At 40.8% G+C, this 144,179-nt stretch overlaps 1 long non-coding RNA gene across 1 annotated transcript; it reads left to right on the top strand.

The window, feature by feature from the left end:
* The first annotated feature begins 23,520 nt into the window (after window positions 1–23,520).
* On the top strand, window positions 23,521–81,777 carry LOC127661908 (uncharacterized). Its single transcript, XR_007972807.1, has 5 exons — window positions 23,521–23,611; window positions 25,793–25,891; window positions 25,985–26,200; window positions 55,338–55,498; window positions 81,629–81,777. It is a non-coding gene; the product is annotated as an uncharacterized LOC127661908 (long non-coding RNA).
* The last annotated feature ends 62,402 nt before the right edge of the window (window positions 81,778–144,179 follow it).

Below are 144,179 nucleotides of genomic sequence, written 5' to 3'. Positions count from 1 at the left end.
TTACTAGAATTCAAATGGGTCAGATCAGTTTTGAGGTCTGCACAGAGCAGATCATTAGCGTGAGCAGGTTCCGTTAAACTGGCCCAAAAGGTTTCAATCACACTGCGAAAATATTGCAGTGCAGACGACATGCCTTTATGCTTCCTACATACTACATGATTTTCAAAGATTTCGGACTGTGTATTTCATATTACACAACTGTCTGTCTTGTCATGGAAGTTGTAGCGTTTTCAAATTACACGAGGAATCAGCGACAGGGGTGAACACATCACAAAACATTTCACTATTGACAAATCCCCGACGACTCTGCGTGGACTTCAAATTACATTTCACAACAGAGTACACACGTGAGAAGTGATACGAGATACGAAAACAAATGCATGATCATATGTTATGCATTCAGAATATGATGTGTATGTTTTTAATCATATATTTTATTGGTTACAATATGAAAAAGTACCTCCTATTGAAAAATCTACCCATTTGCTTACCTGACTGTCCAAGAGATTTAGCAATTTCTCTCCAACACTTCTCTTTCGCCACCATGTTGTGGTACAGTTCAGATGAAACATCAAATAGGCACTGGTGTTTCTGCCAATGTTCCACAAATTTTTCCTCAATTTCTTCAGTCCAATAAGACTTTATTGATACCGCAGCCACACTAGTTGATGTTCTGTTGCAAGTACATCAGGACTCCTCCCACAGAGTTTAATCTGAATGGTGGCAAAAAAAAAACATCCAGAGAGTGGCAGTTCCGCAGATGGAAACACCTTGTTCATGAAAGAGGTCAACAGAAAATGTCCAGATTGGTTCAAGCTGAAAGAAAGGCAATGGTAACTCAGATAACCCCTCTGTACAATTGTAGTGAGCAAAATACTATCTTAGAATGCACAACATGTCAAAACTTGAGGCGAATGGGCTACAACAGCAGAAGACCATGTCAGGAACTTTAATAGGACCATAGTGTTCCTAATAAAGTGCTCGGTGAGTGCATCTCTTTGCAAAATTTGCCAGCATATAGCTTTGCTTGGCAGGCCAACTCTCAATGTTAAGCCCAGTATTATGTAACCAATCTGCCCCGTGGCTTGTCATCTTTGGATCCTGCAGGAAATCTGTGATAGTTTTCATGATTTAGTCTGGCGCTTGTTGTTTTATCACCAGAACCATGTCTGTCACCCAGGACTGTCTAGAACCAAGTTGTTCAACCACATCAATCTGAAAGCCTTTCAAATTCCTCCCTCTTGTACCTCTCCTCCCTGCTTCATCCTCATATTTTCTCTCTTGTTCTGTCTCTCTTTCTTTCTTTGACTGCCTGGTCAACATGGCACACTGCTCTGTTTGCTCAGCTGCATGGATTTTTAACCTGAGGATTTGAAGGAGGTCTCTTTCAATGTTTTGTGCAGAAGTAAAAGAGGTTGAAAAAGAAATGAAAATAGAAAAAGTGCATAGAGCCAAGGTCTGCCAGATTAACAGGAAGTGGGAGGGGTGGCTCTCTGAAAGTACAGTGTAACTCATTCTTTGGGGGGGGGTTTCAAGGAAAGCACAGGGGTGAGGGAACTTCAGAAGTTATTCCATGTTCTATGGCTTCTTTTCTCTGTGTCTTCCTGAATTTAGCAATAATATTTAGAATTCTCTTATTTTACACTTTTTTTTTTTTGTGTCATCAACATCAACTATAGCCTGTCGCTCTTTATGGAAAGGTCATGAAGAACAAAAATTAGACCAGTTTGAGTCCAGTCTTGCTGCCTCATGGATTGCTGTGGTCTGGTGTAGGACAGCTGCCCTACTGCACCTGCGGTTGGGTTTGGTTTCACTGACCCTGTGTAAACCAAGGTCTGGAGATCCCCAAGTTAAGTCCCATTCAAAACATCCCATCAGCACTTTCAAGGTCAGATATTTTTAACAACTAGTTTGTGGAATATGGTTGTGGGCCACTATTTATCTGGACCTTCATGGGGATTTTGCTACAAATCTGACACTACATTTACCAATAATTATTGCAACTCATTAACCTGAACAATGTAAACATGAAGTCATCTTCTATACAGCCAAACTAAATATATAACTTCAAGATTTAGCATGTGAAATAATCAGAAACTGTTTGTTATTTATTAAAATTTTCTCTCATCATTTACTTCCAGATGTGTATGACTTTCCTTCTTTAGCAGAACACATTTAAAGAAAAATAGAAAAATATCTTAGCTCAGTTGGTCCTTAAAATGCAAGTGAATGGTGATCAGACCTTTGAAGCTGCAAAAAGAACAGCCAATCAGCATAAACATCATCCATATGACTCCACAGGTTAATGTCTTCTAAAGTGAAACGATCACTTTTGTTGTGAAAAAGATCAATATTTAAGTACTTTTTAACTATAAATCTTCACTTTTCGTCAGAAGCATTTCACGCGCCGGCATGTTCATGCGAGATCAGATGCACATGCGACACACCTGGAAGAGCTCACTGTTTACAACTGAGTAAGAGGAACTCTTTACAGAAGCTTTGTTGATTTTGGTTTAGATCTGTATTTATATCTGTATGTTTGTTTACTCACAATGGTGCATTTGTGTGCTCAGCCTGGATGTCTCAACCGAGAGAAAAATGTGAGATTACATCCATAACATGCTAACGCGAAAACATCACACGAGACCACGTGAACTCCACCCTCTTGTGGATTAATATATTTCTGCTGCTGACCGGAAGCAAAGATTTATAGTTAGAAATTACTTAAATATTTATCTTTTTTGCAGTATAAGTGATTTTAAAAGTGAAAATTAAATGATTTAATTTCTTGGATGAACTATCCCTTCAAGAAAATCTTTAGATATAATTGTAAGCATATTTTCACTTTGCTAAACGTAAAGGGATAATTCACCCAAACATTTTAATTATCTCATTATTTACTCACCCTCATGCCATCCCAGATGTGTATGACTTTCTTCTGAAGAACACATTTGAAAAAATAAATTGTAAAATATCTTTCCTCAGTAGGTCCTTAAAATGCAAGTGAATGAAAATGTCTCTTTTAAAGCTCCAAAAATCACAGACAGTTAGCATAAACTTAACCCATACGATTTGGTCACTTTTGGTCCAAAAAAGGTCTATATTTTAGTACTTTTTTAGTACCTATTTTTCGTACCTGTTTCTTGTGTGATGAATTCACGTTGGCATATTACAGGCATAATCTCATATTTTTCTCTCGGTTGAGACATCCAGGATAAGCACAAAAATGAACCATTGTGAGTAAACATACAGATCTAAACCAAATCCAACGTAGCTTCTGTACAGCATTCCTCTTACTCTTGTCTGCTCTTCTGCGTATTGCACATGTGTCAGTTTTAGTGTGAACATGCCAATGCGATTACATCACATGTGCATACTGCTGCCAAGTGGAAGCAATGCTTTATTGTTAAATAGTAATTAAATATAGATTTTTTCACATTTAACCTCTGGAGTTGTATGGGTGAAGTGTATGCTGACTGTCTGTTCTATCTGTATATTCAAATCAACATCTACTTACATTTTAAGGACCTACTAAGCAAAGATATTTTTCTATTTTTCTTCAAATGTTTTCTGGTGAAGAAATAAAGTCAAACACATCTGGAATGGCATAAGGGTGAGTAAATGATTAGATAATTTTTATTTTTGTTCCCTTGCAATAAATTAACCACAGTTTTACTTAAGTAAAAGTTTAGCAAACATGAATTTTGTAACCATGGTAAATCTTGTAGTAATGGTTTTTAAATACCATGGTTAAACATTGGTTTCTATAGTTAAACAAGGTTTAATTTTCATAATGGCAAGTGTTTTTTTCTTTTTCTTTTTCAGCAGTTCCAGTAGTTCAATTATGGTAGTAAACCCAGAGGAACCACCAAATTCTAATTGTATTACCATACTTTTCATTGTGCTGTGTTATTATCGTTTGGTTACGTATGTAACCTCCGTTCCGCGAGGGAGGGAATGACACGTTGTGTCGGAGAAGCGACACTAGGGGTCTCTCTTGAGGGCCGATATCCACCTCTGATCTATGAAAAAAGGCCAATGAGAGTTGACAGCCGGTATTTGCATGTCTCGCCCCCGGACATACGGGTATTTAAGCGGCGCAAATACAGGAGTTCATTCAGGATTTTTCTGAGGAGCCGGAAATGGTCCGGCCACAACAGTGGCTCGGTTCAGCGACATGGCGGAGGAAAGACACAACGTGTTGTTCCCTCCCTCGGGGAATGGAGGTTACATACATAACCAAATGTTCCCCTTCTGTCGCTCTCTCCACGTTGTGTCGGAGAAGCGACACTAGGGGACCCATTCCAATCTTGCCATGCTGAACCGTGCACGTGAGCCGCCGATACACAGGCGGGCAGGGATTTCATCCAGTGCCGTGCATCGTCTGTACCTGGCTGCACGTACCCTTCCCCAATGCCCCATAAGAACATCGAATCCTTCTAGTTACCCTGGGAGGGGAACCAGGCGATGTTTGCCAACATGGGAACGGGCCAGCCTGGCTGGGCCTCTTTTCTCTCTATGTTTCTCGCATAGAGCAATCACGGCCGGGGCCCTTACACGCATATAGGGAAGGGGGTCTTAATCCAGACCCTGCGGAGACCACACCTGCCCTTTTTCTTGGGGAGGAAAAGTGGTAGACACGTCACATGGCTGTCTTAGGGCTCGTGTGGAAAGTATGGTGCGGTGGTAGATCCAGCCTCGAAAGGGGGGAGTTGCTACAGCACGGCGACCGGGGGCAGCTGTAACTGCCTAAGGGAGACACGGGGGTCCGCTCGTAAGGGGACAGAACCGTGGAATTACACACAGGGGGGAGTCCAAGCAGGAGGCCTTACCTGCGGAGCACCTATACCAGTACAGGGTAGCCATCAGGGTACCCGCAGTGGCTTGGGTCAGCGAGTTCCTCCGCTGAACCGCGGACCCGGAGGGCTGGGGAGGAATCGACCAGGGGCCCGACTCGGAGTGGGGTGCCCTGGGAAGAAGGCGCACTACTTTACCTTGACGTCAGGAAAAGGGCACTGGGCGCAAGCGATCCACCCGGCCGGTCGGTCTACGTGTAACGGAGTTCTACGGGCTCGGACCTGACAAGACACGAGACGCAACCGACTCAACGCGGAGGTTGTAAAACCTCGCGAAGGTGTTGGGTGTTGCCCAACCCGCGGCTCTACAGATGTCTGCCAGGGAGGTGCCCTTGGCCAGTGCTGCCAAGACTACCGAGAGATCCCAGGAGGGAACTAGGCCTGGCCGGGAAGGATTCAACCTCCAGGCGCCTCTCAGGAACCTGAGGATCAGGTCGTGCTTACCCAAAGACTTGCCGTCTACAGGATCGTGGTGGGTGGCAATGGCGGCAACATACACCTTGAGGGTGGATGGGGACAGCCTCCTGTCCGGCCTCTCCTGTAGGAACAGGAGCACTGACTTGATCGCTCATCTCTGCGGGTCTTCAGTTCGGGAAGAACACCAATCTGCGAACAAGTGCCACTTTAGGGCGTAAAGGTGCCTGGTAGAGGGGGCTCTGGCTTGGTTGATTGTATTCACAACGGTCGCCGGTAAGCCGGCTAGCTCTTCCGCATCCCGTCCAGGGACCAGACGTGGAGATTCCAGAGGTCTGGGCGCGGGTGCCAGAGCTGCGCCCGGCCCCTGAGAGAGGAGGTCCTTTCTCAGGGGAATTTGCCAGGGAGGAGCTGTCGCGAGAAGTCTGAGTTCCGAGAACCAAGTCCGAGTGGGCCAGTAGGGGGCCACTAGCGTGACTTGCTCCTCGTCCTCTCTGACCTTGCACAGCACCGGTGCAAGAAGGCTCACTGGGGGAAATGCGTATTTCTGTGTGCCAGCGCGTCTGTCCCGAGGGGAGCCTCTGTTAGGGCGTACCAGAGCGGGCAGTGGGAGGTTTCCTGGGAGGCAAACAGGTCTACCTGGGCCTTGCCAAACCGTTCCCAAATCAGCTGGACTGACTGGGGGTGAAGCCTCCACTCCCCACCGGGCAGGTGTTGTCGTGTTGTCAATCTGAGCGTCGGCCTCAGCCTGGACCTGCTGGCCCGAAGGCGGCAGTCCAGGGGAGTCCTCGGCATCAGACATCACACTCTCCGATGCAGTGGCGAGCTCATCTGCTTCGGGCTCGGGAGGATAGACAGTCAGGCCGTGAGGCGAGCCGCTATCGCCGCGAGCATGGATGGGGACCAGCGAGCGTGTCGGAGAACGGAAGGTTCGCGGGGGGCTACCCGGCGAAACTGCACCTGCTGCCGCTCCCAAATCGCCCCCAGCGCCAACCGCATCGTCCTCAATCCCGTGGGAAGGAGCAGCAATGTGGGGTGCAGCTGGGGTGGCTTGCTTTCTGTTGAAAGCAAGCCGCGACCGCAACGTGGTCATGGTCATGTTCTCGCAGTGAGGTGGATATCGGCGCTCAAGAGAGACCCCTAGTGTCGCTTCTCCGACACAACGTGGAGAGAGCGACAGAAGGGGAAACAATGGTTTCACTACAAGTATCGCAGTTAAAATATGGTTACTACTAAAACCATGGTAAGTTTTGTGTTATGGTTTTACTACAAATACCATTGTTCAACTATGGTTACTGTACTAAAACCAAGTTTTTTGTTTTTTTTTTGCAAGCAATGCAAAACTATTGCTAGGGAATGCTAAATACTCCATTTCTGTCCTCTTACGGGGCTCTATATGTTCCAAACCTGTTATGTTTCGAATATAAATTATACATTTATAAATTAAACAACTGAATGTGCTGTGTGTTTAATGAAGAGTACATACAGTATATTGGATGATTCATTTGGGTTTTTAAAACAAAAGTAGAAAATATATTGATTGTATAACATCATTATATCCAACTGAAATCAACATCGTTTCAATGTAAGATAGCAAACCAATTAGATTGATCAGACATTAAAACTGTGTTGATTCTAAGACGTCATTTCACCCAACTTAAATCATAATTTCAATGTCTGGTAAGCAAACCAAATAGATCGATTTTAAGTTAGTTTTCAATGGGGTGAACAACGTAGATTCAATGTGACTTCAATGAGAAACAATATGTGATCAATGTGGTTGACATCAATTCTATGTTGATTCAATGTCAGTTTGCTATCTGGGATATTTTTCAGTTTGTCTTCAAATGTGTTCTGATGAAGAAAGAAAGTCATACACACCTGGGATGCATGAGGGTCAGTAAGTTATGAGAGAAAGTGAACTATTAAAGTAAAATTATCCTTGATCTTTTGACATGACAGAGTTAAAGGGGTCATGACATGAGAAACCAAATTTGCCTTGATCTTTTGGTATATAAGAGGTCTTTGTATCATTAAAACGTCCTGCAAGTTTAATATTTTAAGACGTCCTCCCCATTCTAAACAAATCATTTATTTAATCAAGCTCAAAATACAGCTCGTTCTGGATTCATGGTTAGAAGTGACGTACCAGCGTTTGCATATGACCGCCTCCAGCACAAGATAACTACGCTTTAAGCGCAAGACAACTACGCTCATTTCGTATCGCCGTGCGGCTCACAAGTGTTCAGTCGATGGACAGCGAGCTCTGACAGAGACTACTTGTGCACAGGAAAATTACGATGCCACACAGATGTGCTTGCTGTTCCTGGCTGTGGTCAAACAAAACCTCTGAATAAGCTGCCGAAAGATCCAGACGTCAGGGAAAAATGGATGCAGTTTATTTTTTGCGGACGTCCCAGTCACGGCAGTGTTAACTTAAGCGTTTGTTCTGTACATTTTAAGGATGACTGTTTTGAGAACAAATCTCAATATGATGCTGGCTTTGCCAGAAAACTGTTGCTCAAAGATAAGTCCGTGCCGACTATTCTGGGAACAACGACGACGCAAACTGTAAGTAATCTATTTTAAACTTTAAACTACTTTTTAAAGCGCAATTTCATTCATTATGAATAATCACAGTGTTTTTACTTAGTTTACTTGCATATTGTTCTGGCTGGGGCGTCAATAATTGATACATAGGCACTGACGTTAGCCAATCATAACAGTGGGCGTTAACACTGAAGTCTTAAATGGAAAACGCCCCCAAAACAGACTGTTTGAATCAGAGGATGAGAAACAGGGTGGGAAAAGGTCATAAATCACTACATTTTAAAAGTTTTTCTTAAAAAAAAATATATTAATACTATAATTGCACCTAAGGGAACATAATAATACAATAAAAAAACCCATGTCATGACCCCTTTAAATATATTGCACATTTACAGTTGAAGTCACAAGTTTACATGCACGTAGGTTGAAGTAATTGAAACTCATTTTTTAACCACTCCACAGATATTAGCAAACTATAATTTTGGCAAGTTGTTTATGACATGACAGTAATTTTTCCAACAATTGTTTACAGACAGATTGTTTCACATTTAATTGACTATATCACAATTCCAGTGGGTCACAAGTTTACATACACTCAGTTAACTGTGCCTTTAAGCAGCTTGGAAAATTCCAGAAAATAATGTCAATTGGCCATTTAGCTTCTGATAGGAGGTGTTCTGAATTGGAGGTGTACCTGTGGATGTATTTGAAGTCCTACCTTCAAATGTAGTGCCTCTTTGCTTGACATCATGGGAAAATCAAAATAAATCAGCCAAGAATTCAGAAAATAAAAAATAAATTGTGGACCTCCACAAGTCTGGTTCATCCATTAGAGCAATTTCCAAGCATCTGAAGGTACCACTTTTATCTGTAAAAACAATTGTATGGAAGTACAGTATAAACAACATGGGACCAAACAGTCATCATACCACTCAGGATAGAGACAAATTCTGTCTCCTAGAGATGAACGTAGTTTGGTGTGAAAAGTGAAAATCAATCCCAGAACAACAGCAGACCTCCTTGTGAAGATGCTGGAGGAAACAAATAGACAAGTATCTATATCCACAGTAAAACGAGTCCTATATCCACATAACTTGAAAGGCTTCTCTGCAAGGAAGAAGCCAATGCTCCAAAACAGGCATAAAAAAGCCAGACTACAGTTTGCAATTGCACATGGGGACAAAGATTTACTTTTTGGAGAAATTTTCTCTGGTCTAATGAAACAAAAATTTTACTGTTTAGCCATAATGACCATTGTTAAGAGTGAGGCTTGCAAGCCAAAGAATACTATCCCAACTGTGAAGCATGGGGGTGGCAGCATCATGTTGGGGGTGCTTTGCTGCAGGAGGGACTGGTGCACTGCACAAAATGATGGCATCATGAAGAAGGACAATTATGTGCATATACGGTCGCGGTCTCCAGGCAAGTGTCACTGACAGAGAACGGTTGCAGGTCCCCGACCCTCTTGATGGAAGCGAGAGCGATCAGGGCGACCGTCTTCAGGGAGAGGGCCTTGAGCTTAACTGATTCTAGTGGCTCGAAGGGGGATCTCTGAAGGCCTGAGAGGACCACTGAGAGATCCCAGGAGGGGAACAGGCTTGGCCGGGGAGGGTTCAACCTCCGGGCGCCTCAAAGGAACCTGATTATCAAGTCGTACTTACCCAAAGACTTGCCGTCTACTCCGTCGTGGTGGGCTGCGATAGCGGCAACATATACCTTCAAGGAGGAGGGGGACAGCCTCCCCTACAACCTCTCCTGCAGAAATGAGAGTACTGACCCAATTGCGTTCCCCTGTGAGTCTTCAGACCGGGAAGAACACCAATTCGCAAACAAGTGCCACTTCAGGGCTTAAAGTTGCCTGGTAGTGGGAGCTCTGGCTTGGTTGATCGTGTCTATGACGGCAGGTGGTACACGTCGGGGTCAGGACTACCTAAGTGAAGATCTTTAAGTGCCTTGGCCTGGTCGACTTGCAGGAGGGCCATGGCGTGCAAGGCGGAAGCGCCCTGTCTGGCAGCACTGTAGGCTTTGGAGGTCAGTGACGACGTCATCCTACAGGCCTTGGAGGGGAGCACCGGGCGATCCCGCCAGGTGGTGGCGTTCTCGGGACACAGGTGGATCGCAACTGCTCTGTCCACCTGGGGGACTGCCAAGGACCCGTGGACCGCTCCACTGACGAGGGTAGTGAGAGCAGATGAGCAAGTGGGACGTTACGGACAGTAAAAGATGCCCTCCACGACCTCGTCAGCGCATCGTGCACTTCCGGGAAGAAAGGATCCGGGCAGGGGAGGTCATGGCTGTGAGCGGCGGCCAGACCCGAGGAACCAATTATCCAGCCACGAAGGCTGTGGGGAGGATGGAGGGTTCCAGTCCAGCACCATGCTGACGGCAGCCCGGGTATGTATGTCGGCCATCTGGGCGTCAGCCTCTGACTGGGCGTGCTGACCCAAGGGTGGCAGCCCTGGCATCTTTATAAAGACGTGTCCTGAAAAGGACGTTCAACGCCACTTTGTATTGCTCTTTTAGAGAAATAAATTCTTTTAAGAAAATATTCTCTTTTAGAAAAGCGCTGTCGAAGCGCCCAGGGGCAAAGCTGCACTGCTGTGCAGAGAAGGAGAAAGCTGCTGATATGCGCCGTAGATCCAACAGCATACAATCTTTTAGAGATGAAGTGAACCGTCTTGTGAATACAGCTCGCTGATCACACAACATCTCCTGTCTGAATGGACAGACGCATTTCCCTCCCTTTATACCTGTATGTCCAGGGGCGGGACATGCACATTTCTGCCAATTTCTCATTGGCCTTTTCTCAAGTTCAGGGATGCATGAGGCTCTCAAGAGAGACACCTAGTGTCGCTTCTTCGACACAATGTCGAAGTGAGCGACAGACGGGGTACTGTATTAACTGTATGAGTTTAAATGTATTAGGCTAAGGTGTATGTAAACTTCTGACTTCAACTGTACATTTAGTTAGTTAGCAGACACTCTATCTAAAGCTACTCACATCAGAAACATCCCAATTTGTCATACAAAAGTCAACAATATCTGCAGTATCACCAAGTTCCAAGAGTAAGCTAGAGTAGAACAGAAAGCTACTGTAGAGCAGAAGTAAGAGATGCAAATCAATAAATTAAAAATAAATAAATAGCCAAAGAGACCCCGTTTCCACCTGGTATTAAAATGCGTCTGGGGTGATCTGATCGCATGTGGTCAGGTGAAACACAGCTTTTTACACCTGGATGCTTAAATGCATCTCATATGAATACTTGTGTTTGGATGGGAGGGTCTCGGTTTCAGGATGACATACATAAATCACTATGTCACTGTGTTACTGCATGATATTGCATCATGATATAAAGCACAACAAAGTCAGAAAAGACAAAGAAAGCACTAAAATATGGTGCAATGTTTCTCCCAGATGCAGCTGAAATTTTTATTTAAGCACAAACATGTCAAGCAGAATTATCCTTTATTTTAGTGCATTACCTGTATTATAGGAGCTTCAGGTGTTCGTGCTTGTCATCTGTGTTGACATGCAGTGTTGGATAGTAGCTAACTACATGTAGCGACGCTACTAACTTAACTAAATTTTTTCAGTAGATTGACAGTAGCTCAGCTGCTTTTAAAACAGAGTAGCAAGTAATGGTGTAGCGTGACCAAACGCTACATCATGTTGGTCAGATTATAACTAATAGCCTTCCTTATTGCGTAAAAGCCAAACTTTTACCAGCAAAACCTCAGACGATTTGGCAGCATATTTCTGTCTGATGATCAGAATCAGGCAGTGTTGTCGTCTTCTTTTGTAATGGCAGATCACAAACAAAAATAGTGAATTACCATAATTTACTGAGAGCTTGTTACAGATCACTTGGATAAAAAGAGATTGTCTGATGGTTATTAAAGAACACCATTGTATTATTCTATGTAACAAAGAAGGTTTCAGACCCTTTGTTCTTAATAGATCACACAACAGCATATTTACCTTAACTATTTGGTCAAACATGCATCGCATTTGAGGTGTAAACGCTAATCCATCCTGTATGCATCACGGCAGCAGTATGGCACTGCCCCTCACCTGTCTATCAACCGCTGCGCTAACACAAGAGCGCGGAATGGCTTTCAAAGGAAATAACCGTCCAATCTGAAAATAAAAAAAAACAGATGCATGCAAAACATGAGAGCTTCACGGGTCTTCTTTAGGCAAGGCAAGGCAAGGCAAGTTTATTTATATAGCACATTTCATACACAATGGTAATTCAAAGTGCTTTACATAGAAGAGATTAAAATAAGAATAAAAAAATAAGAATAATTGAAACAGTTTAGAATAAAATAAAATACAGTACACAAACAGTCAGACACACAGTGGCACAGTGCTCATTCAGTAAATGCACAGCTAAACAGATGTGTTTTGAGTCTGGATTTGAATGTGACTACTGTAGGAGCACATCTGATCTCTTCTGGAAGCTGGTTCCAGCTGCGGCTGGCATAAAAGCTAAAAGCAGACTCTCCTTGCTTAGAGTGAACCCTTGGTATTTCTAGCTGATGTGATCCTAATGATCTGAGTGATCTGTTGGGTTTATATTCAGTGAGCATATCTGTAATATATTGAGGTCCTAGCCCATTGAGTGATTTATATACCAGTAATAATACTTTAAAATCAATCCTAAATGTAACTGGGAGCCAGTGTAAAGACCTGAGGACTGGTGTGATATGTTCATATTTTCTGGTTCTGCTCAGAATCCTGGCAGCAGCGTTCTGTATGAGCTGCAACTGTCTTATGGTCTTTTGGGAAGGCCAGTGAGGAGTCCATTACAATAATCCACCCTGCTGATGATGAAAGCATGCACAAGTTTCTCTAGGTCTTGACTGGAAACAAAGCATCTAATTCTTGCAATATTTTTCAGATGATAGTATGCTGATTTAGTTATTGCTTTGACATGACTACTGAAACTAAGGTCTGACTGTAGAGACACACCAAGATTCCTGACTTGATTTTTAGTTGTTTGACCCCTAGCGTCAAGGTATGCATTCACCTTGAGAACGTCATCTTTGTTTCCAAACACAATGACTTCAGTTTTGTCTTTGTTTAACTAAAGAAAGTTTTGGCACATCCGACTGTTAACTTCATCAATGCATTGGCACAGGGAGTCAATGGGGCTGTAATCGTTAGGTGATAGAGCTAAGTAGATCTGTGTGTCGTCTGCATAGCTGTGGTAAGCAATTTGGTTCTTTCTCATTATTTGGCTCATTGGGAGCATATACAGGTTGAACAGGAGTGGCGCAAGAATTGAGCCTTGAGGGACTCCGCATGTCATGGACGTCCACTCAGACTTATGGTCTCCTATACTCACATAATAACCTCTCCCTTCTAAGTATGACCTGAACCATTTTAGGACCATCCCAGAAAGCCCCACCCAGTTTTCCAGCCTGTCAAGAAGTATGTTGTGATCGACAGTGTCAAATGCAGCACTGAGGTCGAGTAGTACCAGTACTGATAATTTGCCTGTATCAGTATTTAAGTGAATATCATTTATTATCTTTATGAGCGCTGTCTCTGTGCTGTGATGCGATCGGAAACCAGATTGAAAATTGTCAAAGTATCCATTTGAGTTCAAGAATTTGTTCAGCTGACAACTTGACAACTTTTTCAATGATCTGGCCTATGAAAGGAAGATTTGAGATCGGTCTATAGTTGCTTAATATGGTCTTATCCAGATTGCTCTTTTTCAAGAGGGGCTTGACAACTGCATTTTTCAGGGAGTTTGGAAAACTCCCAGAGAGAAGTGAAGAGTTTATCACTTCTAGGAGATCTGCTTCTAAACAGTTGAACACACTTTTGAAAAAAGATGTGGGAAGTGCATCAAGGGCGCAGGTTGATGTTTTAAGGTGCTGTACGGTTTCTTCCAAAATTTTGCCATCAATTTCTTTGAAATCAGAAATAGTAACTACTTTCTCAGGTTGTGGTTTGATTTGTCTGACCCCAGCACAACTCAAGGATGTGCTGATCACCTTTCTGATATTATTGATTTTTTCAGAGAAGAAAGAAGCAAACTCATTGCACTTGCTGTCTGAGAGCATTTCACTGGGAATCTGGCTTGGGGGGGTTTGTCAGTCTCTCTACAGTCGCAAAAAGAGTGTGTGTGTTGTTTAAGTTGCTGTTTATAATATTCGAGAAGAAAGTCTGTCTAGCTTTGCCTAGTTCCATTTTAAAAGCATGGATGCTGTCTTTGTAGATGTTATAATGGACTACAAGTTTTGTCTTTCGCCACATGCTCTCTGCTTTTCTGCATTGTCTTTTCATATTTTGCACTGCTGTTGAGTTTCTCCAAGGTGCTTTTTGTCTGCCACTCTTCTTCCTGACTTTCACAGGAGCAATATCATCAATTACACTTTTAACTTTTGAGTTAAAAGAATCAAGGAGAAAATCAACAGAGTCAGCAGATATACTTGGTGTTAAAGATATAGCCTTCATAAATAGTACACTAGTGTTCTCATTTAAGCATCTCTTATTGACAGACACAGATCTAGCTTCAATGGCAGGAGAGATCAATATATCAAAGAAAACACAGAAATGATCAGACAGTGCTACATCCTTAATAACAATCGATGAAATGTTTAGACCCTTACTGATAAGTAAATCTAGAGTGTGTCCTTGATTGTGTGTGGGTCCATGTACATGCTGAGTCAGATCAAAAGTTTTTAAAACAGTTATGATTTCTTTTGTCATATTGTTTTCTGCATTATCTATGTGAATGTTAAAGTCTCCAGCAATGGCAAAACAGTCAAACTCTGAGGTAATTGTTGATAACAGTTCTGTAAAGTCCTCAGCGAAGGCTGGATAGTATTTTGGAGGCCTGTAAATAATGATAAGTAAAATGCATGGAGCACCTTTTAACACACTACCCAGATATTCGAAAGACGGGTAATTCCCAAATGATATTTGCTTATATTGATAGACATCTTTAAAAAGAGCAGCTAAACCCTCACCTCGTCTACCTTCTCTGCAGACACTCAAATAAGTAAAGTTAGGAGGGGATGTTTCATTAAGGACTGTTGCACTTCATTTTCATTTAGAAACATAAAATCCAGGTTGTATGTGCTTATTAAGTCATTGACTAGAAGTGATTTATTTTTAAGTGAGCGGATGTTTAAAAGTGCTAACTTAACAGTTTTTGTCCCCACAGCAATCTTAGTTTGGCGTGTAATAGGCACCAGATTAGATGGGTTTGCTGTACGGCTTTTGAAGGCCTTAGACTTTCTATGATGTAATCGAACAGCAATAGAGATTGATAAAGGCACACTGGGTTCCCGCTTGTTTTGTAAACATTTGAGAAAGTTACTGTTATCATAGCGGGGACCCAACACATATCACTGAGAGCTGGTATCAGTTGTTTTTGGTTCATCTCGAGCAGATGGAGGAGGGTGTGAGCCCTGGCGTTGTGGCAGAGGTTGAAGAGCTCTCACAGGAGGAGGGGGAGGGCGAGCTGGGCCCGCAGGTGCTTGAGGGGCCTGACGTTTTTTGCTTGATATCTGGGGGCTTGCAGCAAAAGAGTGGGATAGTTTGGTTACAGCATACACCAGTTCTTCCATTTTCTCTGAGAAACACAGATGTGGAGATGCTGGAGAGAGGGATAACGTGTCTGGTGAGAGGGGCTGTAATATGCTGTCCTGGTTTCCCTGGATGTTTTCCAGAAAGTCGTCCTTGGGTGCTGAATCTTGGAGCAGTTCTAATATGTCACAGTCTGTCTGTGGTGAACTTTGTGGGCAGGGCTCAGATGAGATTGTGTCCATGAGCAGAAATTGTTGTGGATGAGTGGTGTTATCATTGTCCTTGTGTGATTTGTCAACTGCATGTACATTCAGGTGCTGAAGTGAAGTCCTGTGGTCATTCATACTGTGTCCAGGTGTGTGTGTGCCATTCAGATTGAGTGGATTGGCACACACTGCAGAAGGATGATTGAGGGAGAAGTAGATATTGTCCTTTAGCACTCTTGAACCAAGTTTGTTTGGGTGGTGGCCATCCTGTCGAAACAGTTGCCTCTGACTCCAGAAAAGATTGAAGTTGTCAATGAAGTTCACTCCTTTTATATTGCAGGTTTTTTGCAGCCATGTATTAAGCCCAAGCAACCGTGAAAACCTGTTTGTTCCTCTTGCTGGAAGTGGTCCACTGATGAATGTTTGAACTTTCAGTCATTTAAGTGTTTCAAAAAAGTTCATTGAAATCCTTTTTAAGGAGTTCTGACTGCTCTTTATGAATATCATTCTTCCCCACATGAATGATGAGTCGATTTGCAGTCTTATGTTTCATCAGAATGTTCTGAAGTTCCCTGTTTACATCCGAGGTTGTTGCTTGTGGAAGGCAGCATGTAGTTGTATCCCTGCTGCTAATGTTTCTGATTATGGAGTCACCCACTATCAGAGTCCTGGGCCCGGCTGCGCTCTGAGCTGAATGCCGCTGTCTGCTCGACCTTGAGCGCCAGTTCACATCAGTGTTAGCTACTGGCTGATTCAGTCTGTGTTCGATCACATTCATCACATTTGGGGATTCCTCATTCATTAATACTTCAAATCTGTTCTCAAGATGTATAGGCGGTGGTAGGAAACCAGTGTTTGCAATCCTTGTCAGAGCCGTATCTGGGGTAGAGGATGCTACTGCGGCAATATGAGATGCTCGTGACAATCTGATGTCTCGAGTGCCTTTTGGTCTCGCTCCTTGTTTTTGCCATCGATTTGTAAGTCGATCGGTTTGTTTCTCTACACTCAGTATGGCCTGTCGAGGAGCACTAGATTCATGGGACTCACTGGCTGTATGCTGAGGGCGTCCATGACGAAGCTCTATTGTGTGTTCCGTCTGGTTTGGTGGTCCTGTAAATAACTTTGTTTCAAGAACTGCAATCCTTTGTAAAAGTCTGTGGCAGTTAGTGCAGCAAGTAGATTCCAGAAGAGGCATTTTCTCTTATCCTTTTGAATGTAGGCAGTTGTGTTTTCCCTTCCCTGGAATGAAAACTTTCAGTGGGAGGCTGGTCGGATAAAAGAATTCTGTTTTTTTTTTTTTTTTGTAGTAGTCCAAGCTTTTGAGCACTGTGCTGATTTGTTTAAGTTAAAATTAGTTAAAATTAGTTGATAAAAGGAGATAAAATATGAAAATATAAAAGCGATAGAGCAAAAGCGCGGAGCAGTAAGCAAGAGTGTACAGAACAGAAGCTGAGCAGGAAGTGCTGAAGTTTAGTCTGATATCAACACAGATATCAACCCAGCAGCGTCTCTACTTTCTTCGAAGGCTGAGGAAAGCACATCTCACACCCCCCATCCTCACTACATTCTATAGAGGGACTATTGAGAGCATCCTGAGCAGCTGCATCACTGCCTGGTTTGGGACTTGCACCGTTTCGAACTGCAAAGCCTTGCAGAGGATAGTGAGGACAGCTGAGAAGATCACTGGGGTCTCTCTTCCCTCCATCAAAGACATTTACAAAAAACACTGTATCCGCAAAGCAACCAGCATTGTGGACGACCCCACACACCCCTCACACAAACTCTTTATCCTCCTGCAGTCTGGCAAGTGGTACCGAAGCATTTGGGCCCTCACGGCCAGACTGTGTAACAGCTTCTTCCCCCAAGCCATCAGACTCCTCAATACTCAGAGACTGGTTTGACACACACACACACGTGTCCTGAGTTGCACTTTAATTACTGTCACTTTATAACTGTCTGCTACCTAAATAACTGCTATGTGCATATAACACTATCTTATAGTATGTTATGTTTACGTTTTTAGAAACTGTCATCTTTTTGCACTACTGTGTACTGGTCGGCGCTGCACTGTGTCTATTGTCCTGTTCATTGTCAGAAATTTGTTGTACTGTCCCGTACTTTTTGCACATGTTTGCACGTGCACTTTATATAGGTATATATAGGTATTTTATATAGGTATTTTATTTCGTTGTGTAGTCTCATGTCTGTGTTGGTCCTTTGTTGTTTTTATGTAGCACCATGGTCCTGGAGGAACGTTGTCTCGTTTTGCTGTGTACTGTACTAACTGTATATGGTTGAAACGACAATAAAAACCACTTGACTTGACTTGATTAGATGACAAGCACAAACACCTGAAACTCCCTCAATACAGGTAATTCACTAAAATAATGGATAATTCTGCTTGACATGTTGCGTATGTGCTTAAATCTTAATCCTTTCTTACTTTGTGCGCTGTATTATCATGCAGTCACACACTGACAGTGATTGATGTACTGTATGTCGTCATGAAACAGAGACCCTCCCCTCCAAATCCTAACAAAAGTTGTCACAGGAGACGTATTTAAGTGACCAGATTTAAACAGTGATATGTCTCACCTGACCACATGTGATCAGATCACCCGAGACACATCTTAATACCAGGTAGAAACAGGGTCAAAACTTTTTATAATCCCATAAAGACCTGTTTTTAGCGCAACCGCGTTCTGGACCATCTGCAGTGGCTTAATCATGCTAGCGTGTGCAGCATATTAAATCAGAAAGTACCTGATTTTCCTAATGTTTTAAATAGATTTTTCCTGATGCTGTAGGTTTCCCCAGTTCCCCAATTGAAAAATGGCATTTATTCAAACAAAGCTGCAAAAATATCCTGTTCCGAAATCATTGGATTTCTGACAACAAAACCAAGATACATGACCATTACACGTAAGCAATGCCTAATGCCTCGGTTTTCAAGTAAATATTATGTAGCAAGTTGATTATAAAAAATATCTTAATGGTTCCTTTAAGAAATGATTCAACTTCCTTTGTGCAAAATATAATTGTTTATTATTTCTCATAATTTTAGTGCACAATATGACCATGATATTTCTTTGTGAGATTTTCATGACCAGACATCAAGGTTTAATGTTATTTCTTGGTGAATTTTCCTTTAAATGTCTTCTGTACACCAACACAATAATTTTACCAGTAAAAAGTTTATCTAAAAATAATGAGAATATAGTGGAGACATTTCTAGGCATGACATCATTTTCATAATTTGTCCCTTAACCCTCCTGGGTCGTAGGGTCGCTGTTTGGTTGAGTCAAACACCATCTTCCTTCATTTATGTCGGTCATAGGTAAACATCTGGGTTGTGGCAAAGTTCTTGCTAGTCCACTCCGTGATGTTATCCATCCATGTTTTTCTCTGTCTCGACTTCTGCCTCCAGGTACTGTCTCTTGAAGAATTATCTTTGACAAACTATCGCTGCTAGTGACATGTCCATACCACCGCATCTTTCTTTTTTACGGTGGCCAACATGTCTTCAAAATGGCCTTGTGCCTTAATTCTTCTTCGGACCTCTTCGTTGGTGATGTGGTCCATATATGAGATGCCAAAGATTCTACGATAGCATCTCATCCCCATGGTCTTCATTTTTCTTTCTAGTTCTGCTGTCAGCGTCCATGTTTCGCAAGCATACAGGAAGAAAGACAGGACCAGTGCATGCAGCAGTTTGAGTTTGGATTTGAGACTGATTTTACGGTCTCTCCAGATGGGCTTCAGTCTGGCAAGTGCAGCTGTTGTTAGTGCTGCCCTGGCAAGGATTCCAGGCCTGGACCCCTCTTCGCCGATGATGGCACCAAGGTACTTGAACTGGTGGACCTCTTTCAGCTTTTGTCCATTCACTAAGATGTTTTTAGTGATAGGTTGGGTGGAGTTTGTCATGATCTTGGTTTTCTCCTCACTAATCTCCTTGCCATATCTGGTTGATGTTTTATCCAGGAGGTTCACTAGATTTGCCAGCCCAGCTTCGCTTCCTGACAAGCCGATGATGTCATCAGCGAAACAGAGGTTGGTGATGGTACGCCCTCCAATGCTGACAGTCCTATGGTGGTCCTTGAGGGCATCGGTCATAATACGTTCCAGGAATATATTGAACAAAATAGGGGATAGGAGGCATCTGTGATGGACAGCAACAGTCATGCAGAACCATTTTCCAATTTGGCCCTAGAGTAGAACGGTTCAGCTAGCTTTAGCGTACAGCTGTTGGATGGTCTCTATCAGCTTCCTGCCTATGTTGTAATTTCTCATGGTGGCCCAGAGAGCTTCATGCCAGACTCGGTCAAAGGCTTTTTTGAAGTCCACGAAGAGTTGGTCGATGTTCTGCTGGTGTTGTGTGTACTTTTTGCATAGAATCCTTAAATTGAAAATGTATTATGTAGTGCTATGTCCACTACAAAATCCAGCCTATTCTTCTGCTATGATTTATTCTGCTTGTGATCTTAATCTTTTGAGTATGACTTTGAGCATCACTTTGATGGTATGACTTATAAGGCAGATGGTTCTGTAGTTGTGCCATAGCTGTAGGTTGCCTTTTTTGGGAAGGTTATGATAGGGTGTGTGTCCAGTGTGACAGCCACATTCCAGTCTGCCATATCTTGTGCATATTCTGGTGAGGACCTCTACTATCGCTTCTCCTCCACACTTAATTAGCTCTGCGGGAATGATGTCAACACCAATTTTCCATTCTTCAGAGACTTGATGGCTGTCCCCACTTCTTCTCGCAGTATTCTCCTCGATCATTGGTTCTTGACTAGTTAGTATGTTGGGATCTCTGCAGGCCTGGTAATTGTAGAGGTCAGAGCAATACTCTGTCCTCCTATTTATTATGTCTTGCTCTTCTGTCATGCATTTCCCCTATTTGACCTTAATGGTACTCACTCTTGCCCACTTCACTTGCATCAAGTGAAGCGGGCAACCTTTACTAGTGGAATGCTTGTCTGCTGTTTGTTCTTGTTTAAGCATGGAAACCTACTCTGTTGACACCTTTGTCGATTTCTCCACTATAGGGGAATGCATGGCCTTCTTCTGTTATTTGTTCACCGAAGTTCTTCAATTTCATTTCACAAAGACCCACAATATTCCAGATGTATCTTTTCAACTCGTGTGTGAGTTCCTGCATTTTTCCTGCTTGGGCGAGTGTTCTTACATTCCAAGTAGCAATGGCAATGTTCTCCCTGCCACAAATTTTGCGTCCCCTCACAGTCGTTTAGCTGGCCAGCTGAAGCCTTTTGCACTTGGAGCCAGATGTGAGAGATTCAGGGAATGAGTGAAGACCAGTACATCCGTCTATCCTCAAGGGATGCAGCTGTCAGGTAAACAAAGGTACTACCTCTGCCCAGAGCCCCCCCAACTCATGCTGTAGAGGCATGACAGCCATTTTAATTAAATGGGTTGGTAACTGTATGAATTTTTTGTTTCCTATTACCTATTGCTATCTTATTACGTAACAATTTTACAAGTATTCTGTTACTCCCCAAGCCTGGCATTTACAGAAAATCTTTCTTCATTCCATTGAACACAAAAGAGATTATTTTAAAAATAAAAACACGAAAACATCAAGGGTACACGAACTGGGTGAACTGGGTAAACAAGGTAAAACAACAACTTCTAACATGGGCAAAAACAACAGCATCCAGACATCTACAAACAAGCGCGATCGACAAGGGAATGGAAAACAAACAGGGTTTAAATACACAAGGTAATGAGACTAAATGACAAACAGGTGAAAACAATGAGAGAGTGATGAGGGCCGGGAATCATGGGAATTGTAGTGCATGACAATTAACAAGTGAAACACGGGGCAGACAACAGGGGATCGTGACATGAGAAGTCCACACAGGGTTTAATTGCTATTTGATGCTAGGTGATAGTGACTCCAGACTCGGGTAAAAATAATAATAATAATAATTTTGATTTAGATTTATTTTTTTTTTTTAAATCTGTAAAATGAATCAACATGAATCATACACTATATTCCAAGTCTATTGAAGCCATACGGTCACTTTTTGAGATGAACAGATTGAAATTCAAGTCCCTCAAGGAATCATTTTATTTTGGTCTTGTTTCTGAATTAGGTTCATAGGCAGTTTTGATATAGCCCACTGAAGTAAATTTTCAGATAACATGCTCCTCTCACTTTAATGGGGATGGCAAGTCAATAACTGATGTACAATTCATTCTCCAAAGTCTAAATTTCTTAAGTAAGCCTCCTTCTCTTCAGAGTCTGTTGGCCCAGACTGCTATTTAAGTCAAGACTGACAAAAGTGCTGATAATGTCAATGTGGAGATACAGGAAGCAAAGCAGAATGTTGGAGAGTAAAAGGTCCAACGTATCAGGTCACGCTAGCTGACTCCAGAGCAAAAGAGCTACCAGCTCTGGCTAATGGAGTCATCATTGGTGATTAGGCCCTCAGCAGAGGAGACAGAATAAGCATGATATCTTAAATACAGTATGGAGAAACTTAGAACAACTCTGGGCTCTCCTTGGGGAGCCAATGCTATAAACATTGGTACAATACATACCAACTATTTGTTGTAAAATACGGCTTCATGTTTTCAGTTGTCTGATATCATCAGATATTAAAAACCACAAACAGGTTTTACCACATTCCACCCTTTTTTTGACCAATTAAAAAGGTTGGTTTTTATACTTTACCTTTAAGATTTTATATGTAAATTACCTCTGATTATAAATGGATATTAACTTTAAATATAAAATGAGCAACATTGCTTACTCAGAGGCTGCAAGTTTGCTGTCTAGTTCCATTTTCAATTTTGCTCGACATTGTTTTACACACTGGGGGTGTCCTTCTACACGACCTTGCTGAAACCCTTATACAACAATGTCAATCCTCTGATTGGCAATGGTGTCTAAGACCTGCCCCTTCAGGCACGCAGTTGGCATATATAAGCGGGCGCTCAGTCACCATTTCTTCAGAATTTTCTTCCAAGACTTCGTCTTCTTCTTGGAACCCTCTCTTCTTTGCCGTCAAGATACACTTACGGCGGACGGAACTTCTCGGCAACTGAAACTCCTACCTGCTTCACACTGTGTTTCAGCTGGAGTTACTGTATACTTTTACATACTGTACTGTATACTTTACATACTGTATATATATATATATCAACAGGCCGCAGCCGGAGGTCCACACGGAGCTCAAAAAGTCCTGGTGTGTGCCCTACTCTTCACGCACTTAGGTTGGAATATCACGACCCCGCCCCTCCCTCCGCCCTGTCACATCCAGTATTAAAGGTGCTGTAAGCGATTTTAGCTGTTGTGGAACTTCCACAAAACTGAGCCATTGAATTAGTCATGGCCCCTTGCAAAACACGGCCCTCCAAAGATAACATTAAGACCAAAACAAAAACCGAACATCAGAGCAGCACTGCGTCTTCTCACAGTTGCCAAATAAAACAGTAGCAAAATAGTGACCTCTGCTTACTATTGTTTTTAATCTGAATATGATATTAAACCTGAATGTACTGCTTCAACTACTACACTGTGAGAATGTGCAAAATGATTGACAGGTAGAAAGCCTTCTTATTGTCCGTGACCCACAGTCACCTTTTGCTTGCTGTTTACACAGTCTGGTGCTGTCCCAGAGACTGGGGAGATATCCCAGGACATTTATTTCAGTTGTATGTTTCAGGGAGAAATCAATTTTCTGCATTCCATTCCATTAAAAAAATAGCTTACAACTCCTATAACTTTTTCCAGCCAGAGCGTTCAAATTTGGGAACAATTATTCCCATGGTTCCTGTCTCAATATCTTTGCTGTCCAATCACTGATTTCATTTTTGAAAACTGCCAGATACTCATGACAATATAAGCTAAAGGCACATATGATTGGTTAAGGGGTTACTGGGTGTGAATAATAAATGTATTGTTATCTGTGTCATCCTACATTTGCCTGAGCGGAGCCAGAGAGGACATCACAGGACATTACCTCCAGTGTTGGATTACTGCTTTAAATTGAAAACTGAGGCGATATTTCATGGTAAGACAAGTTATGTAACATGTTGTCAATATTGTCTATTGAAAGTCAAAACTTTTAGTTACAAAGCATTTATTTGTAGGAGTAACACTAGTTTTTTGGGGGGAAAAATTACGGTGTTCATCGGCCTCTATTTTTATGCACATTTCTGTGAAACTTGCTAAATAAACATTAGTTAGCAATACTATGTATATTTTTAGCTAAAAATCAATAACTTTAAAAATTTTGTCACTTGTGGGAGATAGTCAAACCCTTTTAGTTACAAAGCATTTATTTTTAGTAGAGCTGCTAACTAATTTTCTTTCTGGAAAAAAACGTGAGCGTCATCGGCGAGCCTCTTTTTATATAAACTTTTTTTGGCAGTTTCTGTGAAACTTGCTAAATAAACATTAGCTAACAATACTATGTACATTGTAAACTAAATATCAATAACTTTTTTTGCCAATTTTGTCACTTGTCCACCTGAAGTATTGTGAGGCAGAGAGCAGATGCTGTTCAGACTTCTTTTTTTTTTTTTTACTGGCCTGCTTGTTAGATAAGTTATCTAGCTTGTTGATTTTCTCATGTAATAAAAAATTGTAGATCTCTTTCTATAATGTAGCAGATAGCCTTACCCATCCATCAGAGTAAAACAAATTCTAATAAATAAAGCTTCAGCTGCCAAGTTATGCTACTGAGAATTTGGGAGTAAAATGTGCTAAATGTCCTGAAAATAATGGTGATAATTCATTTTCTATATCATATATATATATATATATATATATATATATATATATATATATATATATATATATATATATACACTCACCTAAAGGATTATTAGGAACACCATACTAATACTGTGTTTGACCCCTTTCAGCCTTCAGAACTGCCTTAATTCTACGTGGCATTGATTCAACAAGGTGCTGAAAGCATTCTTTAGAAATGTTGGCCCATATTGATAGGATAGCATCTTGCAGTTGATGGAGATTTGTGGGATGCACATCCAGGGCACGAAGCTCCCGTTCCACCACATCCCAAAGATGCTCTATTGGGTTGAGATCTGGTGACTGTGGGGGCCATTTTAATACAGTGAACTCATTGTCATGTTCAAGAAACCAATTTGAAATGATTCGAGCTTTGTGACATGGTGCATTATCCTGCTGGAAGTAGCCATCAGAGGACGGGTACATGGTGGCCACAAAGGGATGGACATGGTCAGAAACAATGCTCAGGTAGGCCGTGGCATTTAAACGATGCCCAATTGGCACTAAGGGGCCTAAAGTGTGCCAAGAAAACATCCCCAACACCATTACACCACCACCACCAGCCTGCACAGTGGTAACAAGGCATGATGGATCCATGTTATCATTCTGTTTACGCCAAATTCTGACTCTACCATCTGAATGTCTCAACAGAAATCGAGACTCATCAGACCAGGCAACATTTTTCCAGTCTTCAACTGTCCAATTTTGGTGAGCTCTTGCAAATTGTAGCCTCTTTTTCTTATTTGTAGTGGAGATGAGTGGTACCCGGTGGGGTCTTCTGCTGTTGTAGCCCATCCGCCTCAAGGTTGTGCATGTTGTGGCTTCACAAATGCTTTGCTGCATACCTCGGTTGTAACGAGTGGTTATTTCCGGCAAAGTTGCTCTTCTATCAGCTTGAATCAGTCGGCCCATTCTCCTCTGACCTCTAGCATCAACAAGGCATTTTCACCCACAGGACTGCCGCATACTGGATGTTTTTCCCTTTTCACACCATTCTTTGTAAACCCTAGAAATGGTTGTGCGTGAAAATCCCAGTAACTGAGCAGATTGTGAAATACTCAGACCGGCCCGTCTGGCACAAACAACCATGCCACGCTCAAAATTGCTTAAATCACCTTTCTTTCCCATTCTGACATTCAGTTTGGAGTTCAAGAGATTGTCTTGACCAGGACCACATCCCTAAATGCATGGAAGCAACTGCCATGTGATTGGTTGATTAGATAATTGCATTAATGAGAAATTGAACAGGTGTTCCTAATAATCCTTTAGGTGAGTGTATATATATTTATTTGGGGTTAAATATGAGATTTCTTTGACAGGGTTAGTGAGAATCACCCATTCTACATAGAAATACATTTTGTTCTGTAGATTTATTTGACTTTGATTTATTTAAAATCGCCTGCACTAACCTTTCACACTCTGTTTTTGACATGTCCAGAACAAGAACGCCACACACTGCAGCGACTGCATTTAGATAGTGTGTAGCTTCCTGTTCACAAGGAAAGTGTGAGAGGGCTGTCTGCAATTGGACATTCTGGTTAGTCTCCAAGCATTTGGTGACTATTCAATGTATGGATTTATGAAGAACACACTGCTGGCTACCAATTGTTGTACTTTATTTCTGTTGTAGAGATGGAAAGAGACTTTGGCCCCCTGCTCCCTTCAAGAGGAGGAGGCAGCTGACTACTGATGAGCTTAGGATCATAGCAGAGTAGGACAAGGCTCATGAGGGCATGAGCACACAGGAGGAAGATCTGCTGGACCAGGAACTACAGCAGGAACACCCAGACCACAAGGATATGGTGGATGAGATGGAACCTGAGCCCCAGCCAAGACCATCAACTGGGTATGCATGACTGCGTATGGTTTGTTTCTATTTCTCATATGATTGATACTCACAGTAACACTAAAACTGTTACTCTTATTATTTTGCGTATGGCTAGCCATTCTCGCACAGGTCCCAAGTCAGCTAGAAAGTGTAAACACTTCCCTGATTCTGTTTCTTATCCCTCGTACTCTGACATCGATTAACAGGCACCACAACCTCTCCTATTTAAGCCTAGCCGTCCATTCGGTATTGACTTGGGTAGTGTGCGTAAGGTTGTGAGGTCAAACTCCAATATGATGTTGCGAGAAATTAACTTTTTTATGCTGTTTTTTCCTCGGGCTGTAGTTGCTGAGATATGCAGCTTTACAAACCATCAGGGGTAGGAGCTCATTCTGAACTGTCCGTCATATTATAGCTATTCGTGGGCGAGGGGATTTATGTCATGTGAAGCTACAAGACCCTTTTAGCAGCTCTAACAGCTCCTACCACAGAGGATAATCAGGATCAACTTATGAAGTTGCATTATCTTATGGACCACCTCAAACAAAAACCTTCAGCCTAACCATAGTCTAGCATTAGATGGTCAAGATGGTATGGTCAAGTCTAAAGCTTGATCAGGATTTAAACAATACATGAAGGGCAAGCCTACTCGGTAGGGTTTTAAATTATGGGTGATTGCAACATCAGACTCAGGGTATACTTTCGACTTTAATGTTTACACAGGTAGTCATGATGGGCGTGTCACTGACTTGGCCACCAAAGTAGTTGAATCGTTACTGCAGCCATTCAAAGACCAGGGCCACAATGTTTGGTTTGACCTCTTGGTTAAGTAGTTAGAAATGGGAACTAAAGCCTGTGGGACATGTAGGGTGAATCGCAAATTGTTTCCTGCAGAATTTATATCAAAGGATGGAAACGCAAGACAGCTTGTGGGGATATGAGGTGGTGTAGGATTGAGGGGAATATACTTGTAATTCAGTGGAAGGTCACGCGTGCAGTTACATGCCTCTCTAATATCCACAAAGCGAATGGCTCAACGGAAATTACTAGGTTTGTAAAAAAATTATGGCAACTGGACAAATGAAGTAGCCCTCCAGCCCACTGTCATCAGCGATTATAACAAAAACATGGGCGGTATTCATAGGTCAGACCAAATGATAAAATCTTAAGACGTCCTACAAAAAACTCAGAAGTGGTGGAAGACTCTTTTTTTTTTTCCACTTCATAGACATTGCCATCAACAAGTTTCCCTTTGCAAACACTAAAGCCTGTAGTCCCACCTTCGTCATCACTCCACACAGCCCATGTCCCTACATTTGAAGAGTCCTCTAAGAGATGTTGGCTATGCTATCGGAAAAGTGATCCTATATCATATGTGAGTTTTGTGGTCAAGTAGGTCAGCCCCCATGAAGAATGTGACATGGTAAGTTATTCCAAGGAAACTTCAGTACACATTAAATTTGCCTTAAGAGAAAGCAATAGATGCAGATGACTATGAGCGCTACATGAGAAAGGGAACAAATTTAGCAACATTTTCATTCGTAATTTTGTTATGAGTTATTGGCGATAAATGTTATTACATTTTATGCTTGCCAAAGTCTTTTGAGGATGTCTCTATTTCCCCAAGATGTGTGTTTCTCATCTGTGTCCATTCCTGTTGATATCAAGTCAAGTCAAGTCAATTTTATTTGTATAGCGCCTTTCACAACACACATCGTTTCAAAGCAGCTTTACAGAATATCAGCATTAACAGACGATAAAACTGTAATGTCTATAAAGTCGATTAATCATCATTGTGTAATTGAGATAAAATAAGATTTTTAATAGCGTTTAAAAATAATTAAATGATAATTGTATTAATAACCCCAGTGAGCAAGCTGTAGGCGACTGTGGCAAGGAACACAAAACTCCATAAGATGTAGATTAATGGAGAAAAATAACATTGGGAGAAACCAGACTCACTGTGGGGGCCAGTTCCCCTCTGGCTAACATTATGAATGTAATGTAAATATTAATTATGTATAGGTAAAATCACGGTTTAAAATGAAAAACTAAGTGTTAAGGGTCAGTGATTAAACATCGATTGTGTTTGAACTGTAAGATTATCAGGCATACTTAATAAGCTCTATGAAGTTCTCATTTATGTACATGAATTCTCTTTTTGTATATTTTCCGATCATACAGTTATTTCCTTTTAAAAGGCTATACGAGCCCATTGCACTCACATGCATTTTCGATTACCTCTGTATGCAGTTGAAGTGGACAAAATTCAAAACCCCATTAAAGCTGTCTTTAGTGTTGTACCATTTCAAGCGGATTTGCCCAAAACTATGCATCTCAACCCTTCTGTCATGTTTAAAAATAATACCATCTGTGATGTTCAGGTCAGAAAATGACCCTTATTGAGTTCAATATATTTTCAGTAGATTTACAGCACACTCATCTATAAATTATGAAAATAAAAAAAATGGCATAGGCTTACCTATATGTTTTCACACTAAACAAAAGCTTACAAACTAGCATTTCAAAAGAAAAGAACACCACCTATATGTCAGTTGTGGTACTACGTATACAGAAATCCTTAGCTTTAGTGTAAGGATTTGCAGTACTTAATAAGCTGATACTTAGATTACTTACAAATTTGATCTGTTTGAAAGAAAAACACATTCGTGATTTATATTTAGCAAAATTACAACCATGGGAATATTGCAAAAAAGACCATTTATTACTGAACAACAAATTGTCAAAATCAACTTTGTGCTGTTGAACTAGAAATGACTGTGTGTGGACGGGTTTGGGTTGTTTAGGTTACTATGCTATAAATGTGGTTTATGAGGACATTTCTAGTGTCCCCATAAACAATGTTTTATTGAAAATGTAAAAATGCAGGAAGTTTTTTGTGAGGGTTAGGTTTAGGGGTAGAGTTAGGAGATATAATCTATAGTTTGTACAGTGTAAAAATCATTATGTTTATGGAGAGTCGTCATAAGATAACTGCACTAACATGTGTGTGTGTGTGTGTGTGTGTGTTTGTGTGTCAAATACTGAATACTGTGCAAGAGCCCTGTGCAAATAAATTTAAAAATAAACATGCTGCTGAATCGTGATGACAAAAATGATACCCCAACATAATGTATAATTTCATGATGATAAAAATCCAATGCCCATTGTGTTGTGTCAGCATATTGACAGCAGGTTTTTATTGAAAGCCGCGTGCATATCAGTCGTGTTACAATACAGAACTCTGTGAGGCGCTTTTGGTGTCTACATAGTGTTTATGCCTCTTGCACAAGCAGCTTTTTTTGCCACCTTCAGGAGTGAGAACCTGTTGGCTTGTAACATCATGTGTACTATGAATATTTCTTAATGGTCTGGGGAGAAAGTTCTGAAAGATACAGTATGTTTACGTTGTGCATCAAACTCTTATCTGACAAGATCAAGGATACATTTTCATGATATAGCTCAATTTAAAACATCACAAATCTGATAATGCAATTAAAGAAGCTCAACTGTTATAGTGGCATGGTAAGAGATAGAATTAAAGCATTTGTAAGAAAAGTATTCAGAGAATCAACACACATTCTAAACATTTAAGATAATTATGGCCTAAACAATGAAAATTCCAAAATACAGAGTTCATTGCTGAGGATAAATATCAACTAAAATACATGAGCATGACCTTGTCATGTCAATGTTACATGCAACCCATGCTTTTTATTCTTTACACACTGAAGCACACTTTCCATCTTTTTTCCTGTACTGGGTGCATGAAGGAAACGTTACGTCCTCTGTGAAAACACGCTTTGAAACAGGAGCTCACCTCCTCTTTTATGAATGAAGTGAGAGCTAGACAGCTAAATGGATGGGTGTATTTTCATGAATGAGTTTGTGTCTGGAGCTGATAATGTATCGGGGAGATACAACGATGTCTGAACCACTCCGCTGCATCTCCTGTTCGCTTCCTGTCGCGATGCTAATCCTGTGCATAAAGATATTTATAGAAAATTCAGGATGTGATCGGGCTGTCCAGTCTCACCTTTCATACAGATAGTAATTTTAGTCATGAAATTAGTCCCTCTCTCTTCTCCCTCTTCTCGATCTTTTGTGGTAAGAGATTTATGATTCAACAGAACATTTTTAGTGAAGATAAATGTTGAACAATTCTCAACTCTGTCCCTGTCTATAAACAGTAATGTACTTTTGCCATTGTTGAATAGATCTTATTCAGAGTAATGGCATATTTGATATTTGAAATAAAATATAGGCTGTGAGGGACAGACAGTTTCTTAGAAGATATACACTGTATAAAGCTGTACAATTCTAAAACTCATGAAGACTACTACAGAATGTTTTCTGGAGTTTGTTTTATTGGAAAGATGTATTTTCATATCAACCTCTATCACGGGATGGTTATTTAAAGAGGTATGAGCAGTTGGCACTCTATGAAGCCTGCGCAAAAGAAACGGACACAAAGTGTATCAGAAGTTAATGGCCTCTTGTCATCACTGCTGTTAAATGCCAAGCACGACTCTCCTCCATTGTGCACAATGGAAGGGAGCCGTTAAACCGCAATGCAGTCAACAGAAAGAGAAACAGAGCGTTTGCTTCAGGTAGGTTCAGGATCCGGCGGCCGTTTCAGTCCGGAAGTGCAGCGGCTTCCTCCAGCAGCTCGGTACCTCAAGTGCCAGTGGTGTGGAAAACAAATGTTGGCCATTTAGCAGGAGCGGTGACAAGTGACCATTAACATCTGATGTGATTTGCATTTGTTACTTTGGCGCAGGCTTCATAGAGCCCAAACTGCTTATACCTCTATAAATAACCGTTCAATAACTATGTTTCCATCCAAGGGTTTTTTTGCAACTAAAGGTGTAGCGCATCAAAAAGTTTACCGATATAGCTGATGGAAAGCAAATTATAGCAAAAATTTTAGCTAAAATTAAAACAAGTGCTGGCATAATATGTATCCGTTTAACTCTAGCACATAAACTATACGTCAATACTTCTAATGTTGCAAAATAAAAGGTTTGGAAACACTATAGGAGTGGTGGTCTAAGCACATAACTGGTAATCTGGTGATCAGAAGGATGCTGGTTCGAGCCCCACAGCCACCACCATTGTGTCCTTGAGCAAGGCACTTAACTCCAGAATTGCTCCAGGGGGATTGTCCCTGTAATGCACTGTAAGTTGCTTTGGATAAAAGCGTCTGCCAAATGCATAAAAAAAATTAAGGCAAAAATATAGTGTCACATGACATAATTTACCCCAATCACCTGTGATAACCATGATGACAAGTTATACATCCTTAAAAGCCAATTTATTGTACGTGAAGCATTAGTGTTATGGATTGGTTTTAAAGGCATGCCTGCACAGATCCAATAATGCAAACACATCTGCAACATTACACTTCCAGGATGCACAAATATCTTGTATCGTGCACCTGTTATTGTTAAGTGCGTGGAGAACAAATGAATGGCCGCTCTTTGCGCTTAATTTAATCATGGTAGCCATCCATTTATTTATTAAAGTTGACGGCAGTCATTGAATTAGCCAACAATACAAAAAATATATCATAGATATGTTTTAAATGACAAATAAATACACATTATTAGGAGAAAAGCTTCAGTGTGCTTTTTCGGAAAACTATCATATAGCCCAATCGTATAAAATTATTGTTTAGCTTACATATGAAAAAATGGCAGCAAAATTCCCTGTATTAAATACAATAAATTACCACACGAAAAAAGCATTACATTAAAAAAAAAAATATTACCAAACAAAAAATTATATTCTTAGGCCTATATATTTCCCTTTTCTTTTCACAAACTTGCCCTGTTCTGTAGATAACTAAAGGTCAGCTGAATGACATTCTCAGAATGTTCTAAACTTTTCAAGACTATAAACTATCAGAACTATTTGTCCAGTGCTGAGTTTACTTGCAGAAAATGTGCTTTTGAACATATTAATACTTTTAAATATTTTAAATCTAACCCTCTTTACCTCAGAACACATTTGCTGAGCTTCTTCAGAAAATGCCAGTTGCATTATGACGGTAAAATTCATTTTAGATGACAATCAAGTTCAGTTGGTCATTAAAAGTTGCTGAACAAATATGTGAGACATAATGCAGTTGTGATGGTGATGCTTTAGATTAGATGATTGTTCAAAATAGCCTATTGAATATCAGGAATATATCATATATGTAAACCCTGATATTGCACCACATCAGTGTTTCTTTAAAAGCTACGCACACAGCATATACACATCGATGGATGGTCCTATTACTAAGACTGAAAGTTTCCCCCACTACTTGGTGCAGGATGCCAGCTTGAACAGGGCCATGACGATTGCTTTCGGGTTGGAACCGGAGGCAACCTGCGATAGGTGCAACATCAGGACCAATATTACAGTCCTATCAGATGGGCAACTGCTCAATTTTGATTGCAATTCCTCGTCTTTATTTGTGACATTATAATGACAGTAAGCTGGCTAATTTCAATGAATTGTCTCAATAGTCTCTCCATTTTACAAAGACTTCGGGGATAATTTAGGGAGGTGAAAGGTACACAATTAGTGATAAACACATTTCTGTATGGAAACACCTTAAGGTCAGATTTCTTTTGCGATAATAAAAATAGTGTTTTTTTTTAAGGATGATGTCATCACGCACACCATTTTTATCGATAAAAGGCATTTATAGAAAAATGGGGGCCAAGATGGCGTTCATCTATGCAGACACGTTTTGAGCGTGTCATCAGGCAACTAAGAGATTAACATGAAACTACTTCTGAAAACTCTGATAAATTTGATTGATTATTAGTTTAGTTGTTCTTCTTCTATTGTGTGGTTGGTCAGGTCAATATGGGTAAGAAAAGAAGCAGAGATAAGATTCAGGTTAATACAGACATGGCGACTGACAAATGCAAAGATGTCGATGAGATGGACTCAGAAGAAGAATCTGTGACATCTTTTCCATGCACTCCGAGTAAATGTCCACCGGGAAAAAAGGGGAAATTAAAGATGAACATTGATGAGAAAATTGATTCACTCATTAATGCTGTCGCTGAACTTACATCGAAATGTGACAGAACATTCCAGAGAGTTGAGTCCAAAGTACAGCTTCTTCTATTACCTCTCTTTCTTCCACCGTAAGTGATTTGTTACGTGAGAGCATGTCCCACAAAGAGAAGATAATGAAACTCTGAAAAAATGTTGCTACGTTGCAGCAAGAAAATAAGCAACTGAAGGAGATGTGTATGGGGATGCAGAACTACAAAAGAAGATGGGATCTCAGGATTTACGGGTTAAAGGAAAGTAATCCGGACAAGGAGAGTAACACACGAGATATTGTTATCAAAATCCTCTCCAAAGTGTCTCCAAAGATTGAGCACAAACTTCCAGATGTTGTGGATTCGGTTCATAGACTGGGACAGGGAAGAGGTGATGGTCGCCCCAGAGTGATAATTATTCAGTTTGCCATGCGTATTTATCGAGATACAGTGTGGAGAGATGCCAAAAACAACCACTATTTGAAGGAAAACGGGCTACACATCAGAGAAGATCTGTCTTCGGAAGAACGAGCCGCAAGAAATAAAGCATGGCCACTGGTGAAACGTGCGAGAGAAGAGGGTAAGAAGGCCGGCTTTCGAGGAGGATTTGCCTACATTGAAGGGGTGCGCATTAGTGTTCCTGACATTACCTGAGCGGATGGTTCCTGTCAGCAGTTATGGATACATATCGGGGTCAACGCAAGTGTTGTGATTGATGTAATGTTTCATGCTTCTCAGTTTTCACTTTCTCCAAAGGTACTGTTCTATACTAGTTAATTAGTACATTTTTGTAATGGCTGACTACAAATTTGGTAAGTTCAAATTAATTTCATTAAATGTTCGAGGCATTCGTGACGCTGTTAAAAGAAAAGCTATATTTCTTTTTGGAAGACATACAGATGCTCAAATATTTTTTTTCAAGAGACTCATTCTTGTGATTCTGATTCGAATTTTTGGAAAACCCAATGGGGAGATTATGCAACTTTTAGTCATGGATCCAATCACTCAGCAGGTGTCGCAATTTTCTTTAACAAATTCAAAGGCAATGTTTTGGAGTCTTTTCGTTCAGATAATGGAAGATGGATTATACTGACTGTTAAACTGGACAATTCAACTTTAATAATTTGCAATGTCTATGGATTTAATACTCGAGTACACAATTTAGAAATGTTTAAGAAGATTTGTGATACAATAATAGGTTTAAAGAAGAAGTATAAGGATGGATATGTCATTATTGGTGGTGATTTCAACGATGCTCCAGACGATTCTGTTGACCGTTTTCCACCCAAACATAGTTCACGAATTTCAGATTTATTTGATTTTATAACTGACACATTACAAGTTTCTGATGTGTGGAGATATTTGAATCCAAATTGTTGTGATTATACTTGGAATAATAGCTCTTTTTCTTTAAAATCAAGAATAGATTACTGGTTGATTTGTTATGATTTAATCAACTATGTTTCAGAAACAAAAATTACTTATGCCCCTCAGATCACAAATTGATATCAATCTGTTTTGATGGGTGTAGTAGTACTATTCATGGATACTGTAAATTTAACAATAGTCTACTTTCTGACAATTGTTTTGTGGAACAAGTTAAATTGATAGCTAATATTTTTGAAAATAATAATTTACATTTTGTTCAAAAGTGGGAGTTATTTAAGTTTAAAGTCAGGGTAATTGCTATGAGAAGAGGTAAAGAATTAAAGGAAAACAAACTTAAGAAAATTACAGAAATACCAGAACAACTTAATACTTTAATTAAACAAAATACTCTATCTGAAGATGACAAGTCTAAATTATATCTTCTTAATTTAGAAATAGATAATCTATATATAGAATTAGCTAAGGGTGCTTATGTGAGATCAAGAGCTAAATGGTTTGAGGAAGGGGAAAGAAATACTAGTTATTTCTTTTCTCTTGAAAAAAGAAATTATATAAGAAACTCTATTTCATCTTTGACTATAAATGAAAGAATCTCTAATAATCCTTCAGATCTAGCATCTTTTGTGTATTCCTTTTATGAAAAACTTTATACTTCCCATTCTGACAATGAAAAAATAAGCACTTATATACAATCAATTAAACATTTTGTTCCAATAGTTTCTAATGATTATAGTGAATATTGTGAAGATGATATTTCCAAAGCTGAGATCTCTAAAGCTCTTTTTTCAATGAAGAAAGGAAAATCCCTGGGTCAGATGGGTTAACTGTTGAATTTTATTGTGCCTTTTGGGATCTGATAGAAAACCCTTTATTTAGCATGTATAAAGAATGTTTAGAACAGAAAGAAATGAGCACAACAATGAAACAAGGTATTATCAGTTTAATTCCAAAACCAGACAAAGACCTCTTGATTATTGACAATTGGAGACCAATAACTTTATTAAATATTGATTACAAAATTTTAGCCTTAGTTTATGCTACTAGATTAAAGAGTTTAAATAAAATAATTGGAGAATCTCAAACTGGTTTTATGGCAAAGCGTCTAATTAGCTCAAATATTAGACTTATATTAGACCTGTTAGATTATAACCAATTTGTTATTCAGATGCACTAATTTTATTCCTTGACTTTTACAAGGCGTTTGACACAATTGATCACCAATTTTTATTACAGACTTTACATGCATTTGGTTTTGGAAATAAATTCAGTCAGACTGTTAAAATGTTTTACAAAGGCATTAATAGTTCCGTTATATTACAGAACAATACTTCTAGAAGATTTTCTATGAACAGAGGAGTGAGGCAGGGTTGCCCAATTTCCCCATTTTTGTTTTTAATTAAAACAAGATTAAAAAAACAAAAATGATTTTTGATAATTGGTTAAGAAGGGATTTATCTATTTTAGGCAGAATCTTATTAACAAAGGTAGAAGGTTTATCCAGATTCATTTTTCCTGGACTGTCTTTATTTGTTCAAGATTGTACTGGTAAAGAAATTAATAGATTATTGGCTGATTTTTGCTGGAAAAATAAGCATCACCATCTTAAAAAAACTTTATTAGCTGAAAATAAATCTGAAGGAGGTTTTGAAATGCTGGATTATGTAGACATGAACAATACTTTTAAGATTAATTGGATCAAAAGGTGTGTTATTGATACTGATTCATTCTGGTCTTTTATTCCACATAATATTTTTAAAAGGGTCGGTGGTCTTAAATTTCTTTTAACTTGCAATTTTGTACCGTCTAGATTACCTATTAAACTGCCTAAATTCCATGAGCAAGAACTCTTGGCCTGGAAATTGTGCTTTGTGCATAATTTTTCTCCTCACAGAATGAAAATATGGAACAACGAATTGATTACAGTTAAAGGCAAGAGTTTATTTTTTGAGAAATGGTTGGATCACGGGTTAATGTATTTAAGTGATTTATTTGATTCATCTTTAAAAAATTCACTCTTATGATTCTTTTCTGTCCAAATTCAGTTTTCCTATAAAATTTAAAGAATTTTCTGTAGTAATTAAAGCTATTCCCTCTGGACTTATTAATTTAATGTGCAGCCACTTGACTTATTATAAAGTTGAAAATAAAGATTACGATCTCCTTATAAATGGTAAATATATTTTTGATACAAAATGTAATAACAAAGATATAAGACAAATATTTAACGAACAAAAGAGAGTTACTCCAAGAGGGAAATTTTACTGGAATTCCATTTTAAGAGATGTTAATTGGAGGAAAGCATGGCTGCTCCCTTACAAATTTTGTATTTCTAACAAAGTAAGAGAAATTCACCTGAAGATCTTACACAAAATATATCCAACTAATATGTGGCTTTCTAATTTTATGGATATTGGGAAAGAATGTTCCTTTTGTAACAACTGTGAGGAGTCTTTAAATCATCTGTTTGTTGATTGCCAGAGTGTAAAGTCATTTTGGAAAGATTGTTTTTTTACTTATTCAGTTAAAATTAATCTAATGATAACTCTGAATGTGAAGGAAATTATTTGCTATTTTGAGAATGATGATAAAAATATTAACAATTTTGTAAATTTTATCATCCTGAATGGCAAATGTTTCATTCATAAATGTAGATTGGCAAAATCTCCCCCTTTATACAAGGTTTTCTCTAACGAACTCATGCTGTTACTGAAGTCTCTTAAAATTGTAAAAAATTCAAAAGCTATGTCTATTGTAAAATATTATGAATCTGTATTTGACGTCTTATGAATGTCTCTTTTTATTTTATTTTATTTTTATTTAATCATCTTTGGAGCTTGTATTATTCATACCTGTTTTGTTTTTTTTTTGGTTTTTTGGTTTTTGTAATGTTATTTACTTGTTCTAAATAATAATAAAAAAAAAAAGGCATTTATATTGAAACAGGCAGAAGACAGACGGCAATTTGTTTTTACACATTTTCACTTTGTCGTGGATGGAATCTAGGTTAATAACAGGCCAGCTTCAAATGGCACGTGAGATGGCCATTTGCAGGTGCAAGAAGTCTTAAAACTAAGTCAAAAATTCATTGGTTGTTTCCCACGAGTCATTTTTTAACTCGATTGTCAAATGGATAAAGATAAGCAATTGGCAAATGAATGAAGAAAATAAAATGTAAAAATTATTCAACTTATATTACCAATTCTCCATTTATATGTACCATTTTTAAAGAAAACATGAGTGAGCAGGCAAAACACATTTCTTTTATTTCTTATGGGATTCATATTCAACTGTAGGTTATAACAGAATGTCACAATCATAAAACAAAATATTAATACTTCTTAATACTGTGTATTGCCCCCTTTTGGAGGAGTTTGCAGCCAGCCCTACTATGGGGTCTAATATGCCCTTTACTGGGATAGGTGCTCCACAGGTGCTGATTACTCCGGTAACCCCTGTGATGTATATTCCACAGTAAGGTCTCCCTGTCGGCAGACCTGCGTCTACCTTGGGCAGAGCTATCTCTGCCCCCGGTTGCTGTTTCGTGGCGGGACCTACCAGCACGCCTCTTCCATTTGTGGCTGCTGAGCCCATGTGTCGTATTGCCACTTGTTGACCTCCACTTTTACGCAGGATGTGGTCCCCGTGGGGTCTTTTCCCCCTGAAAGAATAGAAAAGGAAAAGAACACATTCCCCGATGCGTATGATAGGGTAAGAAGGTCCCAGCCTAATCTAATACTCTGTGGAGAGAAAACATAGAGAGAAATGGCCGCGGCCTGCACAGCATGCTCCCATGAAAGTTATGTCACTACCCCCCCTCTGGGATGTGGAGAACTACTTGACGTTTTTTTGGGACATTGGGGGAGGTTACGTGCAGTCTGATGCACCTGCTATTACGCATACACGCAGCAGCCTGCTTGCACCTGCATCAGTAGTTCACTTAACACAGTTCAGCTGTGTGGCGTTTTTCTATAGGGACCCCTAGTGTTACTACATCGACACAACGTCGAGTAACCTCCGTTCCCTGATGGAGGGAATGAAACGTTGTGTCCCTCTTGCCACAACACTGTACTAGCCGATGAAATGGTCAAACCTTGTCTCGGCTCCTCAGCACAAAACCTGAATGGAATTGCATTCCAGCTCCTTTTATACCCGTATGTCTTGGTGTTTCGGGTTGCAGAGGCTTCCGTCAAAATTGGGTGTTTTCGCTGTTCCTGCATTTTATTCAGGACGCGAAACACTCAACAACCCCTCAACAGGAAGTGTTAAAATATAATACCCATCTCAAAGATCCTGGCAGCATGGAAACTTCTGCCAGATATGTTCTTTTCTGTGGGTCTTATAAAGGCGTCAGGATTTAATTCACTCGCCGCTTTTCCGTGTTCTCACTACCGTAAACCGGATTTCTTTTTTATGTAAAAAAAAAGGGGTTAAAGGGGCCATGGTATGTGTTCCCCTTCCAGAGAGAGTTAGGTTATTACACTAAATACTTCCCATTTCCCATGGAGGATGAGGGGTGGCGTCTGGCTTAGATCTTAAAGCTTGAACTGCCCGTGGGTGTTTAAGTCCAAGATGATGCCTATCAAGACGGTCGTGTCTCAAGCCCTGCAACTCGTTTGGCTGGTCACCATCAATCTTATGACGTACTTCTATACTTCATTTAGAAGTTCTGCCACAACATGGAAAGTTCCTGAGGTTCGCTTCCGGGGGCGAAGTCTTCCAGTGTCAGGTTCTTTCACTCGGCCTAGCCCTTTTTACCCGCACATTCACAATGCATGATGTAGCGCTGGCTCCTTGCGACTCCGGGGCATCTGCATTCTGAATTATGTAGACGACTGGCTGATCCTAACGCAGTTCCAGGAACTGGCATTTCAGAACAGGGACATCGTCTTAGCTCATCTGTTTCTCTGGGGTTGAGGCTCAACGCCAAGAAAAGCGCCCTCTCTCTCACTCAGAACACTGTCTATTGGGGCATCATATGGAGTTCATTCACAATGCAGGCACAACTGTCTCCAGCTAGGATTAAGTCCATTCAGATCACCCTGAGCAAAGTCAGGCTAGGTCAAGTTTGCACTGTTATCAGTGTCAACGATTTCCAGGTCTCAGGGCGGCCGCGTCCTCTGTGATCCCTCTGGACCTTCTGCTCATGAGACCGTTTTTGTTGTGGCCCAAAGCCAGGGGATTTCTTCCAAGGGCCAAAACCCCTAGGCTAATAAGGGTTACGCGCCTCAGGCTTCGTTCCCTTGCTATGTGGTTCAGACCCAGGTTTTCTGCCTTGGGTCCCACTCTAGGTGTGTCTTGTTGTCGCAGGCTGCTAACGACAGACGCCTCCCTGAAGGGTGGGGTAGCGGCCTTAAGTGGTCGTCCAGCTTAAGGGGATAGGAGGGTCATCAGCTCGGTTGTCACAGTCACTGTCTCGGGTTGATGGCTGTATATCTGGCCCTGAAATACCTCCTCCTGAGGCTGCCATGTCTTGGTGCGGGTGGACAATACAGCGGTAGCCTCTTACATAAATCATCAAGGAGACCCACGTTCTTGGTAGCTGTATTTCTGACACGTCGGATTCTCCTTAGGGCCCAGGGCAAGCTCCTGTCACTCAGATCAGTTATATCCCTGGATGCCCATATGTGGGAGCAGATTTACTGTCCAGACAGAGAATACCAATGGGGGAGTTAAGAACTCCACCCTAAGGTAGTAGTTGCCCAGAGTTTGCCAGCAAGGGTTTTTGCCTCTTACTCGGGCAATTCCGAACAGGAAGGATCTTCTATCTCAGGCACAGGGCAATATTTCATCCCTGCCCCGAATTGTGGAATCTTTCATGTTTGGCCCCTAAGGGTACCAACTGAGGGACACAGGGCTTTCTCCTGAGGTTATCGAAACCTTTTTAAATGCCGGGCTTTTTCCACTTGGAACAAGTTTGGGTGAGATCTTAGGGCAGAAGAGGACCTCTTCGCCTCTATGAATAGTGCAATGTCTCCTCTACTTCTCCCTGAAATCACCTAGCCCCCTTGGGTCTGGACATTAAGACACATACATGACCCAGAATGCGTGTGTATGCCTTTCATTTCCCGGTTTCTCTGCTCCCGGGAGTCTTGGCAATGTTCACCAGCAAGGGTCTTGCCTCCTTTTAATGGCGCTGCGCTGGCCAAACAGGATATGTTTCTCGGAGTTAATACCTCTCCTCGACGGCTCGCCTTGGGCGATTCCGAACAGGGAGGACCTACTCATCCTTGGCCTGAATTGTGAAACCTTTCATGTCTGGCCCCTAAGGGTACCGAATGAGGTTCACAGGGTTTTATCTTGAGGTTATCAAGACCATTTCAAGTGCTAGGGCTCCCTCCACTTGGAACTGATCTGGGTAGAATTTTCAGGGCAGAAGAGGACCTCTTTGCCTCTGTTGATAGCGCAATGTCTCCTCTACTTCTCCCCGGGGCTGATCGTGGTGACGCATACATAGCACAAATGCGCCTGTATGCGTTTCCTTCTACTAAAGTTCATATTACAGAACCAGCTAACTGCCAGTTTACTTCAGTTCTGGATTTTCTGTAGAAAGAACTGTCAGCGGGCACTTGCCTTGCCACTGCCAGGTTCTATGTGGCCACTGCGGTTTGCCATGGCTTGGTGGGCGGGGTGCCCTCTAAGAGGCATCCTCATTATTGCCCGGGCCTACGAGGCATGCGGTCAAGCTTCGCCAGTAGGTTTTAGGGCGCACTCTACCAGAGAGCTCTCCACCTCTAAAACCTTGGCTAGAGGTCTCCCTCTGCATCAAGTTTGTGATGCGGCAGGTTGTCCTCTCCACAAACATTCATTGGACTTTTATAGTTTGGATATTCTGCCCTTGAGTCGACTTCTCAGCTCATGCCTGAACAAGTTTGTGATGCGGCAGGCTGGTCCTCTCCGCTCACATTCATCAGTTTTTATGACAAATTTGTGTTGCGATAGGGTTCTCTTCGCACACATTCATCGAACTTTATGGGTTAGATGCTTTGCTACTCCAGACTCTTATGTCCTTGAGTCGACATTTCAGCCCATGCCTAAACAAGTTTGTGATGCGAAAGGTTGTCCTCTCCGCACACATTCATTGGACTTCTATAGTTTGGATGTTCTGCACTCCGTGATGCGGCAGGTTGGTCCTCTCCGCACACATCTAAATCAAATTTAATGGTTTAGATGTTTATGCTACTCCGGGCTCTTGAGTCGACATCTCAAGCTCATGTCTGAGACCTCTCGTGTTTTTGTGAGTACACTGCACAACCGTAGGGGTCCGGACAGCCCCCAGTGCGGCGGCGTGGGTATTGCGTTCCCCATAGCGCTATTTGTAAAGGGAACGTCTCGGGTTACATTTGTAACCCTTGTTCCCTGAAAAAAGCGGAACGAGATGCTGTGCTTCTTTGCCGAACTGGGACGTCCCAGGACTGCTCTTCAAAAAGAAGTATCTGACGACACCTGGTGACGCATCCATTTATAGCCTGGCATCAGGTGCATCTAATGATTACATCAGCCGAGGTTATAAATTCCGGTCAATGTTCATTGACGTGTTACTCACATTATTCACAGCTCGGTCACAACTAGGATTGTTCCCCATAGCGCTTAGCAGCGCAGCATCTCGTTCCGCTTTTTTCAGGGAACAAGGGTTACAAATGTAACCCGAAACGTTTTATAGAGGACCCAAACACCCTTAATTACTTGTGTTTTCCAAGTTCATGTAATGAAAGATATTCAGAAGTTTTGTTTGAGGTAACCTAAATTAGGCTCTAATTTCTTTTGCAACGTTTTAGAGACAGCAACACCATTATATACAGTCAACACTTTGCCACATGCTGATCTTTTGTGATGTTGCCCAGAGCCCTTACCCCATATTGATGTTCCTCTAAACATCACGTATACAATCAAACTGTGGTTGGTTGGTTTTTCATGGCAATCAGATCCCCGTTTGCCTTTTTTTTTATGGAATCTGAGAAGTCAGGCTTGAAAGATTCTTTGAATATAATCATCCAAAAATGATCGTAAACATGAAAACTAAAGACTTGGGCTGTCAATTGGTTAAAGACTTTAATGGAATTAATAACATGATATGCCAATTAATTCATTGAAAGACCCCTAAATAAAATTTATGAAATACTGTATACAGTATAATTATTAAATAATTATAAGAAAACTGAGAGAAGGACAATTTTTAATTGCGCTATTTTTAATTGTTGTTGTATGAAAACATGTGCTAAATGGACATCTTGGACCGTTTTGATATGTATCTGGCGATGTGATGCTGTAGGTTATGTGTTTGCTAGTTCACACCATGCTTTGGACTATGTGTGTGCATCATGTGGACGTGTCTTCATTGTATTTCAGCATGTTCAGTATGTTTATTCGGCTCATGTCAGCGTTGATTGCTTGTGAACCAGTCATAAAACGATTCAAGCTTTGCAAAGCAACTATTATTGATGTATGGAACAGTTAAAAACACTTGGACCTGATGCAAAACAGTAAGTAAACAGTTTCATTCATGAATAATTCAAATGTCATGACAGTTTGATAGTTTATTGTGCTGAGTGTTAATATTGTGCTTGAGATGAACCATTTAATATATTCAGATGCAAAGTGTTAGATGTGCGTTAGTGTAAACTCTGAAAAGTAGTTTTATAATTTTGTGGAGCTTGTTCATTATCTTCTGATCGAGTTTCAAATATGGCTGATTTTGAGAGGCTGCACGCTGTTAGCCAATCATAACAGTAGGTGTTTACGTTGAAGTTTTAAGGAGGCTTTTTGGACAAAACTTTGCATTTCAGACAGAGGGCCACAGACACAATGTAACACAGGTGCCAATCTGCCATGAACACCCACAGAAAAGCACGAGATATTCCCCATTAATTTTCTATATAGGCATTTTAAAAAATATATTTATAAAAATTTTCTCAGCCTTGACCCAAACCGGAAAGCTTTTTTTTTTTAGGCTAACTGATTTTTCTGTTCTGATTTTCTGCTTTTGCTAGCACGTCCACATTAACTGTCATATTTACGATGCAAACTTCTGTATGTTCACCATGTGTTGGTGGTTATGGAGGTTCTTCATGAGGGCTTCAATATATGATTATTGATGCTAAGGTTTACAACTGTCCTGTTTTACACCTAATGTCCCATATTGAAAGCTTTGTGTCCTGTACTGAAGTTAAAAAGGGTTTGACAGCGATACTCTTGAATAGCACGCTAATCCTTAATTGAAGCACTTAAAATGTTCAAGTGTTCGGTATTGCATGAAACTTTCAACCTTATACGCTTTGTGGTGACTTGCAGCGGTGTGTTACCATTAGACTTTACCTTCCACTGTCGGAGGGCTGAAAGATGTAATAAAACAGTCATTCTAAACAAATTTATTTAAGTCATTTTTTATTGAAAATTCTCTTGTAACGATCCAACTGTGTTGCCATCATTATAGTTTTCCCTTCGAAGTGTACTGTGAAGGCATCATTATGCCGTTTTCAATGCAGTATTTGTCTTCTCGTCACAACACCTGACGAAACAACATGTCGCACACAACGAATGATGAAAAAACAAATACAAATCAGATCTGACCCCCCTACCATCACCCCCCAACCCCACCAGTCATTGGGGCACCCACAGGCAGAAACATAAATCCCCACTTGTGGGGTGGGAAATTATCATATATTACTAAATAAAAATATATAAATAATAATTAAAAAAACATAATAACATTATCAGTGGACCTCAGGAAGATAATACAACTATATATAAAAACATGTTTTTGTATTATTTTATGATTTATTCACAGATGTATAGGCTTGATATAAAGTGAACCTGTGGACATCATAGATGGCTTTTCTGTCATCTGTTCTTAAAAATATAATAAAGTGTGTGTCTAACAGCATTTCTTGTGTCATTCTGAATCCGAGATGTCTTATGTTCTCTACGTGCAATTAAACATCTTCTGTCAGTGCGAGTACATTGCTGTCTCTGTAATTTGATATGTTGGTAAAGAACATCTTGCTTTCAATGTGTTATTTAGATTAATTTATCAAGGGTCGCAAACTCTTAATTAGACAACTATTCTTTATTTAAGGCTATTCTATTTGTTAGGCTATTGTATTGATATTGGAAGTTCCATTCATAATGTTTCCCCCTTTTATCAGATATAAAATTTCACACCGGTGTTGTCACTTGTACAGCGTAAAACCGGTAACACTGTATACAGCGTGGCAACCCAAGATTCAATAAATGCTCTGGTAAAGAAATCTTGAAATCTGAAACTAATAGTATGTTTTTTGTTGTACAAATAACTTTTGTTTGTCCAGAAAATCCAGGAAAGGTTGATTCCTCATGTCATTATGCTTTTAACTCCAGTGTGAAGCCATAATTTTAGAACCGCAATATCGTTACCTCATAGTGTCTCATCCACTTTGCCAAAGTAGCTTTGAGAACAGCTAAACATTTCACAGCAAGCCTTAATTAAGAGCCAATATATTTACACAATCCTTTTAATTTTATGATTGCTTTGCCTTTCGCTGATCCAGCGATTCTTCGCCTCTATCTTGGAACATTTGGTGCATCTGTTGCCCATTAACAAAGAACTTCAGAAAGGAACTTCAGGAGATTTAATCTTTTAATCTGGTTGGTGGGGAAAATTGATATGGTCCTTCTTCACCGACCTCCCTCGTTCAGCCATTGTTCCATTCACGGTTTGGAGTCACAGGAGTGGTTGAGGAAGTCAAGCTTAGCTAACCATAGGAGAGGGTGGAGGGGTGGCACTCTGAGAGCTAGAAATCCCATTTGCTTGTATTGACATAGGTGTCCTGCCTCAATCCTGTTATAGGGATTATTGTCTATAGTGATACCATTTCATTAGGCTAAAACACATCCCTACAGGCACTGCAGATTCAGAGTGAAGACTGATGGCATTTTGGTCACACTGCTGACTTGATTGTGAGGAAAAAGTCTGTAAATAGTTTTTGTGGAATCACTTGTGTAGCTGAGTGTGATCCTGGATCAATACCAATGCTGACTGGATAGAGACACACATAAACTGACAGAGGAAATCCTTTTAGGGTTGCCTCAGTTTGTCTAAATGGTGTACTTAAGTGCAATCCTCAACACTACAGATGCATTCAAACTTCATTCTGAATGGATTGTTCACCCATATGTAATAGAAATGTGTTCTAGTAAAATATATGCTTTTTGATTTGTTTTTCAGATTAACGACAGCATTCCAATAGAGTGTACCTTAAGAAGTCTTAAACTTGCAGGCAGCTTTAGCATCACTGCTATTCTTTTCTAATCAGCAATCAAGGCAACATTGATCAAACTAGGCCAGTGTCTTTGAAAACAGCGTTTGTTAAATGTAAAGTGTGTAAAACACTTTTATGTTAAAATGCTTCATATGCAGAGTCCAACCTTGTTTCTTCGAATTACTTTACCTTCAATTTTGCAAAATTATATTAATGTGGTATGTACCATTTGCATTTCATTACCAACTACTTTTTAAATATGATCAAACAGCAAAATAGCTTAACTCATTGATAATTGTACTTGCGATGCAAAGTCCTGAAGAGCATACAGATTGACACCTGAGCCAAAAGTGTCAAAAAAATCCCCACAAAATGATGTGGTTGTCATTTTTAATAATAAGTCTTAATGTCTTTGCAAATAATGAGTCTTTGACTTGAAGTAGGATATAGGGGTGTAACAATCCATCGAACTGGATCGATGCATCAAACAAATCACCAACTATACGATGTCATCGATTAAATATCGTAAGCAATGATACATATTTTTTTAAGATGCACTTTTATTTTGAAATTCTCATGCCTGCCACTTTCTTATGCATTTCCATCATGCGATGCAGCAACCTTCTGATATTCATCTCACTTTATAAGTGCTAAATCTGCTTCTCCTGTTGGACATGGAAGTGCGTGGAGTGATTGAAGCCTGAAGTTGCGCTCTGCACTATCCGTTGTAGCACAGCCACATAAGGGTGGAATATGTATATTGCTGTAAAAGATCTAAATTGTTCTTAGAAAACAGCCATAATTAATATATGTATATTTCCTGTGTTTATTGCCAAGCGAAGTGTATTGGTTCTAGTTCTCTTACGAGAGGTTCTCTCGTATTGCGTAAGCTAGCTTACGCTGCGGGAAAGATTAATCTTTTCTGAGATATTGAAGCCAAAAAATTATCCTTAATTTTGTATCATTTGTCAACGCAGTGCAGCAACTGCAGACCTTGAGCGGGCTAGCTAGCGAGCTCATTGGTTGCTCTGCGGCAACCGCTGCAGCCTATAGACAAACTTGCGTGAACTCGCGCCCAATGAGGGGCACCCGCGCGCTCACTGTCCCAAAGCCCGCCAGAATGGGCGTGGCTAGGGTGCATATAAGCGCAGTTCGTAGGCTGGAACCCTGATTTTCATCTCTTCAGCGAAGCTCTTCGTATCTCTGAAACTGCAAGAAGCCGCGTCGCCGTTCGAGGGGCATCAAGCAAGCTTGGACAGCGCTCGAAGAAGCCGGCCGCCGCCACCTTCAGCCATCCTGCGAGCTACGCCATCCGGCGACGTATCCTTTTAAAGCAAACTAGTTCCTCAGTGAACTTCACAAAAGAGCACAAGCGTCTTTTTAAAGATGCCTCGCACCTGCGGTTCATGCCGCACCCCTCTCAGCGCCGGAGACCGCCACATCATCTGCGCTCTCTGCCTGGGACTGGGGCATGCAGAGCTCGCCTTCGCTGACGGCGGATGCGACCTCTGCGAGGAGCTTCGATGTCGACCCTGCGGGCTCGACTCGAAGCGCTCAGGACCGAAGCCGCCGCGCCGCCTTCTGTTTCGCCGCGCCGGAAGAAGCGCCGCTCCCAAAGGCTGCCGGAACCGGGTTTAGAAGCGACTGTCTCGCCGGAGCCTCTCCCTCGAGCATTGCGTTCACCCTCCCCGCCCCCCCGGGACGCGCAGTTGCCGCCGAGCGGCCGCACTGCTGCCACCTCGAAGAGCGAGGCGGAGGACAAGGGCTGCTGTTCCATCATGGCTTTGGACAGCGAGGAGTGGTCACAAGCCTCCTCATCGGCCCAGGAATCCAGCAGGACCCGCGCCGGAGTCGAAGGGGAACTGATACGCCTCCTCACACAGGCCGTCGACCACCTCGGGCTCGAGTGGTCACTGCCCCCTGAGCAGGCTCCCAACAGACTCGACGGCTGCATACTTCAAAGCCGTCACCGCGCGGCGCCCGCGGCCCGGGCCGCTCCCTTCCTGCCGGAACTCCACGCCGAGCTCTCTAAATCATGGAACGCACCTCTCTCGGCCAGGATTCGATCCCACGTCTCCACCTCTCTCGCTTCAGTGGACGGCGCCGCCGAGAAGGGCTACTCTTCCATACCCCCGGTCGAGGATTCGGTAGCAGCACACCTTTGCCCGCCCTCCGCGAGATGGCGGTCTAAGCCAGTGCTCCCGTCTAAGGCCTGCAGAACTACTTCCGCCTGTGTTGGCCGCGCCTATTCCGCCGCCGGCCAAGCCGCATCTGCTCTGCATTCCATGGCCGTCTTGCAGATCCTCCAAGCGGATCTTCTTCGGGAATGGGATGAGAAAGGCAGGCACCCAGAGGCTGTTACAGATCTAAGGAGCGTGACGGACCTCGCCCTTCGTGCCACCAAAGCTGCAGCTCAAGCCCTAGGGAAGTGCATGGCCTCGCTGACTGTTACCGAGAGACACCTGTGGCTAACGCTAGCCGACATGGGAGAAGCTGAGCGCTCCACGTTCCTCAACGCGCCGCTCTCTCCGTCCGGTCTCTTCGGTTCCGTTTTTCGGAAGTCCAGAAAGCCACCCAAGCCATGAATCTCTTCCTGCCTCGCCGCGCTAGCTCCTCTGCAGGCCGCCCACGTAACCAGCCTCCTGCACGAGCATCTTCACAGCGCCCAGCTCAACAAAGCCAGACTTCCCAGCGTCGACAGGGCGGCCGCCCTAGATCGCGCTCAGACAGCCACCTCAGACCGCCGCCCCCCCGCGGGCCTCGGCCTAAGATTGCGCTGAAACCTGAACAACCAAAGTCCTCCTAGCTTTGTTGAAAAAACGACGGCTCAGTCCCGCCGCGGCCAGACCACCGTCAAAGCTTCGCCCCCTGTCAGTCCCTTTCTCTCAGGCTACTACAGTGGTGAATTCAGCAGCCAACAAGCCGGTGTTACTACCCGCTTGCCTGCACTCAAACGCCGTTTTCACGGCAACACAAAAAGATCTTGTAAAGAGCAAACATGTCTTATGTGTAGAAAATGTGCCCAAAATCCAGTGTTCACCCCTACACACAAGCATTACACTTCCCGTGTCCCTATCAGAGCACACTCACATAAAGCGGGCACAGCCCGCTCGAGTGTTAGAGTCAATAAACGCGTCCACGAGCCCGTGCGCGCGTCCCCTCTCTGTCACACGGCCAGCAAACACCTCTCTATGTGCAAGTCCCATGCCCGTGACTATGCTCGCGCATCACTTAACAGATGTGACTCTTTCCCCATTCATCTCAATCGGGAAGTCACTCACAGAACAGCATGTCCCTGCTGTCTGCGAGCAGTCATGCATAAGCACAATAAGCGCGCTCACACATTCTGTTCAGCCTGCTGTGTACAGCAATCAGGGCGACTCGGCCATTCACTCTAGCGTTACGCTTCAAAGCGTGGGAAGCTATCCCAGGGATATGCAAATGGGTGTTAAGCACAATAAAACAGGGCTATTTGCTACAGTTCGATCGCCGCCCTCCCCGCTTCAGGGCACGGCTCGAAACTACTGTGAACACGGAAGCAGCCTGCATGCTTCGTTAAGAAATAGCAAACCTTCTGTGCAAAAGGGCCATAGAGAGAGTGCCGCCTTCACTGAGCGAGTCGGGGTTTTACAGCTGTTATTTTCTTGTCCCCAAGAAAGATGGCGGCCTCAGACCAATATTAGATCTCAGGGTTTTGAACAAGGTGCTTGCAAAAAGACCGTTCAAAATGCTTACAATCAGGAAACTCCTCGCGCATGTGCGCCAGGGGGACTGGTTTATTTCTCTCGATCTGAAAGATGCCTATTTTCAGATTCAGATAAATCCCCGTCACAGGCCATTCTTGAGATTCGCCTCGACGGTCAGGTTTATCAATACACCGTCCTTCCGTTCGGCCTGTCCTTAGCACCCGTACTTTCACGAAGTGCATGGATGCGGCGCTCGCACCCCTGCGGAGTCAGGGCTTGCGAATTCTGAACTATTTGGACGATTGGCTGATTTTGGCACAGTCACATACGGAGCTTCTGTCTCACAGGACAGTTCTCCTCAGTCATCTGAACAGTCTGGGTCTTGCAGTCAATTGGACCAAGAGCTCACTACAGCCCAGTCAGGCAATTTCCTTCCTTGGAATAGAACTAGACTCTGTGGCAATGACGGCTCGCTTATCTACTCGGCGCGCTAGCCGCGTCTAGCCGCATCTTTTCAGATGAACAGCCTCACGCCTCTGAAAAAATTTCAGAGAGTGTTAGGTTACATGGCCTCAGCCGCAGCAGTACTTCAGCTGGGTTTACTGTGCATGCGCCCGCTTCAGCATTGGCTAAACACCCGCGCGTCTCGCGGGGCGTGGTCCACAGGCCGCCAGCCGATCAGAGTGACTCAGACCTGTATATCAGCTCTGCAGCCTTGGACGGTGGCCGAATGGTATCAGCGGGGAGTGACGATGGGAGCTGTATCTCGCCGAAAAGTCATCTTGACAGACGCATCCAACACGGGTTGGGGCGCGGTCTGCGAGGGCTCGCCGGTTTTCGGCCTATGGTCAGTTCAGGAAAAGCTCCTTCACATAAATTGTCTGGAAATGATAGCGGTCGAGTACGCGCTCGTGCGCTTCCTCCCGGTCATTCAGGGTCACCACGTCCTGGTCCGTTCGGACAACAGATCTGTGGTATCCTATCTAAACCGTCAGGGCGGTGTCAGATCCAGCAACCTCTTCAATCTGACAAAACGCATACTAAGTTGGTCCCAGGGCCACCTGCGCTCGCTGAGGGCGACGCACGTGCCAGGCCACCTGAACGACGGCCCAGACAGACTGTCCAGAGACAATGTTCCCCCAGGGGAATGGTCCCTGCACGCTCAAACAGTCCAGAAATTATGGCAAATATTCGGCAGAGCAGAGATAGACCTCTTCGCTTCAGAAGAGAACTCTCACTGCCCAGTATTTTTCTCGAAAAGCGAGGACGCACTGGCCCAGGACTGGCCCAACCGCCCGCTTTACGCCTTCCCTGACGTCTCGCTATTGCCACAGGTAATGCAGAGGATCAGGGAAACGCGTCACTCAGTGCTCCTCATAGCCCCGCGCTGGGAGAATCAGACATGGTTCCCGGAGCTTGCGCAGCTGTCACTGACAGCCCCGTGGCCCATCCCAGTGAGAGCAGATCTCCTCTCTCAAGCTCGCGGCACGATCTGGCATCCCCACCCAGAGCGCTGGGCGCTGCACGCGTGGGTGATCAACGACTACCCGTCGCTTTGCCAGAAGGAGTAATGAACACTATCATACACGCTAGTGCACCAACAGACACCTGGACCCACGGACATGTGGGGTGTCGTCACTGCTCGTGTTTTTACAAGAGCTGTTGGATAAGGGCAGATCCCCATCCACGCTCAAAGTGTACGTGGCGGCCGTCGCGGCGTTCGCCGAACCCCTGCACGGCCAGTCACGGGAAAAAGCGAGCTGGTCATCCGGCTTCCTCAGGGGAGCTAGAAGGATGAACCCCCGCGCCCCCATCGGTTCCTATCTGGGATCTTTCTGTAGTTCTCGAAGCTATGAAAGCCCCCTTTCGAACCGCTTGAATCCGTGGGTTTGAAATACCTTTCACTCAAAACCGTTTTCTGACTGCCCTGTCATCAGTTAAGCGTGTGGGAGACCTTCACGCGCTGTCTGTCAGCGCTGCGTGTATGGAGTTTGGACCAAGTGACTCCAAGGTCATTTTAAAGCCTAGACACGGCTATGTCCCCAAGGTGATCGGTACTCCTTTTCAGAGCACAGATTATTTCCCTATCGGCTCTGCCAGCATCCGATAGCGAACGCGACACAAATCTCCTTTGCCCAGTCAGAGCACTGAGATTGTATACTGCGCGCTCCGCCTCTTTCAGACGCGCTGAGCAGCTTTTCGTTTCGTTCGGAGGGCGCACCAAGGGTCTCGCCACCTCGAAACAGACACTGTCTAGATGGATAGTGGACACTATTGCTGCCGCGTACGCATCGAAAGACCTGCCATGCCCGTTAGGCATTAGGGCTCACTCCACCAGAGGCATGGCCTCCTCGTGGGCATGGTCCAGCGGGATTTCCATTCAGGACATATGTGTGGCAACGGGCTGGGCTTCCCCCTCCACCTTTGTCAGATTTTACAATCTGGAAGTGCCCACTCTGCAGGCAAACCTACTAGCGGTTTAATACGCTACAGCTCCCCTGGTGAGCTGCACTAATGGGACACATTCCACACAGACCGGCACCGCCGCTCTGTTTTTCCCTTCCCACTATGTGGTTATGTATCACACACACACTGACCCGCACTCTTGCCGGCCAAATATTATTTCCCCACTCACAAGGGCTCCCCCGGGTCCCCCCACCCCCCTGGGGCTCATGCAGTGGATGCTTGGCGCGCACGGCGTTGACAATGGGTTCCCGTAGCGTAATCTAGCTTACGCAATACGAGAGAACCTCTCGTAATAGAACGTCTCGGTTACCTACGTAACCTCGGTTCTCTCTAGATGAGGGAACGAGTATTGCGTAGCTGGCCGTGCTCGCGCCACGAGCGATTTTCGCTTCATTCAATGAAAACCAGGGTTCCAGCCTACGAACTGCGCTTATATGCACCCTAGCCACGCCCATTCTGGCGGGCTTTGGGACAGTGAGCGCGCGGGCGCCACTCATTGGGCGCGAGTTCACGCAAGTTCGTCTATAGGCTGCAGCAGTTGACGCAGAGCAACCAATGAGCTCGCTAGCTAGCCCGCTCAAGGTCTGCAGTTGCTGCACTGCGTTGACAAATGATACAAAATTAAGGATAATTTTTTGGCTTCAATATCTCAGAAAAGATGAATCTTTCCCGTAGCATAAGCTAGCTTACGCAATACTCGTTCCCTCATCTAGAGAGAACCGAGGTTACGTAGGTAACCGAGACGTTTTATTCAAGTGAGAGTTTATTGCGCTGCACCAGGGAATCTCCCGTGACGTCATTCAAATCAGCTGAATGACTTTTTTCTCCGTTTAAAAGGAGCCGGTAAACAGGCGTTCAGGAGTGACACGTTGCCCTCGGATCAATCGTCTAAGGATACCAACCAAGCCTACTGTTCCAGTCTGTGATTGTATGTTCCACTGTGGATTAATCGTTGTTTTTGGGGGGTTTTGCCATTGGGACACATCACAGAACAGCGCTGCTTCACTTCGTGCTCACGGACTTAACATATCCACCGGTGAGGCCGATTCAACACACACACACAAACAGGACATTGTACGGGACTCCAATAGTCAATTCATCCGCTTTTCATACACCTTTAGTGTTTATCTTTTTCTTTCTTTCTTATTTGTCTTTTGTACATTTGTATATATATATATTTCTGGATTCACTTTGATGTTTTTTTCCTCTACTTATTGTAAATACACTTTGGGTTTAAATCGAGTTGTTGTCTTCCTAGCCTTCTTCTTTTTTGATAAACTTCCCATCACCATACAAACATAGGGTCAAGACCATAGTTTTGTTGTGTAGCATCACCTTTCAGTAAGGCTGAGCGTTACACCGTGTGTGTGTCAAGGCTGCAAGCTTTGGTGACAGGATACCGCAGAGCCGATCACATGCTCGATATTGTGGCACATGCAACATATTTAAATTGTAGATGAGAATTTTCTATTTTAAGAGCTATGGAGCAATTCAACCTATTCAAATGGCTAAACAGCCCTGACATCCTGAACAGCGCTGATAAGAGAAAGAGTTGGCTCTTTTTTTCTTGCTCTTGTCACTGCTCTGCACTAACATCAATTACAAGACTTTTCACTTCTTCACATCACAGCATACTAATATTTATCACAGTAAACTGTAACAGAAACTTTCAATACAACTCTGGAAGAAAAACACACATAGCACATAATCTCCTGTTGTGGGTATGTAAGTATTTTGAAAGGAAAAACTTGCTTGACTACTGTAGAGATGACAAATTGTCACAGTAGTGTTTACCTCATTCCACGAGGCAATAAGCTATCATCAAACGATTGATGATCAGAAGACTATATAATAAATATACTAATATTTATTCTCCTGTTTAAATTTATTTTCAGTAAAACTTATTTTGTTGTGGAAGTCCCAACGTGGATACTGGATTTGCACTTTTCAGAGAGCTCACTAAAATATTCAAATTATATTTTCCTTGCATTTGTGAGATAATAAATATAATTGATTGTGTAATATAGGAACAATATATCATAATATTGATCACAAGCCCTTGAATCGAATCAAAATCGTATCATTACAGACTTTAAGGAATCAGCAAACATCGGATCGCTGGCAAAGAGAATCGAGATAAGATGAAACTGCTGATTTACACCCCTAGTAGTATACTGTTAATATAAACATATTAACAAAATAAACAAAATATTATAGTATTGAATGCTTATTAACAGTGTAAGATTAAATGTATAATATATGCCTTACCATGCATAAATCTTATATATGGCCATTAGATGGGTCATGAAATTGTCTAAAAAGAGTATTTATAGTTGCCACCATGCTGAAAAGTCTCGCTTTGAAATCTGTCTGTTCATGACACCATGAAACATTGCTCGTTTGCCTTTACACATCCCACAACATGCACCATTGCACCCTTGGCCCGCCTCCTGGCACACAGTTCAAGAGAGGAGGCCTTGTGTGGCTAACTATTCTTAATAACATCAAAGGGGACCCATCTGGACTATTTTAAATTATTTTGTATATTAACATGAACTACACAGACTTTTCGACTACTGCCATGTATCTCACCACTTTTAAAAGCATTGTTGCCAAGTTGTAACTCTGAAAGGAAATTCTATATGTCCTTGTTAGGAGATGATCGATGTTATTTGCTTCACCTGTGAGTGGTCATAATGTTTTGACTCATCAGTGTATGTAAACATGTACTAAGATGGGCATCTTTGACCATTTTGATTTTATTCCAGCGATGTGCTCCTCAGTGCAGGATGATTTTGTATGTATGACTATAGGACTATGTGTGTGCATTTTTATTCAGCTCATGTCGGTGTGGATCGCTTGTGAATCAGACATAATACGATTCAAACTTTGCAAAGGAACTGTTATTGAAGGATGGGGCAGATAAAAACACTTGGACCTGTTTCATTCATGAATATTTCAAATATCATGACTGTTTGATAGTTTATGGTTGTTCTTTTATGGTTGTTCTATTGTGTGTTATTGTGCTTGAGATGAACAGTTTAATTATTTGTTTAATTACTCTGGATGCCTGAAGATCACGATGCTGAGTAGCTACTCGATTTGGTGGTACTCATCGCCTGGCTACCAGAAGGGACAGTGGAGAGTGGGTCCAGTACCATCGACCAGCGTTGCTGGACGAGGTGGTCCAGCTGGCTGAGGACAATATGATGCCCTATTTTCTCTCTCTCTCTCTCTCTCTCTCTCTCTCTCTCTCTTCCCCTCAACCCGTTCCTGTTCCCTTGGGCTGTTCATCCTGCTGGCTTTCCCTAACCATCTCCGTTCTCCCCAACAGGCTGGTAAATCCACTGCAATGGCTTTGAAGTCTGCGCCGGTCTGCTGGAGCTTCAGGGAACTAGGGTATTTCCAGGACCTACGATGGAGATGGAAACATTGGTCCGGGAACCCCACGCACCACAGGCTGCCCCTGATCGAGCAGGAGCATATGGGATACCAGTAAGTATAAAGGGGGGTACATATCAAACTGTTAGATAATTTTGTCATCCAATGTATTTAATTTATTTGTTGATCTGCAATCCCCGTCTCGATACGGCTCCGCTGAGGGAAGAAAGAAATGACACAGACTCAATGGAATCAAATCCCTTCTTCGACGTTTATTGTGTCAGCATTCTGTTATATGGTCCACAAAACCACATTCCACTGGACCCTCACCAATGAAATAGTTCTTTACCTTATATGGGGGTGACATACATGTTTCAGTTACGTGTGAAACGTGAGAGACAAGAAACAGATTCCTTAGAACATCTTTAGAACAGGGAGCAGCTGTAGCTACCCAACAAAAGAAGTTTGAAAGAGGCCTTCATTATTCCACATTACATCACCAGAGAAGTTGTTGAGAAGCATTAATTATTCCACAATGCCCACTTTGATCCTGAAAGGATCACGTAGCCTTCTCAACCAACTTCAGTATTAGGTATACACACATAATGGAGCATGGCAATATTATGACTGTTTATCATCACATTCATCTTTTGCATTAATAATTGTAGCAAACATGAGCCAAATAATAACATAAGTAGAATGTATATGGAAATCGATATAATGGAAGACATCCAGGGTGCGAACCACCCAAACACATTTAAAAATTTCCCCATATTCCCTGATGTTATCAGCTAATTCTTTATTCAACTTATCCATTTCCTTTCATACCTTCATGAATTCACCATCATCATCAATGTAATTCAGGATGTATGTACAGCATTTGTCACCAAATATTTTACATATTCCTCCATCTTTAGCCAAGAGTTTATCCAAACATTTAATACCTATTGGCTGTCCAACACTGTCTAGATATACTTCAGGGTCACTTGAGGCATCACCTTCTAGGTACCTTCGTATCCGGGTGTTTACCCGTACCTTCATAACAGAAACATCTTCCTGTAACATTACCATAAAACATAAACCATCATACATTATTTCTAGGAATTGGAATTACACTTGTGACTCCTTGCTGTTGATACTGAACGGGCATAGGCAAACACGAACACCTGCCATATGCAGAGTGTCAGTAGGAATGTCTTCATGTTGACTGTTCCGGGTCCCTCCTCAGGTCCTCCTAATTCACAGATTCCCGGTTGGGCACTGGCGCTGCGTGTTCAGCTCCTCCAGTGCTTTCACCGTTCACCTTGAATCAGTAAGGCCCTCCTCTGGAGCAAGCTTCACGCGGCTTGCATGGATCCACTGTGGTTGAAGGTCAGTCAGCACCCCCGTTCTGGTCACCGGCAGTTCAGTAGTTGGGCCCACTTTGGTTCACCTAACTTTGTTGGTTTCAGACACTTCACCAGAACCTGCTGATTTGGAACAAATGAGTAGGGCTTTCTGCAGGCAGAGGGAGAGAGATATCATCATTTATGCCATTTAATATTTAATGAGGGAATCCACATATTCTGCAATCACCACCTCCGTGTCACCTGTGGAGAGAAAGCTAGCGCGGCCTTTGACCCCAAGGGGTCGGGAAAGGCTTACCCATTAGTATTTCAAATGGAAAGATTAACAACAGAGGATGGTGACATTCTGAGCTCAGTCAGCCGAATCTCTGTATTATTTATTTTGCCAAATTTTCACCATTTTATAATTTTACCTCACACACAGGAAAGCTTCTGTCTGCTTAGAATGGCAGTTCCGAGTGTGGTAATGAGTTGTGCTTCGTAGGCTTGTGTCTGTTGTTCTGGGCGCACATTAGACATAAGACATAAGACATTTTACTGCATTGTAAATTGGAGGTTGGTTTAATGGTCTGATTAACAGTAGCCAATAAAATAACTTCATACCCCGATCAGTGTTGTGCTGTCATGTGGTAATGTTGTGCATGATTGTTCCTACCTGGTGAGAGGTGTGCACAACTAATGGATGTGAGAGAACAATACGTTCTGCATGTTGTACCATCAATGCTGTAGCAGTCACTGCTCACAAACATGCAGGAAGGCCTTTGGCGACTGCCTCTAAAATTTTGACAAGTACGCCACTGGTCTATATGTTCCGCCATGGGACTGAGCGAGGATCGCTGCTGCTGTGCCTGTCGCCTCGTGTACGTACAGATGAAAGGGTTCATCATGATTTGGTAGCAATGTCCATTTCAGCAGTCCACTTGATAGGTTCCTCAGCCCTTGAGAGTGTTGCTTCTCTCAGGATTTTCTCATATAACGAGCAGTTTGGCACCCATGCTCGACAAAATTTCACTAAATCCAATAAGATTTGCATTTAAGCCTTTGTTTTAGGGTGTTGGAAGGTATTAATCGTCTTCACTCTGTCTGTGGAGAGACGTACTGTTCCTTTCTGTAGTTCATGACCCAGATTGATAGTTCAGTTCACCCATTGCATCTTTTCTTTTGATGTCTTGAAGCCAGACCTTCGGTAATACATTGCACACAGTAGTTGAAGCGGTTGTGCATGACTTGATGTCCGGGCTGGAAAGCAGAATGTCATCAGCATATTGCAATAGACAGGTGGCAGCTTGGTGTCCTTCAAAGTAGCGTGCACTACAGCAGAGAACACAGCAGGCGAGTCTCTAAATTTTGTTACTATTGGCCTCCATATGTGAATGTGAACAGCGAATGTGTAATTGGCATAACTGACACTGAATTAACACAAAATAATAATAGTAAAATTAGTGTGGTCTGCTGGAATTTAGTTAATAGTAGTGCACACATCCGGCACCACTGGTGACAGTGTCATTAATTTTCAAATCTTGTGTTAATTTCCATGTATTATTAGCTTTCTTCATAGGATTAATTGGTGGTTTATATGATGAGTGAAGGTGTTTCAAAATACCTTGTTACAGGCATTGCTGTATTATTGGGCCAATGCCTTGTTCTTTTCTTTGGAAAGTGGATACTGTTTGCAGTAGGCTATACTGGTAAGTTAAAGCAGAGTTTGGCAACATAGGTCTTACGTCAATAAAGCCCGCCTCATCTTTGTGGGCGGCCCATAGTGCTGGGTCGACGTTGAGCATTTCCTGTTTCGCAGCAGAAGTGTTGTCAGATGTTGAGCTGCAAACTTCTACGTAATGTCCTGAATACACAGACTGAAAATATACTGAAGGAAACAGTAATTGTAATCAGTTAGAATCAAAATGTTTTTTTTCCCAGTTTTATGCATCGGATCACAGACGAGTCAGGCAAAATCATGCATTTTAAACAAGTTTGTGTTATCTGGAGATGTTACGGGTAATTTTGGTGTCATATTACACTTCACAGGAATGCCATTAATTACCAAAGAGTTCAGAGTGCGTCCCGTAATAGAGCTCTCATAGCAATGCGCCGTAAGTGAACTTTAGATCCGCCAGTTTCGATGATTAAGGTATGCGGTTTTTATATGGTAATTCTTTGCATATAGCCAGCGTCTCTGACAATGTTATTGAAACAATTTTATATCCGTCTGGGCACTCGATTAAAGGAAATGCAGACATTGTATCTTTGCTCGTATTTTTCTTTGAATCTGAATCGAATACATCCGCGGCTGCAGCGAATGAGTTACCTTTTAAATTGTGTAAAATCGGGATACAACAGTGCGCATGGTGTCTTTGGGGAGCTAGGGGTTAAAGCTTTGTTCACGAAAATATCATATTAAGGCGGCTTGTTTTGAAACAGAGACCGCTGCGTGCATTTGATTAGTCTCTTTTTGTTCAGGACCTATGTCCCAAAATAGTTTTATTTTCTTCCACACATCGTATGACTCTTTTATATATTTATAATCTCACTGAGGGTCCTTTCACCCTTTTTAACCATAGATTTGGATTTATTCATGATTTAAGTTTTTTTTCTTTCTCCTTTCTCTGACCACACAGCCACATTTCTGATATATAACTCAGTATTATAATCTTATTTATTGCAAAACATCCATTGTTTTGGATTTTCCTTCGATAGAGGACGACTTATTTCCTGTCCCATAATGTCACCCTTTTAATAATACTACAATAAAATTCCCGATCGACACGGCTCCTGCAGATCAAATTCTCTCCGTCTTTTCCTTAGGACAATTCCCATCCTCTTCCTATTCATACCAGAATAAGGATATCCTTAAAACTGCTGCTGCGGTTGTGGGGTTTTCCCTATATTATAATAGAGCAAAACCCTCCTTCCTATTTCATAATAGGGCAAATTCCTCCCTCTGAAGGGGCCCCCAAGCAGAGTTATTAATGGAGTTAATATAGAGCTAAATTAAACTAAGTTTTATTCAATCTCTCATCAGACAGGAATACCTGATACTTAAAATCAGTCTTACCTGTCTGGAGATATCCCGGACGAGCCCCCAAACTGTTAGATAATTTTGTCATCCAATGTATTTAATTTATTTGTTGATCTGCTATCCCCGTCTCGATACGGCTCAGCTGAGGGAAGAAAGAAATGACACAGACTCAATGGTATCAAATCCCTTCGACGTTTATTGTGTCAGCATTCTGTTGTATGGTCCACAAAACCACATTCCACTGGACCCTCACCAATGAAATAGTTCTTTACCTTATATGGGGGTGACATACATGTTTCAGTTACCTGTGAAACATGAGAGACAAGAAACAGATTCCTTAGAACATCTTTAGAACAGGGAGCAGCTGTAGCTACCCAACAAAAGAAGTTTGAGAGAGGTCTTCATTATTCCACATTACATCACCAGAGAAGTTGTTGAGAAGCATTAATTATTCCACACAAGCCTTGGTGGATTCAGATTGTACTCAAACCTCCTGGATACAAGCAGGTGGGTGAAGGTAAGGTGTGTGCACAGGGATATTCATAATTACAGATTAGTGATGGTCATCATTCAATTTCAGGATCAAAAGCATAGTGTTGTGGCTGCAGTTAGATCCCACCTCACCCATCCACTAATATTGGGTAAGAATTGGCCAGCATTTATTACTTTACTGAGGGACTCAAAGATTTATTTGTGTGGATGGGTCCTGGGCACACCGAGACCCCATGTGTCTCGGTGTGCGGTTTGCGATTCACTGGCTGGGAAGGCGGAGCCAGGGCTTTCAACTCTGCATCTGGATGATGTAAGGGAGGTCTTGGCTTCCCCAGCCCTTAGAGTATTCCCTGCTGGGGATTTCCCTCTGGAGCAAATGTGAGACAAGACCCTAAGGTACACCTTTGATCAACTGAAAGTGATTGATGGCCAGCGCCTCCGGCCAGACATTGCACATGCATATCTGTATTTTTCAAATATCAAGGATCCGTTGTATTGATTGATGCAGGCCACTTAGACAAAGGAAGATACAACCCATTTGTTAGTACCGAAGAGCTGACGGGAAATGTTATTCCAGACAACTCGTTATAATCCAAATCACTTAGGTCAGGAAAAAAAACTGAACCGTCTAATGGCCTGTTTTTATTGGCCCGGTATTCACAGGGATGTTCGCAGATGGTGTGCGGCATGCCGTGAATGTCAGCTGGTGAATCTACCGACCACCCCAAGAACGCCATTGCGCCCACTTCCGTTGATCAAGGTCCCCTTTGAAAGTATTGTTATGGACCTCATCGGGACATTAGAGTGGACGTAACACAGGCATCACTTTGTGTTGGTTCTGGTGGACAAGGCCATGCTCAGCATGTAGTGTTGCGGAGGCCTCCTTCAGAATAATCTCCCGAGTGGTGTTTTGAAAGAAATATGTCACACACACTACGTGAACTGTACGAATTATTGGGGATTAAATCGATTCGGACCAGCATATATCACCCCCAAACGGACGGCTTGGTTGAATGTTTTAAAAAATATGATTTGTATGTTCGTGCATGAAGACGCTCGAAACTCTGGCTCGAGCATCTATTGTTTGCAGTTCGAGAGGCCCCACAACCCTCAACAGGGTTCTCCTCATTTGAAGCGGTGTGCTTGACATCCTACAGAAAAATTGGGAGGAGGGACTTTCAAACAGCAAAGATTTTATACAATACGGTCTTTACACATAGGAGCAATTAATCCAGGAGAATTTGCTCCAGGCTCAAAAACTCGGCTATGGGAATTTGCACCGGGAGATGAAGTTCTTATATTACTCCCCTCATCGTGCACTTAATTTTCTCACCAAGTGGCAAAGGCCCTTTGATGTCAGACGGTGAGTCTGGGAAATCGATTATGAGGAGCACATCAGATATATCACCTCAATCTCCTAAAACCATGGAGAGATGAGGTCCCCGTGAATTTGGTGATGGTGGTTCCAGAGAGGGAGGAGCTCGGACCAAAGGTGAACTTTTATAGCCAACAATCCAGTTGCCCTGGTCACTTACAGAGACCACCTCTCACTGTCACGACGCAGAGGTTGCCAGGAGAATTCTCTGACGTGTTCTCTCCTCTTCCCTGTGGTACGAATCTCATAGCGCGCCATATCAAAACTACCCCAGGGGTAGTGGTATGCAGATGTCTCTACCAATTACCTGAGAGTAAGGCTTGATATCTGGGCAGATTTAGTTTAGAAACAAATAAATTGTATATTTGATGCTGAATGTTTGATGTTTTAAGTATAATCTTGTATGTTTAACTCTGATCGCTGTTTTTGCTGTTTTGATTTGTGAGATCATCTATTTTGGGGGAAATATTGTTTATATGCGATTCAGTCCCGAGTGGTGCCCCGGGTATAGAAATTAATGAATTAAATGATATTATTTAGTTTAATTAATAATTGATAATTATTAATGATTTCTGATAGTAAAATTGATCTAAACAACCAGTAGCACCCTACAGTCAGGCATAGGTGTGGCCGTTGGCATCTAGCTCTCCAGCCTTTTAAGTTTGAGATGGTCCACAGGCCGGGGGCACAGATGGCTATTGCAGACTTCCTCTCCAGGAATGGGGGGAGTAAGTAGCAGGCAGGATGGCTCCCCGGACTGAGTCGGGCGATGGGGTATGTGGTGGTGGGAGTGTGGCCGAGCGACGTCTGTGGAGAGCAAGGCCGAGCTAGTGAGTGCAGTAAGGTTTGACACCAGTGGGGAATCACCTCTAACCGCTGTTTTGTTTGCAGTGAGAATGCAGAGGGATTTAAAAAGGCAATCCAGACCGACAGGGGAGAGAGAGAGAAGTACGCAGCAGGAATGGTGTGCGCCTTGCATGTTGCTAAAAAGCAACAATTTGTGCCTTAATAAATATACATTGGATTGTTTGCCTGGCTCTCACGTACTCTTTCAGAAAAGCTTTCTTTCACAAACCTGTCAAAAAGGTCCAGTTCTGACACTCGCATGCCCATTGTAGGCAGTTTTGATGGTGGACAGGGGTCATCATGGGCAGTCTGACTAGTATGCGGCTACGCAGCACCATACACAGCAGGGTGCAATGCACTGTGGACCAGACAACATTCCTGGCAGAGTGCTCAGAGGATGTGCAGACCAGCTAGCAGATGTTCTTACCGACATCTTCAACATCTCTCTGAGCAGCGCCGTTGTTCCAACGTGCTTCAAGGCCACCACCATCATCCCCATGCCAAAGAAGTCTTCAGTGTCCTGCCTCAACGACTACCGTCCCGTCGCACTTACACCCATCATCATGAAGTGCTTCAAGAGGCTCGTCATGAGGCAGATTAAGACCCAGCTGCCCCCTCACTAGACCCACTGCAGTTTGCGTGATCGTTCAAACCGTTCAACGGACGATGCATCACCACAACCCTCCATCTGGCCCTCACCCACCTAGACAATAAGGACTCATACGTTCGAATGCTGTTCATAGATTTCAGCTCAGCATTCAACACAATCATTCCCCAGCACCTGATTGGAAAGCTGAACCTGCTGGGCCTGGACACCTCCCTCTGCAACTGGATCCTGGACTTCCTGACTGGGAGACCTCAGTCAGTCCGGATCGGGAACAGCATCTCCACCACCACCACACTGAGCACTGGGGCCCCCAGGGCTGTGTGCTCAGTCCACTGCTGTTCACTCTGCTGACTCACGACTGTGCAGCAATGCACAGCTCGAATCACATCATCAAGTTCGCCGATGACACGACCGTGGTGGGTCTCATCAGCAAGAACAACGAGTCAGCATACAGAGAGGAGGTGCAGCGGCTGACTGAACTGGTGTAGAGCCAATAACCTGTCCCTGAATGTCGACAAAACAAAAGAGATGGTTGTTGACTTTAGGAGAGCACAAGGTGAACACACTCCGCTGAACATCGACGGCTCCTCTGTGGAGATCGTCAAGAGCACCAAATTCCTTGGTGTTCACCTGGCGGAGAACCTCACCTGGTCCCTCAACACCAGCTCTATCACCAAGAAAGCCCAGCAGCGTCTCTACTTTCTTCGAAGGCTGAGGAAAGCACATCTCCCAACCCCCATCCTCACTACATTCTATAGAGGGACTATTGAGAGCATCCTGAGCAGCTGCATCACTGCCTGGTTTGGGACTTGCACCGTTTCGGATCGCAAAGCCCTGCAGAGGATAGTGAGGACAGCTGAGAAGATCATTGGGGTCTCTCTTCCCTCCATCAAACACATTTACAAAAAACACTGTATCCGCAAAGCAACCAGCATTGTGGACGACCCCACACACCCCTCACACAAACTCTTTACCCTCCTTCCGTCTGGCAAGAGGTACCGAAGCATTCGGGCCCTCACGGCCAGACTGTGTAACAGCTTCTTCCCCCAAGCCATCAGACTTCTCAATACTCAGAGACTGGTTTGACACACACGTGTCCTGAGTTGCACTTTAATAACTGTCACTTTATAACTGTCTGCTACCTCAATAACTGCTATGTGCATAGAACATTATCTCATAGTATGTTATGTTTACATTTTTAGAAACTGTCATCTTTTTTGCACTACTGAGTACTGGTCGGCGCTGCACTGTCTATTGTCCTGTTCATTGTCAGTAATTTGTTGTACTGTCCTGTACTTTTTGCACATGTTTGCACGTGCACTTTATATAGGTATATATAGGTAGTTTATATAGGTATTTTATTTCGTTGTGTAGTCTCATGTGGTCCTATGTTGGTCCTTTGTTGTTTTTATGTAGCACCATGGTCCTGGAGGAACGTTGTCTCGTCTTGCTGTGTACTGTACTAACTGTATATGGTTGAAACGACAATAAAAACCACTTGACTTGACTTGACTGTGACACATTCCTCCCAAAACCACCATTAAAATTTTCTGTAACTTGTGCCACCGTAGACCTTCTGTCAGTTCAGACCAGATGAGATAACCGTTGTTGTCCTTGCACATCGATGAACCTTGGGCACCCAACAACCTCTCGCTTGTTTGTGGTTTGTCCTTAGGTACTCACCACTGCTTACTGGGAGAACCCCACAAGCCTTGCCATTTCAGAGATGCTATGACCCAATAATCTGGCCATAACAATTTGGAAATTGTTAAAGTTGCTCAGGTCTTTACTCCTCCCATTTTCCTGCATTCAACACGTTGACTACGAGAACTGATTGTTCGCTTACCATCTATTCTACACAGACCTTGACATGTGGCCTTGTTAGGGGATGATAAAAATATTTGCATCACCTGTGTGTGGTCATAATGTTTTGGCTAATTGGTGTATCTGCAATCATTTGAAAATTGTTATATTTAATTTATGCATACTTTGCAATATTTGATAAGTAGTCATTTCGAATATGAACTCAAACACTTATGTAATACTTGTATTTTTGGCATCAGAGCCAATTAGCACATTTCAAATCTTACATAAACCAGTTTCTTTTTTTCCCATGAAAGCAAAAAGGCACTTATTATGCTTCCATTCAGAATGATGTGTCCGTTTCCCATGACAGCACAGAAGATGCATTGCTCTTCTGATTTAAACACATGTAAAGAGAAGGGTGATGCCTCCGATTCACATTTCCTATTGATTTTCAAAATGAAAAGCTCATTAAACAAACAGTAACACAGAGACACTCAGAGAAGAAAAAAGCTAACCTTTGCATAAATCCTTTAATTGAATTTTCAGAGCCTGTGGTCTTATGTTTACTTTTTAATTAAATCCATTGTGCCTTTTTCCTTTAAGTGTTGGAGTTTAATTTGCATGCAATGAAGTAGGTCCTGTCCCAGATAAAGTGCCTTTGATTCTTATTAAAGCACACATTTGGGCTCAACCACCACTAACGGGGTAAAAATTAAGTGTGCTCATAGGGCGTACCCTCCTCATTGCCTGAACAATAGGATTAAGAAGAGGGCAAAAACCATAGGAGGAGACATGGAGTTTGAAAATTGTCAAATGCAATTTTGCATAAAGTAAAACAGAATTTTAGGGATATTTTCGTCATATAAATGTTAAATTTGTGTTTCTTATCAAATCAATATATATATATATTTTTAATTCTTTGACGTATTTGTGTCATCTAACTTCTGACTTGAGTGAAACATTTTGTATCTACCTTATCATATGACTGTTAGCTTGAGTTACTGTACATATGATTAGTGTATAATTAGGTCAGTGATGTTATCGGGCATCAGTAGTCTGATTCATACTAATTGATCAGCTTTTGTGTTTGTTTAGGATGGAGCAGAAGCTCCTATTGGTCTTTCCTGAGGAAATACAAGACACACTGGGTGTTTTCATTATGTTCTATAAATAAAACACAATGAGAGCTCATCAGTGTGGAAGTTTGTGTTCTTTTCATCTAATGTGTTTGGGTGTGTTTGAAAGCAAGAAAAGGGTATTCGTTCTAATTTAGCTTGTAATAGTTAGTTCTTTAAGGAATAGTTCACCCCAAAATAAAAATGTGGTCATCATTTCCTCACCCTCACGTCTTTTCTACGGAGCCTCTTAGGACAGGGCGGGAATTTGTTTTCTGAAATAGTTCTGCCCTCGCAATAGTTTGCGTTCCCTCGTAATAGTTTGGGTTCCCTCACAATGGTTTTGTGTTCCCTCGCAATAGTTTTCCATTCCCTTGCAATACATTTACCATTCTTTTACTACAGCAACCATATTTTAACCATGACATTCGTAGTGAAACCATAATAATAATACAGGAAAACGAAAACAATTGTATTAAAAATCATAATTTTGTTGGTATTATTGTTTTACTATGTACGGAAAATACCATATTGGTTTTTATCTAGTAATACTGTGGTATCACTTTAAAATAAGTTTCCATTTGTTAACATTAGTAAACAACATTAGTTAACATGACCTACAAATAATTATACTTCTATAGCATTTACTAATCTTGATTAATGTTAATTTCAACATATGATTTTTAAAATATGTAATAAATACTTTAGTTAATGTTCTATGAACTAACATTAACAATGCAAATGTTATTCTTATTAACTAACATTAACAAAGATTAATATATACTGTTAAATATATTTTGTTCATTGTTAGTTAATGATACCTAATGCATTTACTAATACATGATACTACTGGTAACAAATGTAATCTTATAAAAAAGTGCTACCAATAGACTGTTGTAACCATAGTTTTTGGCATTTTCTTTTTGACGGCGCACCACCGGCGGCAGCCGCTTTTTAAGCGGGCAGACAGACCAAGGGGGCAACGAAGGGCAGACAGGCAGTCCGGGGGGCAACGAGGGGCAGATAGACAGTCCAGGGGGCACAATGGGCAGGCAGGAAGTCCAAGGGGGTACAAAGGGCAGGCAGGAAGTCCAAGGGGGCACAGAGGGCAGGCAGGGAGTCCAGGGGGGCACACAGGGCAGGCAGGAAGTCCAAGGGGGCACAGAGGGCAGGCAGGAAGTCCTGGGGGGCACAAAGGGCAAGGACAGGTTCAGGTGGTCTGGGAGCTGGCCACCAGGCAAGGATAGGTTTAGGAGGCCTGGGAGCTGGCCACAGGGCAAGGATAGATTCAGGAGGCCTGGGAAGAGGCCACAGGACAGGGACTGGGTCAGGAGGCCTGGGAGGAGGCCACAGGACTGGAACAGGGTCAGGAGGCCTGGGAGGAGGCCACAGGATGGAAACAGGGCCAGGAGGCCAGGAAGGAGGCCACAGGACAGGGGTCGGGTCAGGAGGCCTGGGAGGAGGCCACAGGACAGGGACTGGGTCAGGGGGCCCGGGAGGAGGCCACAGGACAGGGGCTGGGTCAGGAGGCCTGGGAGGAGGCCACAGGTCAGGGGCCAGGTCAGGAGGAGGCCACAAGATAGGGGCCAGGTCAGGAGGCCTGGGAGGAGGCCACAGGTCAGGAACAGGGTCAGGGGCCCTGGGAGGAGGCCCCAGGTCAGGAACAGGGTCAGGGGCCCTGGGAGGAGGCCCCAGGACAGGGGCCTGGTCAGGAGGCCTGGGAGGAGGCCACAGGTCAGGAACAGGGTCAGGGGCCCTGGGAAGAGGCCACAGGACAGGGGCTGGGTCAGGAGGCCTGGGAGGAGGCCACAGGTCAGGAACAGGGTCAGAGGCCCTAGAGGCAGTGACCTGGAAGGCTCTGAGGAAGGAGCTGAGGAAGGCTCAGGAGACGGAGCCGAGGAAGGCTCAGGAGGCGGAGCCGAGGAAGGGGGCGCCGTAGGAGGCTTTGGGGCCGGAGACCTGGAAGGCTCTGGAGTCTCTGGGGCCTGAGCCGTAGGAGGCTCAGGAGGCTCTGGGGCGGAGCCGTAGGAGGCTCTGGAGGCGGAGCCTTAGGAGGCTCCGGAGGCTCTGGAGGCGGAGCCCTGGGAATCTCGGGAGGAGGAGCCCTGGCAGACTCGAGAGACTTGAGAGATGGAGCCCTGGGAGGCGGAGCCATAGGAGGCTTGGGAGGAGGAGCCCTGGGTGGCTCGGGAGACTTGAGAGGCGGAGCCCTGGAAGGCTTGAGAGGCGGAGCCCTGGAAGGCTTGAGAGGCAGAGCCCTGGAAGGCTTGAGAGGCGGAGCCCTGGAAGGCTCGAGAGGCTTGAGGGGCGGAGCCCTGGGAGGCTCGAGAGGCAGAGCCCTGGGAGGCTCAAGAGGTGAAGCTCTGGAAAGCTTGGAAGGCGGAGCTCTGGAAGGCTCAGAAGGCGGAGCTCTTGAACGCTCGGGAGGCTCGGAAGGCGGAGCTCTAGGAAGCTCGGAAGGCAGAGCTCTGGAAAGCTCGGGAGGCTCGGAAGGCGGAGCTCTAGAAAGCTCGGAAGGCGGAGCTCTGGAAAGCTCGGGAGGCGGAGCTCTGGAAAGCTCAGGGAACTCGAGGGGCGCAGGCTCTAGGACGGGCACGACCATTGGCGCTGGCTCTTGGGCGGTCCTGGCTACTGGCGCTGGCTCAGGGACGGTCGAGGCTACAGGCGCTGGCTCAGGGACGGTCGAGGTGTCAGGCACTGGCTCACTGACCTCTGAGGCGACAGGGTCTGGCTGGGTGACTGTGGTATGCGCTGGCTTGGGTTCGCTGACCGTGGCTGACGAGGGCTCTGGCTCGCAGACCGGGGCAGGCGAGGGCTCTGGCTCGCTGACCGTAGCTGACACAGGCTCTGGCTCGCAGACCGGGGCAGGCGAGGGCTCTGGCTCGCTGACCGTAGCTGACAAGGGCTCTGGCTCGCAGACCAGGGCAGGCGAGGGCCGGAAGGCAGAAGCCCGTCTTCTCTCCCTCCTCCGGGCAGACGAAGAGGGCCGCGCTGGCTCACTGACCTCTGAGGCGACAGGCATTTGTTCACTGACATCTGGGACGACAGGCACTGGTTCACTGACATCGGAGGCTACAGCCTCGCTCACCGTGACATGCGTGGGCACTGGTTCACTCACAGTGATATGCGTGGGCCGGGAGGCGGAAGCCTGTCTTCTCCTCCTCCTCCGGGAAGACGAAGAGGACCGTGCTGGCTCACTGACCAAGGCAGGCATGAAGGGACGAACCACGGGCGAAACGCAGACCTGCAGAGTCTCCTCAATGAAGTCGTGGAGCGTCCAGCCGCGCGTCGTCGATGGCAACCGTTCCCGAAGTGCACAACTCAGGTTGGTCCGAAAAAACGCCACCAGGTCGGAGTCAGGGAAGTCAGTGGCACCCGCAATTGCGAGGAAATCGCGGGTGTAGTCCTCCACCGGACGGTTTCCCTGCATGAGGCTAAGCAGTTTGCAGCTTGCTCGTAACACCGCTGGATCCATGTTTATGGTCTGTCGGTCTGTCACGAATGTAAGGCAATGAAGGCAGACGAAGGTTGAGGATCCAAATGCAGCTTACTTTATTACTAACAAAATACAAAGAAAAACCCTCAATGGGGAAATAAACAAGAACAGAGAACTCAGGCAGGGAACACAGACCAGGCTAACTACATTCACAAACATTCAATGACAGACAAGGACTGAACCAAAAACCAGGATATAAATACAAAAACATGGGACAAAGGGGCCAATGAACAAACAGAACACAAACTAGATGACAAGGTGATTAACAGAAACCAAAGGCAAATTAACAAGGGCAGGTGAAAACAATGACAGAGAACACGAACGCTAACAAGGAGACTATGGAGTTAAACAAGGGACAAAAGTGAAAACTAAGGAGTAAAACAAGGGACAAAATGGTAAACAAAGGGGCAAAGGTAAAACAAGACAAGGTCATACATAACAGTGACGCAATGAAAGTAGAATTTTTGGTACTAGTTAATGTGCAATATCAAGTATCAGAGGTATGAAATAGGATTTACAAACTATAATATAATCGTTAAGCACTGACGGAATGAAATAAGCCAATACTAAAGTCACGGTAATTAGAATATTTGATACCAGATAATGTGTAGATATCAAGTATTAGATGTATAATCTAGGATTTACAAGCTTTATTTAAAAATAGAATAGTTAAGCACTGTAACAATGAAATAAGCAGCAAATTATATATGAAATAATTGAGATCTTTGGTATCAAAGAATGTGCAGGATAACAGGTATAATATAAATTTTGAAATTCAACTTACACATGACAACAAGTGGGAACAAATACAATTAACAGCAGAAAATCTGGCTGTAGAGAACACAGCCAATCAGAATGCCTGGAGTGGTTGGGGACTGCGTGGCGTAGTGGGCTAAGAATCACCGGTTTTCCCCGACCTCCAGAATGAGGCAGTGCAAATTGGCATATATTCAGTGATTCCTTGTGGGCCTGTATAAAAGGACAAACCATCCCATATTCATCCAAGGAGCTGCCCTCAAAGCAGGGTCACGAGAGAAAAGAAAAGAAAAAAAAAAGAGAGCAATTTCCACAGTGAACAGTGTGGATTGGGTGAGTGTAGTCTGACACTTTTAGCAGGCTTTTTTAGGGGTCTTGATGTTACTGACTGCAGGATAAAGAAAGGGTTCCAGTTGTCAGTGATGCTGGGGTGTCAGTAGTCAGCCTAGGTTTAAGGGGTCAGCTGTGGGTCCCTCTAAGCTGTGCGGCGCCTTTTTCCACCTTCACGTTCAGATGCTCCTTTCAGGTAACGCGTAACGTTAACCTGGATCGCCTCATCAGTGGCATCCTGGGTTGCCGGGTTCTTCCAGAAGGCTCCTGTAGAAAATAAAGATCTGTCATTCCATTTGAATGGCATAAGGTCATACACATCTACTTAAATATAAAGAAAATATCCAACTTTGAACAATGGTCTTCAGGAACATGTCTCTAAAACATGCTTTATCCCCTACACCAGTCCAGGTTGTATTGATGGAAAGGTGATTAGAGAAGATACTCTGAAGCATTCGCCACACGGTTGTCAAAACATTTGATTGCCAAAAACCAAAGCTGAAAATACAAAAAAAACGTGTTACAAATTACATTTCTCTGAAGCTTCTCATAAATTTAAAATGTGACAGGCTGTGGATTCAGACTGTAGAATATGCAGTGTACAATCTTAATTTTACTTTTTAGATTACCCTAAGGCGTTATAAACGAAATAGTCACACTTACGTTGCTGGAGCTCTTTATCCTGCCTCAAACTGTTGTCAAGCAATGCCAAATCTTCCTGGGTGTCTAGGGGGGAGTAACAGATCCCCTGGCAGGGATAACTCTCCAACAGACACATTGGCACTAAAATGTTGCAGCATAGCATTTTGTTGTCCATGCTACGCACAACATCGCCAAACTCCAAGACGTCGCAGCATTAGGGTTTGATCTGCACCTACAGGGGTTCCCAGAATAAAAGAATAAAGTAGTCAGTCCTGGTCCTTCAACTACTAAACTATGACATTTATATCTAGGTCTACTACATGTACAGGTGGCCCCAGTGGGAATTAAACCAACAACCACAGGTGTTGTTTGCAAGTTGTACCTGATTGCCCAGTGCGAGCAAATGTCTTCAACATTGTCCCAACTTGCTTCACCTGCTCTATAAGTGAGCCGCTGTCACCTGGGAAGTAACAATATATTGATTAGCAATACACTAAATATAATATAACCACAATTATCATACCAGTAACTTTCGCTGTAATTTCTATCCACAGTATGTTATGCATGACATACAAGTTCATAATGAAGAACCCTTATGATAACATCAATTTCATATTTTTTCTTTGAAGCAGAATATTTGTTTGTAAAAGGGGAGGAAAAAGAAAATAATGAAATATTGGTATACAGATTTTGGTTGATATATCATACTGTACAATAAAATTTGCTATTGTTATATCCCTACTCACCTGAAGGACGGATAGATCAGGCAAATCTCCAGTCAGGCCTTTGTAGAGTGTGCTCCTTTGAATAACATAAAACTTTCATGAGTGGGGTTGCATATCCACAGGTATTTTAATTCAAACATGCAATATATTGTAATATATCTACAATATTCAGCCTTTACCTTACAACCTCGGTTGTTGCTCTACACTTTTATTATATTAAATACTTATTTATATAGCTTGCTCACTGTATAATCATGATAGCCTAATACTTATAACACAAGATTGCATCTTAAACGAATGACTGAGTTGAAAACTTGAACAAGAATGCATTTTACCCAGAGGGGACCAGCTAGGGAAACTTACCTGCCTACAATAACTGTTTTCATTTCATTTGAGTTACATTAAACATGAATAACCTTAGCCGAGTCCTCAGGAACATCGGGCTATTAAAGTAACAAGCCTATAACTGCGGTCTTATCAATTCTAGCTTCACCATACACTTAAACTGTGAGGTTTATCTGCTTTCCTCGTGGACCTGTAGCACAATGCCCTTACAGTGACTTCACCTGTGCCCTGATCTTTATTAGAAACTGAGAGGAGAGGAGAGCAAGTTAATATAATTGATATTACAATTATCAAAAAAATTAACAAACAGTCTGCTTTAAAACTAAGAAAAAAACAAGCTTCTATACTAATCTTACATTAAAAATGAACACGTGGCGAACTAGCTTAGCTGCTATCTGCCGGCACACCACATTAGATTAAAATACTTACCCTTGTAGTTGTGCAGATAACTCGATATGTAGAGTTTAAAGCCCTTGTCCCTCTTGGTTGTCGGAGCAGGGGACCAGGCATCAACAATGCGATGAACATCGCTGACGTGTATTTTCGGAAGATTCTGGAGACATCGAGTAAAAACAGACATTTTGGGCGACGCACAATTAAACCGGAAACAGATAAGGCGACAGCGGAACTTCACAGTTCAGTCTTTGTAATGTGTTTTAGCAATACATTTTTAACATTTATAATGCGTTTAGATTATTTTTTATTGCCTTTACAGGGACTTTAACACTTTCTTAAACATTTGTACAGGTCATAATTGCAAAACCTGTAAAAACCTGTAAAAGGTCAAATAAAAAAGAAATCGAGGTTGGAAAAAATGTAGACATAAACAAAATTTCTGCGCAACTGTGAAACCAGAGGATAATTTCGCTTTTTCATTGAGTTTATCGTTCACGTCAAAACAGGGGTTTTCATGTTTATGATAGATATCACCATGGTTGCAAATTAATTAAAAAAATGTAAGTATACCTGAGATTTTGGCCATGTTGCAGATGTCTTTCACTGTTCACTGATAGTCAGGCATTGGTGAAAAGTCTAACTTCATCAATTTATTCTGCTAAATTGTTCATACCATGAATTAAATATCTATTTTAAAACCTAATAAGAATCATAAAGATATTTATTGCCAAGTAAGTTTTACAAAAGGAATTCTTTTTGGTTTATTGTTGCATGTCTCAAATGCGCAGCAATCAAAGAAATGTAAACAATTTTCACCTAAGTGCATAAAATATTTCAATATATTTTACATATATTACTGTATAATCGCTTCAGAGTTTCAAAGTAATTTAAATATCATTTCCAAAACCTTACCTTATCATGGAGTCAAGAGTCAAGACTCTGTTATAAACCCTAATGGCTTTGGAGCAAAAAATAATAATAGCCAACATGGCTGGTCGATTTTGAGAGTAAAAATCCTTGCATTTCAAAGCGTCTTGCCGCCAGCCGGCTGCAGTCGATTAGCCCGAGGCAACCGGCAGAGAAAATGAAACGGGCGGCCCGCCAGCTTTTCGCGGGCGGCATCTCGCAAGAAATGGGAGTGACGAATTCGGCGGCAAATGTTTCATCCCCGCCAGTGGGACGCACCTATAGCCGACAGCTTAGGGACGGCGGCAAAAAGAAGCCGTGCGGATATTTTTGCTATCTGGGATTGTACTGTAGTCATTTTGCAGAAACAATGGCTTTAATACAGTGTACTGTATCCATCCATTATACTACAGATTAATCTTGTGATTACTATAGTTTTATTACTAATACCAAGTATTTGCCATCTAATCTACCCAAAACTATTGCGAGGGCATGCCATAATATTGCGAGGTAGTGGCAAATTCTTAGGGCCAGTAGGCCCTAACTATCCTTTCATTCTTCCCCCTTTTGCCTCTGTATTTTTAATCGCTTTCCACTCTTAATTAATCTACAAACACATAGAGAAAAATGAAAAGTTATGCAAAAATTAATCCTTGATGCTTACAAGTGAAGTGTGACAGCCGTTTCACAAATCGCATGCCCGAAGCTGAAGCAGCGAGTGAGTTTGAGCTCCACCTACTCGGGGGTGCTGGGTAGCTCAGTGAGTAAAGACACTGACTACCACCCCTACCACCAGATTGGCCCAGTTGCTAGGGAAGTTAGAGTCACATGGGGTAACCTCCTCGTGGTCGCTAAAATGAGGTTCTTGCTCTTGGTGGGGCACGTGGTGAGTTGTGCGAGGATGCTGCGGTGGATATCGTGAAGCCTCCACATGCGCAATGTCTCTGTGGTAATGCGCTCAACAAGCCACGGGATAAGAGTGGATTGAAGGTCTCAGATGTCGAGGCAGCTTTTGTCCTCCGACACCTGGATTGAGGCGAGTCACTACGCCACCACGAGGAGTTAGAGCGCATTGGGAATTGGGCATTCCACATTGGGGAGAAAAAGGGGAGGAAAGAAAAGTATTGTTTTCAGAGAAATGATAAATAAAAAAGTGGAGTTTATGCTTACAAGGAAAAATCTTACAACAAATCTTAAATCACGGAATGCTTATGCTTCCAATGTGAAAGTGGCATTTTGGTGTCAACGGTGTCAAACCTTATGTGACTAGTTGATGTGCCACATTTTAATCTGAACATGAATGAGAATTCAGAGCTTCTGTGAAGTGCAAAATTATAAGTGAATAATTGCTTGAATTGTAGTGTGTTTATCACACAAAACTATCGTATGGGTTTAGAAGACTTGAAATATAGTGCACACAAGGGCATAGATTTGGATTGTAGTATGGACTATTTTTTGGTACTTTTACAGTGTCTTTTAATACTTTTGGATCTCGACAGCCATGGTCACTAGGAACTGTCATTGTATGGACAGAGCTGCTTGAAGATTGTTAAAAATGTTCTCCTTTTACGTTTAATGGAAGAAAAATAAAATCATATTGTTTGGAACAGACACAGACAAACTGTGTATGCACTGAGCAAAACGAAATAGTGACATATTTATTTGCATTGCTTTAGTGCCAAATTTTTTAATTGTTCATTTCAGGAACGAAATGATAGACCCACTAGAGTGCTTTAGACTGCACAAGGTTTATACAAGCATTACTTAGAGTGGTTCCCTTTTTCTTACTTCCTCTCCCTCTTTTTTCCCTCTGCATCCCTCTTTCAGCAGGGCTTATATGCAGGTTGTGGAAAATCAATAGGAATTAACCTGTGACCCTCTCCACATACTTATTCCGCGGCCCTCGGCAGCACGCCTGATATTTCATCAGTTTTCGGCCCAAACGTTGAGACTTACTCAATAGTGCACAAAGCCCTAATTAATTTCAAACACAGAGCGGTCAGACTGGAGGAAAAGGATGCTGAAGAGGAAGAAAGACCATATGAAAGAATATTTGCTCATGTGCTGGGGAGACAGAACAAAATCATTTTCTCAATCTTTCACTTGTTTTCCAGTAACCGTATCAAAACATCTTTTATAAGGTTTATAAAGAGGTTCATTAATGACTATAGTCATTTATAAATGCATTATAAACCACTAATATATGGTTATAACAACATGTATAAAAAAGTACTTTCCAAATAGTGAGCCAAACATTTGACATCACATGTTATAAATGCTTAATAACAGTTATTTAGTTTTATTAAGCTATGAAATTGTACCTTACATGTAAAGTGGACACATATGAAGCATTTAGTTGCCAACATTAGAAACCTGTGTACATAAAGTTCAGTATGGTTTAATGATCATCAGGCTTTATTACACTGCTGTGAATAAGCATGAACAGCTGAAAAGAGTTTTTGCAGAGGACTTTAGGTAACTAGGACTAGGTAAATTGGAACAGCACTTGGAGTAGCACCATTCTTTTGACATCAGCGTAACAAAAGAAAGTGACGACACAAGTGAGTCAAGACTGTAGAAAAATGGTAATCTCACTACATTAATTATTTTTGCTGCATTGTGATATAATTAATGAATTTTGGAATTAATGTGTATAAAAATAAGTATAAATAAGTGTAATTATTAAGCATTTATAACATGTAGTTAACAACGTTTCCATGATAAAAAGATGGAGAAAGGACCTCTTAATGCTATTTCATGTACAAAATAAGGCCAGATAGGACTTGTGAATTACCACAGAAGCACTTGAAGTCTTAACTATTACCAAAATGTAGAATGCATTTTTGTCAGCAAGTTCATAGCAAATTGTGAACGTGTCTTCAGGACTGCTGTAACAAAGTGGATAGTCACATTCTACTGGCAGATTAATATTGTGGAGGCTGAAAGTTTAAGGGATTTAATGCCCATTACAATGAAAATGCAACATATGGTGGGACTAGTTCTTTCAATTAGTCAAACTTTCACTTAGACTTTGGGAAACATTTAATGTTACTTGAATTGGTGCAATTTTAGTGCATTTCTATCTTTATACTGTGGAAGGCTTTGTTTTTGAAAATGTTAATAAAGCATTATATTGTTACATTTTGTTTTGTTTTCTTTCCTAAAATGGAAATAAAAGGAATTTTGACAGGAAAAGAAGAATATATTTCAGCATTTAAAAAAAAGATTAACTACAAAAGAATTAACCGATTATTCACGATTAATAATTATTCGACCAAATAGTTTTATATTATATTTATATTGAGAATATTTATATTCCTATTCTGTCAAATTGTTTTACTTTTCTTCTTTTTAAACATAAACCTTGGATAATAAATTTTTGTTTAAAACAATAAAAAAATTATAATTCAAAAACAAACTTTAAAGGGATCAGAAAACAAGTCTTAATATCTCATGCAATTTGCTTTTGCAAATGCATCTTGTTTTAAGGATATATATATATATATATATATATATTCTTTTTTTTTTTTTTTTTTTTACTGGAAAAGATGACAAAAATATTGATTAAAAATATTTTTGCAGTGAAGAGGGGTTCAAGCTACTTGAGATATTTGTTTTTGCACGACTGGTGTGAGATTTTTCTCATATTCACTTTGTGTACACACACACACACACGGGGATGACTACAAAGACTTGCTCATAGTGTCTTGCTCAAGAGGACAGCCTCTTGTTTGGATTAATCTGCTAACACTTCAATAATGTCTGTTCAGCATTTACTGTCCTTTGTATTGACACAGAGCTGTCTTTACTTCCCCTCCTGCCTTCACAATGCTCCTTGTATAATACTAAGGAAAGGAGTAGCAACCATTTTTGTGTTCATATACATTTAATTTTTCCATCAGCTATTTAAAATTGATTGTCACTTGTGTAAATTCAAAATATTAACAATCGTCATGTGTGTATGTCTGTGCGTGGCTGGATCTGTCACGCGTGAATGATCGGGTCATTGTGACAGACACATCCCATTCCAGCAATGCCTTGAGCGCTACTTGTGCAGCGGCTAAAGGTAATGCTATTACAGCTAGAACACATCCGTTTACATAATGCCATTTGTAATTGCGCTTGGCCAGGCATGGCAGAGTGACTTTTACAAGGCTATACATTTTGCACGCCCACCTGCAAATGGCTCCGTGTCTTGGCCTCGGGGCCCCTGCGCTGCTCAGGTAATAAAACTAAAAAGCTCCCATGATGCCTGGAGGGGATGTTCATGTTTTGCAAATATTAGCATAAGGGAATTGTCTTTTCTGCAGCGTAAACAAGCTATGAAACATGGCTAATGTCCCATAATTCACTTTGTTGCAATTCCAGTGGCAGCTGCTCCTGTCCTCCTGTGTTAAATGATTGATCAAAGAGCATGCAGCCTGTGACCCTCCTTCAGACATCAGTCTCTGGACTGGCCCTGGATCCAGACGATAGAGCGGGAATTAAAAATTCAAACATTCTTAAAAGAAGGGTTTTGTGGAGGTTCTCCAGGCACTGAGCCACTAAACTGTTAGCTGGGCTGAGGTGAACGAGAGATGGAAAGACAGAGGCGCCATCTTCAACATGAAGGAAGCCACAGAGAGGAAGTCAATGTCTCCTCTCAGGACACCTGGAAAAGAGTTTAGTGATCAAAACAGCTGTACTTTTGAAGCAGTGATAATTACAGTGTTCATGCCACACTTAGGCCACGTCCACACTAATATCTATTCGTTTGAAAATAGATTACACCTCTTATCCACATTAGAACAGGGTTTTACTCTCCCAAAGTAGGGAACAATTTTGTGTCGATGTGGCCTTAATATGTAATTACTGACGGTATTTTTACTGACTGACGGTATTGACTGTTTGTGCTACAGACCATTACCATTACTTTTCTAAGCAAATAAACTTATGGTTTCCATATGGAAGGCAATAAAACGAGGGGGGAAATCCCACAGATCTATAAAGAAGGAGGGACCCGAGCCATACTTACGGACAAGAATATCATAAAGGTTAACCTGTTAACCTGCACCCCCACTCAGGGGCTCACAGCTGAAAATGACATACCTGAATTAAAATAAATATAGCTCCTGAGAACAGTGTACCACAGGCACAATTAAGGTCTCTTTGGAAAGAAGACACTTGGCACTCTACTAACAACAAATCAGAGTTGATAATGCTCAAACAAATAAAAAGTTATAAAAGTTGAAGTGCCTCATAAATAATGAGAACTTCAAAAAATGTTTTATTATTTCATGTACAAATATATAAAAATAGACCTGGAGGAATCCAATTACGTAAAGGATTGAAAGCCACAAGTCTCATCAGTTTATATTTCAAATTTGAGGAAGATATAATGAAAAATGGGGTTCCTGCAAGCTTTTTTCCAAGACTATGTCGGTTCCCTTTCTACCTCCCCCTGCCTGTGGCACATCCCCAGAAATGACATCCCCAAACTAAAATAATTGTAGTTACTGAACAATTTGCTCTACATGCACAATTTAGACATATTTAAAAAGAAGACACTTTGGAGTTTATTACCCAAATGTAAAAGTTGAAAAAACTTACACAGACAAAAATTTATAGAATTTAAAATGTCTTGAAGATAATTTGTACTGCAAGTAACATTTCATTATTTTATGGAAAAATCAATGAAAACAAACCTGGATGAATCCAGTTAGGCAATTGATTGAAAGCCACAAGTCTCATCAGTTTATATTTCACATTTGAGGAAGATATTATGAAAAATGAGATTTCTGCAATATTTTTCCAAGACTATGTCCAGGTACCAAGAAGCCTCCTTGGATACCTCAAAAAGCAACCTAATGATCAAATGTTATGAAGGGTACTGCAAGCTATTTTAGTCATATACACTATTCATACCGATAGTCGCCCATTCAACATTCAATGGCTGGTGATGGCCAGTGATACAGACAGCATTCATATGGATGGTCAGACATAGAACCAACAAACAATCACACTGATGGCCAGCCATCAGACAAGCCATTTGTTTTATATTTGGTCTTTTCAGACCACAATGCATTTACCATATAAATCAAATGGGAAAACAAACACACACACACACACACACACACACACACACACTCTCTCTCTCTCACACACACACACACACACACGTATAATGTGTGCATGTTACATAGCAACTCACCGATGTAAAATTGGACCATCTTTTCCGTCCTCAAGTATATCACCGTCGTCGCTGTATTCACTCCTCAATTTAGTCATCGCTGCTTCGAGTGATCTCAAATAAAACATCTTCAGCAGAAAAAAACTTCTTTTGACGATCCATTTGATGAGATAATCCGTCCAGTAAGTAAGACGCGAAAACAGATGTTGACTGGGGAACCGTCTTTTTACTATGGCTCGTTTGTTGTCAAATGACGGGGTGTGGTCACAGCCTAATTCGCAGGTTAGAGTGGCTGATTCAAATAAATAAAAAAACATCTTGTTCGCGAGGAATTTAAACTTCCGGATATCGTTGGAATCGTGCACTGCTTGGCTACATTTTCTATCAATCATATCATTTCAATTCTTTCATTGACTTTCGTTGTAAAGACAAAACAATAGGATCAGCATATCATGACGTCAAAAAACTGACCGCAGTGTTTGGATATTTCGACCTATATATTGCCTATCTTTGTATTTGTGTGTGTGTGTGCGGTCTTAATTTGTTCATTACACTCTAAGCAACACACCCATATAACGTTCGGCTACCGGAGTCTGTTTTTATGCATAATTTTATTGCATAACCGACAAGTATGATACTTCACCCTGAAGAAACTTCGATGTAAACAAAGGAATAACCATCAATGTTACAACGTTATTGTTTCTTTGGACTAAAAATGCTCTATGGGATGTTATTCAGTGGACCCTCACCTTTCCATCCAATCTGGAACTTTTAGCAGTGGATGCGTGTGTGGCTCGTTATTACGACACTACTGGTAAGTACTCCGTTTTTGATTACGTTTGTTTGATCTGTATTGCTTACATAAATGCAAGAAATACATTCGTTATAAGCTTTTCATCGAAAAACAGAGCTCTATCATCGATGCTTGAGGCTTACACCTTTAAAATGATATATAGTTTGCCAAGATTAATGATGTTCTTTCACGTTAAATCTATTCATAAACATTAAACTGGGGGGCTCTTCGGTGCGACTGCGCACTGGTGCAGGTTAACAGGTTAAAGGGTTGGCTCTTTTGAATTGGGCCAATAAGCGACCACTTAGTAACCACACAAAACACCCTACTAACACTCACACAACCATCCTGAACACCCTACAACCACCCAGAACACCTTGGCAACCACTAACAGTGCTCTAGAAACTATCTAGAACACCCAAGAAAATGTTTAAGAGTGCCCTTGTAACAGCATAGCAACTTCCCAGCAACCAGTTAGAACACTCTAGCAACAAGATTAAAAGCAAACAAAAACAACCCTAGCAGTACAATATTGAGTTTTGCATGGGTGAGTGCTAGGACAAAAATCCAATGATAAATCATGGAAATAAAAAATGGATTATGATATAAAGTTAGTTAGTTTTATTAATTTCTCTCAGTTTTGACCATTTATGGTATATCTATGGCGTTGATGTCAAAGTGTAATTAGCAAGCAAATTGGATTTTCAGGTTATAGAGTTGCCAAACGTTATCGTGAGTATTTTAAATTGTTCAGGGGATGCCATAACAAATGGAAGCAGAGCGGGGGAGATTTTAAAACAAGAATACTTAATTCAAAAATCCACAAGACCTTACCTTCACACTGTGGATGAACAGAGAAGCCTCTGTTCCTCATGAAGCTCCTAGAGACATCACCAAGTCATTACAAATTATCTCTGATTGGGGCACCTCTGACCATCTACTCATGTCATTCACCCATCGCGCATAGTTAAAGGTGCACTCAGTAATTCTTTTCTCATTAAAAATGTGAACTCCTTAAGGGAGCGGTAAGGGTACATACACCTGAGCCAAATTATGACTAACATCTGTCTCTAATTGTAGTGAGATTGGGAGAGTGACATAAAAGGACCACGCCAGCGCCAGATCAAGAGAGAGAGACTGGGTCAAGAGCCTTACCCGAAGCTATATTATTGTGAAACTGATGTGTTTAAGTGACTACATCCCTGTGCAGCTGATGAGTTATTGTGAAGCTGTAAACCAGAGAAGTGGCTAATTAAAAATTCTCTACCTGTGTTTTGAAGAAACCAGCTCACGGTGTCCTTCTTTGTTACAATAGAAAATCATGAGCACTCACATTAAAATGAAGACTCCAGTCATATCAGTAATCTTATAAAAGCTGTTTTATTCTACATGGAGAGGGTCCACACATGTTACAATCACATGACCAGCCGAAAACTACTTGCTTAATCTCAGTAACTGTCCTGTTATTTGACACTTTCACTCATTGATTAAAGTAATCATGTCTGACTGTGAATACTACATTTCTACAATGACATCTGAAACTGAAACCTATTGATTTAAACTACACATTTAAAACCTAAAACAATTAAGCAGAATTACAAGTATAGCAATTAAATGCTTGTTTAATGAAAAAGTCAAAACAGTCTGAATGTGATCTGCCAGGTCCAATTTAACTCTACAGGTGACGGGAAAATGAACATTTACAGTGACAGCAAAACACCTCACGAGCATTTTAATGTAGTAAAGGGGTTGTGTAGACTCCATCAACTTTTGTTAAAAAATTCTTTCTGTGATCCCACACTCTGAAAAGTGGTGGGGCTGAATAAGGTGAGTAGCTAACATTTGGGAAGGATCATTCTGACACTTTGAGATTGGAACTGTGACATTCGAACAGCTACGAGGCGCTAGTATCTTCACCAAGCTTGACCTCAGAAGTGCGTATAATCTAATCCGGATACGAGAGGGGGATGAGTGGAATACCGCATTCATTACCCCCTCTGGCCACTACGAATATCTTGTTATGCCGTATGGTCTGGTCAACGCCCCTTCGGTGTTTCAAGATTTCATGAATGAAATACTCCGTGATTTCCTCAACAAATTTGTGATAGTATATATTGATGACATTTTTATCTTCTCCCAAGACGAATCTTCACATCAACGACATGTCTCCAGTGTTCTCCAACGATTACGAGATCACTCCCTCTTCCTAAAAGCAGAGAAATGCATCTTCCATCAAGATTCGGTTACTTTCCTTGGGTACATTGTGGGTAAGCAGGGGGTGAAGATGGATGAAGGAAAGGTCGCGGCAGTCACCTCATGGCCCACTCCGTAAAGAGTAAAAGAGCTCCAACGATTCCTTGGCTTCGCGAATTTCTATCGCAGGTTCATTAACAATTACAGTACCATAACCTCTGCTCTTACCTCTCTCCTGAAAGGGAAACCAAAATCCCTGTCCTGGAACCTTGAAGCTGACCATGCCTTCCAGACGTTGAAAAACGAGTTCATCTCTGCTCCTCTTCTACGCCACCCTAACCCAGACATAGCCTTCATCGTTGAAGTCGATGCCTCCACAACTGGAGTAGGTGCCATACTTTCTCAGCACCAGGGGGATTCCCATAAACCTCTTCCCTGTGCCTTCTTTTCAAAAAAATTATCCCCAGCTGAACAGAATTATGATGTGGGTAACCGGGAACTCCTCGCCATCAAATTGGCTTTGGAAGAGTGGAGACATTGGCTCGAAGGGGCACAACATCCTTTCACGGTACTTACCGATCATAAGAACCTTCAGTATCTCAAAGAAGCCAAGAGACTAAACCCACGTCAAGCCCATTGGGCTTTATTCTTCACTCGGTTCCACTTCTATATCACCTATCGTCCAGGATCCAAGAATACCCGTGCGGATGCTTTATCCAGACTCCATGCTCTTCCAGACACCATTGATGAACCTGAACCAGTTCTGCCCACTACAGTTTTTGTCAATCCCATTCAATGGGACATTAATGATCAAATCCAGGAAGCCACGAGACTAGAACCTACTCCACCAGAATGCCCAGACACCCTCACGTATGTCCCAGATGAATATCGCCTACCTCTCATCGAATCTGCTCATTCGTCAGTTGGTACGGGTCATCCTGGAGCGACACAGACTTACACTCTCCTACAGCAACGATATTGGTGGCCAGGCATGAGAAAGGAAGTACAACGCTTCGTCCAGGGGTGTCAAATTTGCGCTATATCTAAAACTCCACGTCACTTACCTTCTGGGAAACTATTACCTCTACCTATTCCTCAACGGCCGTGGTCGCATCTGGGTATTGATTTCATTACTGATTTACCTCCATCAGGAGGCAACACCTGCATTCTCATTATAGTTGACAGATTCTCCAAAGCCTGTAAACTGATCCCCTTACCAGGCCTTCCTACAGCTCTTGAGACAGCCGAGAGCCTCTTCAACCAGGTTTTTCGTCATTTTGGCCTCCCTGAGGACATTGTGTCCGATCGAGGACCTCAATTCATCTCTCGGGTTTGGAAAGCTTTCTTTTCTCTTCTCGGAGTGACGATAAGCTTGACATCGGGATATCATACCCAGGCTAATGGGCAGACTGAGAGGAAGGTTCAAGAAATTAATCGTTTCCTCCGCACGTTCTGTCAAGATCATCAAGACACGTGGAATCAATTCCTTGCCTGGGCAGAATACGCCCAAAACTCCTTGCATCAGACCACCACAGGGCTAACACCTTTCCAATGTTTCCTAGGTTTCCAGCCACCACATTTCCATGGTCCGGTGAGCCTTCCGAGGTCCCTTCAGTTGATTTCTGGTTTCGAGAAAGTGAAAGAGTGTGGAATGATGCCCATCATCATCTCCAACGGGCCATACACAGACACAAAAGATTTGCAGATGTACGTCGAAATGACACCCCTGTGTTTGAACCTGGTCAACTTGTCTGGCTCTCGACTCGAGACATCCGTCTACGCCAAACATGTCGTAAATTGAGCCCACGATATATCGGACCTTTTAAAATTCTCCATCAAGTCAATCCAGTCACATATAAGCTTCACCTACCTCCTCGATTCAAGATTCACCCAGTTTTCCATGTATCTCTCCTGAAACCTCATTATCCTTCTGTTTTTCCTCCCACTACAGAGCCTGATTCTGACCAGACCCCTCCCTTACCTACCATTGAAGAGGACCCCATCTACTCAGTCCACGAAATCCTGGACTCCCGGCGTCGGGGTGGTCGTATAGAATACCTTGTCGACTGGGAAGGTTCACGGGCCAGAAGAAAGATCTTGGGTTTCTCGAGACGATATCCTGGACCCAACTCTTCTCACTGAATTCCACCAACAACATCCACATCGACCAGCCCCACGACCTCGAGGCAGACCACCACGACGTCGGGGTCCTCGAGTCGCTGGCTGGACCCTGGAGGGGGTAATGTCAGGAGGCAATCAGGCTCACTCACATCCACAACACAAAGATCACACTCACCCGAATACTAATCACCTGCACCTGTCATCAATCCAGCAATCCAGCAATCACCAGCACTATTTAAGAGCACAACTCACCTCCAGTCTCTGTCAAACCTTGAACGAGGAAATATCCACTAACCTGCTCTCTGTGCTTTTCAGACGATTGTTCCTGAGACTATTCCAATCTGTTTCCTCAGTGCACCCTTGTGTTACTTACCTGTTTTCCCTCATCTAGAGACTCCTCCATCTCCCTGGTGTTCATACTCCGCGTCCTTTGGATTGTGATACTTACCACACTCAAGCCTGCCGTTATCTGCAAGAGAAAAGACGGTCATTCATCAGTATTATACTCACAGCGCCCGTTGATGCATCTGAACTTCCCTACTGTCCTACGAAAGCTTCATTAAAAGTTATTCTGAATCCTTCTAACCTTGTTGTCCTAGTTTGTATCCTGACAGCACCTCTCTTTCAGTTTCAGTTTTAATGTAACCTTTTTCACAACCTTCCTGGAAATCATATAGATGTCTCAAGAGATCAAAGTCTGCAGGATTCAATGTGTTTTAGAAAACCTGGTCTCATAGAATCACATTACTATACCAAAAGATTTGTAAAATTATTATTATGTGGCTCGTTGTTTGTATTGTGGCAGTTTCCTACAACAACGACTTTTATTCACATTCAGACAAATAACAAGTACAACGGAAGATTAACAGTTCATAAACACTTACTTTTCACACTGTTCCTCACACAATGCCATCTTATGACATCTAAACACTTTAACTATAGTGCACGACCTGTAAGACAATGTATTTTAACTAGGGCTGATGATTTAATTCGATGCAATAATTAAACCAAAAAAATAATGCATTAAAAAAAATGAACAACTTTTCGGTCTGTTTTTAATTCCATACCTGATGTTGACTCCACCCATCTTATTATTGGAGGGGACTTTAATTGCATTTTGGACCCTTTTATGGATCGGTATTCCCCCAGCCCTCCCAAACCTTCTAATTCAGCTACTGTTCTTAATAATCTCATTCATTCACTGAATATTCTTGATATTTGGAGACTTCAGCACCCTACTGACAAAGACTATTCTTTTTTTTCTAATGTCCATAACTCGTATACAAGTATTGACTATTTTTTAACTGATTCCAAATTAACCTCTAAGATCTTATCTTCTAAATATCACAATATTGTAATATCTGATCACTCCCCTGTCTCTATAACAGTAGACTTTGAGATGGAAACTCCCTCCTACTCTTGGCGTTTTAATCCCACTCTGTTAAATGAGGACCATTTTAAAGAAACTTTTGCTACCCGTATTGCTGAATTTCTTTCTCTGAATGATACAGGGGATGTGTCTGATTCAACATTATGGGAAGCTCTTAAAGCTGTCATTAGAGGCCAGATTATAGATTTTCAAGCAGAACTGAAAAAACAGAGGCGCAAAAGGCTGGCAGAAATAGAGACCGAGTTGCCAGTGCTGGAACATCAATTCAAACTCACATTGTCCAATTTAACTTTGGCGAGTATTATGAAGCTCAAATATGAATATAATACACTCTTATCTGCCCAAATTAGCTCCCTTTTACTAAAAATAAAGCAGAAACAATTTTAATTAGGTGACAAACCCAACCATTTGTTAGCTCGCCAACTTAGGGGCATACAATCTAGTAGAGCCATAAAAACAATCAAGTTGAAATCTGGGGCCTTGACCAATAAACCGACAGAAATAAACAATGTATTCCAGGAATTCTATCAGGAATTATATTCCTCTCAAAGTAGTGTAGACTCATCTGATATTACAAAATTCCTTCGCTCCCTAGGACTTCCTAAAATCAGTGAGGACACAAGGGAAAACTTAAATTCTGACATAACATTGGAAGAAGTTTTTACAGCTATTAGAAGTTTTCCCAATGGGAAAGCGGCTGGTCCGGATGGGTTTGGCATAGAAATTTATAAAGCCTTTTCTAATCAAATTGGCCCCTTGATGCTAAGGATGCTTAAAAATTCTATTGAAAACAAAAAATTACCAGAAACACTTTATTCGGCAAACATTGCATTGATCTTAAAGAAAGATAAGGATAGTACGGACCCTTCCTCCTATAGACCCATTTCCCTCCTCGGAAATGATCTTAAAATATTTACTAAAATCTTAGCAAATCGGTTGAGTAAATGTATCAGTTCAATAATACATGATGGCCAGACAGGCTTTATTTCCGGGAGATTTTCTTTTCATAATGTACGTAGGCTTATGAACATTGTTTATGGGAGTAGAGGAAAAAATGACAAAACAGCCATTCTAGCCCTGGATGCTTATAAGGCATTTGACAGTGTGGAATGGTCCTACATATTAAGCACCATTAGAGAATTTGGACTGGGACAACATTTTTCTTCGTGGGTTGAAATGTTGTATCTTTGCCCCTCTGCCTCTGTTCTCACAAACAATAATAGATCGCCCTCTTTCCTCCTCCATCGTGGTACCCGCCAGGGCTGCCCACTGAGCCCTTTACTTTTTGCTATCGCGATGGAACCTTTAGCGATAAGTATAAGAAATCATCCACATATATACACAGAAAGCAATTTTGTTGATGTGGAACAAAGAGTGTGTACCTAAATTTGAGACGTGGATTGCAGAGGTTAGCAGTGTGTTACATATGGAAAAATTCAGATACGAAATTGCTGGTAAACCTAAGAAATTTTTTCAGGTTTGGAAGTCCTATATAGAATTTCTGGAAGGGGATCATGGAATTTAACATGTTGGACATATGTTCTAAGAAGTGTGGTACTCTAGATCATATAGCGTCTTGCAGGGTACAATAACTCACTTTATTTCCATAATTGGGTAATCATTGGTATTGGCATTTTATTTTAAACATTTTACTTTTAATGTATGTGTATCTAGAGATCTGCAATGTGTATCTGTATGTACATATGTAGGTATGGGCATCGTATGTTTATGTGTGTATTTGTACTATCCTACATATTATATATTAATTTATCATTATTGGTTATTTATTTATTTATTTATTTATTTTATTTTTTTATCATTTATTTATTTTATTTTATTGTTACTTGTATGCTGGCACGGGGTGGGGGGTTGTTCTGTAAAAATGTGAAAAGCTTTAAATAAAATATATAAAAAAATTAAAAATAAAAAAAACAATGAACAACTTGTTCATGAAAAATGGTCCCCGGAACGTAATAAGGACTATTTATTATATCTGAGCAATTCAAGCTTTGACTCACATCTGTTTTCTCCAGCGGGACATTAAGTTAAACTTGCTGTATAGGCAATGAGCAGCTCATACAGAGAACAAACCACACTTACTGAAAGCAGACAACACAAGATGAGAACATGTTCTTGTGTTCATGCACAGCTTGATGGAGCACAAATCCGAAGGCAGGGATCTCAAGACATGTTTTTCTAAGTTTCAAACTTCATTTAACTTGACACAGCAACCTAAAAGCGGTACATTTATCACCTATGTGGATGTAATGCAACATTTTGTGCTTCTATGAACAGTACTTTTTGTTTTACAAGTAATGAACTGGTAATATTTTTAGTATGTTTTAGAAGTTAAAAAAAAAACTCTTATCACTGAATCTTCATTCTTGATTCAAGCATTGTTTGAATATGGTGAATTCAGACTCCTGTATTGATCCAACTTGTGTGTATACTTACACCCCTAACAAGCACTACTTACTATATAGAAAATGTAAAAAAAATCCTTACATATCCATGTGGCAATTGTTAGTGAAAGTTTGGTTAACTTGCATTGCAGACTGTTATTTAATCCAACCAGATATATGAAGATTTCAACTGATTAAACAGTCCAGGTTTTTTCAGGTGCTATTTCATGTATCATTATTTCTTGTCATGACACAAACAGATTAGGTGGTTTTGAATATATCTGAATACTGCTGAAAAGGTCTCTGCGTGTGTCAGGTTACAACCACAGATGGTTACACTTTACATGCCTCTGTACTTCATTTAGTTAGTTGGGTGTAATATTGTAGGACTTTTGTGAGATGCATTTTCAGTTTTTATCTGGAAGTAATACCTTCCACAACACAACTCATGAGACATGAACAATAATGACATTCATAGACATTCCAAGACTTCAGTTAGTTTGGTCAGACACCTCTAGAGACCTCACTGCATACCAATTTGACACCTCACCAATCACTGTTAATTAGATCTTATAAAGATCATACTTATTTAATCTTTTTTGTAGTTTGAATCAATGCAAGAATAAACCAAATATAAATTTTCTGGCTGTTGCTTGTGAAAGAAGCTCATGAATTGCTTGACCTTTGTTAACAAGAGCAACACATCCAGATGCACACAGCTGTAAACAGACTTAATCCAATCAAATACCCCAATGCCAAAACAAATATAATGTGTCATCAAAATACCCTGCCTTCAATTGTCCTGCAGTTGCCAAGAGAAAAATGAGGAAATAATAATAAAAATCCCATACCTAATTGAGCCAAATAGTAGCAATGTGTTTCATCAAAAGTGATTAGTGCTAATTAAGTCATTTTCATGCTTGAATGTGTGTCTTTCATCTGCACGTCCATATGGTGCATGCATTCAAAAGAAGAAAGAGAAATTAGACAGAGAAATCGTATACCTACAGAAAGATGGCATGCAAGCTGTTACACTTTAAAGCAATTTTTTAGGATTAGTGCATTTCAGAAAGACATCAGTGCATGCAATCACAGCTATGAGCATGGCAATGTACTTTTGGTATTTTCATGTAAATACTTAATAAGTCTTAGGTGTAAGTGGTTTGTTAAAATTGTGCGCGCAAAGCACAAGCTGTAACGAATGCAGTAAGAAGTCAAGAGAGCAGGATCTAAGTGCAGCTTTGATTTAATAAGAAAATGAGTCCAGATACAAAACATAAAAAACACAGAAACAAAACAAAACTAAAACTTGGTAACAGAACAAACGTCACATTCATGGGGATAACAGGAAACAACAACTGACAAAGACACAAGCAAACACAAGGACAATAAATACAGTGGGACAAAGAAAGTAAACGAGAAACAGCTGGGAACAATCAGGGCATGAACCAGGAACAGAGACACAAGAAGGTAAACAAAACTATATAATAAAAGCCTTTTAAACACCAAGCGACCTCTGGTGGCTGCTAGGGCAAAAGTCTCGGGTGTGACACAGCCCCCACTTTGAGAAGCGACTCCTGGCGCTCCTAAACATAACACACACACACACAAAAAATTGTTAACGGGATGAGTAGGACATTATGGGACTGGCAGTCCAAGAAAGCACATGGGAAACAAGAGGGGCTGAAGACAACCAGTGAACCCAGAGAGACCACCGGAGGGCAAGATGGACCAGGCGCCCAAGGCGGAGTGGACAGGAAGTCTGAAGACTGACGTGGACCAGGAGACCAAAGAGACCAGAGCAGAGTAGAGCAGAGCCTGGGAGGCGGCCACTGGACTGGGACTGGGTCAGGATGCCTGGGAGTCGGCCACTGTGCCAGGACTGGGTCAGGAGGCCTGGGAGGTGGCCACTGGGCCGGGACTGGGTCAAGAGGTGGAGCAACTGGAGGAGGAGCAGGTAAAGCCGCTGTTAGAGGAGTCTCTGGGAGAGTGGACAGAGTCATGGAGGACTCTAAGGGTGGAGTCGTGGGAGGCATTAAGAGCAGAGCCATTGTGTCCCCCCTGAAAATTCCACTAGGGCTGGAGTGGGCGTGAACGCAGACTCTGGGATAGACGAGGCTGGCAGTGCTGGCAATGCTGGCTCTGGGACAGAGGAGGCTGGCAACACTGGCTCTGGGTCGGATGAGGCTTCAAGAACAGGCTCATTGGCCATGGCTGCATGTCCGTTGACTTGTTGGACGTGGCAGGCATGGGCGTTGGCTGGTTGGCCATGGCAGGCGTGGGCGTTGGCTCATTGACTTTGGCAGGTGTGGCCGTTGGTAGTGACACAGAGTAAGGGGAGAATGTGAGCCTCAAAGCAAGGTCAATGAACTCTACTAAATAGAGTTCACACCTGCCTCTAGGCATACAGTACTTCACTGGCTCATTGAGTCCAAGGCGATAGATGTCCTTAAAACAAAGCCCTCCATAAATAAAATCCTGGGCGAAACTGCAGAAAAGCTCCATATACGCTCTATGGTTTGGTCTCTCTGTTTGAGGTGCAGCAGCTGCAAAGCCGCTAGATCCATAATTGCTGGTCAGTTGTTCTGTTACGGATGCAGGAAAAAGTCAAGAGACCAGGATCTACGTGCAGCTTTGATTTGATAAGAAAATGAGTCCAGATACAAAACTTGGAAAACACAGGAACAAAACAAAACTAAAACTCTGGAACAGAACAAACATCACATCCATGGGGTAAATAAGAAACTACCACTGACAAAGACACAAGCAAACACAAGGACATTAAATACATTGGGGAAAACAAGGTAAACAAGAAACAGGTGGGAACAATCAGGGTAGGAACCAGGAACAGAGACACAAGAAGCTAAACAAAACTTCATACTATAAGTCTCTTAAACACCTAGTGACCTCCGGTGGCCACTAGGGCAAAAGTCTCAGGTGTGACAAGGGATATACACTGATGAGCCAAAAAATATTGACCATCTGCCTAAAATTATGTTTGTCCTCCGTGTGCCACCTTGGACTACTGTCGGTAGATACTCGCCACTGCTGACCGGGAGAACCCCACAAGTCTTGTCATTTCAGAGATGCTCTGACCTATTCATCTGGCCATAACAATTTGACCATTGTCAAAGTCACTCAGGTCTTTACTCCTGCCCATTTCTCCTGCATTCAACACATTAACTACGAGAACTGATTGTGTGCATACCATCTAATCTACCCAGACCTTGACATGTGGTCTTGTTAGGAGATCAATGTTAGTTTCTTCACCTGTGAGTGCTCATAATGTTTTGGCTCATCAGTGTATATGAAGACAGCCCATTTATAAGAAGTTGGAAGTATAAATGGGCTGATTGCAATACATTAGAAGACAATAGAAATATAGACTATTAATGTCTTTATTTTGTGTAGTAACTGCATCCTTTTTAATGCCAGGTATATGTCTATGACATGCACTTTATATAAGTGTGGAAAGGTAGTGTTCTTCCAGACAAATTAGAGGAAGGCTCCGTTAAATCTTTAAGCGGCATACAAGAAAGACTACACCAGTAAATTATCTCTTGCTTTGCTTTATTATCAGATATTCCAGAGTTGCTGTTATGTTTTTCCTTAAATTTCCATCGCGACTTGTAGCGGAATTGCACTGCAATAGTGGTGTTTTCCTCTTATGTACAACTCTAGGATTACCACAATGTACTTCACAGTCTGTATTTTACATTGGTGTATAAATTGGTATAGTTTATAGTGTATGTACCCACTGTAAGAAATGTTGAATTATTTCCGCTGTGTTGATTTGTTGTTGGGTTCACTGTGCATGAAATACCCGCAGTTGGTGGAATGCGGGTGCCAATTTCATACCCTGTTTGCTGCGTATAGATCTATTGTAAAATTACTGTTCACTTGCTTTGTCCACTTAGACTGTAGATTGTAAGTATGTAAATAAGTATGTAAATAAAATCCTCACTATCCTCTGCAGGGCTTTACGGTCTGAAACGTGCAAGTCCCAAACTAGGCAGTGATGTAGATGCTCAGGATGCTCTCAATAGTCCCTCTATAGAATGTAGTGAGGATAGGGGGTGGGAGATGTGCTTTCCTCAGCCTTCGAAAAAAGTAGAGACGCTGCTGGGCTTTCTTGGTAATAGAGCTGGTGTTGAGGGACCAGGTGAGGTTCTCCGCCAGGTGAACACCAAGGAATTTGGTGCTCTTGACGATCTCCACAGAGGAGCCGTCGATGTTCAGCAGAGAGCGGTCACTCTGTGCTCTCCTAATGTCAACAACCATTTCTTTTGTTTTGTCCACATTCAGTGACAGGTTGTTGGCTCTACACCAGTCCGTTAGCTGCTGCACCTCCTCTCTGTATGCTGACTCATCGTTCTTGCTGATGAGACCCACCACGTTCGTGTCATCGGTGAACTTGATGATGTGGTTCCAGCTGTGCATTGCTGCACAGTCGTGAGTCAGCAGAGTGAACAGCAGTGGACTGAGCACACAGCCCTGGGGGGTCCCAGTGCTCAGTGTGGTGGTGGTGGAGATGCTGTTCCCGATCCGGACTGACTGAGGTCTCCTAGTCAGGAAGTCCAGGATCCAGTTGCAGAGGGAGGTGTCCAGGCCCAGTAGGTTCAGCTTTCCAATCAGGTGCTGAGGAATTATTGTGTTGAATGCTGAGCTGAAGTCTATGAACAGCATTCAAACATATTAGTCCTTTTTATCTAGGTGGGAGAGGGCCAGATGGAGGGTGTGGCAATGACGTTGTCTGTTGAATGGTTGGGACAATACGCAAACTGCAGTGGGTCTAGTGAGGGGGGCAGCTGGGTCTTAATGTGCCTCATGATGAGCCTCTCGAAGCACTTCATGATGATGGGTGTGAGTGTGCCGGGACGGTAGTCGTTGAGGCAGTACACTGAAGACTTCTTTGGCATGGGGACGATGGCGCTGCTCAGAGAGATGTTGAAGATGTCGTTAAGAACATCTGCCAGCTGGTCTGCACATCCTCTGAGCACTCTGCCAGGAATGTTGTCTGGTCCAACAGCCTTCCGTGGGTTGACTCGTACGTAGAGTTTTCCTCACATCAGCTGTGGAAAGACAGAGCACCTGGTCATTGGGAGGAGGGGTGGTCTTCCTCGCCACCACATTGTTCTGTGCTTCAAACCTAGTGTAAAAGTCATTCAGAGAATCTGGAAGGGAGGCATCTTTGTCACAGGCAATTGATGTTGTCCTGTAGTTGGTGATGGCCTGGATGCCCTGCCACATGCGCCGCGTGTCACCGCTGGAAGTGCTGTGTCCTGGAAGTGACTGTGGATTCTCTAGGTGTGTGCGTGCTTTGCCCCTTTGATGGCCCGGACAGTTTGGCCCTCGCTGTTCTTAGGGCAGCCTTGTCACCTGCTCTGAAGGCGGATTCTCGGGTCCTCAGCAGCGCACGCACCTCCGCAGTCATCCACGGCTTCTGGTTGGAGCATGCGGTGATGGTCTTGGAGAAGGTGACATCATCAATGCACTTGCTGATGTAGCTGGTCACTGATGCTGTGTATTCCCCCAAGTTGGTAGAGTCACCATATGTTGCAATCCCCTGAACATGTGTCAGTCAGTACACTCAAAACAGTCCTGAAGAGCAGAGATGGCTCCTGCTGGCCAGGTTTTCACCTGCTTCTGGAGTGGTTTTGTGCATCTGACGAGCGGTCTGTATGCTTGGATTAGCATAACAGAGATGTGGTCTGAGTAGCCGAGGTGGGGCGGGGTGGGGCGGGGTGGGGCCCCTCTCGTTGCAAAGTCCACATACTGATGGAATTTAGGGAGCACTGTCTTGAGATTCGCATGGTTGAAATCTCCAGCGACAATAAACAGTCCGTCAAGGTGAGCATTCTGCAGTTCACTAATAGCCCCATACATTTCACCGAGCACTTCCTTAGTGTTAGCGCTGGGGGAATGTAAACTCTGGTTATAATAACAGTGGTGAATTCCCATGGTAAATAAAAAGGTCTGCATCTAACAGTCACAAGCTCCACCAGCGATGAGCATTAACTAGAGACTGGCATAGTGTTATTGCACTATTCCGTGTTGATGTAAACACACAAGCCACCACTGCGAGTCTTACCATACAGAGCTGCATTTCTGTCGGCACGAAACGAGGCGAGCCCATCTAGCTGAATGACGGCGTCCGGAACTCTGTCGCTGAGCCACGTCACCATGAAAACAAAGACACAGCAGTCTCTAAGCTCATGCTGCGTAGTGTGCTGGAGTCAGATGCAGTTTATTGTTCAGGGAGCAAACATTTGAGAACAGGATAGACGGGAGAGCCGGCTGGCTAGGGTTTGTTTTTAGCCTAGCATGGACCCCCGCCCTCTTGCCACGCTTTTGCTTCCTCGCACACCGCTTACGACATCCCCTCCCCCGGCCACCGGCATCAAGCGACACCAAGGACTGGATGCCTGGTCTCCGCAGCAAGCCGAGTTCATGTAGCTTCTCCTGCAGATCATCATGCAGCTTGATTGTCGCATGAATCTTATATTTTAGCAGTGTCTGGCGATGGTAGACACGAACATCGTTTTCTCCAACGTCCATGTGCCGTAAAAGTCGGGCTAAGTGACAAAAATAGCAACATGCCACTAAAACAACATTGAGATATCTTCTAAAACTCTTAAAGAGACATGTGAGTGGGGTCTTATTCTCAGGGAAAAAAAGACGCTGAAGACTTAGCTCTTCTCAGAGACTGCAAACTGATTTCAATAGAGTATTGAGTTCCCTTACAAAAATTGAGAGATCATTACAAATTTGCTGCAAAATCAAAACTGATTATCGTTACATGCAAATTAGCTTTTCCTGCAAACTTTAGGCAAATATTTTATTGTTGCCAAATGTTTGCTGCAATTTAACCACTACCGGTAAACAGCTGCAAACTTCAGGCAAACATTTGCGGTGAATCAAACGCTCATTTGCGTTTGAAAATAATGAGCAAATTTGCCTTGAACTCTCGATTTTTTTAATCGAGAGTTTTCTTAATACACTATAATAAGCATAAAAATGCAAAGCATATTTAAATATGAACTACAATAGTTTTTTTTATTAAATTGATGGTTTTAAACTATACATTTTGGTATTGGATGAATTGAAAGTATATTTATACAGTATATATATTTATTGAAATTTCTTGACGTGTCCGCCATTTTGGATGAAATTTTTCACTGCAGCAAAAGTTTTTATTTGGACTCCATTTAATTTAATTCTATTTGAAATACAGAACATCTTTGTGTACATTGAATGAAAACAATGTCACTGATGTCAAATCTGATTTGACGCATTTTCACGATTATTTCATATTTGAATAAACGGAAATGCGACTTGAGAGCTATAGCAGATGGGAAGATTTTCAGTGTTGTTCCTCACACAAAGAAGTTATATGACTTCAGAAGAATTGGCATATAGTACAAGGACTCCTAGGTTGGTTTCCATTTACTTTGATTTTATGGAAGAGTGTTGCCAGCCCTTTCAGAAAAACGAAAAAAAAAAAAAAAACATCTAGAGTTTACCGCAAATTTTCTTCAAACTTTCTGCAAATTTGCCACTGATTATTTTCACATGCAAATGAGTTTGGGATTTGCCACAGTTGTTTGCCAGAAGTTTGTAGCTCTTTGCTGCTAGTGGTGAACCTGCAGCAAACCTTTGGCGGCAATGAACAATTTCCAGCAAAGCTCATTTGCATGTGAAAACAATCAGTGACGAATGTGCAGTAAGTTTGAAGAAAATTTACGATAAACTCTAGATTTGTTTTTAAGGTAAGACATTTATCAAGGTCTTTTTTCCCTGAGAATAAGACCCCCCCTCACATGTCTCCTTAAGAGTTTCAGAAGATATCTGAATATTGTCTTAAATTAATATTCTAGGTTCAATAGAACTTAAGATCAATCAACAACATTTGTGGCATAATGTTGATTATCGTAAATATAATAAATACTCATCCCTCGTTTTCTTAAAAAAGAAGAAGCAAAAATGAAGGTTACAGTGAGGCACTGACAATGAAAGTGAATGGTGCTGATTTTTGGTGAGTTGAAATTCAAATTTACAATAAAATCTTGATTTGTTTGAAGGGAGGACATTTATTGAGGTTACTCCTTTTCTGTCCCACAGAAGGAAGTAAGTCAAATGGGTTTGGAATGACATGACGGGTGTAAATTATGACAGAAATGATGAATGAAGACAAGTTCATACGAATTTTTCAAATAGCATATTTGTAAACAAATGAGGTGCAAAGAGAGAGAAATAACCATGTTACAGAGTTTCTACAGCGTTGGCCTACCTAATGTAGATAGCTCAGGTTCGTGTTCAACATGTCTGTTTTAGATATTTTAATCTAGAAAGCACTGCATTCTAATTAAAATCTTCTTAACATCTTAAAAAGATTTACAAACATTCTTAATCATAAATGTCTCAAACGCATCTGCTGAATATCTTATTGACATCCGAGAGGAAACTTCTTGCAAACAACCTAAAAAATATTCCAGATGTAAACAGAATATGTAGCACGTCTGTGCATGTGCTATGAGGGTATGAATGGCTGATTATATCTTCAGTAATTAATACATTAACAGAACAATAAGTATGTGATAACAAAGGCATCAGTTTGAATCATTAAATTGTGTTTGACTAGAAAGGACAGAGAATGTGGTGTCGGTTGGTTTTATTGAAAAAATGTAATCTAATTCAAATCATGTAGAAATGATTGTACTGAGTAAATGAGATGCTGACACGAGAGAGAAGTTTGATGTAGTACCAGCGCTTACCAGCAGAGAGTGCTGTGGTTTATCTGAAATGCCACACATCCTGTCCACATTCTTTTGTTTTCTTGTTTTTAACAAATGCCTTTTTTTTTGTGAAGACCAGAAAGCTGCACTTCGTCTATTTTATGGAAGTTTGAATTTAAGCAGGGATAAATGTAAAGTTAAAAACAGACAGAAAGCATCATGTCTTGTGTTTTATACTGGCACTTAACATGTGCACTTATAAATGATACAATACACCAATTAAAGAGATGAATTCCACCATGCCATGGCCATTTCCATTCTAAAGGGAATTTAAAAGCAAAATTGTCTCTGCTCATTGTTTTTCTATGCTTGATGCTGTCATACAATATGGAAAGCCGGAGAACACATTTTAAATGGACCTAAAACTGCCACTAGCTGCACATTTTTTAATAAATAGGAGATATGCTGAAGAACATACATTTATGTTGCTACAAAATCACACCTTTTCTCTCTATACGCCCTCTATAGTGTTCAAAAATAAATGCTTAACTGAAATGTAACTTGTGTTATTTATGTTGATCTATGAGGCCATCCTTTTTCACATTTTCTATATACATATTATACATACAGCATACACATCATAATTATATCATATTTAGTGTTGCAGTGTTCATTGAATTCACAATTTCTGCAATGTTCTTGACTGGTAAGTGATTTATTTATTGGTCTTTTTAATAATAATTTTATTTACATGTTATTATATTATATTATAAACAAATTTATCACTGAATTAAGAGTTTTGTGTTTACTCAGCAAATATGATCAGTGAGTTACCTTTAGTATATTCAGACAATTTACAAAATCATGCATGTGCATATGTACATTTTTGGCTAATTTTACCAAAATTTCAACACACTCTCATGGCGACATCGTCAGGATTCGTACTACTTTTATAAATTTGGCTTACTAGTATGATTTCGCTACAGCCAATGAAGTCGCTGGACATCGTTTCCATCTAATGTGTGACAATTACTTGCTTCTGTCACACACAACAGCTTCCTGTCATGTTTACACACTCTACAGATTGGTTAAGTTTAGATAAGGGGTATGGGTTTGGGCAAAATATTAATAAGTATGTACTTAACACCTCATGTACGGAACTCACGCTTACGTCCGCATTAGACATCCGGGAATTTGCACGTGATGAAGTCGTACGAGTTTCTTCGAACAACATCGTGCGAGACCATACGAAATAGCTAACTCGTAAATTATGTATGAATTTTCATGAGATCGGTTTGAAAAATTTGCACTCATGTAATTTTAAGAATATGTATAGTTTCCATTACAGTAAATTGATGCTCTTTGATTATGATATTATGTCCACACATTACTTTCACTGAAACAGTGATGATGGTAATTAACAAATTACATCAATGTAAATGATTTCCCATTCTCCATTTTTAATTCATGCATATTATATGTGCATGTATGCACGCACCTCATAGGCCAATACTGTAAATCACATCTGTATTTTTACCGAGTGATAAATGTGTAATCAATTGTTCCACTCTGAAAGTGAATGCTTACAAATGCTTTGAATCAATCTTCATTAGTCACAGAGGACAAAAACAATTCAAAATATTTTTTACACAATAAATGAGCATCAAATGAAAGGAATGTCAATGCATTCATTTTGAATGATTGAAAAAAAAATCTGAAGTACAACCAGTGTCATTAGCCATTAGTGTTGCCCAGAATAGACAGATGTTTACCCGTACATCTCAAAAGACAGGAAATCCATTCTTCTTTCCTCTCTTTCTGTGTGCCAACGAGGGCAAGATATCCAATTCCTGTCAATCAATCTTGTTCTCATTTTAACCATATAGCTGAACACTTCTCTCTACTCTCACACACAGAGAACAGTGATTGGTTTTCATTGTTTTAATTTGACCAAATATCTTTTGCAATTACTGTTCATTAAAAAAGTAATTGACTTATTTACTATTTTGTATTATTTTTCTTAAGACAAAATATCTGGTAATCAGAAGGTTTATGGTTCGATCCCCACAGCCACCACCATTGTGTTCTTGAGCAAGGCACTCCAGGTTGCTCCGGGGGGGGATTGTCCCTGTAATAAGTGCACTGTAAGTCGCTTTGGATAAAAGCGTCTGCCAAATGCATAAATGTAATAATAATAAAAAATACATTTGATAATGAAACTCATTCTTAGGGAATTTTTATTTTTTTTATGCAATTGCAATTTAGTGCTTTTCTTTATTTTTTCTTTTTTAAGCATAAATATAACAACATATAGGGAGTTTTATCCTTATAATGAGAAAAAAAATATTTTCCCATGGTGGGGTAAGAAATATAAAAGTGCTTCAAGATAATCTCTGAAAACTAGTTTTATCTCATACAATTTTGCTTCTCAGATATCTTCTTTTAAGGATGTTTAAACATGTTAATGTAAAGCTCGAAAAACATTCTGATAAAGAAACATTTATTATTTTTTTCTTATTATTTGCTGTGAATAATAGTCGCACTGCGCACTGCGATTTTTGTCTTACTCAGTATTTGTGTTTTCCAGTAAAAATACCTAAAAATACATAAAACATGACACATTACCAGTCCTTTACAAGCAAAATTACTTCAGATATTAAGTCTTTTTTTTTTTTCAGATAAATGCCAATAAATTTGAGGTTTTTATTTAAAAGTGTCTTGACATGAGGGATCATTTTTCCTTGATCTTTTGACATAGAAAAAGAGCATTTATTTCAACCAATCAACCATATGACTGCCTCTTCACAAAGACATCAATGAGTATTTTTCAATAATTTCACCCTTGGCCCCGCCCACTGGTGCTGAGTCAGTCAAACTCAGCAGTGAAGAGCAGAGAGATGGGCCTGTCATGGGACATTAATCCAAAGTGGACTTACTCAGGACACCTTCATGTGCCTGTTTGGATTTAAATGTTTTCTACATAAACCTGCACTATACAAACAGGTTTGACTGTTATCACATATCTCATACCATTTAAAAAAATTGTGATGTCAAGTGTAATTCCAAAAAGGATACCCCCATTTAGTTTATTTTCTTCAACCTGCTGTTTGATGTCTTGGACAGTTTTTGCACACATCTGTGCTATTTTTAATTGTTGGCCTTTTGTAAACATACACAACAAGGACGTCTTCGATCGTTCCGATGCGTTTCCGGCAATGTGCGGCGCATTTTAAGAGCGGTACAAGTACAACTTAAAAATGCATCTCATTCTGGTGCTGCCAATGACTGGGAGAAACACATAACGTTCCGGAAAATGTGAGATGTTGCTCTGGTGAAGGCCAGTGTCTCTGCTTTGGCCTGTTGAAGCACCCAACATTACAGTGGATTGTATCACGCTTGCGTATTCAGAACATTTTAGCGTGAATTGCTTGTGAACCAGTCACAATATGATTTGAGCTTTGCACAGGAACTGTTATTAAAAGATGAGACTGAAAGAAAGATTAAAAGAGAGAATGATTTTGGATGAAAAAACTTAATTGGTTCCATTCATGAAAGTATTTGTAAATGTCATGACTGTTTGGTAGTATATGCTGTGCTTGAGTGAACAGTTTGATGGATTCAGATGTGTTGGGTGTAGGTTATGTGTTAACACTGAAATGTAGTTTTTTAATGTTGTGTGAAGTTTGTTCATTATCTTTGGATTGAGTTTCAAGAATGGCTGAAATGGAAGGGCTGCACGATGGTAGCCAATCTCAATAGTGGGCATCTACATTAAAGTCTTAAAAGGGCCAGACAGCTTAAAACCGAGTGTTACAGACAGAGGGCCGGTGGAGAATTATTACATATGACTAAATTATGACTGTTTTGGTATAAAAAAACAAAACAAAAATAACTTTACTAACGCTATAAGTTGATCTCAGGGAAGACAATACAATTATGTCATGACCCCTTTAAAACAAGAGTAAAACTATTAGCCAATGGGATAAGAAAACATGACATTAATATCTAATGTGATTTTGCTTATCAAGAAAATATATCTTAGATTGTTTATTTCTCAGTGAAATTGTTAAGCGGTATTGAAAAAAAAGTTTTAACAATACAGGACTTTACAGAATACAGGATTCCTCCCAGCTTGAAATGAGTGTAGCTACGTCTTATTATTCAGACTCGGTGCTTCCAAAGGCTTGAGCTGTCAATAAAGTTTATTGTAAGGGGCTAAGTGTGGACATGTAAGCCCTCCCTTTGGTGGTGAGGGGGATTGGGTGTAATTGACGTGGTGCAGAGAGCGTGGGACAGACATGAATATTTGAGAGTACATTGATTTCAGGTACATCAGGAGATTTGACCTCTGTTGGATGGCATGGAAGCAGCTGCAAGGCCTTTGGATACAAAAGCCTGACATTGACAAGACAACACACCTGCAAAACTGAGCAGAAAAACAGGCATTTCTGCAGCAGGCAGTACTATCATTTCTTTTTTTTTAACTCTTGTTTTTTTAAGTATGCAAAGTTGAAATATTTTCTAGAAAAATCACTATAGCCATTTGGCAACAATTTTATTTTATTTAACTTTTTCACTTTTCAGAAAGAGCTAAATCTTAATGTATTGTTATAATTAAAAAGAAAATGTGAACGTTGCCAGTTGGCAACACTGTACCACAATGGACAAAATTGCACTAGTGCATTTTCTTATTGAGACTTTCTTTAAATAGATAGTGGCATCCATTATGTCATTGCATTGATTCATTTATTTGTAAGTGTTAACACAATCATAATATGTATTTCTTCTTTTCAGACAAAACTGAACACGGCAATGTTTTATGGAAAGGGCAAGAAAAGTGCTCAGTGTTTAACCACTGTTATGAGCTAGGCTTTAGTTAAAAGCCTAGGTAAACATTACATCAATAACTGACGAAATGTATGTAAATTGAAATTGATTCACTCAGTTTAAGTTTGTCGGAGTTCCAAGTGAATAAATTAGGGCTGTTGATTTAAAGCTTGAATTCAATGAGATTAATTGTACTTGAAGCTTGAACTACCACGTCATGTTTTCAGCAGGGGGCAGTAAGCGCTAATCCAGCTGTACAGAACAAACCACACAAGATAAGGTTGCATTTTTGCATTCTAACACAGCTGGATGGAGTGCAACTCCGAGTGCAGGGATCTCAAGACGTGTTTTTCTAAGTTTGAAACTATATTTAACCAACATAATCACATGGGATTGGTATGTTGTTTCCAAGAGTTCCAGTACTCTAGGATCGGCCACATTATGCTGACATAATTACTGAGGCCATTTCCTATCAGACATTTTTGTATATGCTCAAATATGTTTACATTTCCCTGTGGCATAACTGGACATGTGTTGTTTCAGCAGTGTGGGAGATCCGGGATTGAATCCGGCATTGAAATAAGGAAGTAATCATGTTTGTATAATCTGCTACAAGCATGATGCAAGTGTTGCATTTTTTTATCTGACATTACATTTTAACTCCACTGATGGTTAGGTTTAGGTTTGAGGTTTGGGGGTACAGTTTATAAAATATGCATGCTTCTTCATTGTATTATATCCTGTACATCTGCCCCTCCGTGGACAGCCTGAAAATTGAGCTCACATGTGCCCATGCACCTAACGACACTTACCGCTTTGGCCACTGGAGGCAGTGTTTACAATTTCAGTAAGTACAGAACTATTTTAGCTAAAGAAAAGTCAGCCTACTGTTTCCGATTGCACTGTGAGAAAAGTCTTTGAAATAGCATTTTGCTCATTCTGTCACAGTAATATTTCTGAAAAACTTCAAAGAAATTGTGAACAGTTACAGAAACCAAATACTCTCCCTTATAAATATACATTAAATGGTCACTAAATAATGCAATTATTGAGGAAACAAATTGTCATTGAAATGGATTGACCAATCAGCTTCCAGGACCATATATTCACATATTCAACATTATATATTCACAATTTCTAAGCATTTCAGATGTGTCTTTTTGACTTTGTAAGAGGTATATGGTCAGGCAGCGAGCGGTCAGCAGCGGGGGTGGGGGTTGGATGTGTATTGACTGCTTTAGGAAAATGGACCATTAACAGCTGCTGCTTTTCATAAGCCTCTATAATAAAGTTATCAGATCACTCATATTTCATCAACAGTGTGACATATTTACTGTCAATATACACAAAGACCCAAACAAACAAGCAAACATGTTCCACTTCATATAAATTAGAAAGTAGTTTAGTCAATATTTAAATGGCATAAGCAAGAACATCATGGATTTTCAGCATACAACACCATTACTAACAGATTTGTTTTGCCCGAAGGAAGATGAGATGAATCAATTCACAAAGCTTTGCACAATTCTGCATTTGCATTTGCCATCACATATGTGGTCAGTGCCATTGAACAGGCCACTGTGCTCTTTAAAGGGGGTTTGTGGTATGAGGCATTGACCTTGGCCCTGTGAGGGCCTATCTCAGAACTCCGACTCTATAGATCTCATTTGTGGCTCATTACGGAAGGGCCCTCCCCTCCAGTCCAAGTGCTTGGCTCAACAGCAGCGGCTAACTATGCTGAGTGCTCACATCAGCTGGCCTGCTCCATTATTTATTAGCATGGCTGAGGTCTGAGGTTTGCACTGACAGGGAGAGCTCTTTTGCCGAGACAAAGTTTCTCACAGGTTGGTCTCAGTGGCATACAAAAAACGACAAATTGCAGACTGAAGTGGTCTCAGACTTAAAAATTGTATCAGTTTGTCTGGTATATGGTATTTTGTCAATATGTTAAAATTATTATAAAGTGGTTCTCCAAATGAGTCTGAGGAACTCTAAATCTTTATGACAGCCATTACAATGAGAAACATCTGAATGCTAAATGCTGTAGTTTTGCTGGAAGGAAAACTGCATGTTGACTCTGTCTGAATTTCAAAATATCAACCTGGTTCCCAGTGGGAACAGATGGTGTAATAATTTGTATGTGGGTTCAGGCAAGCAGAATGTCACCACAGAGGTATGGCTGCATCTCTCCTGCTGAAAAGAAACATTTGTGGAAATATTTGTAATTACTTAGCAGCAATAACTTTGAAATGCTCACTGCTCCATTGCACTTTATTAACTAAACTATATCTCTGTCTAAATTCCTGAGCCAAAGGAGACAAAAAGGAGAAAGGAATAGATAACTTAAAATGAAAAGTCTCTATTATTTGTCATCATGTCATTACAAACCCTATTTGCTTTTTTCCATTTAACACAAAAGGCAAATTCTTGAAGAATATCCCGACCATCCCAAAAAATGTAAGTGAATGAGGAGTGTCAAGCATAAAAATTACAACAGCAAAAAAAATAAAAATAAAATACGACCCTGTATGTTTACGATGTGTGCGCTATATTCGTGTGAAACAAGATTGTGTTAGAAACATGTAAATATCGACTTGTATTTCAGTCTGATCCTCATGCAAAGCTTTTGTAAGGTGTGACAGGGCGAGGATGGGGTTGGGTCGTGATTCAGCACACACAGCCCCTAAATGGACTGATTAGACCGAGAGGGATAAGGGCCGATTGGAGAAGGCAGTGCAACAGAGAGAGATTTACGGGCAGCTGTCCGACACCTGTGTGTGTTTGTGTCTTTTTGGTTCAGATTTTTATTAAATATTATTTTATTTGCTAAGCAAGTTCTCACCTCCTCCCATTGTCAAAAAGAATTCAAGAATTATTATTTTTTTTTTTAAACAATATGATGGTGAGAAAATATTGACAGAATTTTCATTTTTTGATGAACTGTTCCTTCAATTGGTCTCAGAAAAGGGCCAAACACACACCAATGGCAATACAATTTTATTGCCAAAAATTAGCTTCAGAAAAGGTAGAATTAAGGTGCTTTTAAAGCCATAATTATTGTAGAACATTTATTTAGAAATGTAAAAAAAAATGTTTTTATAAAAGAAAAGCAAAGAAAAATGTGTGGCACTGTCAGCATATGTATATGGTTTTGTCAGGGCAAGGGAGCAATAACACATTTGTCAATATGTAAAGCATTGCTGAGATACAGCCTCAGATCATTGGCATCTTGCCATCAATTCCAATGATGTGTTACACAAGAACAGTTTGATCAATCAAAAATATTTGTAAAACTTTTTTCCAGCATGACCTGAAGATGATTTTAACCAAATTTGGGGAAGATCTTATTAACACTGTTGGATGAGTTCATAAAAGTAGGTTTTCAATAGAAATTCAAAACCGCAGACAGGAAGTATGGCCAACCATGGAGAAACTGGTATCATTATTCTCGACATGACCCAAGAAATCTACAGAGACCAGTGATCATGACCATAGGCAAAATTAATCAAGATATAAGCATTTGAAACATTTATATATTTTACTACTAAGTGGCACTGGCCCCAAACATCTCAGGTACATTTAGGGCATGGTGCCGTTGACCAGTACCAAGTTTCTGAACAATTTGCCAATGTATTTGTAAAATGCAGCATTTTACAACAAAATAAAAAATGGCAGACACCGAATATGACTGACATTGTAACATCGTGTTAATCAACTCTGTATGGCCCAAGGAAGAGTCTAGACTCAAAAATTTAAATATGATTCACTAGTTGATTTTACTTTTATGTATTCCATGACGTCTGGTCAGATGCCTTTAAACATTCTTTAAAAAGATGAAAATGCTGTATTTCATTGATGCTATTATATGTGACACTGTGTGGACAGCCAACATATGTTAGTGTATTAGGTTGCCTTATCACTTATCCCAGGTGGAAGGCACATTTGTGCCGCAGGACATTCCCGACCCTTCAACAAGAGCCATTGGGATTCTTCAAGCTGCACAACATAATAAATAATCAGAACTGTTAATCGATTGTATTCTAAATAAGCATCGATTGGAGCAACAATGTTAGCCAGGTTTATCGGTTTACATTAAGTAAAGCAACATAATGGAAGAAGCTCTCTTGTAGGTCAAAACCTGTTCTCAATGAAGTCTACACTTTCTCTGTCTCCACCCTTCAATCTGGCCAGACATGTTGAGATCTTATCCAGCTGGCCATGTTTATCAAACATGATGAATCTTCAGAGCTTCTAGATACTTTTTCATAAATATACTGCCTTATAGCACAGTCAATATGCCAACACTGAAACTGAGAAAAATAGCTTCCATATTTTTTAACTGTTCGGTCAAATGTGTCATTATAAAATAGTGTCACTCTGTTGTATCTGAATCTGAGCAGAGTTGAACAAAACCTGTCTGTCACAGGACATATCATAGTCTGAGAGACACGGTTTCAGTCCTTTATCAATTCTGACAAAATATGTTGTCACTGCGTTTTGTATTTGCAGAGCATCACACCCCAATCCTCCTCTAGAAACTATAGACTAAACCTCACGGATAGTCTGTATTCTTGTTTGTCCTTCATTTGAGTCAATTTAGCCATGCTCTAACATGCTCAGCTAATTTGCATACGTAGTGCCCTCTACATGTATTTATTGACAGCCCACAGAATGGTCAGTAATACGTCAGCCTTGATCCAATTTGGCACAAGACCACAGAAAATCTCAAAAAGGTGGCTCTGGAGGTGCTGGTACACTATTGCATTTGTACACTTTTTATTTTTCTATTTCTGCTCTAAAAATGTCTGGGCAGTAACAATAGTAAATCCTAGAGACACCAAATTTGGCAAGATGGTTCCAAATCCCCCCACTACTCTGGTGCACACACACACACACACATTATGCAGAGCTAGAACATGCAGTTTTGCATTTTCACTAATATCTTCGCAACCATAAAGGCTAGAATAAATTTGACAAAACTTATATATCTCTGACTTAATTTATATCTGATATAATATACTGTATATTTTAAATAATTTTCCAAATCAAAATTCTCTTGAAATCTTTTTCTCATGAGGTCTCTAGATGATACATGCTAAATATCTTTCGAGATGGACCAACAGTCTAGGGGGAATTTGAATAAGTATGTTTTTCGGAAAACTCAAAATGCCAGATGGAAGACCTACAAATTAACTAGAGTACCTAGTAATTAAATTACTTTGCCCATGACTGATCTGTTCTTTTAAATTTGGAAAGTTTTGTCATTTTTTCCTCTTTTCCGAACTACTCAGACCACGATAATTGTCGTTTGGGGCTAGATTAATGTCTTGAATATAGAACTGTTGTATAAAAGCAATATCACATTAGCAAGAGTGCTGTTGTACTGAATATCAGCACCATATTGTTTAGAAAGCTCATCAAAAATTGTTTCATAATTGTTCACTAAATAATGAACTGTTGCTGAAAGAAGAAATGCTGTATTCTTTGGCTCTCTGACATTACTGTTTCACAACTTCGTTCTTGCAATTATAGCAAGCCGACAAAACCATGATATTTCTGGAGAGGCTGTTTGACAAACCACACAATAATGAGGTGAAAATGAACCCATGATGTTTTACATACTTTAACAGCTGCACTGTTATAGTACATAGCGTCTGCTAAATGGGCACAGCACCTCCATGGCCCCCTTTAATGTATAAAAATGACTGTTCCACTGCTGGAAACTGTACTTATTGCTATATCACTAAGTAGGAATTATTAGAGACAAAGTAGTTTTTTTTTTACGGTACTTAGCAACTGGCTTGGTTGGAAAGTTTCTGTTGAGTTGTGAGCTTGGAATGTGCTCAGTGAATTGGATGATAATCAGTGATGCAGACAAATAAATAATGCAATTAACAGTGACACACCCCAGAAGAAGGTGAATGTGAGAAAAATATCAAGGAATTGTGAAATTTCAGTAGATGAAAATGACATATCAATGATATACTGGTAATGGCGAAAATGGGGTAAAATCAGCCTAGATGTATGAACCAATTGGTCACCATGTCAGCAGCAGCTAAACTGCATACTTCTACAACATTTTGTAATGTTAAGGCTGGATTACACTATACAACTTTAACACAGATTTAAAGCCTGGTTTGAAGTGGGGGCTAGTCAGATTTTGTCTCTAGATTTTGGGCCAGTCACAGTCAAAAGATTGCTGTGTGAATGTGTATGGTATTTAAGATATAAGTGGTGGACTGAGGTTGGCAGATGTGCTAAAGCTAGCGGCAACACATCGAGTGAGTTTGACATAGCACTTCCTTCACCTGAAAAAATGGAAAATGCTTCTGTGTAGTTTTAAACAGCTAGTGTCCCCCTTTGGGTGTCTCGCCTCTAAAATACGGGACAATAGACATCCTGCATGGGGCGTCTTCATTTCGGCCAATATACAGGATGTCCCAGGTAATACAGGATAATTTTCAACCCAGTAAAACCTAATTTGGGACAAAGCAAACTTACCCTAATGCTGCACACCTTGTGCAGGCGCTCATGGAAGGAGGTTTCCTTCAGGAAGTGATGGCAGATTTATGGCTTTATGGCTCCGGTGATGAGGTATAATTGGCACCAGGTGTTTCTCTTCATATAGTCCTACAGCACATAGCTGTTTTCATTTGTTTCGACTAACAACTGCATTTCTTCCAAGAAATATGCATTTTACTCACTTATTAGATGTCCAAAACCAACGTCCTTCATACACAAAATGCTGCCAGACACAGCCGAGACACAGTGCAATCACACCAAGCTAAACAAACGGAGCATTTCTCAGTCCAAAAGGCATGATCATTATCTCTAATACCGAAGTGGTCCTACTCTAAGAGTGTAAGGCACTGAGCTGTGAGCTTAAAGGTCTTTATTGTGACTGCACCTGTCACTTGTGGCCCTCCTCCTCTCCTCCCCTTTTCTCAGAAGCTATAAGAGAGCGGCGCCGCCCTCTCTGCCAGGCTCATGTATTACCATTAGAAGACATCCTCACAGGGAGTTACGTCACACTCCTATGTGTGCTTGATTAATATTTTAGCAGCCACAGGGATGAAATTACATTCTTCACTGCTAATCAGTGTGTGTATTTGTGTCAGTGTGTACAAGAGAGACTGGGGCTTTTGGAATCTCAAAAGTTGCAGTATTGTTACTGCCAGGGCTGTCCCAAGCCTGGGTAGGGCCCAAGGCAAGTTAGAATGCAGGGCTCCCTCAGTAGCAAATGCTGGGTCCGGTTGCACTGGTAGCACCCCCATAATACTGCCCTGGTCAATTGGCATTTTGAGATATATTAGCATTAAATATTCTTGATATGGACATGAGCAGCAGATATACTATATATGTGCCCTGTGCAAATAATTATGTAAAAACCTATCTGTAGTACAAGAAAAATTAACCCTAAAACAGGCAACATGCACCACAAAATACATACTCTTTAGTTTCTTAAAGGTGTATGAGAAAGAGATTCTTACCAAATATTGTTATCATTTATCATAGTTAGGTCTGTTTTGATAATGTGACTTGATTACATTTTTCTCTGATCGTCTGATAAGTCAGCCTGACCTAAAACCAATATGGCCACCCAGACTTAAGATGTAGAAGAAGAAAATTAAGTAATATGTTGTACATACATTTATAAGTGTGTGTATCCCCTCTTATACGTTGCCAGATTAAGGTAAGGAAAAGAGTTAATCCACAATATTACACATACACCTACATTACACTTACACATGTCAAACATACAACCTTGAAGCTAAACTTTTCTCAGTTTTGTCACACACACACACACACACACACACACTGGTTTCCCTGTTGGATGGGGACCAACTTTATGATCATCACCTGTGGGGACCACCTTTTCTAAAGATTCTAGAGGTATGAAAATCAATAGGGATAGTAACCATAGCTTCGTTAGCTTATACACAACTTCAAATTTCTGAATTGAGGAAGTAATGACTTGACCATGCTAAATGGGGACTTCTGAAAAATCACTTTAACATGCCTGATAGGGACCTCATTTGCATATTATTAGCATAATTCACACAATTTCCCATTTGATTTGTGGGGAACTTGCATTAACAATAAGTATATTACTAGTGTCAAATGATATGCACTTATGTCAAGTAAATCCTCAGATTTGCATTTGTCCATTTGCTCTTAAAAAAGAGTTTAATCTACAACTAAGTATAATTAAAATATACAGTTTTAGTACAAAACAACAGTTCCAAATTTAGAAATTTAGCTTAGATTAGTTGTTCATAGATAATGTATATATGTAGTGAGGCCTGCAAATGGTGCTAGTGACGCAAAACTTGCATAGAACACCTAGCGTTGTGCCTGTAGTCATCTCCACAACATGCAGAATTTTGATTTGATTGATTGATGTTCCTAGGTTTGATAGTAATATCAGTGTAATTGAAGTGGATAGATGAAGCAGTGAAACAGTTCTCTATACACATACAAAGGACTGAAAGTGTAGTGAATTCTTGTCTGTATATTTTCCAACCTATATCATACCCACAAGTCAAACCTTTAAACCTTTCCACTTCAAACTATTCTTTCTTTAATTGTAATGTTTTTTTTTAATAGTGTTTAACCACAGCCAACCACCCACCATCCGCTACTACTCATTCACTTGATTCTTATTACCACTATAATAAATCTACTACTAACTACTAATTGAACTTCAAGACATTAGCTCACATTTAAATAGCTGAATTCAACTTTTAATGAGTTCAACTTCACAAACGAACTCAACAAATGAAGTCAAATAAAGCTCAAAACAAAGTCCTGTTATACTAAAAAGTATTTTAAATAAATTTGAGTTTGCTTCCTTTCAAATAGCTGGTATTTGTTTTGGTATTACTGGCTAGAGGTCAAAACTCCAGCAAGAACAATTTTATTGTTAGACACAGTACATTTCAGCTTGTGGCCTTCATCAGGGTCATCATAAAACATGACACTGTCTTTGTCACCCATGTCCTCTGTTGGACACTCCCCTTGCTTCTTTGCCAGCCTGTGACAACAATTGGCCCATCTTTGTAGGTGCCTGATTGGCCAATATGTGTATGGATGTAAATAATTGGTTGTTTTAAATGTTTTTGGCTCTCATGTACCCAATTTGAAATGTTGTTTGCAGTATGTTTTATGATGACCATGATGAAAAGTATTGGTCTAACAATAGAGATGATCTATATTCTACAAGTGTTGCTGTAGTTTTAACCTTTTTAGACTTTTTACCCTCTTCCATGCACTTAGGAGGTAGGTGAAGTTGTGCCAGAAATCTCTACTCTGCTTCTAATTTAAACATAAACTGCCATACCAGAGAGTTGGTAATCTTCACATTATTTGCACTGCAATTTCTTTTTATAGGCTGTAATGCAGTTATAAATGTATAATTTCAGGTTCTTCCAGTCCCGGTTCTTTAGAGCTTCTGGTTCAGCCTTTAAACACTTCTCACAGTCACTCTTTGCTACAGTACAAGATGTGATGAATCGCTTCATGTGCCTTTACACCGCCTGCACCTCTGTCTGCTGCCAGGGTGTTTTCTTCTTCTGAGTAGTTTTCCCTTAAAGTGGTCAGAAAAAAAATGAAAGGATAAAGAAGAGTATGTGCTGGAATTCAAATCCGAAGTTCTGAATCCTATATCACTATTTATTGTCAGCATCTATTATTTGCACTCTACCTATAAATAGAATTACATTGTCAGTGAAACTCTGATTTCGACATTTTGTTGCTTGGACTGAAATAATCATTAGGGAAAAGATAATTAGGATAAATGTCTTCACTGTAAGCACACATATTGTGTTGTCTTAAAAAATAAATTGTTCAATCTTATCGCTGTCGTGGGCTCACGCTATATACATTATATTTTCAAACTACATTTTCAAGAAGAAACAGCAGTATTTATCATGTTCCTATAAACATTTTGGATTCATTCCATAAAGCCATCTAGTTATCACTCTATATATTATGTCCAAAGAATTATTATATGACATAGCTATGGTAATTATTTCAAATGACAGTAAAGCTACTTGAAGTTGAGCTGCTTCTACAGTATGAGTAATACTGTAAGTTATTACCATGCATCCATCCACTCATTAAACTGCTCCAGGTGTTAGTTATTACTGATGTTTCAATGATTAGAACCGCTACTGTTACTAGTCCCACTTAAAGCACCTAGTAGATTCTAGTGTCAACCAAGTAACCCTATCAACAACTACAGATGGGTTTCTGAGGAATGTGGTCTTGAAATTCATGTGCAGAGAGAACAATTTAGGGCTGTCGGCAGCAACAGTTCTGCGGCAAAGTGTTTATATCACAAAGGTTTGGGTGAAAACATCTCAAAAAGGAAACAACAAAAACCAAATTCAGCATTTAGTGGCCTGGATGTTAATAACTAGTTGGATGCTTTTACTCAAAAATGGGTGAATAAAGAAATATCTGGTTTAATATCTCACTCTGTTACTGTGTGTTAATGGTTGGTTTAATGAGCAGAGCATCAGTTTCTAAGATTTGCAGCTTGCTGACAGCTGCTAATTTAGGCTTGACAGAGGAGAGTAACTGATGGCTTTGGTTTCTTTTTATGTCCCCATGTGGCTGCTACTGCGACATTTGTCCATTTCTAGTTTAATTCGTACACTGACAGAACAGAATGGAGCAGACATACAAAAGAAAATGTGTAAAGAGTTCTCCTTTGGAAGTAGGCCTCATAGCACTGGCTCCTGAAGGTATCTCTTCTTCTGATGATGGTATATCTTTGGCGGTGGCGGCATTTCATTCCTCTCGATAGGAGGAAGTGTCACCTCTGCTGATGGTTCCATGAAAAATAATCAAAATTCAACATGTAAAGAAAGATATACATTACCGGTCAAAAGTTTTCAAATACTTACTCATTCTTTATTACATTTTACATTTTAGAATAATAGTAAAGTCATCAAAACTATGGAATATCATAAATGGAACTATGGGAATGATGTTGTGACAAAAAAGAAAAAGAAAAAATAAATAAAAACAGTGTTATATTTTTCCATCTTCAAAGTTGTCACACTTTGCCTAGAATTTGCAGACATGAACTCTTGACATTTTCTCAAGCAGCTTCTTTAGGTATCACCCTGAGATGCTTTTAAAACACTATTGAAGGAGTTCCCATCTATGTTGGGCACTTATTGGCTGCTTTTCTTTATTATTTGGTCCAAGTCATCAATTAAAAAAAAATAAAATATTATTATTATTAAATTTCAGTTTTGTAATGAAACAAGTTAATATGGTGGCACAATTATGTTTTTGTCTACAAAACTAATTTCGAACATTTAAGTATATGCCTTCAGATCAAAAGATTTTCAAGATCATGAGAAACATTTCAGTCTAGTGTTTCAAAACCTTTGAATGTAAGTGTATACTTTACATGACCTATAGAATGCTGACAATACACAACTGATGTGTTATTTGTTGAACTAATGGTTTTAAATAATAAAAGTGCATTAAACAATAAAGTGTGCAATTGTGTTCATTATTGCAAGTATATTTGAACTACACATTATTGAACTAATGAATGAGGATTTTTTATGTTAATTTTATTTTCTATTGACTCTTGATATAGATGATGATGATGATAGGTGCACAACAAAGTGCCATCACAAAGAACCAAGTGACAAGTGCTAATGAAGTTTACTTTACCTGAGCGGGCTACACAGTTAAACTTGTTTAGCCTGACAAGAAACAGACCCACACTAAAAGTAGTATTGTCCTGGAGTTACAGTAAGTTTTATTAATGTACACCATGAATAATGTTAGATTTTTCTTTACATCATTGTAGCTTTCAAGTCCCAATCAGTAAGTCCATATGCACATTCTATGAAACATCCTATGAACACACGGTAATGCTAAAAAATATACAGTATCCCTGTATCTGCCTATTACAGTCTGTGAAAACAAAACAGGTTTTAGAGAACTAACTAACCAAAGAGTGCTGAAACCATTATATGCATTGGGACTTGGAAATTTATTACAATTCATAGTTTTCATGTGACGTCACACCCTTATAGGAATGTCCTCCTGACGGGCAAAATATGCGCTCGTCCATTGACTGCAGTTATTTTTTACACAGTTTGTTTAGCCAAAATGCCGGATAGTTGTTGTTCAGTTGGATAACCGATGGAGAGACAAGCCTGGGTTGTGCTTCAACAGAATCCCGTCCGAAAAAGCAGGAGTCCGAAAAGAGCAGACTGTGGATTTTTGCTGTTAGAATTGCCTCCATCTTTGGGGACGGGATAGAACTGCAACATTAAAGTACACACGTCTTTGCAGCAAACATTTGATCTAAGGTAAGCTCAAATAAACTCAAAGTATTTCAACTGTATTTTAATCATTATATATAAGTAATCATCTGATATTCTTTTTGTTCCGCATTTCCCTAAGCAATTTTATCATAGTAAACTCCACAAATAATCACTCCAGAATGATTGTTTAGTGTAAAACATGTTGAAGAATAGCTTGGAGGCATTCGATTTATTTTCATAAAGGTCAAATATAATAACACACAATCAGGATCTATCCCAATTTCATCTAAGTTCTTGCCATAGAACTCAGCTAATCTTCTTTGCTCGAGAGCCATTTATTATGCAAGTAAGTGTGACAGTTTGCTTCATCTCACTGTTTATGTTATAATAAACAGAATATTTTGGGATTTTTGACAGTTGATCTGATAAAGAAAAAAAATACATCTGATGACATCATTTTTGGCTCAAAGTAAAGGTGATGCAAAATGTGGACAGTTCTCTGATATTTTATAGACCAAATGATTTATCACTTAAGAATATAATTAACTGAGTAATTGATAATGAGAATACATTTTGATTGCTGCTCTAAGCACAATCCCAGTTCAGTACAATATGACATTTTTGAGTTTTGTGTTGCAACTTAATTGAGATCTTACTCTGATATTTTAGTCCTTCTCAGTCTTGGTACAAAAATCGCATTTTCATTTCGTAGCTCTGTCACAATCTGTAAACAAAAAGCAAATGTATAAACAACATTTTACATTATTACAGTATTTGAAATTGAAAAACAAGTTGACCAGACTTGAGAGAATAAAATTCAACTTCATCTTAAAACATTTCTTCTTACCCAGTCAACCTCTGTCTGCGCTTACACATTTGAATAAAACAGGCTTCATGGGGACCTTTCACATAAAATGTTACAGCTCCTTGTGGGGACAGATTTCTTACATTTTTCACACAGTTTGTACTCAGGATGTGTGCTGCGGGGATGTTGTGAGTGTCCAGAATAGAGTTACAATTAATCAAGAAAAGAAATCCTTGTCAAGGTAAAAATCTGCCCTAAATATCCCACTACCACTAACCTTCTATATGGGCAACATTAAACTGTTTGGTGTACAAATTCACAGTAGATTACCATTGAAATAAACTTCATTCCTCCTTTTAATTCCTTAAAAAATATAAAAGCATGACAAAGAGAGACCGTAGAAACAAATCTTTAGTTATGAACACGAATGTACCTGTTGAGGAGAGTTGTTTGGAGTCTTTGACAGGAGGGAAGGATCAGAGTCATCTACTGCCATGATGTATAGTCCCTACCAGATGGGTTCAAAAGTCTCCAAATATCTGTAAGACCAAAGTTTTTACACATCCTTTGAAGCGTCAATGTTGCTCTAGGGGGCTTACACTTTTTTGCTTCACTATGATCAAGGACTGAGTCCATCAGAAGATTAAAGCCTCCTCCCAATATTATATCATGGGGGCACCAGCGGCTTGCAACATTCCTTCAAGATCTATAAAAAAATCCCTGATCATCAGCATTAGGTGCATAAATAGTAGCCAAAATCAACCTTTGCCCCTGAATTACTACTAAAAAAATAAAGACTCTTCCTAAATTATCTTTAATCTGTTTGAGACATTTGAATTGTAGATGCTTACTTATCAGTGTTATGACTCCCCTGCTAAAGAAAACATGTCCGCCCAAATCTTCCCAAATATTTCAGCTTCCTCTGGGGAAAGATGTGTTTCTTAAAGAAACACTATATAATATTTCTTACTCTTAAGAAGAGAAATAACCTTCCTTCTTTTTATGGGGTTCCCCAACCCATTCACATTCCACGACAATCCAGAGAAAATCCACTCATATTAACTTTTGACATGTTAGAAATTATTGATTGTGTGTCAAAAGCAAAATGATAAAGACCACATTCCACAATGGTTCAACAATCAACCCCCAAACATAACAAACAGAAAAAGGAAAAACATGCGCATTAACCCCCGTGACAAATTTACCGTCGGATTGCTCAAATCCGGTGTTTGTATACAAATTTTGTGAAACAGAATTACATAACAGAATATAATCTATAAAACAATGTCGAGCCAATAAGCGGAATAAACACAAAGAAAATGTAGTTTAATTCACAAAACTGATCTGAAGGTGTGTTCCTCCACAAAACCCGTTAGCAGAACCAGCACAAAAAATAAGACTCCGTTCAGTTTCCTCAGACAGTCAAACGAACGTTCAGTGACCTAGCTGTTCATGAGTGCAGCAGATGACCTAATCCTTCCAATGTCCTGCAAAAAATACTCACCACCATTTTCATGTACAACAGTTAAGAGAAGACTCCGGACAGCAGGCCTTATGGGAAGAATTCCAAAGAAAAAGACACTTTTGAAACAGAAAATTAAAAAGAAAAGGTTCGAGTGGGCAAAGAAACAGACATTGGACAACAGATAATTGGAAAAGAGTGTTATGGATCTTAACCCCATTGAGCTTTTGTGGGATCAGCTAGACTGTAAGGTACATGAGGAGTGCCCAACAAGACAGTCACATCTATGACATGTGCTACAGGAAGTGTGGGGTGAAATGTCAGTATCTGGACAAACTGACAACTAGAATGGCAAAGATCTGCAAAGCTGTCATTGCTGCACGTAGAGGATTTTTTGATGAGAACTCTTTGAAGCAGTTTAAGAAGTTTTTTTTTCTTCAAATTGTAAAAGTAATTTTTCATGTTGTTAATGTCCTGACTGATACATTGTGATCAGTTAAATGCCACTTTGGTGAATAAAAGTGCCAATTTCTTTCCATAAGGGCAAAATCTGTACATTATTCCAAACTTTTGGCCTCCAGTGTATATTCCTGTTGCATAGAAAACGTGCTAGTGTTTTGACAGAATGATGAGATGTTGAGTCGGGTTTGTCTTGCTTTGTTAGAGTTAGTGTATGTAGAGATTTTTTTGTTTTTTTGTTTTGCATTTGAAGTGTAGAGTTTGTATTTAAGACTAAACTAAATGTGGTTTTGAGCAGAAAATTTACTATTTGGCTAACTGTGTGATGTAGGTGTGTTGCTGTGCTGAGATTAGAAAAAGTATCTTAAACAATTAAAAACAATTTGTTAGCAATTGTTATAATAGGGCAACATATCCTGGAGATAAAACTCACAAAATCCCAAATATATAAAAAAATTGCTTTGGATATGTTTTACTTCAGTCCAAATGATATAAAAAGTTACATGAAATAATAATTTTTTGCAAATCATTTTCCACTCTTGCCTGTTTTAGGGTTAAAATAGCAACTTAGCAATATCTCCTTTCGTGTTCAACAGAAAATAAAGTCATATAGGTTTGCAACAACAGGAAGGTGAGTAAATCATGACAGAATTGTCTCTTTGGGTGATCTAAGACACTTCTGAATTTTAATAGGCACGGTAGTGTGGAGTTATTGTGAAATATTCACTCCTCAAAGTGCAGTCACACTTTATAATAACACAAGTGTAAATTAGTGTGTAGTTTTTGCTGGCCTCAGACAGTAAACTACACTTTTACATGAAAACCCAGTCAGATGTGTTTATTTGACTTGGCTTTACTAAAAAGGAAATATGTCAGACTTTTTGGAGAGCAGAGAATGAATGTATCAATAACACAAAGGAAATGATGTCTCTCACCTTTTATTAATTTCGCCGTCACTTTAGATAATTTTACTGACTTTGACTCTTATCAGCTGTTTAACTGAACGTGGACACCCTAAATCAATAACTTGTCAACTGGTGGGTTAATTTGAATCACTGCCCCGATGGGTGATCGTATGGACCCGTGAGCTCTAGCTTCTGGGTCAAATGTCCACAGAGTATTGTATGAAGTACTACATCATCATACTTAAGTATGTACTTTTATGGATATTAACTCAAGTAAATGTTAAAGTAGCTCATGAGGAAAATATTAAAGTAACTAATATTAAATGTACTAAAGTATCTAAAATACAAGTTAATGGCTTTAAATTCATTGTTAAGTAAATTTTTAAGGGTAAATTGGTTTTGCAAATTTTATGTTTTGATTTTATTTATGATTTCATGAGTGCATCTGGCCATTATTGGTTAAAACACATGGGGCATATTCACTAAACAGTTGCGCCACTTCTACATGTTGTATATCAGCGTCTTATTAATAAATAACTGCGTCTTATTCACTAACCACCCACACTTACATTTAGCAGGCGCAATCACCGCTGAAATTGCACTACACTTTCAATATTTAAATGATGTCATTGTTATTCCTTTCCATGCAAACACGCCTCTTTCTATGTAAATTAGGCTTCATTCTCAAAACTCTGAGCAATTTACATTGTGCTACTACCGCCAAATGAAAGATGCCGGTAAAATGAATTTGATTTAAAAGAGAAGTTTGTGAACATTTTCATCCGATCATTTCAGCAGTAATTAATCAAATATTCATCAAATGATGTTGAAAAGTGTTATAACCTGCCATATATCCAGATGTGTGGTGTCGTCAAGTGCATGTTCTGCATGTTTAAGAGATGATTCTGGTGTCTGGATCAAAGTGATTCTGTTCAGTCCCGGCAAGATGGGTCAAATACGGTGATCTGCGGCATCCTCGGCTATATTGTGCTCAGAATCAGACCGCAAGATCAGAATTGCACATGCAGTTTGTGTTTAGCAGCATGTTTAGGTGTGTTTGTGCTGTGGCCTGATCTGCATAATTTCTTTAGTGAATTGGGCGCTAAACAAGCGCAGTTAGCATGTGCAAAAAAAAAAACAATACTTTTAGCGGGTGCAATTCATTTCAATGGTTTCATGGTTAAATGTACCATATTTTCCATATATAAATTCGCTCCTGGGCTAAATTGCATTGTTCAAAGAAACAAAACACAGATACAGTAAGTTGCATCTCTGTATAAGTCACACTGATCAAGTTTTCATGCGTTACAGATGATGAGATTTTTTTTATATATATATTCCAGAAAATACAATAAATGTTTACAGCATTTCATTGGCTTATTAACGGCTACTGGAACATTCAGTAGCAACATGTCGACTGTGTGATCATGCTGTTAATTAAGGGTTCATGCATAAAGCACACTTCTACTGTTGTTTATGCATTTATACAATTGTCGGTTTTCCAATTCAGCCAATCTAATGATAATAATTTTGCTGGGCTTAAGCAGTTCATGGCAGAATTTTAGACATTTTTGTCAAGGACAAATTTGGTTATGGGTAACCACTTGATGTTAGACCTGAAGCCAAACAAGTTGAGAACCACCAATCTAAATGAAACTAATGTTGAAAAATAATCCAATGCACAAATAAAATGTTCTACATTTTTTAGATCTGATTTCTCATTCCCTCCTGGTCCACCATGCTCTCCAATCAACAGAGCTTCCATCATTAATTCCTGCTTAATCTCAGGAGGTTTTTGCTTGTTGTTATTGTCAAATGTAACGAAGGCTCCTTTTACCACCATTTTCCTCCAGGTCAAAGGGCATTTATCGAGACAAATGAGCTACAAATGAACGATGATCAGAGCGATCAGAAGTGGAATGCGTACATCATAGCATTCTGCAGGTGTCGTCCCAACTATTAGATGCTGTTTAGCCATAAATCACATAAACTGCAGCCTAGATTCATTTCGACACAGCATTTAGAGACCACATTTACTTGATTCTCTTGATTTACTTCTGTGACATTAACAAGAGTAGACAGTTTAAAGATGTTTATACATTAGCTGCATGTTATTAATTATTTAGAAAGATAAATATTTTTTCTTTATGATGACCTATAGTTCTGCTTTATGAAAAGCAATGCATGATATGTAACTGCAGAGTGAGGGGGAGAACATGGAATCTATCATGGATTGGAGTCTCATGGAATTAATCAACTACGTTGCTCAACCTAAAGACAGTCTAACTAGCATTCTGCAACCTCAGGAGCACAGCATTCCTTAATTCATTTTACAGATTAAAGGGATAACTCACCCACAAATGCAAGTTATCTCATCAATAACTACACCTCATGCCCTCCCAAGGTCACATTACTTTTTTCTTTTTGTCCATACAATGTAAGTCAGACAATCGAGAGTACATGGCAAATTTGCTGCAAACTTGCCACAAATTTGCCACTGATAATTTTCACATGCAAATGAGCTTTGTGCATTGTTGCCAAAGGTTTTCCAGAGGTTCACCACTACCGACGAAGAGCTGTAAACTTCTTGCAAGCATTTGTGGCAAATCAAATACTAATTTGCATGCAAGTTGCAAATTTGCTGCTAGTTTAGATTTTTTGTAAGGGCGGAGACCAAAACTTTCAAGCTCCAAAAAGATTTTTGTCAATCATACGATTTCTTAAGATTTTATTCAGTATAAATCCTAATATCCACAGGCTTACTGTGTTCACGAGAGAAGCTCCTTCATTCACCCAAAGTAAACGAGAGGAGTACAAAACTAGACGAGACTAGCGGGTGCGAAGATGCGGGGTAAACTAAAACAATAACCAACCCCCGTGAAATGGATGTGCTGTGGTATTTATAGGGGAAGGTGCAGGTGTAAACAATGAAAGGTGATGAGACAAGTGCAGGTGAAACGATTAAAGGGGTGATTGAGACGAGTGCAGGTGGTCATAATGTTTTGGCCATATGAGCGTGCATGTGAGCCCGAGGAGAGAGACCTGCTAACGAGCAGGAGATCTCGAGGGAGCAAAACGAGCGTGAGCTCGAGGGGGGCGGAACGAGCATGCAAGCTCGAGGGGGCATAACGAGCGTGCGAGCTTGAGGAGTGAGTGTGTGTGCGACGAAGCGGGGATGGGGCAGAGGAGCGGGGTTCGTGACAGTACTCCCCCCTCTAAAACGGACGGCTCCTGACGGCCGCGCTCAGATGCGAGGAAGTGGTTCTGGACGATCCCAACAAACAAAAAAACCCTGAACAGACAACCCACAAAACACACAAACAAAATTGAGGGCAGTCCAAGGGGCACAGAGGGAAATGAGACAGTCCATGGGGTCAATGGGCAGTTTCAAGGCAAGGTCAGGGGGAACATAGCGGACAGGCGGGTGGTCGGGAGATCTAGGGGGCAGCCGTAGGGCAGAGACAGGGTCAGGGGGTCTGGAAGGCGACTGGAGGACAGGGACTGGGTCCGGGGGTCTGGAAGGTGACCACCGGACAGGAATAGGGTCCGGAGGCCAGAGAAGAGGCCACAGGACAGGGAGAGGGTCAGAAAGTCCGGGCTGAGCCGTGAAAGGCGGTGCCGTCAGAGGCGGCACTGTAGGAGGTGGGGTTCTGGAAGGCTCTGGAGGTGGAGCCGAAAGAGGCTTTAGGGGCGAAGGCCTGAAAGGCTCAGGAGGTGGAGCCAATGGAGGTGGCGCCGTGGGAGGTCCCCGAGGCGACGACCTGGCAGGCTCTGTAGTCTCGGGGGTAGAGCCGTAGGAGGCCCGAGAGGCGGAGCCATAGAAAGCTCTGGAGTCTTTGGGAGCAGAGCCATGCGGTGCTCGGGAGGTGGAGCCGTGGGAGGCTCTGGAGGGGGAGCCGTAGGAGGCTCGGGAGGCGGAGCCGTAGGAGGCTCGGGAGGCGGAGCCGTAGGAGGCTCGAGAGGCGGAGCCGTAGGAGGCTCGGGAGGCGGAGCCGTAGGAGGCTCGGGAGGCGGAGCCGTAGGAAGCTCTGGAGTCTCTGGGAGTAGAGCCGTGAGAGGCTCGGGGAAAAAGGTCGTGGAAGACTCGAGAGGCTCTAGAGGTGGGGCCCTGGAAGGCTCGAGAGGCTCGGGAGGAGGAGGAGCCCTGGAAGACTCGAGAGACGAAGCCCTGTGAGGCTTGGAAGGGGGTGGAGCCCTGAAAGACTCGAGAGGAGAAGCCCTGAGAGGTTTGAGAGGGGGAGGAGCCCTGAGAGACTCGAGAGGCGAAGCCGTGAGAGGCTTGAGGGGTGGAGCCATGAAAGACTCAAGGGACGGAGCCCTGAGAGGCTCGAGGGGAGAAGGAGCCCTGAGAGACTCGAGAGGCGAAGCCGTGAGAGGCTTGATGGGTGGAGCCATGAAAGACTCGAGGGACGGAGCCCTAAGAGGCTCGAGGGGAGGAGGAGCCCTGAAAGACTCGAGAGGGGAAGCCCTGAGAGGCTTGAGGGGGGTAGGAGCCCTGAGAGACTCGAGAAGCGAAGCCGTGAGAGGCTTGAGGGGTGGAGCCCTGAAAGACTCGAGAGGAGAAGCCCTGAGAGGCTCAAGAGGAGGAACCCTGGGAGGCTTGGGAGGAGGAGCCTTGGGAGGCTCGAGAAGAGGAGCCCTGGGAGGCTTGGGAGGAGGAGCCTTGAAAGACTCGGGAGGAGAAGCCCTGAGAGGCTTGAGAGGCGGAGCTCTGGGGGGCTCGAGAGACTTGAAAGGCAGAACCCTGGGGGGCTTGGGAGGTAGAGCTCTGGGAGGCTCGAGAGGAGCCTTAGGAGGCTCGAGAGGAAGAGCCCTGGGAGGCTTGAGAGGAGCCCTGGGAGGCTTGGGAGGAGGATCCTTGGGAGGCTCATGAGGCGGAGGCCGCGAGGGCTCTGAGGGGCGAGCAGAGGCTGGCAGAGCCGTGGAAGACTCTGAGAGCGGAGCAGAGGCTGCAGAGTCGTGGAAGACTCTGAGAGCGGAGCAGAACCCGGCAGAGCCGTGGAAGACTCTGGGGGCGGAGCAGAACCCGGCAGAGCCGTGGAAGACTCTGGGGGCGGAGCAGAACCCGGCAGAGCCGTGGAAGACTCTGGGGGCGGAGCAGAACCCGGCAGAGCCGTGGAAGACTCTGGGGGCGGAGCAGAACCCAGCAGAGCCGTGGAAGACTCTGAGGGCGGAGCAGAACCCGACAGAGCCGTGGAAGACTCTGAGGGCGGAGCAGAGGTCGGTAGAGCTGTGGAAGACTCTGAGGGAACCTCTGCGGTCTTGAGCACAAGACGAGACTGGGGAGAAGGGGCCCTCTTCCTTCTCTTACGTCTTCGGCCAACAGGGGACGTGGCCATGGGGACGGTCGAGGCTACAGGCGCTGGCTCTGGGGCGGTCGAGGCTACAGGCGCTGGTTCGCTGACCGTGGCAGACATGGGCGCTGGCTCGTTGGCTGTGGCGGGCATGGGCGCTGGCTCGTTGGCTGTGGCGGGCATGGGCGCTGGCTCGTTGGCCGTGGCGGGCATGGGCGCTGGCTCGTTGCCCGTGGCGGGCATGGGCGCTGGCTCGTTGGCCGTGGCGGGCATGGGCGCTGGCTCGTTGGCCGTGGCGGGCATGGGCGCTGGCTCTCTGGCCGTGGCGGGCATGGGCGTTGACTCGCTGGCCGTGCCAGGCATGGGCGTTGACTCGCTGGCCGTGCCAGGCTTCGAAACTGGGGCCGTGACAGGCTTCGGGACTGGGGCCGTGACAGGCTTCGGGGCTAGGGCCGTGACAGGCCTCGGGACTGGGGCCGTGTCAGGCTTCAAGACGGGGGCCGTGTCTGGCTTCAAGACGGGGGCCGTGGTAGGCTTCAAGACGGGGGCCCTGGTAGGCTTCAAGACGGGGGCCGTGGTATGAGCGCTGGTTCAGTGTCTGCCTCCCCCACAGTAAACGAGGAACCAGCGCACAGTAGGGCGAGGTCAATAAACTGAGCCAGGTTGGGAGAGCAGCGACCACCAGGCATGAATGATGAGGCTGGCTCATTCAGTCCAAATTGAAAAATGTCTTTTAGAGCCACCTCATCAAAATTCACCTGGTTAGCCAGGGCACAAAAATCAACAACAAAAGCCTCAATGGGTTGGTTCCCCTGACGAAGAACCAAGAGCTGGGCCACTGGGTCCATAACATGAAGGGTAGGGTCTCTCATACTATACACGCTGTCCTGCATCAAAACCCCTAGGCGAGCGTCCGACGAACCGTCAAACCGCTCGGGGGTTTGAAAGCTCGCGGCGCTGGGAAATACAGTGGGAACATCAACGGACAGAGGGACAGGCGCAGGCGGAACAGGTAAAAACTGATTAGAAATCGCACGTACTGTCTGCAGGATCTCCTGTATCTGCTGTCCCTGAGCCGCGATTGTTTGATCGTGTTGGCCGACCGTAGATCCCTGGGCAGAAAGTGCCGTGTAGATCCACTCTAATGAGCTGCGGAAATCCTCAGCGGTTTCCATTGTGACTGTCTACGGTGGGGTTGGTTATTCTGTAGCGAATACAAGTAGAGACAGTCACAATGTGACTAAAAAACTGCTTTATTAAAATAAAAGCAGGCAACAGTACAAAACAAGGGCAAATCCAGAGAAGAATGGTCAGGGTGAGCGTTAGGTCAAAAGCCGGGGAATAAAGATATAAACAAGGGGGCAAATCCGGGAGAGAGTAGTCAAAGGGAGCGTGAGGTCGAAGCCGGGGAATCAATATACAAACAAGACAAGCAAGAGGAAAAGACAGGGGAACAAGGGGGGCTGGCAAGCTAAGGGGTAAACGAGAGGAGTATAAAACTAGACGAGACTAGCGGGGGGCGAAGATGCGGGGTAAACTAGAACAATAACCAACCTCCGTGAAACGGATGTGCTGTGGTATTTATAGGGGAAGGTGCAGGTGTAAACAATAAAAGGTGATGAGACGAGTGCAGGTGAAACGATTAAAGGGGTGATTGAGACGAGTGCAGGTGGTCATAATGTTTTGGCCATAGGAGCGTGCATGTGAGCCCGAGGAGAGAGACCTGCTAACGAGCAGGAGATCTCGAGGGAGCAAAACGTGCGTGAGAGCTCGAGGGAGCAAAACGAGCGTGAGCTCGAGGGGGGCGGAACGAGCGTGCGAGCTCGAGGGGGCGGAACGAGTGTGCGAGCTTGAGGAGTGAGTGTGTGTGCGACGAAGCGGGGATGGGGCAGAGGAGCGGGGTTCGTGACAAGAGCGGCAAATTTGTGGCAAGTTTCGATTTTTTTAAGGAACTTCTTCACATGAGACATGAGGGTGAGTAAATGACGAGTGAGATATATTTTGTCTTTGTAATCATGACACTTATTTTGGCAGTGTGAAAAATGTAATTCTCGTTTTACTGTAGTATCAAATGAATACCAGTATTAACAGTAATAGTAGTATCAGCAGTTAATACCAATCATTGAGGTCTTGAACTGCAGAAGGGACTGATAATGTATTCTCTTATGGCTTTCTCAAATATATATTCTTATGTTTAATCACTAAAATAACTGACAGACAGACCATGTGGCCACTGCTCTGTAATTATAATCTAAAATACTCTTGAGTCCTGTGATAAAATGATCAATTTGGGTCAGGCCTCCTCAGTTACCGCTGCCTCTCTATGGAGCTGCTCCTCAGTCAAGATGCTTTTAAGGAGGATGGAGCTGAGAGAGAGACCCTGCTCTCCTTCACTCTCCGCAGGTGATCTGCCCAAAACTGCTGGCTATTTATCAAAACCTCCATTATTTACAAAGGTTTCATTTACAGATGAACCCCAGGGGTACCTGGAGAGTCAATTAGAGACCACCAACCACATGTGTGCTTCTCCCAGACACGTCAGGGGGTCAATTAAGCTGCATGACAGCGGCCCATGCTGCTGCCCAGTCCCTCATTCAGAGCCAAGTGAGTGAGTTTTAGTGTTATGATCAATGAAAAAAACTAAATTAAAAAATTTCTGTGACTTCAGCGAAAACTAAATAAAATAGAATTAATTACAAATCACATTAAAATGAAGACTCACATATCAGTAACCTTATAAAAGCTGTTTTATTCTACATGAAGAGGGTCCACACATGTTACAATCATATGACCGGCCGAATAATACTCACTTAATCTCAGTAACGTCCTGTTATTTGACACTTTCACTCATTGATTAAAGTAATCATGTATGACTGTGAATACTACATTTCTACAATGACATCTGAAACTGAAAACTATTGATTTTAAATGATCCAAAACACTAGGTGTCAGTGTGAGTACAAGATAACACAAAGACAAAAGTTACTGAGTGCACCTTTAATTTAGTGCTACAACAAATGTGCTTTTTTGTCACTTCTACACGACTGCAATGGTGGATTATGTCTTTATAAACACGTATTTTTCACACTGTTACTCACACACTACTATGTTATGATAACGAAACACTTTTACTCTAAAGCATAATTTGAAAAACAATGCATTTGTAACGCTTTTATGACATATGCTTTATATTTACACACTTATTCAAGTATGATTAACTTTTGGGGTAGCTCACCTGATAGAGTGTTGGGCTTTCGACTCTCAGAGGACTGAGGTTTGAGCCCAGCCAAGCACGAAAGATCTTTCATGAGACGGAAGTGTCATCGAAGAAACACTAAATGATGTGGTTGCTTTAGAAAATTTGCTTTTTATGTCGCAATTGCAACAAGAAAACTATCGGTTAGGTTCAGGTGTTGGTTAAGGGTATATCTAATTTTTTCACCAGACATTTATCTTTTAGAACACTATAGGTTAGGTTTAGGCTACAGTGTTAGATTAGGGAAGTAAGTTTTACTCAAAAACTCCATCTAGAAATCACCTTAAAAACCTTTAATGGAGACATTGGAGAGCACATCAATTCCTTTTGAAAAACACAAACATTATTAAACAGACATCAGTACTTGGGATATCATTCTTTTGTCTGTTTACAATCATGACAAAAATTGGTCTTATTCACTAATCTAGTTTAACCATCACAGTTAAGTTATTGTCATTCTGCGTAAACATGCATCCTATCTACACTCACCTAAAGGATTATTAGGAACACCATACTAATACTGTGTTTGACCCCCTTTTGCCTTCAGAACTGCCTTAATTCTACGTGGCATTGATTCAACAAGGTGCTGAAAGCATTCTTTAGAAATGTTGGCCCATATTGATAGGATAGCATCTTGCAGTTGATGGAGAATTGTGGGATGCACATCCAGGGCACGAAGCTCCCGTTCCACCACATCCCAAAGATGCTCTATTGGGTTGAGATCTGTTGAGTGTGGGGGCCATTTCAGTACAGTGAACTCAATGTCATGTTCAAGAAACCAATTTGAAATGATTCGAGCTTTGTGACATGGTGCATTATCCTGCTGGAAGTAGCCATCAGAGGATGGGTACATGGTTGCCATAAAGGGATGGACATGGTCAGAAACAATGCTCAGGTAGGCCGTGGCATTTAAACGATGCCCAATTGGCACTAAGGGGCCTAAAGTGTGCCAAGAAAACATCCCCCACACCATTACACCACCACCACCAGCCTGCACAGTGGTAACAAGGCATGATGGATCCATGTTCTCATTCTGTTTACGCCAAATTCTGACTCTACCATCTGAGTGTCTCAACATAAATCGAGACTTATCAGACCAGGCAACATTTTCCCAGTCTTCAACTGTCCAATTTTGGTGAGCTCTTGCAAATTGTAGCCTCTTTTTCCTATTTGTAGTGGACATGAGAGGTACCCGGTGGGGTCTTCTGCTGTTGTAGCCCATCCGCCTCAAGGTTGTGCATGTTGTGGCTTCACAAATGCTTTGCTGCATACCTCGGTTGTAACGAGTGGTTATTTCAGGCAAAGTTGCTCTTCTATCAGCTTGAATCAGTCGGCCCATTCTCCTCTGACCTCTAGCATCAACAAGGCATTTTCAGCCCACAGGACTGCCACATACTGGATGTTTTTCCTTTTCACACCATTCTTTGTAAACCCTAGAAATGGTTGTGCGTGAAAATCCCAGTAACTGAGCAGATTGTGAAATACTCAGACCGGCCCGTCTGGCACCAACAACCATGCCACGCTCAAAATTGCTTAAATCACCTTTCTTTCCCATTCTGACATTCAGTTTGGAGTTCAGGAGATTGTCTTGACCAGGACCACACCCCTAAATGCATTGAAGCAACTGCCATGTGATTGGTTGATTAGATAATTGCATTAATGAGAAATTGAACAGGTGTTCCTAATAATCCTTTAGGTGAGTGTATATAAATCAGGGTTATTATAGATTGCGGAAACCGGGTCATAATATATATATACATATATTTTAAAAGCGATGCTAGTATACATATTCTATCGATCGTATCAGCGATAATTCATCAAATAATGATCAAATTATGTAGAAAATGTTATAAACTGGCATATATCCAGACATGCGTTGTATTCAAGCACACTTTCAGCATGATAAAAGATGATTCAGGTGTCTGGGTCACAGTAGTCAGTGATGGGTGATGGGGTATTTAATGATTGTATTTAATATATATAATAAATTACATTTATTGTAACAAGTACATATTTATAAAACATATATTTTTATACATTTGAAATGTGTATACCTTTAAACATGAGCGTAGATGCTTGTTTCACTTGTCTCATGGTCTTATCTGTGTTTTGCTTTTGTATTTTCTGAATTTTTTTTAGCACTGAAGTACCAGCATTACAGGTCAAATACTGAGGCTGCACTAAATATATCAGAGGAAGGCGTTGTACATTTTATTCATCGTCTATTTTATCCATCCAGTTTACATGTCCCTGATAAGTAGTATATTTCAAAGCACATTTTTTACACGTTTCTAATTGAGAGCGCAGCGCATGTCTGGTGGCATTTTGCCTACACACATACAGTGAACGGCTTCGTGCAGAAAGCAATAGGGTGGGCGAGAGAGAGATTTTTTTCTCGCTCTCCATCAGAATAATCAGCTAAGGACATGTAAACACTGAAGTGCATAAAAACGTAATGAAACGCCCATTTTTAAATGTTACTCTTCCATTTATAGTTTCTATTAATAAAATATTCCTTGTATATGCCATTTCATAATCATAGCCTAATAATGCTTATAATAATTATTATTATATATTATTATTTATATATTTTGTAATAATAATAATAATTATTATACTATTATTATTTAAAATATATTAGAATTATTTTATTTTTCTTACCAGATGGAGCTGAATTTGTTGGCCACATTAACTGTGGAATATGTTGTTAACTTTGGTTTTTCCTGGTATTTCTGATATTATTATGTGCCTGTATGCCATGTATAACAATATTATTCTGGAGGCAGGAGGTGTCAAGCAAAATTTGAATTTTCAAGCAAACATTTTGCAGTGAATAATAAATACAAATTCAAGCATTAAAATAAATATAATAAATCAATACAGCCTACAAACAGGTTAAAGTCCCATAAGTATATCAGGGATTTTTATGATTTATGATTATTAAATAATAATAATAATAATAATAATAATAACAATAATGTTACATTTATACAGTGCCTTTTCAGAGCTCAAGAACATTTAACATTCTCAAATTTAGCACAGTTTAAAGAAGAATAAGAAGAAATAAGACAGAGCAAGTTTCAGATTCTTTGTTTTACATAAGCAGGAATATTCTGAAAATATGAATACTGTATGGATCATTTTAACCTTTATGGAGCATTTTTACTTTTTTCAGAATACAGTCTTAACCAGATAATTACCGTAATCGCTGATGTGGATATAAATGTGGTCAACTTTAAGAGACTAAAAGATGAGCTAAAATGTGAAATCACTTCAGGTCAGGAATTTAACATTGAGCTTTGTGCTCATCCCTAATATATACTGTAATTCCTTTAGGCAGTCAGGTGATTCAACAGCGCAGACAGCACGTGCAAATAACTGCCATTTTACCAGGAGCAATTAATTCTTAGTAAAATCCCCTATGTTGTTCTATCTTTCTCTTAGACCTTCTGTCTTGCATTCCAGGCTTTTATCAAGAACAAGTAATGGGGCTGTGGTTTTCAAGAGGCCAAGGATCAGGAACACTGTAAGAGGGGGACTGGCTACCTCTTGTTGTTTTAATGTGTTCTTAATGCCTAGACAGGTAATCTATCTGAAGACAAGAAAGTGTTTTTTTCAGGTTTAGCAGGGGACAGGAGAGCTTTGTTGCCTTGGGGTCTCCAGCTATTATTGTCCACCACCACCTCAACATTAGGACCTTACTTCACACAATTTGGGACTTACAAGCAAGCTGCATTGAGTGGATTTGTTTTCAGGTAGGTTTGGAAACTCTTCTTCTCCCAGAGGAAAATTGCTCAGAGGTTACAGGAGGCTTGATGCGATGTGTCAGTTATGTTTGATTTAAGGGTAACACTTTTCATGAATGTTCCCTTTGTTAAGGGTCACTTTTTTAAGGGTTCCTTTTGTTAAGGGTTTATAATAATGTTCCCCTTGTTAAGGATTTATAAATGGATTCAATAATGGTGAAAAGTAATTTACATATGCATTATTAATAGATTATATGCACTTGAATAGTGAGCATTTTAATTTCTATGTTAAAAATGCTTAATAAATACACTTTTTCAAACTTATATTCATAAAGAAATATAAAATGCACAAAAAATACACTATTATTGTGAGATTAAAAGGAGGGATTATGTCATTTTGCAACAGTCTGTTTTTGTTTATATGAATTACTGTAATGTCTTGACTCACCTGTGTTGTCACTTTCTTTGGCACGTTGATTTCAAAAGAATGGTGCTACTCTTAAAAAACTATTTTCAACTCTTCATGCTCATTCACAGCGTATACAGTATCATATAATGAAGACTGATGACCATTAAACTGTTGATGAGCATTGATGACCGTTTGTAAACTACTTGTTAATTGACTCTTCATTAAGGCTAAAATGAAGAGTAGCATTTTAAATAATATTTATTTGATGTCATACATGTTCATTATAGAATGAGGGTTGACACAGTTTAATCCATAGCATGCTCTCCTTAAGATGTATTCAAAGATTTAAAAAAGACTGAATAAACACTAGGCACCAGGTCCCTCATGTCACTATTACAAAGTGACCCAGTAATATATATATATATATATATATATATATATATATATATATATATATATATATATATATATATATTACATTTAATGGTTAATTTCTGTAAAATTCAGCTTAAACTACTCAGACACACATTATTCCCATAGACTCACATTGGAAAAAAGCAAATGCTTTTGGGCAACAGTTGCTAAGATGGTATTGGTCAGAAACACTTTTGAGGCTTTTAAGAAGGGTCAATTTGTAGTATACTGTATATGTATATTCACTGATTCATTTCACTTGATGTAATACCAATGGTAAAGAAGTGTTTATGAGAACATTAAGAAGGCATTTAAAAACATTAAATTCATCATTAACAAAGGAATTATTTATACATGTATATATGTAATGAATTGGACAAATTTACACTTAATTAACTTTTTTGTATATAAGTGTTTTAGAAACTTTAATATACTTATATATAACTACATTAGATCAAGAAAAATACATATTTAGCAATTAATTAGTGCTTTATTAAGACTTTTATTAAGTATTAATTGTTTTAATAGTAGGTGATTCTAGAACAGTAATAAAACATGAATTAACTAAGCATAAATGCATACATATTTTATTAACTATGGATTTATGCCTTATTAATGTTCTCATATACATTTATTTCCTTCACTGTGTTGCATCAACTGAAATACATTAGCTAGGTATGGTTATCAAGTTTTTTACTAAGGATCAGAAATCATTATCAAACTGCTTATACATATACACTTATAAAACAATAATAAATTGTTTGCTGCAGTGAATATAAACAAATATCATACTATTTGTATGTAGCATATTAATGCATTAGTGGTGTAGGAACAGTCATTTATAAATGTTCAATTAACTATAAAGCAATGCTTTACAAATGCTTAATACATGTAGTTATTAAAGTGTTAATGCATTTTTATTCCACACTTGAGATCTTGGCAAACCTAAGCACAGTTTGAGACATTACTCAGAACTTGTTGAGAACTCGAAAGAGACACGTGAGATTACAAGGTCTTTTTCTCAGGAGAAACATCTGACATTTAGATTTCATTGCTCTCTAGGAGAAGCAACTGAGATATTAATGGGATCTTATTTCTTTTTTCCCTATGTGATTGTATTAGGCCACAAACAGCAACTTAAGAATAGAAGATTCCTTTGATTTTAAAATATTTCTTGCTGTTTCACAAATAGATAACACAATTCACACAACCTAATTTGTTTAAAGGTAGCTCTCTTCATGACACGCAGTAGGTTTAGCAGTAATATAACTACACTGCTGAAATAAATACACACTCAAAAAGTAATCTGTGTTTGTACAGGCCTCTCTATTGATATTTCAATGGCCCTCTGGAGACATTCACTCCAGGAGAAGCACTTCTAACCCCCCAGTTCCCCTTTCTATACTCTTTCCATATTTTGTTTTGTGAACTCTCTGAAGGAAAGGCAGTGTGCAGAGGGGACCTTTGATAACTCAAACACAGGGCAAGATGCCAGCAAAGAGAGACTGTGTAATCTGACGGGGAACATAGCCTGGAATCAAACAAAATTAATAAATAATCACAGACAGCGAGGGTCTTTATATCTGCGGTTCACGTCCGCAGAGGATTGGCTTGTCAGCCTCAGCGATTTATCTGGCGGCGGAAACTATCTTGTTTGGTTTCTGTGGCTAAACATTTGAAAACACTCAAATCCATGTGTTATTGTACAGTAGCACGACTCTTAATAGCTTTTCACACACCGTCAGATTTTACTAATATCTTTAAAAAATTTAATGAATTACTTTTTATCTCTTCAGAGAAAGTATTAAAATAACAAGCAAAATAATATTAAGTAATATTAAATCGTGCCTAGCATCTAATAATTCTGAGAATGTGGCAATTGCAAACTGGATCCAATAGAGTCTACTACAGATGTACTCACATAGACAAAAAAAATCAAACATCTGATACAGTGTACTTAATGATTGAAAGACCATATTCACATTTGTTGCTACTAAGGTTGGGGTACGGCTACACTCTAAAAGTTTTAATGTAAAAAAGACTGCAAAAATACTAGAGTAAAAAGTTACCTTAAAATATACAGTAAAAACATTATAATATATGTAATTTTACAGTAAAATGTAGTAAAAATGACCTTTTTTAGATGTAAAAAATATTATTTTAACATATAATTAAAGGTAAAATTTTATATCATGTTTAACAAGACATGTACTTTTTATGGTAAATTATTACTAAAATGATGGTAAAAAATTCCCTGCATGACAATCACATTTCATTATATTTATGGGAATAGTTATGTTTCTTCTTATTTTTAATAACACTTATCTACACTGGGGTGTTCTGTGTTATTTTTGATGTTGTTGATTTAATGTTTATTGCATTATTTTAATTTCACGTGTGTTACTCTGATGGTGTTTAGTGTTTGTGTGAGTGACACTGAACACTGTCTCTACATGTTTATTTAATTATTTTAATTTCACATGTGTTACTCTGATGGTGTTTGTGTGAGTGACACTGAGTGCCGTCTCTACAGGTTTATTGCATTATTTTAATTTCACGTGTTTCTCTGATGGTGTTTAGTGTTTGTGTGTGTGACACTGAACACTGTCTCTACATGTTAATTGCATTATTTTAATTTCACATGTGTTACGCTGATGGTGTTTAGTGTTTGTGTGTGTGACACTGAACACTGTCTCTACATGTTTATTTAATTATTTTAATTTCACATGTGTTACTCTGATGGTGTTTGTGTGAGTGACACTGAGTGCCGTCTCTACAGGTTTATTGCATTATTTAAATTGTATTTATTTAAATTTTGATCATTGCACCTGGAAGGTCCACTATTGATGAACTTCATGCCCTTCTGTAATTAATACTGTGATTAACAATACATTATAAAGTGAAAAGCAGATTCTTACAGTTTCAGAAGTTTAAAGTATTAAGGCTATATCATAGTAATAAAAACAGTATTGCACCGTAAAATATACAGGAATCAAAATTACATACCATAAAGACTGAAACGTGGTTAACGTATTTTTACATTGAATTTTTTGCAACCACAGCTGCCAGTTTTTGTTTTTTTTACCGTAAATTCAACAGGATTTTACAGTGTAGGTTTAAAGTTAGGGTAACCTGTAGGGTTTGAGATAACAGTGTTACAGATTGAATTATATGTAGCCTAGGTACTGTTGGGCCTCATTTCATAAATCTTACTGATAAAAACCACACCGAAATCAAACAAAGGGAGTACAAAACAGACTACAAATCCTAAGAAGCCTTGCTCACTTTACAACTGTGTGAAATTCCAAAGGATCGAACTCTCAACTCCTATTGGATGAGGCACTCACCAGAACGCCCCTCAACCATGATGTCATCGGGAGTAGAAATACCTCTGAGGTCCTTCTGAGCATTGCTTCCAGTGACTTTGCATGCCATATATAGACGCAGCTCATCGCTGCTCTCAGGTGTAGTCTCGTGGCACAAGGAAGTAACGTACGACTTGAAACTGTGGCCATACAATCTCCATCTTGCCTGTACGAGTTGACATTCGCGGCCATACTCTCTGGCCGTAAATCTTGCGTGACGTACTCTCCACGAGAGTCACGTCCGCCATTTTGTGTCTGTCACTCTCACATACACACACACACACATACCTTCCTCATGTGTAATATGCTTATTTTGGTTACCATATCTAATCATGTCACTGTTTAGTTTGTAGTTGTAAGACGGAAGTTTATTGACTGCATTGTATTGATTATTAATTTATATTACTGCATCAATAAACGTTGTTATATTTCAAAGAGAAGTGTTTTGGTTTGTTTCACATACACATGTCAAAGGCTGGCAGGGGATGCCAGTGCTCGGATTCAAGCCTTCATTCTTCCCTTTTGAAAATTGATGTTCTCCGGACATCGATTATTCCTAAGAGAACAATCTACTATTGAGACTGTTAGACTCTCTGATTATAGTCCCTGATTCCATGGTGGTTTCCCGGCGATATTAATCCTTGTTTATATTCTATTGATTTTGATAATTGACAATTATCTTTGATGATTGTTGATTTAAAGGATTATAAAGCTAACATTGATTCTAATCAATGTTCTATATATTTTAATAATTAATAATTATCTTTGATAGTAATTAATATTGTATTGAATTTGATAATTGATGGTTGTCTTTGATGATTGTTGATTTAAAGGATTAAAAAGCTAAAATTGATTCTAATCAGTGTTCTATTGATTTTAATAATTGATCATTATCTATGATTATTATGAATTATTGCTAATAACCAAACCCGCACCTAAACGTAGAGCCCTCCAGTACTACTAATGTAATTGCAATGTTAATAAACACAAATGCAATTACGCACTAAGTCTAGGCACACACGCATTGGTGAAACCGTTTGTGCAAAGCACAAATTGGCTGGGTGAGGGTCAGGTGCTATTTAATTCTGAGATTCTTCTCTGGTTATTGTACCATCTGCGTCATATTATATATTCAATTTCATTTTAAGCAATGTCGATATAAATGAAGACAGCCAATTCATAAGATTTTATTTTGTTTAAATGGGCCATATACAATGTGTCCCCTACAGTACTTGTCGCCTGTGGTGCTCCGAACCACGATGTATGTGTTGTATGTTCTCTGTTGGTCTCTCTGGGACTGTTGGCTCTTGTCCTGCTTGCCTGTGTCTCACCTGCTTGAAATATGCTTTGCTTTCCCATTGTTCATTGTTTTATAATGTATTGTTCTATGTTTCTCTGTTTAATGTTTTTTGTTTTATTTCTTTGCAGCATCTTTGAGCTTGGAAAGATGCTATAAAAAATAAACTATTATTATTATTTTTATTATTATTATTAATCATATTGATATTCTGACACACAAATCATGGCTAATAGGCCTGTTAAAATTAAATGATAGTTCTTTGATATCTTCTTCTGGTGGAATCCCAAACTGCAAATACAGGAACTGAGTTTAGATTTTGCGCAGAGAATAGACGTAGTTCTCTAAGGTGCATTAGCGCAGTGACCTCAGGAAAAAAGAAAATAGCACTCTGAGCCACTTCGTTAAAATATAATAGATGCACAGTTTGCGGGCCTACACCCCCAGATAAACACTTCCTCCCATGCCAACTTGCGATTTGTACTGGCATGAAAATTGCACCTAAAATTTGGACTCCCATGAAAATTGCATATGACACAGCACACAGTCATGGAGGCTTAGCGCTGCACTTAGCGTGTTAAGTATTAAACAGTGAATTTTACATCTAAAAAAAAATAATTCAAATTGAATTCTATTATTCAAATTGTGCTATCACCTGTCCATCCATTCACAGCCGGTAGGTGGCCAGTCCATCACACGGCTAACACAAACATAAACATTCTCAAATATGGGCAATTTACACTTTCCAGTGCATTGTTTTTGGACTGTGGGGGAAACCGGAGCAAACCCACAACTACACACAGAAATGCCCTGGACAAGCTGGGACTCGAACCTGGATCTTCTTGCTGTGAGGTGACAGTGCTGCACACTGAGCCACCTTGCCACTTATCCACTTATGCCGCTATGAAAAATTTAAAAGTTAGTAGTGTACAGTAGCTACTTTTAGTTAACTGCTACCCAACACTGGTACACAATTAAAATTCAATTGAAAATTAAAATGCTTTTTTAAAAAAAATTTATAAGGACAGCATTTAAAGACGCCTGATATAAAATGGTACTGCTAAGTGATAATTCATTTGTAGTTATTGCATTATATCTTTGTATTCCACTCAAGCATCATCATTCAACATTAGTTTCTGCATGCATACATGTACAGAGTGATGTGACACATGATGTGTGTTTTATTTAACTTATTTTGATGAAGTATTATATTTTGTGAATAAACTGGCACATTGAGATAATACGGTAGATGGTTCCCAGCATTGAAAGCGATTTTCATGAGGTAACTTTTTTAATGTTTATATTTTCCACTCTATCTGTTTACAGAAGAGTGGGTATTAAAAGAGAGATTACGTTTTACCCTGCCAGAATGAAATCTAAACAGAAAATCACTGTTATTTCCAGAGCAGATGATCTAAATGTTTATTTTAATGTATTATAATTTCACGGTATATTATGAATAGCGATTTATTTAGCTTGTCTTTTAATAAAACCCTGCTGAAAATATCTCTTGTACGGGTTTGTTATTGTGGCAAAGATGCTTCTAATGTTCTTAATCCATATGACTCCAGTGATTTAATCCATGTCTTCAGAAGTGATATAATAGGTGTGTGTAAGAAGCGGATCAATATTTAAGTCCTTTTAAATGTTCAGTATGCATACTTTCACTTAAGTATAATTTCTGAGTACTTTAAAAAAATGAATTTTTTTAATAAGTAATGAAACATTATTTCATGGACATGTGAGGAGTTGCGTTTGACAGCGGTCTAGAGTTTGTTAGAACAATAATGTTGATGGGACAGATTATTTAAGATGATTGCATAAAGAATATTTTAAAGGCAAAATACACTGAATTAAATAAAAAGGGAGTTCAGAATGACCGTTTTGTTACACCTTTCAGCCCTCTGACAGTGGAAGGTAAAGTCTATGAGGGAATTTGGCATTGGGATGATCACTTCTCAATAGAATGCACCCATGTGTCATGTACTGTATATGTTACAGGGAAGCCAAAGCAGTGAAAACCTTTAAAATGATACAATTATTGGCTTTACTCACACAAGGAGATGCGCTAAGGTGCGGTAACACACACCGGCTGTGAGCCACCACAGCGTGATAATGTACTGAATGATGCGTGCAAATTCGGGATGCTTCGCTACCCGATAAAATACAGGACAACAGGCATCCCACATGGGATAAAATACGGGTCAGATTGTCTCAAACAGGACTGTTGTAAAACCTAGCAGCAAGAAACATTGCATATGCCACCTCTCTCATTACATTGTCTGTGACGAATGTAATACTTGATACTGCCCTCATGAAAACATCCATTGCTAAACTCTCAGGCATGGTGAGTTTGCATCGTTACTATGACAACTAACGCGGACGTGCAGACAAAAGCGACTACTTTCAGAACAGATCAAATCTATCTGTCCACATATAACCTGCAATTTGAAAAGTCAGTTTAAGAAAAATGGACTTGAGAATAAATCAGATTTTTCCTGCAGTATGAACAAAGTCTGTTTATTACAGAGATGGGATTGTGGGCGGAGCAGAAGGTCATGTACTCTGTATGCATCAAAATCACACTGAACAATTTGAAATAATTTAGGTGCAAATTTGATTTTTTTTATTTATCTTTTAAAATGTAAATTTACTCATCATTTTAAAAATACATTTGAAATAATTATTTAATATATTGATTAAATTTTTTCAATTAATTATTATAAAAACCTTATTAACATGGGTTTATAGAACTGGCTACTCATAAAAAAAAACAAACCGAAATAAACAAGACTTACTTGTGAATAATTATATAATGATAACATTATGCAAATAAGCTGAGAATTTAAAGTGAGAATTGACATGATTCACTGTTGTCTGCCCTGTGTTTTGCCTCTGTCATCTATTCCTCCCGGACTACATTTCCCATAATTCCCTGCCCTCATCACTGCCAGCTGTCCTTGATTGTTTCTCTCCTGTTTCTCATTCACCTCATTAGTCTTTGTGTATTTAAAGCCCTGTTGTTTGCTCACTCCTTGTCAGTTGCTATGTGTGTTTTGTCCTTCAGTGTCCTTCCAGTGTTTCTTTTGTTCCTGTATTTACCCTGTTAATCTGTGCTTTGTTTATTTCATTAAATACTTTAAGATGTGTTTAGATCCAGCTCCTGTGACCTCTGTCTTTGTAACAAGTATCTTACCTGACGCTGAAATTACAGTGACCAGTCTTAACAGTTTCTGTGACCTGGCTCTTTTTTTTTCTCTCTCTCTCGTTGTATAGCAAAAAACTCTTCAAACAATATCCATATTGAAAGGTTCAGAGCAGACAGAAGATTTGCAGGCATTATCTATGATCTTAACAGTAGTTCATGCAGGTCAAAATACATGAGAGGAGAAGCTTTGTGTGATTAAAAATAATAATAAATTAAAGCTGCGAGCAGCGATGACGGGCCCAAGCCGGTGGCACCGCCACCCCCGTGCCTTTAGGGTTGCTGTGCACGATGGGCAATAACTTAACCTCGCTTTGACTGTCGAGAAGAAGATGTGTGCTGTAGAGCTCCAACGAACATTCGCAACGACAGCTCTCGACCTAGTTAGAAGCATTTCTTGTTTGCATGACATGTGGACTTAATAAATCCTTATCTTGAGCCAAATAAACAAGCTGACATTCAGTACAACCTGTGTCTTTTGTTTAGAACACATACAAATGTTATTTATGTACCGTTTTTGTACGGTACATAAATAAATAAAGCACCGTTTTTGAAGACTGCGCATGTGCGAATGTGCTCTACTATGTAAGAACGAGCCGATTATTGAATCTGGAAATGGGTGGGGCCTGTAACACCTTTAGGAACCAAACGTGCAACACTCATAAATACCGGTTGTAAATCACATTCCCTCACTCGTCTTTGAGATGGCTTCACGTGTTTGGATCGTCGGCAGTTCCATCATCCGCACACTGCATACTCGCTTCTGTGAGCAGCGCCTGGACGGAAACCTCGGTCTTCAGTGTGAGATCACCTGGGATGGCAGAGGAGGCAGACTCTGGGAGCAGCTGTTTCCAGCTCTGCGCTCTCTCAGGGCCAAAGCTACAGCTCCAGATATTCTCATTATTCACCTGGGAGGGAACAGTTTGTGTCGGGTGGGCCGCAACCGCCTCGATTTTCTTCGGGAAATAAAGAGTGACCTGACCGAAGTCTTACAAATGTTTCCCAGAACCAGGCTGGTGTTTTCTGGCATTTTACCCCGTCTAAATTGGAGAGGACAGACTGGCAGGACTGGCTATGGCATTGAACGAAGCCGGCGGTGGATCAACGGCGCCATGTCTGGCTTCTTGGCAGAGAGGCAGATGCGCTGCATTCACCACAGAAACATCGGCTTGTTCCATCTGTGCAGAGACGGAGTCCACCTGAGACCAGAGGGAAACCAGCTTCTGCCGAGCAACCTCCGAGAAGCTCTGCAGGTGGAACTCAGAAGATGAAGCAACAAATGTCCTTTTAAGGGCAGCAACAATGGCTCTTTTAAGAGCCACATTCACTCATTCAAATAAAAAGCATTTTCCAAGTGTGTGAAATTCGTTGTTCCTCACCTTACTTGATGTCAGGTTTCAGATGACTTGTTTTTAAATAAAAATGTCGATTCCTCTTATCCATTCCTTTGTAAGCATTTCAATATAACTTTCAAACCATTTAAGAATCGTGTGCTGTTTTCTGTGCTGACCACAATCCAAAACGTGCCATAAAGCAGCGGTTCTCAAACTTTTTTGTTTTGGTTTATTTATATAAAGACACAGAGAATATTACTTGCCTTACCGGATTAGAATTATAAAAAAAATAACTAGGGAATCACTAAAACGAGAGAATTATTCTTATTTGATGATACTCTCAAAACATTCCACAACAAATCCTTGAAATTGTATGATATTCAGAACAGAACACGAATAAAAAAAACGCTCTCTTTACAATCAAAATGTTTTTACATTTGCGATGTATTTGGATGCTAAACTATTCTTTATTATAGGCTTTGTACTTTACTCACGCTCCAATACCGACGTAGAAAATCATCCGCTTTACATGCGCAAAAATATGCTTGGAAACATCACAGTGGAGCGGTGCTTACTGTGAATGATACTGAATTGTACTACTGACTATTTAAACTAGGGCTGGGCGATATGGCAAAATATATTATCACGATATTTTTTTCCATATTGATCGATATCGATATTTGTTACGATATATAATTTAATAATGCTGCCCGTTTGAAAAGTACACTGATAATGATGCCTGAAGAAACCAGAAGGTTCAATAGTTGAACTATATAGTTTATTAACATAAATAAATAACAATGCAAACATTTAACTGTGCAAACATGGATTGGTTGAGAATATATTTTGTTATAAAAGAATATTGATAAACTTTAAATCTAAATGTTAACATTTTACTTGTAGCAAACACGCTTTATCTGCCTTGACAAAACAATGCAAGTTAGCTTGCCTTGTAACTGATTATAAAATATCAAACGAAAAGCTGTGACTACAGTACTATCACATCAAATTTCTTTGGCAGGGCAGCAAACATTTCAAAATGTTTGCAGAGGTACAACCAAGACAACAAATGTAAACAAGTGAACCACAAAGTCCCTGGCAGATTTAAGTACTTAACTGTCAGATAAATAAAATATTAATTGTGTACTGGTTTTAAATATCTCAAATGTTTTAGAGGTAGCAATCTGAGTAAAAAGTGCAAAATGTAAACATTGTAAACCAGTCACTATGCTACACCTTTTAGGTAGTGCTCGTCATATGTAACCCTAATTACCCTATTATAGGTTTTTTGCCAGAAAGACTAGTCTGCAAAACTTTTGGACGGAGTAACATTAACATGGGCCCGCATTTTCATACTCTCGGTGTGGTCGCTGGGATGGTACCTTTTCAGGTGACCGAAAAGGTTTTATTTGTTGTGTTTCCCGTCTTGGTTATCACCGACCGACGGCATATTTCGCAGACCGTCTTTATTTGCGCGTCGTCGCTTTTCAGATATCCAAACCACTTCCATATAATTGACGTCTTGTTACCTTTTTTGTCAACAATTTCCTCAGCTTTGGAAGATAGTTCGAGTTCATCGTTTCCACTCATTTTTTCTTTACACTCACTTTCTTCACTGCCGGCAAAGGGGCGTGTACAAGCAAATGGGCGTGTACTTAGACGCACAAGCCAAAATCTGCGTTCTGACTGGCTGTTGTCCGTTTATTTCTGCTTTGTAATAGGCTGTTAGGTCTATCCATATCGAGTAAACATGTCAAAAGTTTATCATCGTAGTCTAAATAAATATTATCGCGATGCCATATCGAGATCGTTTTATCGCCCAGCCCTAATTTAAACAGAGTAATTTTTATATGTTAGGTTTACTATTTTATTATTATATTTTATTGCGGATATAATGAACAGGCTGCGATGTCAAGATTGCAATGATGGAGTGTGTGTGTGTGTGTGTGTGTGTATTTGTAACCTTAAGTAATCATGGTTTATTTATTCATTTATTTATTCATTTGTTCTTTTATTTATTTATTATTTAACATGCATGTGTGCATTATTAAAAGTACCATTGCAGCAACGAGAACGGGTCTGAGCCAAATTATGTTAAAGATGTGTTCTGGTGACTGGCGTGTTTTTAAACCAATCAGATAAGAGTACATCGAGAGTTAGTGATTAGCTCATCTGATTGGCTACATGAAGAAGGTGGACCCGCCCTCCACTTCGCACTCCCGTTGGAACTACGTCATTTCAACAACAAATGGTAGATTTATCAGAAAATTAATCAGAAAGAAAATCAATCGCAAAGATCGCAAAACAATAATTATAAAAGTGGTTGTTTGCTGCCATTTTTTTTTTGTTTTCTTAAAAATGTAAAACACAAGCATCGATGTTTTATCACAGGTTTAGGCTACAATAAAAATAAGAGTGTGATTTCAAAGCATTTTGAAATTTGATCATCATTCTCGGACGTTTTGATACGTTCGGATCGATCAGCCCATCCCTACTTTCTTTAGACATATGTTTCATGTGTTGGTTTTAATAAAGACTCGGAGTACTCATAAAACTCACAGAACGAAATATGCGTCACACTTTACTGCGTTCTCAACAACATGTAAGTCTTCTTCATACGTTAAAACAACGAGAACACAGAAAATAGGCTTAGAACTCCACCTAGTGGTTATATTATAGAATTAAAGGAGAAATTACATGAGACAGCTTTATAACTGAAATGGCTTTAACTGAAATAGACTAAAGTTTAATATAACTATTCTGATAAGTGTATATTTCCAACATCATGTTTGTGTTATCAGTTTCTGTAAGTTTTTGTGACGTGTTTCAGAAAGATAATGGCTTAGACAGAGCAATAGTTTATTTTCATCTTAACCGGACATTAAAGTTGATCACTGCAATAATTCATAATTCAATATATTGATACCCGATTTCTTTATCAACTGTTTGTTCAATTGAGACATAAGGGGGTGATTTCAAAGCATTTTGAAAGTGACACACTTCCTTCTGCCAGTTGGTGGCGCTATAACTTTGACTCACAGTAGTCACATCCATGTGACACACTGCTGAAGTTTCATCGAGATCAGTTAATATATGCAAAAGTTATAACACACTTCCTTGCTTTTATGCTTCCTTTGTGTGCTTTTTGGAGCTTCAAAGTTCATTTGCAATGTGTTCCACATTCAAACCAAAATATCTGACTCTAGGTCAAAGTATGAAACCAATACCCCACTTTTGTCTGAAGGTGGCGCTACTGAGCCCCTGCACCAGGCATCAAAAAAGAAAATTCAAGTTTGAAGAGCTGCCACAACAACAGTATTTAAGATATCAATAATCCTTTCACACGTCTACATCTGCCGGGTGTTTACATTATACACATAAAGTTTGAAGTAAATCGTGTAACAATAAGTGGGTGATTTCAAAGCATTTTGAAAGTGACACACTTCCTTCTGCCAGTTGGTGGCGCTATAACTTTGACTCACAATAGTCACATCCATGCGATCGGCCTCTTACAGCAAACACACCGCTGAAGTTTCATCGAGATCAATTAATGTATGCAGAAGTTATAACACTCTGACTGTTTCTCGTTTCTCGCCATCAATTCGTTTCCTCGCCACGGCCAAACCGTTAGAGATATCAAAAATCTGCAGGCAATTTTTCATGCTCAATGTCTTGACATCATGCTGACCGAGTTTGGTGGCGATTGGTGGAAT

The sequence above is a fragment of the Xyrauchen texanus genome, chromosome 21 (assembly GCF_025860055.1).
Source record: "Xyrauchen texanus isolate HMW12.3.18 chromosome 21, RBS_HiC_50CHRs, whole genome shotgun sequence".
Taxonomy (NCBI): Eukaryota; Metazoa; Chordata; class Actinopteri; order Cypriniformes; family Catostomidae; genus Xyrauchen; species Xyrauchen texanus.
The sequence above is the reverse complement of the archived record's forward strand: the minus strand, read 5'-3'. Positions and strand labels throughout refer to the sequence as shown.